Genomic DNA, 144,179 nt, shown 5'->3' on the forward strand with positions numbered 1-144,179 from the left:
CTGTTTGTAGTTTCAGAGTTAAGTTTGGTCATTTTTAGACTCACAGACCTCATCAGAGGAATTATCAGATCTACAAACGCTGCCAGACTTTCATACATTCCTCATGATCCAATGATTAGCTGTAACCATGTGAAAAATGTGCCTGCTTTTTGCAAAATGTCATCATAAAATCCCCACAGATCCAGAGCAATGAAAATCACCAAACCATGTGTTTTCACCAGATTCTGATTACTTTATTTCCATAAAAACCACAGATCCATTATATTAGTACAATAAGCTTGAGTTTCTGTCAAACTTAATAAAGATTAGAGCAGAGCTGAACACATTCAATCAAAAGTCATATCACAAAGACACAGAGGGTCAGAAAATTAAACCTACCTATCCCTACAGAATCCCACTCTTCATGAGAAAATTCACTGACTAGTGTGGATGATGAAGAGGAGCTGTACCCAGCAGAGTGAAGGCATTTTTGTCTTGCAAAAGAATGAGGTTCTCTGATCCAGAGGAACTGTAACAGTCCTATACCTGCAGGACACAGACGGATGTGGAGCCCATCTGGGTGCTGCCTCCCGATTGGATGGTCAACAGAGTGTCATTTCCTGGCTGCTTTCCACTGGTTGGATGAGTGAAGAAGAAAAGAAGACTGTTTGAGTTGACCAGAAGTTTTCTGTGGAAGAGGAGAGCGGTTCAATAAGTGAAAGGGAAAAACTTGGCGATCCACAGAGAATGGCAGATGAGGAGGAAAAGTTGAGCTCTATGGAGAAGGTGAGCAGTGAGGTGACGTGTTTGGATTCAATTAAATACTTTATTAATGCTCCTTCCACCTTCCTAATCAGGGCCAATGCTCTCATGGCTGTAACTCAAGATGACACCGACAATTAAAAAGGGATTACGAAAGACTCTGGCAGGGCGAGGATCCCATCTCAAAAGGTGACTCAACACTCCTGCTATCAATGAAAGACTAACATACCCTCAGTATGAGATAACAGCATGAGGTAACACACCTAAATGGTGCGTATCCATTACAGCTAGGCCCTGTTAACACTTGGCACTATAAACAGCACTGTGTGGTCTGATTACAAGTCTGCACATCTAAATACAGGTGTGAATGCACCAGAAACAGATGCTGCAAATTCCAGGAACTGTTACCACTTTCACATGGGAAATAAAAAATACATTTGAACAGTTTGAAGAGTTTAAAAGTCTCAGCATTTTGTTTATTTGACATTGCAAATAACAATTTTTAAGACGAGCATTTGATAAAAATAATAGATTGTTTGTTAGATTAAAAAAGGCAAAAATGTCAAATAACATCTTGAAGATATTCAGTAGGAACTAATCTAATTGTTGTCTGATTTTTTTTTATCAAATTGTTGGAGGGTTTTCACTTTATAATTCTGCCTCACACATTTTCCTCAACACTTTAGTTACATCCACCCTGCATTCAAGTTGTAACCTGGCTAAGCTTATCATGCAAAGGTGGAATAAAGTGGGGAAGCAACAGTTATTCTCTTCTTAACATTGAATCAATAATTTCATTCAATTTAAATCAATTTTTCTTAATTTTGGAAATTCATTCAGTTTTTCTTTGTGTAGAGGGCCTCAAATTTTGTACTTGAGCTCTAAGCTATGGCTTCTTGACAGTATGTTGCATAAATCCAGCTGCATAAATAATTTCTTTACACTGCAGGTGGCCAAGATGAAACTCAAAGTCTTTTACTTGTACAGAATAGAAACAGTAGAAGGTCTTGTGTTGAGATCAATCAGGCAAAAAAACTATTTCTAGAAGTTTCTTTCAATGGCTTTGAATTCAGTGTCTGTGGCCAAAACACAACTGTTGACCATTTTTGATTGAACATGTTTCCATTGGGTCTTAGACTGCCTGGGGAATGGGAGCCCCTGTCTCTTCTCTCTATCTCCAGTCCCTAACTTTAAATCTTCATGTTCTATTAAAGCTCCCTTGTCTTCGTAGGTTCCTCTGCCTGCTGCGGTGGACCTGCCAGGCTCCATCTGCTATCACTCTGTGTATCTGTCTCATATAATCACTCCTGCAATGCTAATTCTAGCTTTGAAACACTTTCACTCTAACTGCCTTTACTCTTCCTTTCATCCCTACTTCTATCTCATTGGATGATAAATATGATGTATGACACTTAAACTTTAAAATAAAGATGAAGAAAGTTGTCATTGTCTGTCCATCTCTCTAGCCTGAACTCAGTTTCGGTATGTCTAGTAGGAGTCTGGTTTTGCTCAAGGTTTCTGTCTGTTAAAGGAAGTTTGCTCTTGGCGAAATACCTTGCCAAATGCTCTGCACATGGTGGGTTTATCAATCAATCAATCAATCAATATTTCTATAGCTATATAGTTTAACAGACAAAAACAGACCGGACTGAGTCTTGTGTTATATGATGAGACTGAGTCTTATCTTATTGTGATGCTGGGTTGGGTTTGTCATGATAAACCACGAGTCTATACCCCCTCTTTTTGTAGGTGCTTTGAATAATGTCTCAAGCACTATGTAGGCATCACAGGCTCTGCCCTCTGCTGGCTCAGGTCTTGCTTGGCAGAGCGGACATTCTCTGTTTGGTTAGGCCACACTTCCTCAGATGTGGCCTCAATGACATGTGGAGTCCCTCAAGGATCCATCCTGGGTCCTATTCTTTTTATTCTGTACATGTTGCCACTTGGGGATGTCTTTCAGAAGCATAAAATTTCATTTCATTGTTTTGCTGATGATGTCCAAATATACATGCCGCTAAGGTCGCTAGGCCAGGACACTGTGCAGGCTTTTCTCGATTGCTTCATTGATGTTAAGGCTTGGATGAGGGAGAGTTTCTCAAATTTAATGAATCCAAGATGGAGATTATCTTCTTTAGAGGATACACCTCCTCAGCGGCTTGCTTTATTGAAGATCTGGGCCTTTCTAATGTTAGGAACCTTGGTGTCATCTTTGATAACCATTTTAATTTGATAAGCAGATCAGCGCTGTTTTGAAAGCAAGCTTTTTCCAACTCCGCCTCTTAGCTAAGACCAAGGCCTACTTCTCACAGGCAGATCTTGAAAAGACTATCCATGCCTCTTGGCAAGAAAAAGCGCAACCACATTACACCAGTTTTAGTGTCCCTCCACTGGCTCCCAGTCCGCTTTCGCATCTACTTTAAAATTCTTTTAATCGCTTTTAATGCCCTGAATGGTCTTGCCCCTCTGTATCTGTCGAAAGTCCAACATCGCTACTCCCCAACCAGAGCCCTAAGGTCTTCTGACCAACTGCTATTGGAGGTCCCCAAAACCAGACTTAAGTTGAGAGGTGACAGAGCCTTTGCAGCGGCTGCTCCTAGATTGAGGAACAGTCTCCCCTTCCATACAAGAGCCTCCCAGACCATAGAGATTTTTAAATCTTCCTTAAAGGCCCACTTTTCCTCCCTGGCACTTCATTGATAAGCTCATACAAATCACAAGCACATTAGTCTTTAATTTTTATACTTTTACTGTTTTTTACAATGTTTTTCTACTTTTATTGTTTTTATTGTTATATTCATTCATTTCTATGTATATGTGTACAGCACTTTGATCGACTGCTGTCTTCTTGTCTTCTATAAATAAATTTGACTTGACTACTTGACTTGACTGATTGATCACGAGTTCTCAGAGTACATATAATGTCCACATAATAATACACAAAATGTTCAGGGAGTAAATAAGTGGAAGAAACTAAAATACTGACTGCAGTTACATCGTCTCTTTGATGAACGACAAACATTTACTTTTAGAACTTTTTCCAATATTGTCATCAAATTTTAAATGGAAAATAAAGTCGTCACTACGACACACAAACCCAAAGAAAGCCGTTGGATCTTTCTCACCTTAAGGGTTCAGTAGTTGATCATCCTCTTAATCGCATCAAAGCACTTCCACTTGTCTGGGATGTAGAAAGGCTCAAAGATGTGAGGGAAAGGAGTGTCGTAACCACAGACTCTACTGATGGGAGCCTCCAGGTTAAGGAAGCACTCCTCCTGCAAGAGCAAAAAACACAAGAGGACAAATAACCCCATTAAAAGACTGAAAACTCTGATTCTTAAAACATCACTCATTGAGACATGACAGACAGTCCGACATGTTCAGACTGAAACAGCTCTTATCATCAAGTGACTGATTTATAGGGTTAACACTGACAGACAGACAGGGCTTTATATACGACAGCTGCTGCATAGAGCTATGTTCAGAAGAAAAAAAACTTAGCTCTACCAATTATACCTTTCCAATGTGGTGGCATTACTTCCTGTGTAACCAGAGTTTCTAATATTTGTAGAAATGTGACATACACTTCCAGTCAAATCTTTTAGGACAACTTATTTTTCCAGATTTTTATTGAAAGTTAAATTTCGATTGTTAAGTTCTTTGCACCATCTTCCTGTCTTCAGTAGTCCACTGGTCATGTTTGATGGCCCAGTCAAGCCTCTGTTTCTTGTTCTGACTTTGTCTTAGTGATCTGTGTCTCTCTTTCTGGAGCCTGAACTGTCAAAGCTGCATCTCCAAGGTCTTCTCTTCACAGTAACTGAAACTGAGACTGCTTACCATGACCTGTTGAGGCAGTTGTCCTGTGAGCGCCTATCACCAAAGTTGCTGACTCTCAGAACGCAGAAACTTGTCTTCTGATTCTGTTTTGGGTCTGCCAGACCTCTTCCTGTCAGAGTTTCCAGTCCCAGTTTCTGAGATGCTGAAGGTAACTCTCCTCACTGGCCTCACCTTGACATTCCCTTATATTTCTCCATAGGAAAGACCTATTTCTTGAAATGCTCTGGTGCTTTGTCTCTTTTTCATTATGAACTGCCCTTTCCTGCTCATTTTTAGAGCATTACTCTACTTTCTGCAGTACAATACTGTTTGATAATGCTCACCCTTGAGGGTATGGTTGGAAGGAATCAAGGAAACTTGCGACACCTGAAGGAATTGGTTGCACCAACTTTCAAGGCTTGATCCACCTCCATCTCTGCAGAACAGCTTTAAGTTGTTAAAGGGTTTTTTGTGCACAATTTTAAAATGTTATTTTTTCAGTTTTGGGTTACCTCACCTTTTTTCTCAACCTCTAGCAGTTCATCACTACTTTTGTACCATTTCAAGCTATTGACAGGACTTGAGCTGCTTGAATTTCAAGTTTAAAAATGGAAAAATTGAGGTTTTCTGAAACTTATGACTCATAGTGAAAAATTGAGATAGTATTGATCTGTTGGAACTTGTTAAAAATGGTGACCTCTTAAATTCAGTTTTCTTTTTCTATTAGTTTTTTGTACAGCAGGCAAAAACATTCATTCAGGCTGCTCGGAGCAGGCCAGTCCAGGCAGTTTGGCTGAAGTGCAAAACAAGCCATGACTCGTGTCTCTAGATTGACTTTTGACCTCTTCCCATGGAGACAAAACAGAATGAGGCTGGTCAAAACAATCCAAATGGGACAAACCCCCCGATGAGTTAAATGAACACACTGTTAAACACACTGTGACCGAGCACGCAGATTTACAGGAAGAGACCTAAAGTACCCTTGTTCAGATAAAATGACCTGCAAGAAAATCAAGCAACCAAAACTAAATCCTACGGGTGAACTCTGAGGAAGTTTCACAGCATTATCTGTTTGTGCTGCTTATTGGGAAAGAAGGCTCTGTCTCTAGCAAAATGGCAGATATATATATATTTTTTTTTACCATTTTTGGAGACACTCGCAACATTTCCATCCATGTTGTTCCAAAATACCAACTCCCCTAACAGGCTGCTATTGAGCCATTTAGCATGGCAAGACTTTCATGAGCCACCTTATGCATTTTTGTTTCTTACAATCCATCTGGAATAGTCAGAGGAATGTTACACATGAAGAGCAGCCCTCTGTGCGTTGGTACGTTAACAGCTGGTAAAAATACAACACAGACAGTCAGGGAGAGGTTTGTAACTTTTTATGCTAAAGGAGTTGTGACAGTAAAAGCTTTCCTGATAACAGGTCTTAATATATAAAAGTCTGGAATGATGTATAGACATGCACCGATCAATCAGTACAGACTTCCATTAATTTGGGGGGTCAGTGATCGGCCCATCCTTACATATGAATCTGATCTTATAAAACTCCAGGAAGGTCTGACAGCCAGCCATTGTCGCTTTTTGCTCTGAGACCTAAAACTCAGGACACTTTATTGGTTGTTAAAGTTAAAACAAAAATATTTCATTGTTTCACAGGTATTGTTCAATGATTTTCAATAAAACAAGACTGTAACATTGAAGGTATATGCTGTAAGTTATAAAACATAAAAAACTAAAAATTGGTTAGCTTTACCGACACACATCAAAGCTTTTAACGACATGGTGCAGAGGAGATTCTCCTGTTTCCCCTCATGGATCTGTACGTTAACAGGTTTTTCTTTTTTGCATTGTAACTCAAAGAAAGAAGAATCCTGTTTCTGCTTTTCTTCTGGACTTGAGAAACAACCCAAGAATGATTCTTCTGAACAGGCTGTGGCAGATCCTGACAACAGCCGCTGTATCACTGCTGAAGTGAAAGCCTGCTCTTTCCAATACTCTCTGCTCATGTGCTGACATATGTCCATGGCCTCGGGCGTTCTTCAGTCAGTTTTGCTTAAAAAATGTACGTTAGTAGAGAAACAGAGAGCAGTGCTGCACTGTGTAGAAAACTTTATGCATGAGGACGGGTGCAGTAAAAGCGCAACAACACAACTTAAAGGTCTCTTTGGGTCATGACCTCCTGAAGTGTTAATTAAAACACTGGTTTGAATCCATGGGCTCACCTCAAAGCTCAAAAAGTTCAAGTCTTGTTTTAATGTTGTATTAAACATCATTAATACGTGTCATAACTAGAATACAGTGTCAGAGGTAAGTGGAGTTGTCAGGTAAGGTTCAGTCTTGTGTACTGAAAACTTACACTTTGGCATGTTGGAGTTGGACAGGAGCATACTTGAACAGCAGGCCTGGAGCAAAGTGTGATGTGAGTGTCATCTTTTCTGAATCAACAGGCAGGTGAGAGGCCATAACTCTTACAGTCTTAAAGTCTGATCCTGATCTATAAATTTGCTTCTGTGGGGGTTTGACTGAAAAGTTTACTTTCTTACTAGATCATTTGACAGCTTAATTTGCTGTGACTGAGTCTTTGACCAGCAATAAATATAACTGCATACTTGCACTAATCCACTGTACTGATCATTGCATAGTATAATAATCTGGTTTTGAACCCAAGATCTTTTCACAAACAAACTACAGACAAGCAGCCAGACAGTATAAAGGGAGTTTGCCCTTTTGTCTAGGTCACATCTGTAATCTCCTCTAAATACATTTACTGAAAGTGGGCGCAAAGTACAGTAGTCTGACTGGCTGCCACCACAGCTGGACAGAAAATGGCCACACAACTCAGATTTCATTCAAATCAGTGTTTATCTTTTGGGAAGTGCATCATTATATGTAATAAACTTAAATGTCAGAATAAAAATATGTCAACATTGCAGTACCAAAGAGCTTGCATCCTGCAGTGGTGCAGGGTTTAAAAATACTTCACAGTGGGAGCTTGGAGTTGCAGTGATGATATTGTGTCTTCTGACACAAAAATCAGAGTTTGTCAGAAACACCCGAAGATTTGAGGTTACGGTTAGACCGGGGTAGGAAAGTGCCAATATCACCAGCTAAATCAGCCGGGCCTCCAAAGCTGCTTGATCTGACCTAAGAGAGAGCTGAAAATACTCTTTAGTTTTCTTCAACATCCTGCTGAAGCTCCATAAACAATGTTGAGATCAAATACTACTCCAAACATCACATTACCCTGCGAGTCCAGTGAAAGAGTCCATAAACATATCTTCCTGTCTTAAAAAAATGCTTTAAAATTGCAAACACAACATGAAGTATGTTGATTTTGGTTCTATCATTCAGCTCAAAAAAAGACGAGCTGTAGATCAGATGAGGCTGAATAAATGTAACTCATAGGTTCATCTTTTAAGGAAGTTGCACAGTCTCAAAAAGCCTCACCTGACCAGCAGGGGTCTGCCTTATCCAAAAACAATTACTGTAGACTTCTGTGTAAAGCTGATGCAGAAGTATAAACCAAGCTCTAGGCCACAGCACAGCCAAGCAATAGATAACCACATGCATCAGCTCTTACCCCCAACCCAACAGGCTGGTATCTGTATCCAATTCTCTGGTCCTATAAAGCAGCCCCCTGAATAAACACGGTGCTTTGAAGGAAGTTTAGTGGACCTCATGCTGGAAAAAGACATGTGGGGGGAATGTCCTCACTTTTACATTGCAGCCTGATGCCCCGGGCCTCGATCTGCTGCTTCTCATCAGACAAGCCTGACAGCCAACAAGTCGTCTGATTCTTATTCAAAGGGCATTTAATGCAGAGAGCTTTCATCTTTAACCAACACCAACCGGGCCTGAGAGGAGACAGTAGTCTGTGAACTTCATCCCAGAACAGAGCCTCACCTCAGTGGGATATGCTGGGTCAATGTTGGGACTCTGTTAGTTTAAATTTCACATACATGAAGGGAGCACAGCTAGTGGAACTACAAGCATGGGATCCAGGTGCCCCCAGATAACTCTGACATCCCCCACTGACACAAAGCTGAAAGATACATCACTGCATAGAATTAAGTGCAGGAAAGACCACTTAGGACTTTAACGTAAGACTTAAGACCACTTCTTCGTTGCTAGGCACTGCCCAAGTAGCTGCCTGTTGCAGTAGCTCTCTCTTCTTTGTCCTTTTCTTGTAATTTTTTTTGTCTCTTTTTCGTAATCTTTGTATTTGGAGTGGATCATCACTTCGTATGGTTCATTGTTGGTCACAGACACCAAACTTTTTGTAGCTTCAGCGATATTTTTACTACTTTTCTCCTGTGTTTGTCTGGAGATCCTACATGTAACCATGGCTGCATTGTTTACAAGTGAAATTAGCTGTCAGCAGCCTGTAGCATGTCAATGCTAACTGGTGTAAGGCTTGATGATTTCCATCGAGGTGTGGAGGAGGAGGTGAGGACGACGTGCTGGTTCTCGGGTGTGAGCTGGGAGGTGACGACGTGGACCTGTCCTTCCATCCATCGTTGTTGGGAACATGGGATCTATCTCCGGTGGGATGGACGAGCTAGCCGTGCTAGCCCAGCGGCAGAGGGGCTGCCGGAGGGTAGAGTGGCATTGTGTTGTTCACGAACGTGGCTGACGGAACTGACATCGGACTCCGGCGCCACATTGGAGGAGCTTCGCCCGCTGTGGGCAGACAGGATCCAGGAGACAGAGACTGAACAGACTGCTGGGGAGACTCAGTCCTGGACCCTGTGGAGGTGGAGACTGGCTGGGCTGGAGAGTGGTGGACGGGCTGTTGTCATCTATTTTCTTGTGGACCTTTTTGCACTTTCTATACACTTTCTTCCTTTTGTTTTCTTAATTGCTGCTGTGACTCCTGAATTTCCCCTCAGGGATAAATAAAGTATTTTCTATTCTATTCTATTCTTTCTTAAGCTAATATGAATGTGCTTTTATTGGAATAAGTCAAATGTTCCTCCAAAACATGGGGTGGAGGGGTGGCTCATTACTGAAGAGGAGAGTGACTCAACATTCACTCAGTACATCCATTAGATCAATGAGAGCTTTGTCTTCAGCCACGTTACCCCGAGAAACTCTGAAATACAAACTAGTCATCAGCAAAACACCCTGCAGAGAGTTGACCAGTAACACTCTTTTTAAAGAGGTAAGGCTTTACTGGTTAAGCTAGGAATCAACCTAGCTTCCTTAAACCTTGCTATAGACCTATAACAGATAAGCTTGGAATTTTACTCATGCTGTATTTGTCTTCAAGTGACACAGTAAGGGCAGCAAAAATAGCACCCCAGAAGAGGTTTAGCCAGGTATGAATGAACAAACTAATGCAATAAAGAAAGAATGAATAAAAATAAAAGATCACATAGGTAAATAAAAAGCAAGCGCTAATAGCAAGGGATGTTTTACATTCCTTGAGTCTGAATCTGTGAGAGTTAAAGAGGTGTTATGCAAAATGGTAATTTCACAGATGTGCTTTAAAAAAATGTCCCAATGAAAAACAGATAAAGACAAATACACTGCAATATTAATCAATTTAATTGTAACACCTGGTTACTACTTTGGCCCTTGTTATAGAGCCATGTCTCTGAATAAAGTACATTATAGGAATCTATGGCTCTGATCATGTAACCTCACGAGGCTCATGGGATCTTTGTAAAATACAAAGTACCATTTCCATCTGCAGTTCATACCACAAAAGTCTACCGCTTTCCACATTTGGCTTATTCTTGTTGCAATTTGAAACAATTAATGTGAAAAGTATTAACAGATGGAAGTTTGCAGGTTGCCTTCATCATAATTTCTCTTGGAGGAAAAGAGACAACTCATGTTTCTAATTAATATCCAGAAATCTGCTGACCAAAGTCTCAGCTCACATTTCATCCAAATTGTTCTGTGACAAGTCACCTCAGATGAGACTCTGCTTTCGAGAGTTAAAACAGTGAAACAGACAGAACTGTCCTGAATATTTACCGATCACCTCAGAAAAGATGGGTGTTCATGTTTGACTTCAAATCCAATGGTTTAAACCAATACCAGATGAACTTTGCTCACTTTTACTTGTCTGCAAGTGACAATAAAGAAGGAACAGGAGAAGTAAGAATGGTATCGTACCCATTTTTATTCATTTTTATTCTTTGGCTTTTAACCCACCTTGAGACTCTGCTCATGTTTTAGTGTTTTTACGGTTTGTTTTAGTTTTTAATTAATTGTTTCATTGTTTTAATTATTTTTAGAACAATGTCACAATTTATTTTACTATGTGCACCTTTGTTTTAATGTTTTATTTGTTTTATTTACTCGTTTATGTCTGCACTACTTTTATGTACAGCACTTTGTTTCAGCTGAGGTTGTTTTAAAGTGCTCTATAAATAAAGTTGAGTTGAGTTGAGTTGAGTATAAGAGCAGAGAGAACTGTACAAACATTGTGGAAATTATTGCTTCAGTGAACTAAATTTGCCATCAACATTGGTTGATACTCCACATAAAATCTGACAGAAGTCACTATGAGGGTGCCTCTTCTACAAGACAGGGTTCAGGGTGTTATAGCACCATGCTGTTCAACCTAAATTGTTATAAAAACCAAACTACCAACAGAACCAGTCAAAAGGTTTTCTGTTCAAATTGCCTGAGCCATGTGAAAACTCCGGATCAATGTAATCAGCGAACAAACTAACAACTTACATCACCCGTACACAATGTGAAAACATGGAAACATGGAAATTAGAGGGATGACTCATCAGCCATTTGAGCTCTCTCTCTGACATGGAAGAGAGCAACAGCTGACGGTCAGAAAATGAGGAAGGATGAGAAGGATTCATTTTACTGCTTCACCTCAAAACCTCCATTTCAACATGAAAACAGCTCCAGGTAAAACATACAGGATTGTGTGTATCAATGCACTGAAAAATAAGGACACACACAAAAAAAAATTTGCTCCGAGATACCAGAGTGATGCTCATTGTAAAGATCCTTACATGGAGAAAACAGCCACCATGCTGAGAATTATCATCTCACCACACACAAATAGAGGTAATTACGATGATGGGAAGGGAATGCCTTGTCATGAAGTAATGTCACACTTGGTTAAGAATTTGTCATCATCTGTCTCTGGTATGTGTTGGTTACGGTGTCCAAGATTTTTGTCCTGGCAGCAAGAAGCAACATTTCATAAAACTTACTAAGGTAGTTTGAACTGATACATCAACAATCGCAGTTAAGTAACATGAACTTACCAACACACAACAGCAGCCGTAACTCTGAAGACTATACCTGCTACTCAACCATTTTTTTTATCCTAATCTTTAGTGAGGAGTTTGAAAGTGATCTTGAAATACTTATACTTTGTAGCTTCCCAAACGGGTTGATTTATGGCATGTTGACAACACCACGCCATCTGACAAAGTTTAGTAGTGAGGAGAGAGATCTGTGTTTTTTTTCTCTGCTAAAATGATTTCTGTGATTAATTTTGTAGTGATGGTGGACACTGGAGCCTAACTGTCAGACAGAAAAAGGACAGAAGATCAGAAGAAAGCTGAACAGGAGAGTGATAAAGCCGGAGCTAGAGCTAAAGGGCTAAGCCGTTTGTGCTAATGTTGATTCTAACCCACAGTCAGCAGTTATTCTGCAGTGGTCTGTTCCAACTTGAGAGTCTATCAATAAAATGAAGAGTGAGGTTACATTAGCTCTGCTTGGTAGATGACTGGCAGGACATAACCAGGATTCACTAACGTTACACATTACAGACACGTCTTAGAGCACCAGGCTGTCAGTAGTGCCTCATATGGACATCTACTAAACTATTGTTGAACTGACAGTGTGCTTGTTGTGACGTTGGCCTATGAATACTTTGTAGCAACAGGCTGCTAGTAGCGCTACATATAGCTGGCTACTGACATACGGTTCAAACTTGCATTTGCTTGTTGTCACATTTTAAACAACAGCGCTACATAACTGTAATGATTAATACTTTGCCCGATCACATTGTATTTAGTAAAATTTGTCTTGAAGGAGCTCAGCTGACCTAACGGTTTAGGCCTTGCTCTGGGTTCAAATCCAGCCTGTGGCCTGTTTCTTGCATGTCACTCCAAAATTCTTGCCCCCTTTCCAACTCTATCCACTGTCCTCTCCTGCTCAAATAAGGGCTGTCCAATTTAAGGCATGAAAAGCCAAAAAATTAACTTAACTAAAACAAAAAGTTGTCTTGACCAAAGAAAATGTGTTCCAAAACAAACACGCCTTGTTAAAAGTCACATCCTTACAACAGTGTGTGTGAGACTCCAGGCCAGAAGGTGGCGAGGTAGTCCAATTAAAACAGATCCTCCTCACAGCATCTTTAAGCAATAATAAACATCTGGTTGCCTTTTATCATGAAGAAAACTTCAAAATGTCATGTTTGAAAGAGAAAATCTACAGTCACAAGGTAATCTGATATGAACTTTTTGAAGTGCTCCAATGATGATTGATGGATGAAAAACAGACAAGAGTAGGGTTCCCATTTAGCTAATGTAATAGTTATAATAACATTTAGGGGCTACAGTGCCCCTATGTTGAGGACTCACTCCTTCCAGCACTGGTATTTGACTTTCCCACTTTATGCAGTACCTTTGCCTCACATCTCTTCCTCTTTGCTTTCCCTAAACTCCTCTGCACCCTCATGGGGAGGCGTGCCTCATGGTTTTAAAACCACTGCCCTTGGGCATTCAGTGAAAGGCTATTTTAACTTTATTACAAAGTTGGGCTTTTATTGACAAAGCCATTGCAACCTATTAACTTCAATACCTTTGAAGACCTTTTCCTACCCCTGGGAGCTACAGATCCCAATTTGAAAAAAAAAAAAAATCATCCAATTCAGTAAGTGCTCTCACATTTCTGCACACACTCACCTGTACTGAGGAGCTGATTTCAGCAGCGAAGCCTCCGGTCACTGGTGCCTCATGACTGATGAGTAGGCGCCCGGTTTTCACCACCGACTGCAAAAAAACATACAATCCAACAATTAAAAGTAATCACCTTTGGAAACCTACACGGTTTGAAGCAGGAAATCCCCTATAATGATTTATCAGCAATATTAAAGGAAAGCAATTTATGAGCGTCAGAGTCTATAAAAATTGGGCAATAAAAGGAGAGCAAAAAGCTTTCACTGGAAGCTTGTATAAAGTTGTTTGATAATATTTGCTTTGAAAAATCTGCAGAGGTGAGACAGACGCTACCAGAGATGCCATGCTGTGCCAGGAGACGGGTGTTACCAAGGGAATTTGGTCTGCATGAGGCCTGCTGTGGTATTTTATGTCCGGTTACTATTCTCTGGCTACATGTGTGTGTGTGGCTGAGTCCGTGTCTGCATATGCATGTACAAACTGAATGTGACACAACTGTATGAGCTGCAGAGCGCTGATTTAGGCTGGTACACAGGGCCAGAGGGACAATCATGGACATTAGAGGTCTTGGACTCCCAGGCATTCGCATTTGGGTTTTCTGTAACCTGACATTACTGCAGAAGGATGCCTCTGCTCCACCCGTTATCTAGCACAGCATAAAACCGATACTATACTATAATCTCATCCACTGGCCACTGCTCCAGACCAAAGCTATGTCTGTTCTGTGCAACTTCAGCAAAGCCTTCTTCTGCACTGCACAGTTTTGCAGGTCTGTTGCACATCTGTGAGTGGAATCTCTATGCATTGATTTTTCCAGTGAAGTATGAGCACTGAACTCAAAACGCTCAATTTAAACACAGGGAGGTAAATATCAGATACCTCTCTCTCAAAGCCACAGACCAAATCAAATAGCCACCGTAACTAAACCATAAACCAGCTAAAATTAAGCACCACAGGTCTCTATGGCACTGATGTCTTTTCCCTTCTAACAGGACCACATAGTATGAAATACAGCGGCAGTTTTGGGCTCCACGCTGATGCTAAACAGGAAAATGTTTGCATTACTGAGGTCTTGGGTTTGGCTGTGAAGAGTGAATAACTGTGGCAAACTGTGCCACTATCACATGCTGGTATTGGTGGCTAACTGAATCAGCACTGCCCTCTATGATACTAATACTGAAGCTTCACCTATATGCCTTTCTAGGGGACACAAAAAGAACTTGGGCTATTTGGGAGCTGGAATGCAATATTTGATCTAACAAACTAAACCAAGCACTGCATTTAGCTTTTCTACATCTAGTTTACCTGGGACACGTACCAAGCAATGCTAATCCAGTGGAGGTGAATGAGTTCAGCATGCAGAAATCACTGATTATATGACACTTTGTTCAGGAATGTGGAAGTTAGTAGCAACACTCGCAGACAATAACAGCTGGCAATCTGCACAGTGAGAAGGAATCAAGCGAGGGGTTGAGAGGAGGGCGATGTCTTGATTTGACATGTTGCTGTGAGGTTCGTCTTAGCGTGATGACTCATACAGGTGCGGTGCTGTCCAATCTTCTACCCCGCCCTGATGCTGAACCCATTCCTCATTTTACCAACACACACACACATTTACACACTGTGTTGACATGACTTCCAATTTGCACTGTGACACCAGCATCATGCAATCTCCCTGCTGGTCGTGCCCCTGCCGTGACGGCCATCATAGCATCGTGCATTCCTTGGATGTTTTTGACACAAAAGAAGCCTGCCACTGTTTTTACAATATCGTGGGATAGAATTTCAGACTCTGGGGCCTGGGGATCACTTCTGACCCAGTTAATAGTCTTATCCCAAAACCCTGTAGCATCAGCACAAGTAACAGTCTCTGGCAAAGCTGCCTCTGGGTGCCATAAACTGGTCCAGTTAGCTATTACAGAAGTACTGTTGCATGCCAGTGCATGATTTGACAGAGTGCTTAAAGAGATGGCAAAATGCTGTAATGTCTGGGACAGCTGAGTGTCACTGCATGCAGTGGTAGAGGGGAAAATAATAAAGTACAAAAAGTTGAGTTCAATTTTTTCTCATTGTACTGCAGCTTTAAACACACTGCCTTTACACTTTGTTTCTACATGTTTTGATTTTACAGCTGCCTATGCTTCACTTGCTATGCATAAATCATACATCTAATTATCATTTCAATTGTTTAAAGTGGTTTTTAATTCACCACAAAGAGCAGCAGCTATGTCTCAGTCTCAGGTTCAACCCCAGGCCTCACTGTACACAAGCCAAAGTGTCCTTCGGCAAGACATTTAACCTTTAACTGTGGCTGTCATCAGTGTGTGAATCAATATGTGACTCGTAACTCAGTAGACTGCAGCAAGCACTACAAAGTACAAATACACTCCATTTACATCATTAGTAATCTGAGTCATACAAGAAGAAGCCACATTTAATAACATCTCCCATTACCAAAAACTTCAAAATTAAACAGCTAAGGATTCAAATCACTGTTGATGTAGTTCCCAGGTGGTCTTCCTTGAAACTGCTGCTCCTGTCCTCCTGGGTAACACATTCTGGGGAAGCACAGGTCAGTTTCAGAGCATGGCCTACACCTACATGCTTTCACAAAGGTACACAGCTCCGTGAGCTTCTACTTAGAAACAGTGTGGTCGTTCTTTGGAATGGTAAACAAGCCAGAATGTGCCTTAATAAGCTCCAAAATAAGGTAGATCAGGGAGGTCTACTGGTTCCAAACCTACTTTTATACCATTATGCCTTTTGTCAACAACATTTGGCTCAATGGTTTCTTTCTCCTGAGCGGTCATATCCAATGGTTTAGTGTGGAAGAGCATGCTTATACCACTCTCCTGTTCCTTTCTTAGTTTTCTGCCTCTCCTTCACAAAGTGCTCACTGCAAAAAAAAACCTTTACAGCTTTAACCCCTATGTGAGTATGACTTTAAGTATATAGTACAACCCTAGCCAGTCATATTAGCAAAACTTTGTTATATTTAAGGAAACAGGTGCAGAGGGATATGCTAGGGTTTGTTAATTTGTAAAAAGGGAAGAAACTTATGACTTTACAAGGCTGCCCTTGGAGTTAAAGCTGCCAAAACATCACTAGTTGAAATACATGCAAATCCATGGTTAATTGAAATCAATATTCAAAACATCAGAATTTAAAAAAACAACAACCTTATATGTCATTATACAGAAAGGCTCATTAAGTTCCAGTTTATTATTCTATACAAACATACAGAACAGTTACATCCTTTAAAACTTTATGGGGAAAAGACCTTTTGGCTGCATTACAGATTATGCATAGTTTGACATTTTGTAGAATTGAAAGTATTTGTTTGAGGACATTCACACCAATCTAATTTAATTATAACCTATCCAATAGGATTGATTTTGAGCAAGAGCTCAGGATTTCAAGAGAGCAGTGCATGTCTGCATCCAGGGAATCAGTCGTCTTCTGTGCAGAAGAAGAGGCAGCAACAGGTCAGCTTACACACCATGTGGCTATCAATAAGTATACATGTATGTGTTTATGACTTATTTCTTCCTTTTTTTTGTCAATCACCAGACTTGCAGCTTAATTGGTTTTCTGGTGCTCTGCTGTGAATAACTTATCAGTGCACTGTTTTGTATGCTGTTTCATGTTGTCCCTGTTAACTGCCTGTTTATACTACTGTTGGTTGAAAAGAAGATTTCAGTATGCTCATGGATCAGTAAATCCAAGGGCATCTCATATTTGTAGACAAAAAACCACTAATACTGAGGGTATAACCAAAGTCAACAGAACTGATCCTTTAAAGAAACATCAGCATTATCAAAACCACCGACAGATGTTGGGTTAGTAAAAATGCATAAGCTTCTGTTGCCTACGAGGCTAGGACCTCAAATGCCCAACTTCTGTCTCTACCTCAGCGTACTCTCTGACATTCAGTGACACACAGTTTAAAAACAGCACGCTCACACAGAGTCGTTTTTACGTCTCTGACTGTGACAGCACACTAAAGTCTACATAGTAATTGTGGCTGTAGCCTTTAACCCAGCAGCTTCCGGTTGCCGGATTGGTTTTCAAGAGACAGGACTGTTCTCTGCCATGAGTGGTTTGACCCTTTTCTCAAAAAGTCACTCAGGGATCTGATCTGCACTTGACAGCCACCTTTAAGTTAGTACAACAGGGGCATGGAGCAGGGCAGAGCAGGATAGTGGTGAGGGCACAGGAAGTAATCAGACTCCACCAGGAGATGACCAGTTTCACAGGTCCAAAGGGAGAAAATATACGCCTTGTGCAAGATTAGACCGGTTAAATATGTTAGGGATCTTTCAGCGTAACGTCAGGACAGACATGCTAGTGAATGTCTCCGTAATCCTTTCACACTGTGAACTCGTGCCTGATGAGTTTATTACTGTCTCTCTAAATAAAGCCGCCCCCTCTTTCCAAAATAAGAGCAGTGAGAAGAGGTTGTCTCGAGTAAAGAACCACTTTAAGGTGGAAGGAGACTGAGGAAAAGGGTTGACAGTGCAGAAAAGGACACCAGTGGCAAAACAAAAAAGAGACAAGTCATTTTAGGGAGTGAGGCTAGACGGGCCTTGGATGAGGATTAAGTTTTAAATAGATCCTTTTCTGCTCCTGCGAGAGAGAGATATTTCAAAGGCAGTTTCATCACCTTAGAACAGCTGTAAGTAAATGACCAGTGGGTTATAGATACAAGTGAAATAATGAAATCTTGTCAAGTTTCTACAATTTCAATAAATAGAAAAGCTTACGTGTATTGTGAAAATCTATCCACTCTTTGGTTATTTGCTCTTATTTTATTTTAATCTTCATATTTTGATTTTTTCAGCACCTCTTTAGATCACTTTTCCTGAATATTTCAAGTCAAGCATCAATTTTGAATTTTTCCTGACACCGTTGGGCATCTGAGAAAAACCAACAATCTCCAACTAAGTCAGGCTATAAATTAGTCAACTTGTCATTTACTACTTAAATTTTCCCAGACAATAATTACATGACAACACAAGGATACACCCCAGGGCTGTGCTGCATTTAAGTGCCAGCTAGGACACTGTGGCATCACCTCAACGCCACCAGTTTCATTCCAGTGGAGGGTGGACACAAGCCAAAGTAAATATCAGTTGATAAGGCTGTAATTGCTTCACGCAGCATCCAACTTACAGTAATATGTCAAAATCTGAATTTCTGATAAACACACATACTCTGGTTTAAAATTTACATAATTTCAAATCAGCTTCTTTCAACAGTAAGCGGTTTGCTGGGTCCTCCCTGCCTCAGCCCCGGTGAGTAAAAATTAGGCTCCTGCCGGTGGCTGCTGGTGGTAGTTTGGCGGGGAAACAGCTCTGGTGGCTGCAGCTTTACTGCTCATTGTGCAGCAGGGCTGTCATTAGACGCAGAAGTCGTTCCACTGGCTGCAAGAGAAATGTCATGTTTACTGCCATTCCCATACACACCCAGACCTAATGAGCAGCATGGAGCTGGTCCTGCATTCACCCCGTTCCTCACAACTTCAGTCCCTCTCTACCTCCATGAGGCTCCTTCCATCCTGACTCCATCGTTATTCCATCCTGCGGTTTATCCCCTCCTTGTAAATCAGTTTTCTCATCGCTTCTCTCTTTATCCATCCCTGAAACCTTTCATTTTTCCATCTTTGCTGTCGTGAAGGCTGAGCTCCCAGTCCCAGCGCTTCCCACTGAGCGGCCTCACAACTCAGTGGCTGACGGCCAGTGACCTGGCATAGCCTCAGAGGACAAGGTCAGGGCTGTCACTCTCCCATGGCATATAAACCCATACACACACACACACACGCATGTGGTCAAACAGCACCCAGCTATATCTGCATGTGCACAAGCTACACTGACATGTGCACGACTGCTGCAGAAATATTTTGGCATTAGAGTGCCCGGTCTTAAAAGGAGACATCTGTGCATTACAAAACACATCAATAGTTAAATCTTAAATGAGTGTGCAGTTATCACTCTGCAGTAACTCATTCTGGATGGACACCATACAGAGAAGTTAATAAAAAAGTCCATGCTTAAAGCTAAATTTGGCTGTGGTTGGACTGCTTCAGAATCACATACTGTTCCTTCAAACTTTTCAAAATACATGCAAGAATCTTTCCAGAGGAAGCTGCCAACACGTATTTGTCAGATCTGTATTTTTATGCAACTAAACTGGCAGAATTATTCAAAATAGTGGTGATGAGAAAAATCTAAATCTGCTGTGCCTTTGCTTTATGCACACACATAAACACTGAAGTGTAGGCAACTCCCCAGCATACATTATGTCTCTTCCCCCCTCAGGCCGTCCATCAAAATGTGACAGAAAGAGAAAGTTCAGTTCAGTGCCGCCACCGAGGAGTCGTCCTTGCCGCTGGATCCGCTGGCTTCACTCCCTGCTGCCGACCCTGTAATTGTGCGGCTACCGCAGGGTCCTTACTCATGCGCCACCATGTGATCTCTGTGACAAATGAGGGTCAGGACAAGGCTCAACTACTCGCCAGGGCCTTTAAAGTGGCACCGTGCGATTAGCGGAGAGGGGTGAGCGCTGGGCGAACCGGAGACCTTGTTAAATCACAGCGCTGAGAAGGAGGCAGGGCGGGAGGAAACACAAACATTCACTCACTCTGTCGGTGCCATACAATCGCTGTCTCTCACCCTCATATACAGAGGGAACCAGGAGAGTGAAAAAAAGAGAAAGTGCAGAACAGCTTCGACGCTGGGCGGAGAGCCAAGCCATCCTCCACAGCAGCCAGGACGCCAGAGGAGACCTCAGACAGAAATAACTCCAAACATCCCATAAAGACCCATTAAAACCAATTCATCTCAATTACTCCCTGACACACACGCACGCACGCACACTGAAACACACACTACCTTTCTGCTCTGCAACCACACAGTGCCGCTGCATGTGCATCAGTGTGTACAAACAGACCCACAAATACTACTGTACACACTCCAACCTGATGACAGCTCTTTGTGAACTTCCCACAGCATGTGTGAGCGCACAGAGAGGTCGTAAAGCCAATCAATCACTTTTAATGGCCCCGTAAAATAGTGTGTAACATGACAAAGGGGTGGCTGGGTGAATGTAACATCCCAACTATTTCCTATAAGGACTTTTACTAAGCAGGATAACTTGTATAAAAAGCCAAATTATGTGGAACTTACAGTTAACAGTCTGGAGTTTATGCTTAGTGCAGTAAAAATGTTAAATGCTCAAAGTAATGCATTTAGGAAGGAGAATCCAAATCTACAGTGACCTCCTGGTTGAGGACACCTGACTTGTTTCTTATTATGGCTGAAAATAAACCACACGAGACAATTAACACAGCGAAATAGAGATGATTTACACTACTAACAACATATTTTACTCTTGTAAGTGTATTCTTCTTGCTACTTCAGGGTTGTTTGTTGTGTTGTGTATGTTTTTTGAGTATCTCCTTCAGACCAATAGTGAAAAAAAGCACTGCAGCATCTGGAGAAGTGCCTTTCCAACAACAACAGGCAGCAACCTGAAAAAATGAGGTTTAGGTCTCTTTCCCTCGTGCCACTCTCCACTCTCACCCTGTTTCATACTCTATCCACTGACCCCTTACAGAGGATGGGGGTCTTCTCAAAAAGATTTCTTTTTGACTATATCTTTAAAAACACATTTGAATTTTTATGTTTTTTAATCCATTGTTGGAACCATTTTGAACTTTTATTTTTGAGGATGGGTTTGTTGTTCATAAAAAGGAAGTATAATAAACCAAACTCTGGTTGGTATGTCCTCCAGGTGTGTAAGGCGTAACAGGGAGCACTCATCTTACAGCCAGGAGTAGTGACCTACTAAGAAACTGGAACAAGGTACTGACTTTATCGTCTTTGGTTAGTGGTGTAACAGCTGTAGCCGCTAACAACTAGCTTCCTTCAAGCTCTTTGTTTGGCGAGTCTAGATGATCCAACTTTTTTTTTGCAGGTGGCGTCCATGATGCCTTGAAATGTTTCTGTAATGTCACTGACTTATTGTATTTTATTTTTTTCACAATGCTGTTTTTTTTTCACTGTAAATTCTAGCAGTCACATGTTTGGATAAAATGAACAGCTCTTTAGAGTCAAGCCTGACTTTGATGTTTTAATTTTGTAACTTGTCTAGTGTTCATGGTGTAAATAATTAGTTTTGATTTGGTTATAGAGGAGTTAAACAATGGATCTTGCTTGGGACCCCAAGTAGTTTAGGTCTCTTTCCTGCATGTAGCTCCCCACCATCACCCTGTTTCCTGCTATATCCACTGTCCTGACCTCTCTGATTATGGGCATAAAAGCTGAAAAAAAGAAGAAGAAAAGAGTGATGAACAAAGTATTTCGGTTCAGGTCAATATTCCGGTTTCTGAAACATTCGGAATAACCTGTTGAGCTAACTGGACTATTCAGGGTTTACATGGTATACCATCAAAACAGTGATGCAAGGTCAACATTTCCGCTTCTTCTTCCTGTATCCATAGCAACAGCAGCAGCAGCCACACTGCAGACTTCCTGTACTCAAAAGACCAAGATTCTTTGCAAACAGAACATGTGCAGAACACAAATTACTGTTCTTTTCAATGTGGAGATCCCGATAGGAGTTTACATGACCAATTTTTTTGTGTTAGAAGAGGAGAAATACAAGCATATCACAGCTTTTAAAAAGGGTGTTGACATGGCCGTTTGCAACCGGGTAATTGCTAATATTCTGATTATGAAAGGGTTATTGATTGCATGTAAATATAGCCACTGATAGACAATGAAGTGGTTTCACCTTATACCCTCAACCTGTTCACCTGCGGCAGCCCACCTGCAGACTGTTCTGAATTTGATTTGAATACAGCCTGGATTCTACGAGGTGTTTCAAATCTCAATACTTCAGTGTCAACACTGTAGTTTTTTTGATTGACCTCATCTGACCAACTGAGTCGAGTTATGGTCTCACCAGAACTAATAGTATCCCCAAGTGTGGCCAAGTGTGAACAGACACCCGCCCACTGTAATTTAAGTTTTGATTTCATAACTACATCCTTCCATGTTTGCTACACAAAAAAAACCATCCAGGCAAGCACACAAACGCTCCAATACCGTGTAATAACCAGGTTAAAAATGTTACCTTTATAGAGAGACCGAGCTTAAGTGTGTACTCCAGAGGGTTCAGCAAAAACAGCTTCTAATTCAATTGGAATACGCCCTCATCATCACCGTAAACTTTTTCTAAGTCCCTGTCAATGCCTTATCAAACAAAGAAAGTCTGGAGTTTCCTTTCCTCCATAACTAAATCTGTTGACAATAGTTTTGTTGTATTTTTGTGTCTGAGTAAAATATGACACTTAGCAATTAGGCCAATATTTTTTGCCTAAGGGAAATTTTGAAAGTTGTATCACCAGTACCATTTGGCAATGCTGTAAAATATTCATATTATGATGACAAGTCTTAATCTTAGCACAGTTTTTGTGTCATTGCCTCATAAATACAACTAAACAGCAAATAGTACTGGAAGGAGCATAAAAGTTACCACACTGAAATAGAAGTTAAACTTTCCCAATGCGTCCAAGAAGAAACTTAGTGTTGGATTTTGAAAAATCAGTTTTTTCCACGTGTTTTATGAATATAAAGATAATAGTAATAAAAAGCAGCTCCTATGTAAAATGTGGTGCATCACAGCTGCAGAAACATCACAAGACAGGACCAGAATTTCATTAATGTCACCACAAGATTCAAAACAATATGAAGAAGCTATGAAGAAGGAAAGTAACACAACCCCCTGCTGCAGCACTTCACAAAGCTCCACCACAGGAAACTTGTTTAATGTGTCCCAGTGCCCGCGACATTCCAACAGCAGCACACAGGCGACTGCAGCTGGCTCCCATCATACAGTTTGGAGGAAAATTTCCTCCTGAGTACAAGTCGAAGTGACGCTGGTGACTGCAGAGACATTCACTCACCAGTCACCATAACTTGTTATGACAATTTGTTTATTATACTTTTTTTCACAAGTTTCTGTTGTGGGTCGAATTAAGAGATGTTATTTATTTGAAGAAGTAACGGGGCAAAAAAGGAAAAAATGAGGAGTAAAGTTTGTATCACTGCATTTGATTTTAAGCTCCAGGAGATTTTCAGAATTGTATTTCAAAGAGTTTCCTTTACAAAGGCAGATTTACTTTATCATTTAACAGTGCTGCACAATGATGGTTCAACCTAAACTTCAGTGATACTATCAGTGATCAATTTATCCTGCCTGTGTGCCTGTGAGAATAAAAAGCCTATTTGACGTCCTCAAGAGTTTAAAGAGGGGTTACTAAGCTTTACCTTGAATATCAGGCCTTCACAGGGCTGGCCAATCAGAGGGAAGGGGGTCTGTAAAGTGGAAAGCCTTAAAGAGACAGCAGCTAAAATGAAGTTTTTGGGACAGAGGCTTAAATAAGGGTTTTCTAAAAGTATTACAGGGACAATATAGGCCTAAAAAATCCCAATACCCTCTATTTAAAGGGGCTGTGAGGAGTTTGAAAGTGATCTTAAAAAAGTCTCCCTTCTCGATATCTGCCTGATCGTAATCCACACTTTGAAATGAGATTATCAACACCAATATTGCTGGTTAAACGTTACTTTAAATTGCTACTTCTTAGCTTCCAGCACAGGTTGACCAGGACTGGATTGATTCACGGCATGTCCAGGTCTCTATGACAACACCACGCAGGTTGATGAAGTTTAGTAGTGAGAAGAGATAAAACACAGAAATCTGTGCTTTTCTCTGCTAAAAGATCATTTCTGTGATTAATTTTGCAGTGGTGGTGGACACTGGAGCCTGACTGTCAGACAGAAGAGTAGAAGAAAGATAAACAGGAGAGTGATACAGCTCGAGCTAAATGCTAAAAGGGCTAAACTGTTAGTGATAATGTCTATTCAAACCCACAGTCAGCAGTTATTCTGCAGTGGTCTGTTCAAACTTGAGAGTCTATCAATAAAATGAAGAGTGAGGTTACGTTAGCTCTCCTTGGTAGATGACTGGCAGGATATAGCTAACCAGGATTCACTAATGTTACACACTACTGACATGTCTTAGGCTGCCAGCTGGGCTAATTATAGACAGCTACTAAACTACTTACAAACTGACAGTGTTTACTTGTTGTCACATTAGCCTACAGATACCTCGGAGCACCGGGCTGACGATGTTACTAACATATAGCCAGTTGCTACAACGTCTGCTTGATTTCACGTTCTCAACTGTATTGCTACGTAAACTGATAAATACCTTACCTCGGCGCGTTGTATCCAGTAAAAAGTTTTCTTGAACAAAGAAAATTTGTTTTGATCTGATCTTCATTTAATTTCAAAATAACAAACGCCCCACTAAAAGTCATTTATGACAGTATGCAAAGACTCAATTGCAAGTGCAATTAAAACAGATCCTCCACATAGCATCTTTGAGGGAAAGTCATTTTCCTGCATCAGTTTGAAGGATTTCTAGGTGTATTACAAAATGGATAAATGTAGCTAAAATGAACTTTAGGATAACCCTTGTAGTTGTATAAACGACATCAAACGTAGCCAGACTGTGGAGTCAGAGGTTCAGTTAGAACATACAAGATAAGAAAAAACTACTTTGAGCAATCGTGAACAGAATTTAAATGTGTTTTTCGTTAATATCAAGAGCATATGTGAGTGGAAAAACATGAAAACTTCAGTTTAAGATTTTTTTTTTGTTTGAATTGCCTTTTGGTTTTGTTTCAGGTTATGTAACTTGACTTCATGATTCATGACTAATTTCTGAAACGACCTGGCGAATCCTTGGGCAGCAGATTATCTGGTGGTGTGTGTTATGTCTGAGCAGACCTCTTGGATGTTTCCGTGCCCCTGTGACTTCAAACGCCCTGCCTTTTCCACTCCTTCTCAGTCCTGCTATCGGCCTGCAGGCAGACCTCAATGATCTCAATCTGCCCACACCTCTGGCCAAGGCTAGTTGACTAAGCTGTCCTCTGAAGTGGAAAACGGACGACCTGGCCCAAATAGGCTTAAACCAATCCAATGTAAAAGGCCGTATGGTTTTAAGGGACTTGTTATGTAACAGAAAATTGTCACTGCTATCACTATTACCATGATTATTGTGTAGTATTAAAATCACATTTAGCCAAAAAACACAAATGCTTTCGTAAAAGACGACAGCTTTATGATCACAAATAATGCAACCTATTTCTAACTATCCATCAGAGCTAGAAGCTTTTACGATTTTCAATGTGGTAACCATGAATTTGGCTACATTTCTCCAGTGAGTGACACCAGCAAGAATTTGAGAAATCTCCACTGCCTAGCTGTGGAATTTTAGCACTAGCTGCTGCCAGGAGGAAGAATGGAAAAGAAGTCAGTAGCAGAAAGTCGAGCAGGGGGTGGGAGGATTGGACAGGACACAGAGGAGGGGGACTACTGTACTTAACATATTTGTGAAAACCACAAATAAGTGCCCTAATCAGACAAATTTAAGACACACACACACTAAATCTATTTATATCGCTCAAATGCTTTTTACTCAAGTGCCAGCTCAGGGTCTCTGCTTTTTGCAGTTTTGCATTACGCCATACTTTTCAACAGCAACACCACGAGAGAGAAAGAAAAGCCCATCACCAAAAAACAACCATGAGTAATTTTCCACTGATTCAGCTGCAGCACAAGATGACTGACTTATGACACACACACCAGCAAAAACATATCGAAGGCACCCCGTCTCCCTTAATTCCCCCTCAATAGATTCCAATCTTCATCCATCTCTCTTGCCTCTTTCTTTCCTAGGACTCAGTCTGCAAAGCGCACAGCGTTAACATTGTAATTATAGACCTGGCCTACAATAATAAGACTGCGGGAATTGGGGTCCAAACCTCTGGCCACTTTCTTCCTGTGCCATTTTCTTTTTCTCATATTGTTTCCAGTTTATGTGTGTGTGTGTTCGTGACGGCAGGCCAAAGATATTAGGATTGATGTGGTGGCCAGTGAGCAGATACTGGCTGAGACCCTTCAATTGAAAGGGAAACACAAGCGCAAGCCCGGTCCGTCTGTGTGCTAATCGCTCGCAGGCTGCCTGCCCCATCCCTGGCCAGGCTCCAGACCACAGATCCAGATAAAGGCTGAGTCTGCTCAACACTGTGCTGGTGGGTGTTGAATCGTCTCAGGTCTCACCGAGGCAGCGGCCAAAACAGAGGCCTCGCAATCCCCCTGACTGTGGAGGTTTCAGGCAGAAGGTGTCAGGAAAAGGAAAAAAATCTAGTTTATTAGAGCGTTTAGGAATTCTTCATTTCAATTCATTTTGGAATCTCTTCCCAGTTGATAAAAAAGAAAATAATAATAATAGATTGAACGTTCAACCAGTTCATCCAAGGCTTTACATCTGCTTTTCTCTTACACCCAGGATCTGGTATGTTTTGCTGGGAATCACTGTCCTATAAAAAAAAAAAAAAGGAAGATAATTATCCAGCACATTTCCACCCTGCCAGACTAATGCTACTCTCAGTGTGACAGTTTCAGCTGGTAAATTCAAAAGCATATGATATCTGTTGTAGCTGCCTTGTCAGAATGGCCAAATACTGATGGGTAACTTGAGATCATAAATATGCAAAGTTGCAGGTTTAAAAGAGACTGATAGCACGATAATGCTGTTATGAAAAGGTTAGAAGAGTAACACTGAAGCATTGAATAACAAATATTTAAGTACTAAAGTAAATCAGTCACATCAAAGATAAGCTACTGAACTTCTTGACATACTGTAGCCTAAAGGTATGATGGGTAAAGTAGACTTTTTCAACATCACACCACTTCAGTGTTGTATTGAAATGCTTCTGTGGTGCATTTATATTTAGCTTTTAAATAAACAGGTTGTTACTTCATCTGTGCGGGACACATTCAGGCAACAAGGTATGTGACTGTTGCCGGCGCAGCGCTGGGAGGTGTTACTGGAACAGTCTCTACAGTTGGCATGTTAAGTTGGGGGTCAATTGGTCACTGTAAAATTATATCATGTCATTCATATATTTTCAATGTCCAAATCCTAATAAAAATCCTAAATTCTCTGTCTCCTCTATCCAGGACACAATCTCCTCGGATGTCTGTCTAACGTGAGTCTGGTTCTGTCTGAGGTTCCTGCCTGTGAAAGGGGAGTTACTCCTTGCTGTTGTTACTTGCTAAATGCTGTAAAGTGCTGTACTCATGGTGGGCAAAGAAGAAACAAGACACCTGTTCTTTATGTTGGGTTTCTGATAACAACATTTTATCAACATTAATGGGTTTAGACCTGTCAATGTTTTTGGAAAGTGTCTTGAGGTAATGTTTGTTATGATTTGGCATAAATACATAAATAAAGACTGACTGATTTAAAATGTTTTCCAAAATTATGAACTTGGCTATACAGGCTTTTTAAATGGAAGTGTGTGTCATTTCCAGAGCTTCTACAGCCAGCCTCAAGTAGGAATGTTTTTGTAGCACTTCTGCATCTGCCTGTTTCCAAAGACCAGAGTTTGATGCTTGGTTAGCAGTGGATCCTCCAGTAAGACTGAACTGAGGGCTGAAGGATTTGGACGCCATATTGATTCAATAAATTTGTTGTTCTCATGTTGCCTCTAGCATTGGATGGAGGTCAATATGGGCATCCTGGCAGGTCTGTGGCTATGCAGCCCTGTATCCAACAAGCTGTAATGTGCCAAGTGTTGCAACAACCTCCAACCAGAAGCAGCATTAACACTTAGCAATTTGGACCCTTGTCTCTCTTTCCTTGGATCAGATCACACTGACCAACCTTTGTTCCCCACAAATAGCCTTGGCAGCTGATAATCTTGTCACCCCTCCTTTGACCACCTTTGGAAAGTACCGGCCACATAAAGGAGCTGCAGTCATTAAGATGTCCCAGTTTGGTCATGCTAAAGTTGTTCATATCAGAGATAGACCCATATGGATTTTTCCGGCCCGATACTGATACCGATTATTTGTAGTCAAGGAGGCCGATAACTGATATTTGGAGCCGATATTAATTTGCAGTCAAAGTGAAAATATTGGTGTCAAAATTTTGAACAATACAAACTCCAACACTTAACTTCGTTCAAATACCTTTCAGCACAAGTTAATTTAACAGCTTCCAGGCTTAGCAGCATGTTTTATAAAGTTAAATGAAAACTTAAAAAAAAATAGTCTAAGTTTTTTCAACAGTAAACAAAGTTTTCCAAAATTAATGTTACTGCAATAACTGTAATAACTGCACTGCTGATTGGCTCTTTCCCAAGTCATGGCTCTGCTTGTAACCAATCAGATGGTACTGTGGGTGGGACAGTGCTGGGGACCGAGTAGTGACTGCAGACAGCGGAGCGGCTGCATCAGAGCCGCAACAACGCAGTTTTAAATTTGTTTCTTATCGGCCGTCGGATTAAAAAAAAGGCCGATGCCGATACGCCTCAAAATGCCAAATATTGGCCCCGATAATCGGCCCAGCCGATAATCCGTCAATCCCTAGTTCATATCCTCATACCTGTTCATTTTTCCTGCTTTCAATGCACCAGCGCCGTGAACACAATGCTCTCTTGTTCCTCACCCTCTGCCACTGTTTGTCGTTAGCAAAGAGAAAACAAATCTTTTAGGTTTGGCCAGTCTGGAAACACCAGATGTTCTTCCTGGACCAGTTGCTTCCTCAACCATCAAAGCCTGATTTACAGTTTTACTAAAACTTACCTCTTTTGATAAGGATTGGCTTATATAACTTATTATGCTCCTAACATGCTCAATAGACTTGATTTTTTAAATACACTTACTGGTAAGTTGTCAGAAACTCATGTGGTTACAGTTTCACTGCCACTGGTTTACTCACTCTGTTCACATTATGTGCCACAGCTACTGTTAAAGACAGCTTCACAGCCAGTTTTCACTGCAGCCCAGCTCACGTTTGAGTGACACTCCTAAAAAGTACAGTGGAAACTTTAAGATATTATCACAGCAGAAGGAAGCAGATCATCATCTGGAGGCCACCTGTTAGGAGCTTTGATATGTTGTTCTATATCAGCTTGACTGTGACAAGTCCAAAGCTCTTCTCTCTTTTTAGGCATTGAAGTAAAGAGAATGGGTCATCACTTTTACTGTATGAACTGTGATTGGCTTACATGGAGCTTGCTGGACACTGGATCAGTTGGATCTAAGAAGAGAAGAATTGTCACCAGGCCAAAATGCCTCCATATGCATCAGACAGAAAAAGATGGGGTAAGCATGCTCTGCAGCAGCAGGCCTGTTTCAACAAATTTCCAAGCAGCCGTTCAAAAAGCTGGCTTTTTTGGATGCGCTCCAGACATTTTTGTAACTCAACACGATCGTAGCTGAAACACAGGGATAATGAGGCTGCTCTCTGTGAGAGATGTCAAAGCAGGCTTCTTAATTGGTGCCATAAGGAAAGCATCCAGTCCTTGTAAAATGTTAATGTGTCGCTTTGCTCTGGCTTCTGCACAACTGAAAATTTCTAGAAGTCTGATGATTTTTTTTCCACCGACCATCTGAGAAAAACACTTCAAGTTATGGAATTGTTAATAAGCTGACATCATTTACTCTGTAACTGAGCTCAGGGTCTCCTGTGAATGGAGCAAAGCTCCTGATGTTTATTATAAGGTTATTAAAAGCACTACTGCCAGATGTGGCAGATCAGGCCTGTCAAAGCTGGGGAAATGTAAAAACCCTTGGCAGATTCTTGCCTCAAGGAAAAATGATCAAAAAATTGAAAGCTCATTTTAACCACAATAATCCTGACACTCAAAAATTTTAAAATTAGATCAAATTTTCCAAAACATGTTCATGGAGAGTTGAAGGTAGTGGGGCTGAGGGTATAACTCAGAGCATGGTTATCCATTGTTTGGTTTGCTCCTGAAATTACGAGCCAGACGGCTTCTTTGGTCGTAAATACTAAATTTGGGGTTGAGGCCTGAACATGTAAAGAAAAGAAACGGTTTAAGAGTCTGTTTTTAATCATAATCAGGAGTCTGTTCCATCCGAGTCAGCCAGGATCAGTTCTGCATAAATACAGACGATTAAATGTTTTTTAAGTATCATCCTTTTAATGATTATGTTCCAGATTATTGTGTGGTAGTAATTTTTTCCATCACTCAGATGAGTGCTGCTCTGCTAAAGTCTCTTTATGGCAACTGCAAATGACAGATCATTTACTCTGTATAATTACCGTAGGTGGCATTTAGAACAATAACCACCACAGCTGTCGAGACCAGGACTACACAGTGAACTCAACACTGAGCAGAAAACACGGCTGGCTCCCTGAGTACGTCTGCTTGATGTGTTCTTCCACCTCAGTGCAAGGCAAACAAACATATGTGAGTGTCCTGTGTCCTGCCTGACTGACTGCCGCCTGCTTCCGTGAGCTCTGTTTACCTGCCGTCCTCTGCTGTGGACACACATTACAGTTTGAAATCATTAAACACGAGTAAGAGGGGCAAAGGGAGCGTTGATGGGGAGGTTTTATCTGTACGGTGAGTCAACAGACACAAGAGCACTGGGAACATGAAGACAATGGCACCTGCATCGCTTCCAAGAAACAGACCAGATGCTGCAGCACAATCTCTTTCAGTCCCCCCCCCTCCTTACGTCACCTTATCTATCAACAATGTATTAACACTGACTTTTTCCAGCTCAGTGATTTATATTTACGCTTGATACTAGTGCACTCGAGGACTGCTTGTCCTTAAATGACTCCTCTCGCATGTGTTTTTTGGAGGGTTGAACCGGTTCAGCCAAATTGGTTGCATCACCAAAAGGGCTGAGATCCAGGCATCACAGAGACTTCAGCGGGACCAGAGACAATATCAAGAGGAGACAATGTGCTGGAGAAGAAATGTTACAAGGCACACCAGGGACTTCTAAAGCCATGTCATGTCCACGGAGGACAGCACATTGGTGCTTTGGTTTGGTTTGGTTTAGCAAATCAAGATGTCTTGATACCAAAAATGTAACCATCAGTGCATTTGGCAAGATTTTTTATGGTCTGTCTGAAGAGATCAAAAAACCGCTCTGACATGTCATCTTTCTGACAGGTTTGAACAAAAGCTGAAGTCACAGGAAAAGCATCTGTTGTTAAAAACATTCGACTCGGTCAGGCACAATTAACTCTGTATTGGTCAGAAGAGCTTTGGCTTGCTGATGTTACCAGTGTTTCAAAACAGCACACAAATCCAGTTAAAGAGCATTTCACCACAGCAGTTCACATTGTCTTTATACAAGCTCCATCAGCACAGTTTGCTTTTCTGTCTTTCTTGAAGCTGCCACAGAGATGCATTCTGGTAAACAAAGCTTTACACTGGGCATGAAATATGATGGACAGCAACTCACTGAAACTAGTCACAACTGATCCTCATAAAAAAGGATTACAGGGAGTTTCTACATCCACCTCCAAGCCCACAGAGTTCAAGTGCTCATACTGTAAGACAGACTTTGGATGGATTATGACTTTTATAGGAGCAGATGGGACTCACAGGCTAGCTCAGACCTGCTACGAAGACAAGCCCAAACTTAGCAACTCCCCCGTGTTTTAAATGAGCAAAAATCTGTGAGTTTGAAATAGTGTAAGAGGCAGAAGTAATACAAAGACGAGAAGAGAAAATGACAGACAGAGCTTTGTGCCCGGTGAGTAACTATGAGATACCAACACAACACAGGCTGTAAAAACACACACTCCTTACAGTGACAGCGCCTTGGCCAGGCACAACTTGAAGAGTTGCCTTTCAGTGGAGTTAGTGGTGATGTAAGGTTCGCTCTTTGTGTACATCAATCAGAGAAGAAGGGAGAACACTGGGCTTTTGGCTCTTTTATGTGAGACACTGCTCAGTAAGAAACAAATGAAACATTCTTGTATCTGCACTTCTAAAAAAAAGTACAATAAAACTTTAACCATGGGATTAATGCTGTCACTTTTAATGAGAAATTATAACAAAAATGAGTTTAAAACTTACATTAGACATGCTCAACAGACAGTTTCAGCGACATAACCTTGTCTCCCTGCAACAGTCATCCTGAAAACCTTCAGAACCTCATTAAAAAGGTCATGTTATTATTAAAAGCTCCCTGCACCGCTCAGGAACTAATGTCTGTTTCGCGGATCGGCCTTGACGAGCCGCTCTGATTTGTCACAGGCAGGATTCAGACTCTGGAAAACTTGACAATGAGGCTGAATCAGCAGCTGAGGACTAATAGAATAATGGAGGTGTAGATTTTTTTATAGTGCAGTCTGGCAATTTCAAAGCCAAGTTAAGCAATTGTAGATCAATGTAAGACTGGACAGGACTGTCAGCTAACATAGCATCTGAAAAGCCATCAAACAACAGGGGGTAGAGCAGAAAACTTAAAGCAGAGTTTAAAAAGATCTTTTGCTGTGTGTTTCTCTTACAAACTATATCTCCACATGTGCTCTGACCATCGCACAGCTTCCCACAGCATATCATCTAAGCCGCTGGTCTGGCAGAGGTAAACCAGCCATTTTGTTTATCCCTTAAAGATCAACTGTTACATTTAGTGGACCGCTCTCGGCAGCAGGATAAAATAAAATACACTTTTTTTCTCTACATTCACAGCAATTTCCGCCTATGATACCCTTTGTCAAAGAGACTGTTGAATAAATTTAGATCCAAGTATAGCTAGTGGCAGCCAGAACGGATCCCTCAGGAAACAGAGAGATGGCATATTGTGCTGCCTTAATGATCGCTCATGCTTAAATACATATCATTCTCCATTTATTTTAAATATACAGGCTCAAAAACAACATGCAGGCTGCATATAAATGTGCAGGCCACATAACACACACACTCAAACACACGTGTACACATCCTCGTCTGAAAGGTACGAGAGGCGAATGTGAGTCACAGGAAATTTTAATTGGCTGCCAGAAGCCGGATGTGTGTCTGCGGCCTATCTCTCTGTCTGCACACTCACCGAATCTGACGACCAGTTAATAAGAGGTACAAAAGGCCAGCTTTACTGAGATGTGTGCTTGCCGGAAAAGCTGGACACCAGGTGTACAATCTTTTGAATTAAGAAGTTGACACAAGGTCTGGGTTACTCCCTCTCTAGGGCTAGGAATAGCACTGGTCCCAAAAAGTTTATTCTTAAAAGATGAGACACTCAGCAAGAGTCCAACATATCCTAATTATTTACACACTCAGCCAAAAACATGTCAGAGTAGTATAAAAAACTCAAGATAACCTGTCTCAAGACTATATAATAGAAACTTTGGTTGTTTTCAAGTATTTGAAGGAAAAACTTTTAGGGGAGCGTTCTTCTAAAGTGAGGAAATATCTTGGCCTTTTGGATGAAGAACAAATCTACTGTCTCTTTTTTTACTTTATTTCTAGTGTCTGTTTTTGATTTTACTTTATACTCCTTGAGATTAATGTGCCAGTTATTTCTGTCATACTCTGAGTCAAGCCAGTGGTTCATAAAAATTAAGGACAGATTAACTCGTCATTTGTTATTGCTTTTGGCTCTATTAACAGATTTTCCATTTCAACTGGTGCTTATGAATTAATCCTATTTTAAGCAGTAAGTTGGTGGTTTATGTCCAACGGTTAACTGGTCCCGTCAGCTTCCTTTTCAAAGTGTGCAGTAAAACCTACAGTAACTGCAAAGCTTACAAAATAGTAGAGGCTCTGAATCGTTTTTGATTTGTCTCTTTAAATCTAAAAAAAAAAAATCTTGTTGAATTAATACCTCGAACTGGCTCAGTGTCAATGATGTGATCAAACCTGTTTTGCTGAGGGTCAGCAGAGCTACAGAACCTTCAAGATGTTGTGCTCGTTCAACATCGAACCGCAGGATCACAATCCTGATTACTGTGAATACAAACAGACATGTTTCTCATTTGAAGCATTTGGTCCATCCTACTGCTCCTTCATTATTGGCATTAACCTCAAGCAGTATAACTTGTTGTTCTCATTTGATACTCATTGAAAAACTCAAATTCAATTACCAGTTGGTATGCTGCAAAGTGTGTTAATAAAAAGAGGATCTGATAGTTTGCAAGTCTTTAAACTCAATATCTATACAAAACAGTATAAGGACACAAATATCAAATGACGAAACAAAAAATTTACATTGTTTTTGTTTCAAAACACTTTTTAAAAAAAAACAAAAAAAACTTTGATGTAAAGTATGAACTCATTTTGAATTTAATACTAGTAACATGCTTTGAAAATACTGGGGCAGGGGCATGTTTACCTTTGTCTTGTGTCAAATATTCTTGTCGACAACACTCTGTACAGGTTTGGAAACTGAGGGGACAAGTTTCTGGATTTCTAAAAGTGACATTTTACCCCATTCTTGTCAGATTTAGGAATTCAGCTCAATAACAGCTCAGGGTCTCCTTCGACATTTTTCATTTCATGACTCAGAAAAAGTTTTTCAATGGGTGACAAATCAAGAATCCAGGGAGGCCAGTGAAGCACCTGAACTCTACAGAGAAATGCTGTTGTGTCATTGTGTCATTTGCCTTGCTGACATATGTCAAATCGTCCCAGAGAAAGACGCTGTTTCGATGGAAGCATAGCTTGATCTAAACCCTGGTACACTTGTCCAGAATTAATGGAGCCTTCCAAAATGTGTAACCTACTAATGCCATGTACAGAAAGCATCATCAGACCATCACAGTTTCTGGCTTTTGAACTTTTGAACAAATATGAAGCTGGGTGGTCTCCACTCTTTAGCGTGGAGGAGTCAATGTCCATAATTCCCAAGAGAAAATCAAATTGTGATGTAGTGATTTCCTCTTCAGGACCCAAAGTTCACAGCCAATCAGTGCTGATTTTCAGCGATGTCTTTCTGCACATTTCCTCAGATTCTGTGAATCTTTAAATATTATTAACTCAGGTGATCAGTTGAATTGTTTTCTCTCAATGTTACACAAAGGAATATTATTCTCAAATTGTTGATATATTTACTTCACAGTCTATCTGAATCTGTACCCCTCCTTACTATTGAGACCCTTTCTGGACCTTTTCACACGGGTGTTTTTACAGCTTTTCAGTTAAAGGATGTTAACAATTTCCAAACCATCAAAATTTATTTCTATCATTTTATAGATTCACCACTTTTTCTGATTTCAGTTTGTAATAAAACTCTTAATGTCAGTAAAGACAAAACTGTGATTAAGTTGCCTTTTTTGAGAGAGGGCTGAAGACAAAACTAAAATAAACTGGTTTTCAAACATTTTGGATGCTTTGTTATTAGCTCAATAACTTTTCACTGATATACACAGAGATATTCATCACAATTACACCATGTAATGGAATTCTTATTAACTGTACAACAGTTTACCCTTATCAGACTTTCTCCTGGCTGACAAGCAAACAAAGTGAAAGACCGTTTTTCACGCCCAGCAAGCTACGTAACTGTACTTCAGATAAAACCTCTTTAATGTAAGCAATGTGCAGCTTTAACTACTGTCCATTCATTCTGAACCAGTAGCAGAGGGACAGGCAAAATCAATATGAAGCATGCAGATAAACATTAGCAGACTTGTTCATACTTGAGGCTATCTAAGAATAAAGTTCCAGCACCTTAAATAGATCATGTTCATGTATTATACTAATACATCTGCATCAAATCAGCCCTGATCCATGACCTTTCATTCATTATGAGAACAAGCCTGAACACCACAGTTAGACTCACAATTATCTTTCCTTCTGACTGACGCACACCTGGAGTTTTGCCCACATGAGCCAGATTAATTAAAAGATAAGATAATATGTCCTTTACGCTCATTCCAGTGCATTAGTGGAGATGATAAGCATCGAGAATTGGCTCAGAGGTAATTCTGTGCATTCAATGAGATATTTTAATAGTATGTTGGACAAAAGGGTCTTTCTGTGATCAGCCAGCAGAGCAGATCTGTAGCAAAATGTCTTAATGTAAGAAGAACAACAACAGCATATTAGTTTAGTGTTGTTTTTGACTGTTCAGCCATGTATGGGAACATGAACCATGTGCATCAGAACCAAGGGGAGATTTTTTTTTACAGGTTGTTTCATAAATGAACAAAGATTCATGAGGGTGTTTTTCTGGAGGAAATGACAAGCAGAGATGTTGTTGACAAGCCTGAAGTGGCAGACTGGGCATTAGATCTGCTCGGAAGCACATTAACACTGTAGTCAATTTCATGGCAGTTGTTTTAATGGGGCGCTACTTTGTGGTGAAAAAAAAGCCCATGTTCACTTCTGAAGTCTTCTCTTCAAATATCTGAACCTGACTTCAGTTCATTTGCAGTTGGGAGTCCTTCAGCAGCTGCACAATACTTCAGTCTCTGCCATCAGTTCCAATTGACTTCCTATTAAATTACTACTCCCTCTCACACGCCACTATTTCTCCCGTGCAGTAACTGTTTGTTAAAAGATTTGCTTGGCAGCAGGAGCAGCATGGCGCTCACTAAAGTTAAATGTCTTTCCAGAGGTGCATAAAAAATTGGACCATAAATGTGTCATATCAAAATGTATTTGGTTATTCATCTGCATGTTAAGACAAGGAGACAGAATGTGATGTGTGCAGGGACTACGGAAAACAAGCGTCATGAGCATGGAGAGGATGCACACACTGTTTAATCTACCAACACTTGCCAGTGGTTACCAGGAAAGAATCTTTTCTGCCACAACTTCCCAAACTGTTCATTGCGTGCTTCTTCTCCCATTTCTAAATAAATAAGGATGGAGTACCCACTGGAAAGCTTTCCTGTCTCAGAGTTGTCCCAAACAAATATTTTGCTTTGGTGAGCACCATAGCCTGCATATGAGCTGAGGCAAAAACAAACTAGCTATCATGCCTTACCAGTTGTTGAAGGAATCTTGTTTATCCTGCACCAAAGAAAACCTCAAAGTCCTGAGAGGAACATTTCCTCTGAACCACAATAAAAACATTTACAGTAGGATTAGCTGCTATGGTTCTGATGGAATACAGCTCTTTAATGCTGGCATTATGGTAAAAAGGATGGTATTTATACATCACCCTCTCTATATTCTGACCACTCAACATGCCTTTGCATTACAAGTCATATTCACTCATTCATGTCATATTTATACCCTGATGGCAGAGGCTGCTATGATCATTCACAAACTGATGGCCCGGCCAACACAGATAGTTTGGAGTAAAATGCTTTGCCAAAGGACACTTGTGGACATTGAGACCAAGGATTGAACTGCCAACTTTCAGATTAAGAGAAGACCCACATCGCCCTCTTACGTATTTCAGACCATAAAGATCTAAAGAAGAATATTAAAATCTAATTTTGTGCTTTTTACGTTTCAAAAGTCAGAAAATGAGTGTGAGGCAGAGGCAATTGATACTGCTGCTGTGTTTGTCATGGTGCATGTGTATCTCTCTTACCTTACAGACTGTTTCAACATCCCAGGGCAGGATAGTCTGTAGATCAATGATCTCACAGGATACACCCAGTTTCTCCTGAGCCATACTGGCCACTTCCCTCATCACATGGATCTAAATGAAAAGAAAAGGAAAAACACTTTTAAATCAAGCCTAACACAAAAACAATATTAATCAATATTCAATAGCTCTCTTTTCATTTTTCTCCTTTCTCATCTTTTTAGTTATCTTTGTATTTTGAGCCTGCGATTACTTTTTTTTATGATTCATTTGTTGGCCATTGGCATCAAACTGGTCATGTTTGCAGCAGTGTTTTTACTTTTTTTCTGTTCCTGTGTGTATTGAGAGATTCTACATTGCATTGTTAACATGTGAGATTTTAGCTGTTAGCAGCCCATAGCACACGGAAGAGCGAGACTTAAAGAAAAGGTGAAGACTGTTCAGTCTGGATTATGTGGAGATGATGGTTGACTGGAGAATTATGGCCAAGCTGGCTTTGGTCTTTTTTTCTAGTTGATACTTGTCGTTCTATTTATACATTCTTAGAATTTTTGCACAAAGCACAGTCTTGTATTGCTGCTGTGACTTTGAATTTCCCTTTGGGGATTAATAAAGTACATTCTACTCTACTTCTATTCAAGAAATAACTGGCATTTTGATGCAGTTTTACAACAATAAAAGTCCTATAAATTAAAGGTGAAACGTAACACAAAACAAACTGTTTCAAATCAGTGACATAACTGACTCTTTCTTATTAATGCTCTCAATGAAAAAAGCCTATTTCTCCCCAAAACTTGTGATTTCCTCACAACAAAACAATAGCTATTATACCTTTAACTTTACAACAAAACCAGACAAAAAAAAAGAGGCTCTCTAGACCTAATGTACAGGCTGTTGTTTTGGAGTTAGGATTCATATGGTATAAACAGAGCTGCAGTAATTGATTACTTCAGTAACAGAGTATGATTGGTGTTTAATCAGGTCAACTAATAAGAACTTTCTGGAATCACCTTTGTTTTCCCTTTTATCACTGTTTTCTTCTTTTGCCTTTACTGTTGTAAAACTGCAAATGTTCCTGTTGTGGTTATCAAAGTTGATTATCTTATCCCCTTTTATTACTCCATCTAAATAAATGATTACACTCTAAATTAATTGGACTGGCTGAAGTACTTTTTATCTATTTTATTGGAGGGACTCCAGTGACTGCAACCAAATCTAAATAAACAAAAGTGCTGAATTGGTACCATTTAGGCTGCCAGGCTTTGAGTTTCTGCGTCAACGGGTAGAGATATGATCAGTCAAAATGTTGATGGGAAAAATGCAAACTACAAAAGACCATAGGCATCTGAATTGAAGATATGCTTTTGTATCGCAAACATGTAAAAAAAGAGGGATGTTTTTTGTTTTGTTTTGTTTCTGTTAGGACTCAGGTTTTTAAAAAGTAATTTGGACTAATATCCATGAACAAACATATACACATGCAGAATCTGTGAGGAAGAAGATGAACAGTGTCCGATGCTTTTTTGTTTCTCTGTGCAGAACCAGCAAAGTCAGTCCTTTGCATGTTGGCAGGTTATTGTTTCTAGTAAGTGAACAGTGTCTGGAAAAAAGTGAAATGCCGAAATAAAATCCCTGAATCCAGTGCATAATATCAGAACTTTCTTCTTATTTATTTAATATCTATTTGCATGTGTCTTTTGCTCTTTCTCAATTTGTTTGTCTTACTTTAAACACGTGATCTGCTTGATATGTGATATTGATCCACTAAACTTAAAGCCTCAAATTATGGGCCATTGTCTTAAGAAGTTAAATCACTGACAGATGATCGCTGATATGTTTGAGATCGAATCAGCAAAGTGTTTGGAAGTCATTTGGTGGGAATTAAAACTGCGTGTGAGGAAGAGAGACATACTTTCCAAGGTTTTACCAAATCCTTTTTTTCCTGCGTGGACCATTCAACAACATCACTAGCTATGATAAAGGGGGTTTTGTTGTTTATTTGAGAGTTGTTTTTTTGTAATGCCCTCAGGCCCCCTCCCATGCTGCAGGCACATTGCAGCTTGGATAAGCCTGTTGGAGTGGCTGTGTACAATCAAAGCCTGGGATGGTTCCTGTTGAGTTACAGGCATCTTGACGCTGAGCTGCAGAAAATAAAATCTCTCGGAACAAAGAAAGGAAACAATGGAAAGTGTGCAGGATATATTTAGTATTAACACACACACAGAGCCAACAACAGCCCTGATGTTGTGAAGATGTCTGGAAAGATAGAGCCACAGACTTAGAGCTCAAAGACCCTGCTGGGAGAGAGGGGGCTTGTATCAGATTTAAAGTTAATCCGCTGCTTGCGTCTGTGGCTTTAAGCATCATTTAGAGGAGAGGACACAGGGCTGCTTTTTTCCTGTGGCCATGGAAAACGATCCAAACATAGATGAGGACTTGAAATGGCTCGGGTCACCCACAGAGAGTCTGTCAATGATTCACGGGATCACCTACCTGTGTCCCCCAGGCAACCAGAGTGACGTCACTTCCTTCCTGCAGGACCTCGGCCTGTGACAGAGGGATGGTGTACGCCTCCGCAGGAACCTGCTCCACTGAGGAAACACAAATGTAGCAGATTAATACACCCTAAGAGCTAAACACATTTCATGCAAGCTCACGTAAAACAAACGAGGGCCTGAACAGAACACTCTCAATCTTTTCACAAAGTGTCCTGTGGTTTCATGTTTAATATTCAGAACCTAAACGGAGCAGATCTCCAAAATGAAAGAGTAGAAGACAAACTGCTGAAATGACTGATTGTGAGAGAACACAAACTCCAACTGTAGGACATTTTCTCTGGCTGATTTCAAATACTTCCTCATGTTCTTTCCAGAGCCTTGTCTCTTAAAAAACAGAGTGTGCTTTTATCAGCACAACCTAATGTATGACCTAATGTTATCTCCTGCCAGCTACAAGCCCAGAGCTCTGATTCAAATAGACAACAACACATTGGTGGGATGGGACACAAATCAGAAAGGGGCCACAGAAACAGGACATCCGTCCAAAGTGAAGAGCTCAGCAGCCAACATCTCTTTGAACCACAATCCAATACAAAGAGCGTGTAAGTATATGCTTTGAATAATAGTTAATAACATCTTGGAAAAGTGAAGCAGCCATGGAAACCATTAAAATGTAAAAGCTTATCATAAACTAAACCTGCCAACACTTTAAAACATGCTGCTTATTAGCAGTGTTTATACAGCCAGGGACAACATGTAATCATAACATGCAATATTAACTTTCTCTAAATCATATTCACCAACATCGTCAGAGCTTTGGCTACAAAAACACAGATCACAGGATCTCTACGTGAGAGGGAAATCTGGGTAACCAAACTACAGATCGCTTTCCCACATGGCAGCAAATTAAGTCAAAATTACAATTAGTCAGTAATTATACTCCAGGGAGACATGAAGATTTAGACCTTTCTGGAAACCTTGAATGACTCCCATGATCCTTTTAAGCCATTTAGGAAAGAAAGCGTACCCATCCCCACCACTCGCTTAGTTCAAACAACATGGAGGATGAGTCATCAGCAACTTTCAGACGAGACAGAAAATAGGCCGCTTGAGTGGAATAATAGCATTTTACAGAATCTTAAAATTGAATTATGAAAACTAGGTTATGGTTTAATAAGTAGAATCTCAGGCCCTCACGGGCTCGATGAGACCAATGTGTGGTTACTTTCAAAGAGAGGCCACAGCAATTAAAAACATGACTTCATAACCTAAGCAGAGATTGTTGGAGGCATGTGGTCCTGGCAGAGCTGGCTGGAACTGTCACTTATCTAAAACAGAGGTGATGGCACCCCTAGGGGAATAATGGGGAACTGCATGGGGATTTATTTTATTTTTCTTGAGCATAAATTAAAAAAAAAACATACACCATGCATCATAATTTCTAAAATACCTAACCATAAAGTATATCAGTTCATTTTATATTGTGTAATTTACATAACCATTAAAAATCATATTCACATTTAAGTAAATGTTTGGTCCTTATTCTCTATCAAAACTGTCTTTAAGCATAGGAACACTGTTAAAAACCAACAAAGTGAGTGAAATCTCAAAAACCCACTAAAATATATGAATGTGCTCTACTGTATTTAAAGCACAGGGTCAGTGTTACAGAGTTAGACGGAATAGCTGATGTGCACGTAAACAGTCAGGTAGGCCACTTAATCATGACTAGCTTTATGTTGTTTGTATACATGAATATTTTATACCAGCACATTATTCATCCTTCGTATCATTGACCCCTGGGAGTCCCTGTGTATTGCCACTTGTCTTTAAGTCTCCAGATCTTCATCATTTCTATGAGTCGAACCTGACTCTTGTGTGGTTTTTCCTACAAGCACCTGAACCCTCTGGGAACTCTCTCTTCTACTTCAGCGTCTCACATCTGAAGACATTTTAAAACAACACATGTTCACACTTCAGGTTGTGGATTAATTTTCATTTTTCTGTTCTTCAGTCTGTTTTGTAAATAAAAATATTGGTCTCAGATTTGGTTTTACAAATTGTTGCAGCCAGCCTGGCAACACAGCTGTAAAAGGTCTATGAGACAGCTCACACCAGCCACTTGTATCCACTTTAAAAAATACTGTTCTACTGCTCAGCAAATGTAAGGAAGGTGAGTTAGACACAAATAAATAGTCAAAAAAACAAAACTTTGGGTGGCCTCAAGGTTTTGCCATTATGCACAGAGGTCATAGTCCTGGTTAAGCAGTAGGCATAAGTCATGGTTTTTGAATAGTTTAATAACCTTTAACACTAAAAAAAAATTACAGCATAAGTGCCAGTTGTTGTCATCAAACTAGCCGACTAGGGGTAGGAGAAGAAAATTGAAAATCAATATATAGGGATTTCTGTCAAAATAGTTTTTTTTTTTTTTGTCAAATTCAAATTCTTCATTTCAGTCTTTGTTAATAAACTGGATTGGAAAAAAGTTACCACTTTTCTCCAGCTGGGGGTGAAATGTGCCTCTTTGACTAACGTGATGTGCATTTTATGGGAAAATATGGCTCCTGATATAGTCTGTAGACATTATCATCAACATTTCATTTTTTCACATGGTCTGTTGTTAAAAAGCTAATTTAAAATCACAAAAATTGTAAATATTGAAAAATCGCAATTTAAATTGAATCGGCACCCAAAAAAACCTTAATAGAATCGAGTTGCCAGAACAGCCTATCGTCCCAGCCCTTTCACCGACTACTACAGTTATTTATCTCCTAACGTCTGCAGAAGGAGATATTTGATTAATTGGCAGAATAGTTAAAAATAAACAAAGTGACAACTCACAGTGACCCTCTACTCTCCACATTTCTGGTCTCAATGTCCTGATTTCTAAGAGTAAAAATGCCCCCAAAATATTATTGTAGTGCATCAACCTTTTTACTGGGTCTGCTTTGATTAAACCACCTCTTTTCCTGTGACAAGTGCAACACAAAAGGGAAGTGGACATCACAGTTATAGGACAGGTACCAACACGTTTTAATTACATGTTGTTTTTTATTACCCAGTTAGTGAGCAAGTGCTACACAAATATAAACAAAGTTTGCTAGCAAACAAGTTTATTGCTTGTTTGCTTGTGAAATCCTTACAACTAAATTCAAGAAGGCCATTTTAAACTGAGCTATGCCTACACTTTATGACAAATCTACTGTCCTTGTTTGATAAGTGAACAATGAAACTCAAGTTTTTCTTTCCTTTTTTTACTTGTTCTGCAAATAATCAAGATGCCTTATCCTTTCAATAACTGAATAACTTTGGAATACAAGATGCATCCCTCTCACTGCGCATTTGGGGTTTTACCTTTTGCTTCAAAGCTCAGAGTAATGAGGTAAATATGAGTAATAGATTCATACTCTTTATGCTGATGAGTGCTTTGAATATCACATGGCACTGCAACAAGAGAAATGTTCTGGACATCAATTTCTTACATATTGTCTTAGTTGAAACAATCTAACCACTCAGCTATAATATTTCACAAGCTCATCTGGCTCATATCAGAGCAGGGGAACCAACAAAGTTGTGAAAATATAAGGCGTCTGTTCAAGGCTGGTAGTACCAATCTTTTATGGGTCTGTCTTTCATTACCTCCAAAATCATCTCCCAGCTCTGTTTTAATCACAGATATCAAATTATTATTGCATAGCCAGGGCAGGCAGATCTGTTTTGCAATACTTGCCAACGTATGTCAAATACATATGTTTGGCCGAGCTGTCTGCACAAAGCAATTCTGTCCTCAAGTTTAATCAAGGCTTCCTGCCTCCGCACAGAGAGAGGATGAGGAGAGGATTCAGCTCCACACTGTCAACACTTCACAGCCCATTTAGAAGGTCTGCTTCACACTTGGGGTCCTGCTGATCTCATATTGTTTGCAGGGAGGAACACTGTTTGTTTGTCTTGCATGACTTCTCTAACAGGGGGAACATTTGCTTTCAATAAAGAAACCAAGCGAACAGAACAAGAGCCAGTGAGGCACAGGGTTAGAGGAAGCTGAACATCAGGGGGTGACAAATGAGCTGACAAGTGGATCAGTTACAAACTTTAGATTTGAACACAGTATAGCTCACCTGCTGCTCTGTACAGGATCTTAGGTTCAAAGAATATGCAGGGGTTCTTGTCTGCGATGCAAGAGAGGAGGAGTCCTTTAGCCTGGACTGGGCCACGAGGGATCACAACCTGGGGAACACATGATGAACTCTGTTAGACCCATGATGTCAAAATAACCCAACTTCCAGACTATCTTAAATCCTTTTAAATCTAATTTCAACAGTGTCGAAGATGATTTTTTTCTATTGCCAAATGAAGATGGGGGTTTCAATCTTTAACACAACATTTCTGTATCAACTTACAGTTATGTGGCAGGGTTGTCTGATATGTGACAACTATCAAACTTTGTAAACTCAGTTTGTTGCACAGTTCAATGTACAGAAGATGAGCGGACTGTTTAGTTTCACTTCCAGCCTTGTGCTCTGAGACGTGTCCATAACGTTAGGAAATCCTGTCCTACCAGCGAGAAACCACAGCTGTATTGTTTGTTTCTTTCTTTTGTTCAATCAGTGAAAACTGACTGACGCTGTATTCACTCTGCATTATGCTGCAAACCAAAGACATGCATTCAGAAAAGTTATTGAAATAACACTGAGCAAACGGTATTGTATTGACCTCCATATGATAGTTCAGCGCGTCAGCCAAGTCACTCCTGGAAGTCAAAACACATCAGCAGCTTTAGTATTGGACTAAAAGCGCATACACACCACAGGATAATCGGGCTGATTTTTGTCCTGATCTCCCCCTTATGATCAAAGCCAGCAAAGGCCTGATTGTCTGACGCCTGCAAATGACATTGTGTGTGATTTTCTTGTGGTGTGGGGTGAGTTAAGTGTGATTTTTTTTTCTGGTCAGAGCAAGTTGGCCTCCCATTGAGAGATTGTAGATAATGAACATGTTTAATATTTGCAAATAGAAATCCTGGAGTGTGTGGGGCTCTCCTAGAGGAGCCGAGCGCACACAGTGTGTAATGTCACGCGTACCAAAAAAACCCCAAAAACAATCAAGACGATAGCTGAATCAGCTGAGTGATCGAAGAGGAAGTCAAAAAACTATCTGTAAAACTTGTGGCGACTCCGACTCGCATTCGTTGTTCATTCATAACTTTACATAACATAAATTTTCTTTTTTCTTTTTTTTTAAATTGTACAATTTTCAACTTTGCAACTCTACACTGCGACCCTTATCTTAAAATCTGTTTGAACTTTTTTTTATTTCATAAATGGCATTTCATTAATATTAATCTGCCTTTTAATTGAATTTTAACTGTTTTCTTCAATTTGTTCTGTCTGTAAAGCACTTTGAATTGCCTTGCTGAAATGTGCTATATAAATAAACTTGCCTTGCACTGTCGTCTCCATAACTTTTTCTATAATCATTTTTCTTTGTGCATTTTTATAGAAATTTAAGAGGCCAAAAACTACCATTATGTTTTTCTCATTCGTCCACTATGTCTGATTACACCAAAGTCACATTTTACTATGTGAGATTTAGAATATTGAGCGTGAAGTATCTGATACTCTGCTGGAGAATCAGTTAGTGTAGGGTTTGCTCCAGAGTGCACACCACACACTATAAGATCAGAAGAGAGTGATCTTGTGTGATCTGTCTTTTGCTATCATCAGGTGTGTGCTCTCTAAATGTGTGAAGGTTTGAAGAATCCTGTAATGTGTGCCAGCCTTAAGCTTCAATACCCATTTCATCTCCAGTGGACAGTTTGCTTGACAGTCTGCAAACTATGCAATGTCATTGCTCTTTCTTTAACTCTGTGGCATTTAAATTGTGTCTGATATTTCATCTCTCACTGATATTTCAGCCTGGATTGGGGTGTAACGGTAACACTGGACCAAATTTAAATCCAGCCTGTGTGTCTGCAATGACCCTCAGATGAAGCTAACAGTGAAAGCTGATAGTTTACACAAACATTAACATTTATCAGTCTGACCTTTGCAGGGAGACAGCATGTTTATTGCTCTCAGCAACAGTGGGTGTTAAAGCAGTAGCCACAGAGGTTCCCAGTCTGTGGGGTGAGAGAAACTTTGATGATGATGATTATATGTATGCTCAGTGAGCCGAGGTTAAATCTTGAGATTTAAAGATCGACTTGTTTACTTTGAGCGTGTGTTGTTATGTGAATGTCATCTAAAAGAGTAATGTTCCTCTTCTTCGTGCCTTTTTCACATGTACTAAGTCAAATTAGTAGACTCTCAGGTCGTTGTCGAGGCTGAAGCTTGTGTGTGTTTATCATTATGCATGACATTTATACACAACTAAATTTATAGAGCTGAGCCGTTGTTACAGCACTGAGGTACAATGAATGTGTGTGTTTCCAGAGTCATCCATCTCTAAACACCGACTGTCACGGTTATATCACACTGAAAGGGGAAGCCTTTGATCACAACAGGAGCAGCATTTCTGTGTATTTGGTCTGTTTATGCTCCATGTTACAAAAAGAGACCGTGATTTTATTATTTGTTTCCCTTCTGAAAACTCTTATGACTAACTCCACACCTTTTCTTCACACACCACTGGTAAATATTTATGTGCCCTTCACATACACTGACCGGCTTCCATACAAGGTCCACCTTTCTATCAGGTTGGATCCCTTTTAACCTTCATGACTGTCTTAATTCTTTGCGCCAACAAGGAGCTGGAAACATCCATGCTTTCATGTTGTTGACGCCAAATTCTGACCCTACCATCCGAATGTGGAGCAGAAATCCAGACTCAACAGACCAGGAAACGTTTTTCCAATCTTCTATTGTCCAGTTTTGGTGAGCCTGTGTGAATTGTAGCCTCAGTTTCCTGTGCTTTGCTAACAGGAGGGTCACCCGGTGTGGTCTTTTGCTGCTGTAGCCCATCTGCCTCAAGGTTGGACGTGCTGTGCGATCAGAGATGCTCTTCTGCGGTTGTAATCAGTGGTTATTTGAGTCTTTGTTGCCTGCCCCAACCAGTCTGTTCATTGTCCTATGACATCAATGACATTTTGTCCCAGAGAACTGCCGCTCACTGGATGTTTCATTTTTTGGGACCATTCTTTGTAAACTCTAGAGATGGTTGTGCGAAAATCCCAGTAGACCAGTTTGTAAAATACTCAACCATATCTTGTTTAAAGTCCCTTTACTCACTTTCTTCTCCATTCTTATGCTTGGTTTGAACTTCAGAGCAACATCTTCACCATCTCTACATGACTACATTACATTACATTGACTTGCTGCCAAATGATTGAGTGATGAGATATTTGTGTTAACAAGCAGTTTATCTTGTGCAGTAGCCAGCGAGTATTTAGCATCATGTTGGATGGCTGCCTCTTAGTTGTATTTATGTGTGAGAAGGCAGGGCACTATAATGGATTATGGCAGATATAATCTGATTGGAAGATACTTAAAAACTCATTTAGCCAGTGCCTAAACTGATACTGCATCACTGTCCAGCTAAAGTCTGCTTCTCCCACTCAGCTGGAAGGCTTTAATCAAGAGAAATCAATGTAATGATTTGCTTGTGTATCTCCTTTACCTTTGGTTGCTGCTTCACCTCTTAGCCTTGTTGAACGTCAAAAGTAGAGTCTGCTGACAACTTTTATCCAGCCCGAGTGAATTTTAGCTCTAACCTTTCAGAAACTCTGCTGTGCAGGATGACGGTTCTTGACATGTTAAATTAACAGGTTTTGAGAGGGTTATAAATTGCCTTGAAGCTATCGAGTTTGCTCTCCAACTGTAAAGCAATAAATTTCCCCCTCCACTGTTTTGTTGCTACTGTTGCAGGAGTTAGTCAAAGTGATTTTATAATATACCTGTAGGCTTGTAACAAATACAATCCATCACATTAAAAAGTGGGCAGCGTCGGCTGCGAACAAATAAATCAAGTCAGTTTAGAGGAAATTGCCGTTATAAATCCTGTAAAAGCACCCACAGCTGACCTTGATGCCGGGGCAGTGGGCGAAGAAGGCCTCTGGGCTTTGAGAGTGGTAAAGTGATCCGTGACCGACACACCCCCACGGAGCCCGAATGGTGAGGTTTCCACAGTCGAACATGTTTCCAGAGCGGTAACGGTACTTTGCTGCCTCATTGACTATCTGCAAAGATATGACAGAGAGGGAAGTCAGGTTCACACAACAAAACACGTTAGTGGTCAGCATACAAAGATGAATGTAAGCAGAGGATGTGAGGATATGAGAAGACCTCCACCACAAAAAAAATAATATAAACACTCTGAGATCCTTTGGGTTTTTGATGGTTTCATCAAATAAGAATTTATCACCCCTTATTAAAAAAAAACACAAGCGACTGCATTTCCTTGTTTTTCTGAGTAGAGACCACACTAGTGGTCACAGGATCAAGGCTTTATTTGTAAATCGGCCTCTCTTTGCCTGCCCTCTCGGTGCTTTTAAAAACACTACTTTACTTTTAACGAGCACATTCACCTCAAGTGTTTGGTTTCCTTTAACGTCTTCCACAGTTTTCTTATAGCAGGCTTTCTCCAAAAAGGTGTCCCAAGTTTTCCTTCCTGAAACTCAGGTGGGCTGTTAATCCAGCTTTTATGTCTCTCTGAGGTCAGTTTGGACGCTAGCATTTTAAGCGAGAGCACAGACGGAGGGAGGCAGAGCATACTCAAAGCCCGACAACAGATTTAATAAACTGTTTTTCACGCTGCTGCAGCAGCTTCTCAGAAACTGTCTCCATTGTCTCGTGTTCTGTTTGACGTTGCCTTGACACAGCAGGGACTCCCATTCATCATGTGAAGGGCGAGAGTACACAAAATGACACTAGTGTCAACATGCGAGTGTAGTAAAACAGCAGGGATGACCTCTGCTCAGACCGCTCATGCCATATTTATCTTCCTGAGGAAAAAAAGTCATGAAGATGGGATCGTTTTGTTTACACAAGTTTACAAATAAGGTTTGTAATGTACAAACTGATAGACATATGGAGGTCTGTTTATTAAACACCTGCAAGAAACAAGGGACATGCAGTAAATATTACAAAAGACAAGTTGGAAGAATAAATAAAATCACTATCATTTGTTGCTGCCAAGCAAGGAAATGGAATTTATTTCTTTTCCTTTCTTCCTTCCTTTTTCTGGAGGAATGAATCTTACATCACATCACAAATAAAACTGTAGAAACTGTTTATTATCATTGTAGTAAAAGAAAAGTCACATTAATACAAACCACACACACACACACACACACACACACACACACACACACACACACACACACACACACACACACACACACACACACACACACACACACACACACACACACACACACACACACACACACACTAAACTACTGCAACAATAGAGTTCTGTGTTTATAACCATTTACGAGGGCTAGGTATTGCTAAGAACCTCACGATTTGATTCAATTTCAATTTTGATTCCTTTGGGTTGCGAGTCGATTCGATATCAGTTCGACTCGATACTGATTTAAATGCTTCGATTATCAATTTTCATGTCCCACGTAAACATATGTGTCATGTCATCTCACCTTTTGGAGCAATAAAACAACCCAAACGTCAGACTTTATAGCTGAAGGATCTGGCTTTATGCTTCTGCTGCTGCTTTGGCCGCCATTTTTTTGTTGTTTGGTCTCTTGTGGCCCTCATCCACACAACACGAATAACACATAACCCATTGTTACCTCTGCCAAGAAGGCTATGTTTTTGGGAGTGTTTTTGTCTGTTTGTTTGTCTGTGAACAACATAACTCAAAAAGTAACGAACGGATCTTTGTTAAATGTTCAGGAAATGTTTAAAATGGAATAAGGAAGAAGTGATTAAATTTTGGAGGTGATCTGGATCACTGTCTGGATCCAGGACTTTTTAAAGGATTCTTTATCATTGTGAGATAGGGCCGTTTTCATATACACAACATCTCGTTTTCGCCGTTCCGTCTTCAGTTTATAAGATTTGATTTTTTTCTTAATACAGTTCTCATCATGCGTTTGGTGATGCAAACGGGACATACACAATGCTGCCATGGAGACAGCCGCAAGATTCATTCAGCCTCTTTTGTGATCCAGAAGAAAAGGAGGTTTGCATTTGATGATTGTCAGAGACATGATGTCCTGAAGTCACCAGGAGCACCTCTGAAAAGAATTCCTTCCATGAGCTTTAAGAAAAAAAACAGCTATCACAGGGAGGAGTGAGCTACCTGGTTCCAGTAATAACTGTGTGATATCTTTGTGTCCCGGGGTTATGACACCGAAGGGAAGGATTTCTGATGCTAAAAGCAGATTTTGAGATTTACGTAAGTGAAGTCTGATCCAACTATTGTCTGTCAAAGCACATACCAACAAAGTGCCAGCGAAAAGATATACCTTTCAAAGAGCTGTTTCTCCTGGACCAGCACGACACCAGAAACGCAAATATCATTCGATTTTTTTTTTTTTTTTTCTGGTCATACTTTAAGGGACTTTTCATCGCTATGGCAGAAACATGTGGAGATCTGAGACACTGCGTGAGTGACAAGACCTGATGTTAAAGCTGCAGCGAACAGTTGATTTTCTGATTGCGCCTTTAAGACAAAATTTAACCAGTTTGATGATTGAATTCAGTCTACGCTCTGTTTCTACAGGACATCAGACAAAAAAGTGCGAACAATGCATTATCATTCTTACCTGGTCAAACGCAGGATAGATGTAGTCAGCAAACTGGATCTCAGCGATGGCAGTGGCACCAGCAGCAGCTACACCAATTCCAAATCCCACAATCCCCTGCTCACATAGAGGAGTGTTAAAGACTCTGTCCTTGCCTGAGGAGACATTAGAAGACAGGAGGGGTAAATTAAAAAAAAAACAGAACAACAAGACGAAGGTGACCTCAGGCTGCTATGTGAAGAAACTCATTTTTAAAAACTTTTACACTAAGATTCACAAAAGGATGGGTCCTGCATTAGGTTCTTTTATAGGTACTGACCAAAATCTGTCTGTAACTATTCACGTTAATTCAAATTGTACCATGTTTTGGTACCCAAATCCGTCTTTGTGACTGTGGGGGAATTGAAGAGTAGGCAATTTTCCATGCTGGACATGAACACAGCAATGGAAGTTTAGATGTTGAGAAATAAATGTGTTAAACTAAAAAACTTGGAGATTTTATTATCAAACAAATTAATATTTATTACCACATATACACACAGATCTTGATAAGGCAATAATCGTGATACTTTGATGTCCGATACAATATCGATACTTCAACTCTCAATATTGATATTTTTGCAAAGATAAAAATTCTTTTTTTTGCAGAGTTGGAAATAAAATACAACTTCTGCACTTCCACTCGGGTAGATGGCGCTGAAGAACTACTACCTGTATGTTGCCAATAAATTGTATACTAAATATCATCTTAAAGTATATTTAAAATATTTAATTTCTAGACTTGCTGATTAATCAGGCCGATTATGCCTGTCACTGATTAATCAACATCGGCAAAATGTAGCCAATCATAAAAAATTTTGCTCTGCAGAGATTCTGTCACTCCTGCTCCCGTGTGTCTGTGTGTTGGGCTGTACACTGCCCGAGTGCCCGCCCCCTTCATCCACCAATATGTAATGTAAGACTATAGAATGACGTTTTAACATTGTGTTAGTTGCCTTATTGTGAGATAAACAGAGATATATGCTACTGTTAATTCACACGTCCACCATTATCTAATGTAAGACTATAATACAGCGTTTTAACAACGTGTAGGTTGCTTATTGTGTGTTTACAGTTTGACTTTTTTTCTACTTACTGTGTTTTAAGTTTGACTTATTTACTTATTATTGTGTTTACAGCTTGTTATTATTTGGTTTACACTACAGTTCTTATGTTGACAGTTTTATAATAAAAGTTCCTTGTGTTAATTTAATAGTGTTCTGTCTCTGTCTTGAATCATACGGGTATTATAATATTTTGTGTTCATACACAGTATATATCCTGTGTATATCAATGAATTTATAATATATATCAGCCAATATATCGGATATCGGCCGATATATCGGATATCGGCCAATATATTGGATATCTGCTTTTTTTGCCCCCAGTATCGGTATTGGCCCCAGAAATCCCTTATCAGCCGGGCTCTACTTGCTAATGCAGGATTCTGTTGCACTGAGCAAGTCGGCGTGCCATAGACATAATTGTTTTTCTTGGTCCTTTTAATTTTGAAAAAGGTTTTGATTTACATATACATCTCTATTTTTTTCAGAGTTAACTTTGTAGAATACAACAATCACAATATTGTGATATTGTGACATTGTGATACTATCATATTGTGATCTAAGTATGTGATGCGTATCATATTGAGAGGTTCTTGTCAATAGTCAAACCTACAAAGTACCAGGTATCGGTACCAAATTGTTCCAAATGTGAAAGGTACCCATCCTTAGATTCTTAACAGTTTTACATCAAAGTGCTTTGGCAGCCTCCTATTATTGGCCCAGTGAGTATTTCACTCACTCAAGACCAGCAACCACAATTGTAGAGGGTGTCATATGAATAAGAGGGTTTTCTGATAACAGAGTGAAGCCTGCATGCCACACTCCAGAGATGAGACAGCAAAGAATTCTCTCTTGAAATGCCTAAAATAAATGAAGTGACAAAATGACAACTCCTCCTCAGCTGTAGCTAACCAAGCCTGAGATGCTTACACAACCCCCACAGAGTAAAAACTGAAGATCTTTTTTCTTTTTTTTCCACTCTCCACCCTGTAATTTCAGAGAGAGCCGCAGGAGTGGGACTCTATATTTGGGTAGAGTGTGTTATTTCTGCTCTCATCTTTGTGTATTTGCCAATCCAGTCTTTTTCAGCTATGCTGGGAAGTGTGCGTCTCTGCAGTAAAAGTTGCCCTCATGTGCCCTCATGCTTGCTCCCACAGTTTAATAACCCACAACAGTGCTCCAGCTCCTTCAAGGGCATTAACAATAAGGAACCAAAAAAACTTTTCTGCTCAGAGAGAAGCAGACCTCCACTATGCAGCTTCATGAGAAAGTGATGTGAGAAACGAAACTGATGAATGTGTTTTACTGTGTCATCAAAGCTGAGCTAGAACCAAGTTAAACCACATAAACATTGATGTGTGAGTATCTAATGTGTTGATTTTTGTCACTGAGCAGTTCACACAGGAGAAGAATGCATCCTTAAATAGACGTGAAGTTTGGGCCACTTTTATTGCCATGCTGTCTGACACAAATGCTGCCCTCAAAGTGAAAGGCTGCACACTCAGACACACAAACACAAGTGGAAGGAAGAGCCAGTCACTGAGCAGGGTCAATGTGAGCTCTTGTTTTCAGGGAAACGGCCATCAGAGGTAGCCAGTAGCCAGTAGCCAGCAACGGGAAAGCTGAATCACCAAGGTGAACGCATCCATGTCATAAAAAAACATTCATAAAGCGTGTCCACCCTGCATTAACCTCTGTTCTGTATAATAGCAGCGGCTGGCAGAGGTGTGCAGCATCCCTTTCTGCGGTGAGAGGGATAAAAACAGCTTAGCGCTCGTCACTGTACACAAGGATGAGATGGAAAATAATGATCCCTCTCCAAAAGGTCAACACTTCTGACGTCAATGAAAACAAAAAGCAAAGCCCGCTTCTGCCGGCTCGATTTCAGGCTCCTTACAGGTGAAAGGAAAATACAGAAAATCAACTCGGTGAGCTTAAAGCAAACTTTATATTGACATCTAATTATTTTTTCCTCTTTACACATAATAAACAAGAAGGAGAATTTTAGCAGTGTCTCTGCAGTGTCTCTGTGATGTGTGGAGTCAGGCTTTTTGACAGGATCTGAATTCAGCTGAGGACACTTTGCTTGCTTAAAACTATTGCAGAGGGGAAAACACACCAAAAAATTTGGCTGTTCCAAAATTGCCAAAACACATTATGGTCAAGAATCTGCACACTTTTCAAAATAGTGGACATTTTTAAACCACAAACATTTTAGTCAGCACCAATTCCCAAAAGTCATTCCCTGATTTAAAAGGGAAAAAAACAGCTTGATGCCATTGTTGTGTCTCTTGTTATTTCTTGAATTATTGTGAGCTAAATAAGCAATTTGACAACAGAATGAAACAACCCTTCAGCTTCTTTTTAAAGAGGAAGTTCCTAATGACAACTGCATAAGAAATATATACCAATTAAGTTGTAAAATGCAGATATCTTGCACCCTGAGGGTTCAGAATTCAAAGCAAGTTTCATAAAATGTTACACGTTCAAGAGTCTGTTTGTCTGGCAAGAGCCCTTTATGACTGATTTAAACAAAAAAAGCACAGGTCAGATTAAATCTACTCCCGTTTGACAGTCCAGGTATCATTAAAACTACTGCACTGTCACAGCATAAAAGCATAAACGGTAAGAAAAAAGCCGTTGTGTCTTTCTTGTCTGCTGTGGTTCAGCACGGAAAAAAAAAAATCTGCTGTAATGAGAGCTTTGCCAGTTTTTTGTGCCAATTTGAATCAATCTGTTCAGAGTTAAGATCAGCTTTGACTGCGTCTTAAAGAACAGTTCAGTACAAGTTCAGAGATCATTTAGAGCCAATTTACTTCCAATCAAAGACACCCAGAGCGAAGAAAACACATCTCCAGAAAGTGGATCCATTTTATTGAAATATCACTCAAACAACGTCACTCTGATAAAATCACAGAAACAAAAGCATTATCTACCACCACAAAAAGGCTTTTTACTGCACAGTAAAAGACCCTAAAATAAACTGATGGTGATTAGCACAGATCGATGAGCTACATCAAAGGACAGTTTCAAGTTTATGAAGCTTCCCTGCTCTTAGTGCAAACAGATCCTTCTGGTCCTTTTGGTGAACAGTGAACAGGATTATGACTTGTGACTTGAAGAGACGTGACAGTGGGATTCTTTACAGTCCTCTGCTGTCATCTAGTGGCTAAATCAGGCAACACAAACAAAGGGGAAGATTGCTGACAGCCTTTTTTATCACTGCAAACTCAGCAGCAGAGGCTGGTAACTGGAGAGAATCAAAGAGTAATGATCTTACCATATTTGTCTCTCAGGCCCACTGTGCATCGAAACACTCCACCGAAGGCAACGTCTTCTCCAAAGATGACTGCAGAGAAAAACACAGGACACAAATTTATGACCCCACACCAACAACTCTTCAAAGTGATCCAAGAGTGATAGAGTGAGGGAAAAAATGAAGAGTATCCCCTGTGTGATATTTAAAATATGATATTGCAGGGATTCACATCCTCCAGTCACTGATACTTTTTATTAACTGCAGATGTGAAATGAAGAATTAAGAAGCTGATGAATAAAAAAAAACTATTCTTTTTCCAACCACTTAGTGGTGCTGTTGACTTGTTTTTTATTTGCAGATGCCAACAGAGGTGACAGTCTCAAAGTTAACAGAGTTGATTAACTTAACATGAAGGTGCCAAAATAAAGGATCAAGCACCATATTTGACAATCAAATGTTTGGACTTATTTCCGTTTATTCATTTATTTTTTCATTTATTTATTCATATTCATTTTCAGTCCCCCAACTACCCAAGTTTTGGTATGATTGTAACACAGACAATTCAAAATGTGAAGTGGCCTTTGTCACATTTTTTTATCAGTGTTGGTCATCCAAACTTTAAGAAATCATGATAAATTTCAATACATAGTGTTGCTACATGTGGCAATCGCAAAAGTTCATAGCTGCAGTTACTGAGCCACAAGTTTTTAACACTTTTCAGGGGCTTCGCTTAAAAAAAAAGTCACAAAACAGTCAGGACTCATTAGTGTGAGATGCAGATCAAGGTTTGAAGTTTCCCTTTGCCTGGCTCGGTTTTCAGGAGTTCTGTAGACAGAACTAATAATCAGACCACATTTTGATCAACCAGAAGAGTTTTACAGCTTCTGACTCCAGACCCTCAAAGTGCTAAAATAAATTCATCCTTACTACTGCTATCAAATATTTTTATTGAGAAATCATTTGAGAGTTGTTGGTATTAAAAGTGTCTCAAGAGCAGGTTTACAGCAGCCAATGACAAAAACAGGAAATTAAGGAAACAAGTTTTCTTTGTTCCAAATGCGATGTGACAAGTTGATGTATGGTTAATGGTTGATTACTGGTTTGAAACATGACAACAAGGAAATACTGTAAACTCAGTTTGTATTGTAGTTTAGTAACTATATATTTAGCTATATTTAGTGCTACTCACAGCCTAGCACTCTATGTGTGCAACTTGTAATGTTAGCAATTCCTGGTTATGTCCTGCCAGTCATCTACCAAGCAGAGCTAATGTAACCTCACTCTTCATTTTATTGATAGACTCTCAAGTTTGAACAGACCACTGCAGAATAACTGCTGCCTGTGGGTTGGAATGAACATAATCACAAACAGTTTAACACGTGTTACAGCAATTAGCCTGTGCTTTATCAGTCTCCTGTTTAGCTCTCTTCTGCTTTTCCATGTCCACCATTACTATGAAATTAATCCAAGAAGCAGAGAAAAACACAGATCTCTCTTCTCACTGCTAAACTTTTTCTGCTGGTGTGGTGCTGTTATGGAGATGTCTTTGCACCTTGAATCAATCCTGCCCAAACCAACCAGGAAGCTGAGAAACAGCATTTAGAGATAACCTATACTGGCGCTGATAGTCTTATTCTAAATTGTGGATAACGATCAGGTATATATCTATAAGTGAGACTTTTTAAACATCACTTGGAAAGTCCTCACAGCTCTTTACATGTCTCCTATCAAACGCATACCTGCAGTTGGATCACTTGCAAGGGTGTTGTCCAAGGCACTTGTTATAGACTGGAACAAGTTCATCTTCTGGGTAGGGCCTGTAAGATGTTAAATGAGGTCAAATACTTATCTATACTGCATAACATTTTGGAAACAATGGCAGTTCACCAAAGTGCTGTACAAGCTTAAAACACATTATTAATAAAACACAAAAATACTGGTTAGAAAGAAATGTTAAATTACAAAATAGCCCCAATAAAAAGCAAATACAATGTTAGGAGATCATGCTCAACTATTATTAAAGGCACAAAGAAATGTGTCTTAAGCAAAGATTGAAAACTCTGAAAGCATCTGGTGTGTTGACCTGAATGCTCTGGCAAGATGCAAACCTACAAGCCCAACTATTCAGAGCATTAATTTGGCAGTATCTTAACAAGAAACTTTATCTCACTTTAAGTGTGAACTGAAGACATGAATGTCAGCTGATCACTGAAGAGACAACAAAAATTCATTCAACCACTGAAGAATGTGGTCGTAGTTATTAGGACTTGTGGGCATTAACATTTTAACTAGGATTACCCAGTGTAACACCATGTTTCTCTCCTCCAATCAGAAATGTGTTTGCTTTGCTGACTTGGATGTTTGAGCTTCAGTGTGCGCAATGATGTTCATAATGAACAGCGTTCAAACGTAAAGGGTCGTCTCCACATTCACCTGCTGAATAGGAAAATATACTCTTTGCTCCTTTTGGGTCAAATTTATCAGTAAACATACATCTATATAGTTTATGTTGCATCACATCCAAACTAGGACTGCGTTTTTTATACGTACCCCCAGTGTGACACAAAAAGTCAATCCTATAGGTGTTGACACCAAAACCCCACTCTGCCTTAGCATGACTGGATTTTGGACAACCGTATAGACAGTGGATGCGTAGTACCTTTTCTAACTCCCAGCCAGACCGTGTGCACAATGCAGGAAAATAGCTTTCTCTTTCGGCCCCAAACTTGTATGAACTTCCAAGTTATCCCAGTCAAGTTAGCAAACATTAGCCAGCTAGCCATGCACTCACCGTATTGTGTGGGGACGGGGTCAGGGTGGTAGGTAAAGTGAGCTGCATGTCTTCGCTGAGTTTTTGTCCGGGAGCTACAGTTCGGTGATAACTTAAGCAACGTGGCCCCGAAAGAGCTCTGGGTCCCGGTGCCAACCCCAGAGATAGAAAGTCTGGAGTGGGCACCTCGGATGAAAAACCGTGCAGCCGCCGCCATCACTGTTGTTATGGCTGACCAGGAAGGGCAAGATGAATCAAAGAGTGAAGATCGTCTATTACAGCGAGAAGCTCCTCACTTGGGGAAAGAGACTGGATCATGTCCTGGTAGCTAGCTTAAATCCTGTCCGACTCCTTGGCGGGCGGATCACTTTTTGTTGTACTGACAAATGCTGTTAGGTATGTCTTAAATATCAACAGTATTTAGGTTCAGAACAAGATTTTTTTAAAATTATAATGATTATTTTATAAAGAAAAAAAAAATCACTGCTCTGATGTTTAACCCTCGTGTCGTTATCATTTCATGTTGAACATTTTTTTGTGCTCCTGGTCAGAAATAATCATCCCATAGACTCGATACAGAAAATTTGTCTCATCATAAAAAGGTCAAAATCATCAGCGCTATTTGTGTTAAATCGATTATCACCAATTTTGACTGTCTTTGTTATGTCCCATATGGCTCTGTATGAGCTTATAAGATCAGTGTTTTTTTTTTTTCAAGACTAATACATTAAAGAACAAACAGGAACGATAATGACAGTGCTCCTCAGTCAAGATGTTATACCTGATTTAAAAAATATATTTATATATATTTTCTTAACAAAAATGGTGAGGGTAAATCAATTCAATCAGGAAATAGGTGCTGCATTTGACATGTACAGTAGTAGTTGTTGTTAAAAGAAGTTTGAATCAAGTTAATGCTCTTATGGTGAAACCTATGTTGTAAAACAAGATTGACATGCTGACAAGAAAAAGCGAAAACAAGGCTGGTGCAAGAAAGTAAACGACGTCGGCTTTTCTGTGGTACCGGGGAAAGGCGTCAGAGTGGGAGCTCTTGTCTTTCTCTGTCTTTGCCAGCCTCCCAGAGCAAGTGAGCCTGTGATTGGTTAAAAAGGAGGGTGGTGTACGTGATACATACTTTGATAGTTAGTGCGGCTTTAGAGAGACTGTGGTACATGCTCAAGTAGAGGATGGGTAAGTCATATCACCGACAAACAGCTGATCCTCTCGGGCAAGCCTGCATCAGCTTTTCGTGCATTCACATGGCCTGATGTGTTTTCACATGGTTTTCACATGGACAGGTTTGTTTTTTTTATATCCCCGTGGCCTCTTCAAAGCATTGTTTTGGGGGTGTGCAGTTTAGTGTTGTGTTTGAAAGTCAAAAGTATACTATTTAAAACTTTAAAATCAAGCATTCAATATATGTTCATAGCTGTATATTACACGTTTTGTGGGTTTTTTTTTTTTTCATCATTAAGAGTACTGTTGAGGTCAGTAAAGGGGATCAGTTGTACAAGCTCTATGTAGTCATGACCTTGCGAACAGACATACAAAGATGGGATTACTTAAATCCTTGGGTAAAATGATTCACCACTGGAACTAAAATTGATTCCAGTCATTTGTCTTTTTGGAGCTTTTTTAGGTTCACATCTTCAACAAACTGGAAAACCTGCCAGCTGTACTTGTTAAAATATAGAAGAGAGTTAGAATATTTTACTTGCTCCTCAAAGAGACAAATTGAACAGTTACATAAGAAACAGGTGTAACCTCACAATTCATAGGATAAACTGATGTTTGTATAGGAAAGACTGCAACTTTAAGAAATGTGTAAAACATAACCTGATCCACAAAATTGTGTTTCATCATCTGCAAAATCAGCCTTTCTTCTGAATTGAATCTATATCAGCGGTCATGGGTATTGTGACCAAGTGAAAACATTTGTTCTTTCATGTGAACCTAAATATCACACATGAATGGAAGATTTAATAAGATTGTACTGCCTGAAAGTCACAGTACTGTTACCTGTACATGTTCATTCTTCATTAATGATCATTCCAAAGCGATTAAACAGGACCATTTTAGGGATAGTTTTATACAGTCTTTGCGCTTGGCTCAAGAGCGAAGCAAAATATTAGATGACTCTACTTGGATTTTAAAAAAAAAAACAGATTAAAATTATGAGTAATCAAATCCTAACTAACTCTTTTAAGAAATGTCATTAAGCAACCCTGTAAAGCCTTCACTTTAAACATAGTTTGATTATCTGAAACCAACCTTTCAACCAATTCAGACAACTTCAGTGGTTACAGTGTTTTTATTTGACTAGCCTACGTTTCTTATCAGAGAGTATATGTTCCAATAAGGCAATAAAATGACTGTTTTCCAATGGAAAGAAAAAGAAAGATCTGTGGTACTACTTAAAAATACTGTTAGTGACTGGAAGTGTATAATGGGGCAAAAATAAAATGAAAAAACAAAAGAACAAAAAAACATCAACAACTTGTTCCAAAGTGTAGTTATAGCGACTTCGCACACTCTGCAACATCCAGCTTCCTGCCACTGCTGCACATTCTTGCCAGGTTCTGTGGGAAAAGAAAAGGGAAACAGAGCCCAAAGTTAGAGGACGGGACCCTCAAGGTCAAAAGAGGTCCACCAGCAGCAGTTCTGTGAAGCTTACATTAGCAGCTCTGATGATGCTGTTTGGAGACTGCAGAGCGGCGAGGTCTGTGAGGATCCTCTGTAGATCACCGTTACATGGAGACTCTGAAACAGGAAAATTATGTACGTCAGTGACGCAGGGTGAACAGCAGAGGTTTCCTTCAGGTCTGCAGACTTGTTTATAAGTGTGTGTTTGTGGTACCTGCTTCTTGTGGCTTCAGCTGCAGGTAAGGATGCTCAAGCAGCTCTGCAATAGAGATTCTCTCTTTGGGGTTTCGTACTAAGCATCTCTGGAAAGACAGGATCATAAAAACAGCTTGTTTATATTTTTAAACATGTCCGTGACAGAGAGCTGGTTTTTAAATCCATCCAGTTTAACTATAAAGGACAGTGACTGATGGACCCCTGGCTTAAACAGTAAAATCCAAACACTGACAAATGAACTGCTTGTAATTAAATTAAAACACTGTTGTAATTAAGTCTTACCTTCAACACATCCAACAAATCCTTCTCTCCAATGTCAGGAAATTCAATCTTGTGAGAGGGATCAATGATGGCGTGTAGCTTTGCGATCTGGTTGGTGATGCTTTGGAAGGGGGTTTTCCTGTACGTCATGCAGTACAGGATACATCCAAGAGACCACACATCACCTTTAGGGCTGATCTTTGGAGGGAAAAAAAAAACAATAAAAACAAACAAAAAGTTAACGTTCTACCACACTGATTCAATCAAAACTTACAACTTAGTTTCTTTGCTTGTTGTTTGATAATTTGACTACCTTGGAGCGTGCCTTTCCATGCTGGGACGAAGTGTCTTTGATAGCTTCAGGGGGCATGTAGTTCAGGGTTCCAACCTGTGTTTCACAAACAACAAAGTAAAGCAATGTTTAGTGTGTTTTGTATTTCAAAGAATATACATGCACTGATGATGCATGATGGTGCTTATTTTGCAAACGCAGAAAGTTTAGAATCATGAATTCAACTGGTTCACTGTGTACATGAATGAAAAAAAAATTGAGTAGATCCAGAAGTTTGAGCTGTTCATGCAGCAGTCAAGGCAACATTTACAAGTTTTTTGAGTTCCCCAAAAAACAACTATATTTTCTGTTATCTGTGTTTCCCTTGCTGCATCAAAAATACAGAGCCAAGACTTAAAAACCAAACCTTTTTTTTGTTCTGTTACACCCCTTAGTACCATTTCCATGGCTGCACTTAAAAGACTGTGTGAAAAAACAAGTTTTCAGATAACAAATGTCTTACCTGTGAATCCTTCATGATGCTCGTTACATCTGGTTGAATCCTGTTTGCAATACCAAAGTCGATCAGCTTGAGCGAAGCGTTCACTATCACAAAATTTGCTGGTTTCAAGTCACTGTGGACAATTCCTGGGTTAAGGAAGAAAAACAAGACAACCATTCAGAGTTGGACAAGGCTTTTTAGAGTACTGTATTGTGACATAATCACTGAGGATAACTGAGGGAACAGCATTGAGAGATATAGAAACAATGATAACCATGTTTGTGGATGGTCTGGACGGCTTCAAGCATGTTCTTCCAGTAGAACTTCCTATCCAGGGGATTCACAGATTTGCGGTTTCGCAACCAAGTGTTGAGATCCAAGTTTCCACACTCCATCAGCATGTAGATGTAGCTGCTTGTTATTTCGCTGCAAACAGATATCAATTTCTTTTAAATGTATAAAATATGCCATGATTATCATTCCTAAAAAGAAATTGGGAAGTTTTTGATGCGCTAACATGTTGAAAAAAGGTGATGTGCTTACTAGTCAAACAGCTTGATAATTTGATCGCTGTACTGCTGCAAGTGGTTCAGATGTTCAATCTCATTTTTGTAACTTTCTATAGTCTGAGCATCTGCCTCCTCGAGGTCGACGTATTTCACAGCAAACAGCTGCTTTTTGTGATCGAGGACCTGATAGACCTGAAAGAAACAGAGAGCAATGATTCTTTCTCATAGAAAAAACTAACAAAAAACAGTCGGCAAATACTGGACTACAATAAGAATTCCCTGTTGTGTTTTACCTTGCTCGATCCACCGCGCCCGATCATCTTCAGTATGAAGAACTGCCTGCCTTTGATGGTGATGGATTCATTTGACAACGATGTGAGGGAAGCCTAGAAAAGAGGTGATCATGGTCTGAGCACAAAAAAATCAGTCTCTCATTCAAGAAAGGCAGCAAGAGGCCTCACTCCAATGAATTTCAGATTGATATGAGGCTGTACACTGACTGCATGTAGTGCTGCTTGAGTATTGTTCCAGCAGGTGTGTTGAACAAGTATGTATTACATTACACAAGTAATATAATAATCACAGAGTAAATATGCTAGCAGCACATGAATAGTTTAGTATTCTGTACCTGTGGGGTTTGGAAACAAGGCGCTTGTGGTTGGTTCAGTGGTGTGGAAGGCTGCTGCTGGACGGGTCCAGCTCTGTGTGCTGCCACTGCAGAGGAAGATACTTCAGGGCCCCTCTTTACAACAGGAGTCACAAAGCTAAAGGGGAGAATGTTAGTCACTGGGAAGGAAAAACTATACAACAGTAAAAAGAAGCAACTGAAGAAATATGTTCCAAACTGAAGAATACCAAAGTGACGATGATACCTGTTAGCAGGTGGGTTTCTGCAGCTGTTTGGTGTCTCACAGACAGTTGGTGGGTTCAGTCTTAATGGGATCTGGAGGGATAGGGTGGGAACAGAGTCCAGTATACGAGGAGCAGCTCTAGGGTCAGGAGGTGTTGTGCGTTTATCCTGTGAAGAAAGCAGTTCATAGGGTTTGCAATTACAACAGAGTATTGATCTATAGACTGACTGGCTGGAGAGTGGTGGACGAGTGGTGGACGGGATGTCGACATCTAATTTCTTATGGACCTTTTTGCACTTTCTATACTTTTTCTTACTTTTGTTTTCTTAAATGCTGCAGTGACTCCTGAATTTCCCCTTGGGGATAAATAAAGTATTTTCTATTCTATTCTATTAATCAATGGCTTTAATAGATAAGAAACAAAAATAATCAGTATTATGCCAGAAAATAGGAGCAAATGAAACCGGCAAATAAAGGAGATTGAAATATATACTAGAAGAAAGACTTTCTTCTTGTCAAGTGGCAAAAACTGAAAAACAGCCATTAATGCTTAAACTCGCTGGCAAGAAAGGCCAGAGAGAACAACCCCAATAAAGGAAGAATCATGAAGTAATGTTACTGAGAATCCTGCTCTTAATATAACAGACAGAATAACAGATTGAAAAATGTTATCAGACCTCAGGAGAGACGTGGCGGTTGATAAGGGCTGGCATCTTCCACTCCGTTGCAGACTCTTTGCTGGAAGGTTTAGGACATTCCACTGACCGGTTCACGGGAACTCGAGCAGGAAGCTGGACGTCTTGGTTTCCTCCACAGGTAGAAGTGCTGACTTGAGTATCTGTTTGTAAATCTAAAATAAATACACACATAAATAAATAAATAATCATATCCATTGCCATGTCCAGGTTTGAGCTTTGTGAAAAACTCTTTAACAAACATACCTGTGGAGTGTTCCTCCTCCCTGACTGGCACGAGCTGAGTCTCTCCAGCCTTCAGGTTTCTTATGGCCATCTCCAGGAGCTCTGCTGGCTTGGCATTCAATGTCTGGGCTTTGTGCAGAATCAAAGTTGCTTTGACCACATTACCTTAAAAGAACAGAAAAAGGAAAAAAAAATGTGTATTTTACTTACTTCATTTACTACACAAAAGCAAGAGTCATCAACTATTATGTGTTACATGTAATACTGTATGTGGTTACTTTATTTATCTGGTTATTCCATATATCACACTCATGAAAACTCAAGTAAACAGTCATACCTTGGGAAACCTCAAACTGGGCGTGTGCAATGTGGACAAAGGCAAAGCCTTTACAGTTAGATCTTGCAACTATAAAGTGGTCTTTAGCTTCATCAGGGTCTTCAATCCTTCAGGAAAAAAATACCAGTGAAATAAAAAAAGACAAGATTATACTTTGAAAGCACTAGACAAAACTTTGACATTAAAATCTAGCGTTCAGAGATTTTTAAGAGCTGTATGGAATAATGTAAAGTCACAGAACAAGAATAGGCAGACAATACATCAGTGGTTATAGACGCCTGTTTGCACTGGTGTCCCAATTTGGGCAGTTACCTGGATGTATGGCCATATTGGAGATACACAAACATAAACATTGAATGGAGGGAAATGGAAGTGCACAGTCAAAAATGATTGTCAGTTGCCCCAGCCACAAGCAAATGTTGAAAAACACACAGAGCATACTAAAGCTTATCAAGAGGGACATGACCAGCAAGAAAAAGAGAGATATTGTGAGAAACTACAGCAAATAGGCTGAAGAGACCCAAATGTGTGGGTCAAGTAAACACAATGAGCCCGCGGTTCTTCCCTAACCTTATATCCTCTCTGGATACTGTTAAATACCTTCTTTTTTTTACACCTAGCACATCAGTATCTTTTCCTCCCAATGCACTTGAAATGTGGAGTAATACTAGTCAGAAATTTGACCATGTTATGGTGCTTGTATGAAGCCCATTTTTTTCTACTCGGGCTCTAAAATTAGAGAGACGATCTATAAAACCTCAAAATAATCAATAATAATATATTTCTTTACAAAATGTTTTCTGAATTGCACTGGCATGGTTTTTGCAGCTCTTCCAAAGGGGTTTCATTGAATTTAACATAAAATTAATATCAGTGAACATCCTAGAGGACGGAGCTGTTGATACTTGGCTAGCCACTAACTCCTGTGACATTCTTCTGGTAACTGTTTGCACTCCTCAGCCCGATTTGCAATACTTTTGGGTAGTCAAATGCATTTAAGATGTTTTTCTCTGCCTGATCGATTAGTTCAGCTAAAAACACGGCAATGGTTAACCATTTTGTGCGAGAATAATCCTATAAACCTGTGAGCTCAGTTCTGTTTAGTTCCCCATTCTGCTGATACAGTGCCTCCAACGTGTCTGAGTGGATGGCATCACATGTACATTCTGTACATGAAGGTTTTGGTCGCTTTGATAAAATTCCAGTAGATTTAAGAGGATCATAGTGTTATTGTATGAATAAAGATTTACAGTAACTACATCTCTGCAGTTGTTTTGTGTTTTTCAAACAACTCCAAACTCCAAAGGCTGTAAGGGGACAACCATTCTCACTCACCCCTTGAGTTCTGCGTATCTGACCAGTATTCTGGCATAGGTTTTGCTGAACTGCCTCACTGGCAGCCTAGAGAAGACTTTGGAATAACAGTCTTTGAGTTTGTTCAGGAGGTTGATATCTGTGTGAGGGTTGCCTCTTTTCTCCAGGCTCTTCAGATATGTCCAGCATGCCTCAAGGGAATTTGTGTTGACAACCTGGTCAAAGCTGTAAGTAACATCTGCCGGAGAATAAAAGAAGGCATTAAACAGGTGACACACCCAGTGTAGCATTAACGCATGGTTAAATCATACCTTCCATTCTCGAGGTGCACTTTGAGTGAAGCAGTGTGGTGGTGGAGTCCACAGCTGCCTGGTCCTCCCATGGGTCGTGTTCTGGACTGGCTGCTTGTGGCTGGATGGAGGAATAGAAGACAATACTTCATTAAGAGGAAGCCAGATTTTTTCCTGATAGGACTGAAAATGAAACACTTGCAGTTTGGTTTTGCAGAAACAAAGGGAAACACCTGATTTGTACTCACGTGAAGATCTCTACCAAAACTGTTTTTCTTTGAGGATGAGAGCCCAAATACTGGATTCAGGCTTGAACCAGATGTTTGCCTGGGGACAAATAAAACAAAGCATGATGCAACAACACTTAAATAAATATGCTGTAAATACTGAGCTGTTTTTTTTTCTCCAAAGTGGTATTTTGGAAACTCTTGTGCTCTTAACAGGAGCCGGGCCAGGATGATAGTCTATGGAATGTTTAACTCTCAGCACTTTTGAAAAATATTCCCAATCTGGTTTGCAGAATGTGACAAAATTTAGCTTTAAAATAATTTTTATTTGGCTACACTAAAAAATACATAATAGAAATATACCTGGACATATTGTTGTGGAGTGCTGCATCACTTTTCTTTGACGGCTTCTCATAAACATTGTCATCATCATCATCCTCCTTCTCTGGGATAGAGAAGGGGACCACAGGGACCCTTAGGGGCTGGAAAACAAAAATATCAGAACTTAATTTTGGAGCTTAAAACTTAATTTGATATCAAATTTATGCCAAGTATGGATATAAAATAAACTCACTATGCCCACTGCTCTCTTTCGTTGGGATCCAGACCTCCAGCCTGGTAACTGATCATCTGATGAGCCACATGGGGGCTCACTCCTGTTGACCAGGGATCAAAATTATCCATCACATTTTTCTGACCAAACAGATGCTTTATCATGCCTTGAGAAGCAGTATTCTTCCTTACCCTGGACCAAAAATGCTGGAAATGTGGAGTTCACCTGTTCCATCTGACATTCTGTTGACTTTTTGTAATTCTGTCCCTTTTTTGACAGAACTGTACACACTGCTGTTTGAAAAAACTGGTAGAAAAAAACACACCAACATTGAAATCAGAAATGCTGGCAATAGTTCCCAAAAAACTGTAAAGTAAAAGAGTTTTTTTTCTTTCCTTTTCAGGGAATAATACAACAGACAGTAAACTCACATGATATGTTTTCCTTATCCTCTGAACAAATGGTTTGTGTTTTTCCTGTCTGCATGCTTTGCAGGGCTGCCACAAGCATTTCTTTTGGTTTGGCACCCTGTTCAATAGCATTCTGCAATATGGAAATGCTTCTCTTTGTGTTACCTGATAAGGAGATAAGGCTGACAATGAAGACCCAAAGTAACTCTCCATAAAGTAAAGTTGAATAAAGAAGAACAGCAGATTCATGTACCTTGAGAATGTTCAAACTCTGCGTGTGCAATGTGAACAAATGCAAAGTCCTGGCTGTGGGATCTCGCTACATTGAAGTTATCCTCTGCCTCACTCACATCTTGGATTCTGATAATAGAGAAAGAGTGGAACACTTAACACAAACCCTGATCTTATTATGGATGACTCAGCTGTGAAACAACAATGGATACTCACGCTTTTAGTTGAGCAAATCTCACCAACATCCTGGCATAGCTCTCATTTTGACAGTGTCTTCTCAGTGGCATATTTGAAAAGACCCTTGTATAAAAGTCAATGAGTCTGGTTAAGTGGTTTCGGTCCAGCTGAGGGTCCCCTTTCTTTTCCAGGTCCATCATATATGAGTGGCATGATTCAGGGGAATTTGAGCCTATGACCTGGTTAATATTGTCTGTGTCATCTAAAAAAAATAAAAGGAAAGGCCATGGTGTCATTGTTTGTTGATAAAGTATGGGCATAAAACGTTGAGTTAAGTGGATATCGCGGCAACATCTTGATACAATTACCTTCATTTAGATACTTTTTAATTTTGTTGAGCTTTTGATACAGCATGGCAAGCTGCTGCTTTCTGTCTGTATGCTCCTCTTCTTCCATCTGAAATTGTAGGGCAGACGCAGTTATGTCTGTGCGAGTCATGGATGGGCGTTAACACAGATCGTCTCAGGCCGTTTGCAGAATCATTTAATCACACGAGATCAGTATCACTTAGAAATCGAATGCAAAACAATTATCCCTGTGCATTAGGAATCCTTGAAATATATTTTGCATGGTCTCGTAGAAAACTAACATGAAGATTAAGCTGCGAACCACACGGCATCGCTAACACAGATCCAATCACTCTGTCACATTAAAACATCACCCGTGCGTGTAACTTTACTGAACACATCGTTGGCAGGTTTCGCGGATTGTAGAGAAAAATAGTTTCTACATTTTAATCCAACGTATAATCCTGTAAATACTCATCAAAAGTGTTTTATCTTTCGTGTTTACAATTCAGTTAGCTTAGCTTATCTAGCTCGCTGGCATGTTGGCACCCCGTGGTATTTGTGATAACTATGCATTATGATCCCCGATAGCGTCGGACCAAAAAAACAGATTTAATAACACAAAGATAAAATGTGCATATAAATAATTTCTCACCTTATGCGATGTTGTTGACACTTTTCTCGGAAACGGCAGGAACAGGCTCCACTTCAACTGACAATTTTCAAATATCCCACTTCCGTCTGAGGCCTTTGCTGATTGGTTCGCTCGTGTTGACGTCACGGGTCATCTGACACCATAACGCAGACACGTAAATGTGAAACCTTGAATTAATAAACCATCATGCATATCTTTAAATTCTGCTTATTCTTATTGCGTGTTTCCTGTAACGACGTCCCATCGTGTGCTTGACATTAATAACAAATACCTACTGTGGATGCAAAAATAATTAGTTTTTTTAATGCGTCCCGTCTGTTAAATATTAGGATTATTTCCCAATACTTTAGGAAACATATTGAATTAAATTTAAAACAAAATAAAAGGCAGATCATCAAAATACGATGCTATTATCTACCTCCTCTATATTTTTTAACTTTTGCTCAGCATTAATATGCAGATTATGAGGTCACTGGTCACGCAGCATTATATTATACCATCGAATTCTCATATGCTTCGGGGCTGCCATACTTGCAAGTTTGTTAATGATCAAAACCTGCACTGAAGGTAGAAAGCTTGCAAGCATTTTTTTGAATTGCGCCCAACTTATTTTGAGTAATATTTCCTTGGATTTTCTTGCTTGCTGATCTAGAGTATCGATTACTGGAAATATGAAATATTATTATATTTTTGAGGAAATATGAGAACTTAATACTCCACGATCAATGAAAACCACCAAATGATGGTGTTTTAATGTCCGACGGTTCGTGAACGCAGCAGAACCATGCTGTACTTCCCTGTTCCTGCTCCTCCCAGTTCAAAGATGGCAGCAATGGGACAGAGATGAGAGACGACATAAATTTAGTAGTTTGCTCAATAACCTCATGGGGTTGAACAGCTGTTACGTGCTTGGTTTTGACATGACAACTATATAATTTGTGGCTGCCAATGTGTCGTCCTAAGCATACGTCGAAAGGTTTCAGAAATATCATGTTTTCCTGTGGGCTAAGCTAGCAAGCAACGGTTAGCAAATAAATGAACCTGTCTCTTCTGCCATTCAAGAAGAAAGCAGCTGCTTTGCTTACGGTCCTTTGACATTTTGCAAGGTGAGAATCTCCTTCAATGGTAACGAGAACGTGCTAAAGTGTAGTGTTTTGATATAGGTTGGGTCAACCTAGCATCATTTACGGTATGACGTGTACACCCTAGCTTGATGTTTGTGGTGGGGTCCGTGATTGTTGTGAGCGATTATTTACAAAGGCTCAAATCTGCCAGTCTGTTTTTGATTATAGCAGCAAATGGTAATATTTACGTTAGCATTTGCACACCTATTGTGGCATTTTGAAATCAGGGTAGTGCTATGACTCACCAGTCTAAGAATAAAAGTATGACTGATTGTTGTTACGATAGTGCTATTTTGCACAAGTACTTATTTTCTGTAAAACCGGAGCTATTCCAAATTGCATGTCTACGCTGCATAAACATGGGTTTGCTGGGGGCCTTATCATCATTTATACTCGTGCTCTGTTGCAGGACAGTATGCTACATCAGTATAACTGAAAATTCAAATGCTAACTGTCTCTTCTTTTTCTCACCAGCTCAAAATCATCATGGCCATCACTCAGTTCCGTCTTTTCAAGATCTGCACATGTTTAGCCAGCTTACTTTCTTTCTTTAAAAGGTTGATATGCAGGTGAGTGGGACTGTTTCTTTAAAAAAGAGAAAACACAATAAATCCTGGCCTGTTATATCATTGGTATAGCAGTGCAACCTCACATCATTTATTGGCAAACATCATAGTGCTGGGGAAAAAAAAACTGACAGTTGTGAAATTGGCGGAAGTAGGGTTAACTTTATACACTTGTAATACATCAGCAAAATACTGCAGTTCCTCAACCACCATTGTCACATCACACACAACTTAAAATATCTTTTCTATTGGTCCTGGGTAGGTTGTAAATTAATTCCTGGATCTAATGATTCAGAAAAAGTGGTCTCATGGAGAGAAAAACAAGTGTGTAAATCAGAACTTCTCTGGCCAAATAAAGGTCAAAATTTAAAACTGTGCTTATGTAATGCTTTAAGAAACTTGTTTTCATCTCAGGGATGAATCTTTATTAATGAAGGAGAGTTTATATAAATGTTCGAGAACAGTCATGTATGTGTTGCTGCTGTTTTGCCAACAATTTTTGAATGTTTTTTTATTTCATCTAACTAAATTATTAGGAGTGGAAGGGGGCGCAAGCTCAGTGGTGATCAAATAACCCTCCCGACAACAGTGGATTTTTCATCGTCAGTACCAAAACAGGTCAGTATTGTGACCAGAAATGGAATTACTTCATGGAAGTTCAGAGTCTAGCGTTTAGTTTTTGAAAAAGCAAACAGCTTTTGTAGTTATTTTACCTAAATTTCAAATTTTGATGTGAAAGCAGCTGTAAAACTCTGCTACACTATCAGTTGTGAATTTTGTTTTTTCACATTGCACCTTCACAGCCAGAGATTGAAGAATGGAGTTCTTGGGATGAAGAGGCTCCTACAAGTATTAAGATTGAAGGAGGGAATGGAAACGTTTCTCCTTCAGCCAACGAGGTAGATGATGAGCCTGACTACTTCAAAGACATGGCTCCCACCATCAGGAAAACACAGAAGGTATGTCTGCTGACAGTTGATGCAGCATTACCAACAAGATGCAAAGCTAAAAAAAACACTCAATGCCCTGAATACAGAATTTCTAGGTTAGCTATATGCACACATTTATTTATACTTTGAAAAGATTAAGTACTCTTAGCTATGTATAGAAGGAAACATGCATGCAATCATGCTGATGCATCAGTTTAATCTCTGCAAATCCAATGCAGATATTACTTCTTCATTAGTTTGCAGCAGCGTGTTTCAAAGTTTGGAAGGAGATGAAACTGAGAAATGCAAATATTTGGCAGATTTCAGTACATGGCATTGATCCATTATCAATGTTGTCACCCATGTGCTGTTTGCAGCTATTGCTCCAAGCTTTAATACACAGACAAATACAGTGTCAGGGATTCTGTTTCTGAACATACCTAAGTAAATACATGCACAATCAGTGTGAAGTTGAAATAATAAGAGTGTGTGGTTGGAAGGTGTCCTTAACAAGTTCTGCCCAACAGTATCCAGCTGCTTTCATCTATTAGAAAATTCTGCTGATCCTGCTCTGAAGGAGCTCACAGGAATAAATTAAGTTTCACCCTGCTCATGAATATCTAAAAATCGAAATAATAGTTTATTTTAGTCTACATCTTGTAACAAGTCAAGTCAAGTCAAAGTTTATTTATAGAGCAAGTTTAAAAACAACCTCGGTTGACCAAAGTGCTTTACAGGGGTACAAAACAATCTCTCATACACTGTATAATAAGGAGCCAAACATTAAATATGTATAAAAATAGAAATAAAATAAGACAAGGATAAAAACAATAAAAGTAGAGTAAAAGATATGAAAGGTAATAAAATGTAAGGGATAAAAGATACAAAGATAAAACAGGTAAATGTTAAGCATGCCAGGTTGAACAACAGATTTGTGTATTTGGTTTTCACATCATGGTGAAAGATACATCCTCGGATGTGCTGGGGCACGTCATCAGTGAAGTGCCTGAGATCATTACACGTTTCGGGTCGTCCTCCCTCAGGTGACCCAGCCAGGGTTGATCAGACCCTGGCTTGTGTCCCAGCAGCACTGGTCCACTGATCTCTCCTCCTGATCCAAAGGCATCTGGAGGCTCTCTCTGCTGCCTCCATGGTTTTCTTTATGGCTCTCTTTTTTGCAGCCCCTGTGATGTCCAGCAGAGAGTAAACTTTGCACAGAGATCGACCAGCAAAGCCTCTGCATAGATATCTGATTTAGCCAAAAGTTTTAAATGTCAGTGAAAAAAATCTCCAGTACCATAGAGATACCAGTTGCGTGATTAAGATGCTCCTGTGTTCACTTTTGCTAGTTTTTCTGGACAATACTCAAAGTGCTCTTCATAAATACACATCCTAAATGTTGTAGTGACCAGCAAAAAAAACCTACAACACAACCATCATCGGTCAAAGTGATCAAAGTTAAAAAGTCACAGTTCTACAAGGTGACCAGGAAAAGGAATAACTTTCCTGACAGGGGGGTCTCTTGTTGCTGGGCAAAGTCAATTGTCTGGTTTGCGTTGATGGTGTTTTAAAAGTCCGCTTCTGCATGTCACTGCGTGTCCGAAGTCCGCGTCCGGCGAAGGAATTTTCCGATGGATGTTTATTTGCAGTCGGAGGAGTACCAGGAGTGCCGGTCCCAGTGGAGCTGAGTTGAACAGTGGATGTTTCTTGCCACACGGTGATATATAATTTATTAATCCAGGGGGAAGCACACACAATATCACAGAATGTTCAGTAACTAACATGACTTCACACTTGAATTTTGTCAAATTGTCTTTATATATATTTTTTTTTATTTATAATAATGATGAGCTTGGTCCTGCATGACAAAGCACCTTTGATCAGGTTTTTGCTCAGCCTCTGCTGTTTTTTGTGTTGCAGATTGTGCTGAAGAAGAGGGAGCCTTTGAACTACACAGTGCCTGATGGCTCAGCGGGTTTCTCCAGCAGACTGGCCGCCTCTCAGGATATGATGACCTTCAATCCACCTTCAGTAAGTTCAAGTTGTAACACACTTGGAACATCAGACAGACTCTTAAGGTTCTCACACACCCAGAGTCTGCTTACCTTAATAATAATACAGTAGCACCATTCCTTTGTTGAGTGGCAACCAATGACATATATCTGTCAAAATATTGCGAAATTTATGCTGTTAATAAAAAACACATATTTCTGAGTTAAATATCTGAGTCTTATAGTATGTCATGTGATAGTTTAACGATGTGCTATCCTCTTCAGTCAGATTTTAGCAGAAACTTGAAAAGGACGTTATCTGAAATGCAGGGGAGAAGACTCATATGTAGAAATATGCACACATACTAGCAGAGAGAGTCTACAGCAAAGGGCTACACTTTTCATTTATCCTGTTTATGTTAAAGACATCTCTCATACTTCTGTTGAAAAAATACACTTTTTTAATGTTACCAGCAATTGCCTTTGAACTGAAATGTGGAGGCAGTCTGCAAAACGAGCATTGTGCACAAAATTCATTCAGTCAGTCTCCTTCTATCAGCGCCTTCATTACAAGCCCTGCTGCGTGATTTGGTGAAAAATGTGCAAAAGCATTTATAGTGTAATTTCATTTAAACTAATGGTAATTTGAGTCCTCCTGCTTGCCAAGGAACTTGTTGAGATTGTTGAATATTTTTTAAAGTTTCTATCTATATTTAAAACACAAAGTAAATACATTTTGAATTTTGAAAAGAAAAAAACTTCTGTAGAAGTAGTTTGTTTTGGAGTTGGTGATGTATTGATATCTCTGTGAGGTTTTGTTGTACAGCGTGACATTCACAAAAGTATCAGTAACTTTGCTCTGCTGCATTTTGATTTGGTTTGACTACTACCTTTGCCTGTGCCTCCACTCACATGATTTCCTTTTACTTTCCTCTGTGCCATCTCAGGTGTTGATACAAACTGGTTATGTTGCCACGTGTCCTGTGTGTTTTTTCATACTTTGCAAGTTTTAGAGGCCACACTACTTTCTGTTCAGTTTTGTTATACCAAAATCATTATTTTTATCATTATTGTATCATTAAGGAGATAATGTGCTTGGGGGGAGGGGGGTTCGCTGCCAATTTAGTGTTGGCTTGCATGCCATGCTTATGCTTTTTGCCATCCTGGCCACTCTTTGCTCTGAGTGCTGGATAGCCATGTGACCAAACAGAAGTGCAACAGAAATGTGACCTCTGGACTGTCTTGTCTGCTCCCTCTTTTTTCTGCTACAACTCTTCCACTCTGTCCACAAAAGACTTCAAGGAGACCAACATTTCCCCCTCATTTGGGACTTCATACTTTTAATTTCATCCAGAACAGTGAGGCAGTTTAACCACACACCAGGTTGTGCGATTATGAATGGTGACATCACTTTTTATTTTATGTTTTCATAAGATTGTACTGTCACTGCCACCTTTGCAGTCAGGTGATAATTGCTTAGCTGCAGAAGTTATTTAAGAAGTTTACACATATCCAGTCCGTTGTTTGTGCCCAATCTAGAAATTAAAGCTCTTCCAATAAAAATCCCTCATTCATGGTTCATTTCTGTGTATATAACTCTGAACTGTCTTTTTATTCAGGCTGAGCTGGGAGAAATGGATAACTGGCAGGAAGACACAAATGCCTGGGAGGATGAGTCTGAAGCTGCCTGGGAGGCAGAGGAAGTGCTCAGGTAAGCTCTAAAAACTGCTTCACCAATTATTTGCAGCACGTGTATTAAGTATCTGCCTGTACCGGCCTGTCAAGATTTTCTACTCTGCTTTTAGAAGTGACAATTATAGAATAGTTTTAGAGGGGCAGGTTTTTAATTGTCTCACGAAGAAGTGCACACAAAGTGTGTGCTGCAGTTATATCAAAGATGGCAGTGACAGAAATCAGTCTTCACAGGCTAACTATGAGTGTAACAAATTAAAACATCTGTTTACTTTGGCTCGTGATACTGCGCTCAAGTGGATACACAATAAAGGCCTCACAGCAGCACTATACAGGTGTATCTCAATAAACCAGAGTATTTAATTTTCATTTCAGCAGTGCAATTCAAAAAGTGAAACCCATAAATTATATAGATTCACTATCCACAGAGGGATTGTTTCTTTTGGTTGATTTACGGTTAATAAAAACTAAGGCTAGAACAACGTGCCTTTTCCCTGATTGGATTATTTTACAATTTTGTGGGTGCCAACTCAGTTTTAATTGCATTTTTTCAATATTTCTGATTTTTGCGATTTTTAGTTTACTTTTACAAATCTGACTAAGTGAAAAAGTTGAATGTGAGTCAGTTTGTAGGATTTATTCAGAGGATCTGACATTGCCTTATTAGATAGTCGAACGAGAACATCCCGCCCTCTGCTGGAGAAAAGTGATATTTTTTCCAACCCAGCTTATAAATGATGCCTAAAATGAAGGATTTTAATTGGAAAAAAAAAGTTGATTTTTGAAAAAAAGTTGTGATTTAATCATCATAAAACCAAAAATCCTAATACTTATGGGATTTTTTTTCTCCCACCCCTTATGAAAACCTTGATTCAGTGTCTCGTAAAATTAGGACTGTGTGTAAAAGTTTAATAGCATACACTAATGTTGTGAAACCCTTATCTGATCATGAGCCGGTAACACCTGCAAAGGTTTCCTGAGCCTTTAAATGGTCTCTCAGTCTGGTTCAGCCAGATACACAATCATGTGGAAGACTGCTGTGACTGACTTGACATTTGACTAGAGGACAGTCTTTGACTTCTTCCTGAAGAAGAGTTAGACAAACAATTACTGCTTAAGAAACTGGCTGTGCACAGAGTGCTGGATCCAAAAATGTGACTGAGAAGTTGAGAGGAAGGAAAAATGTTGCCACAGCAGATTGACAAGTAAGAGTATTGAGAGGGTTCTCAAGTAAACCCATTCAAGAATTTGGGGTGGACTGAGGCTGGAGCCAGCGCATTAAGAGCACCACACACGGACCAATCAAAGAATTTAACTGAAACCAAAGAATTTATCATGCCAAGACTCTCCAAAACCAGAGACAACGTCAGAAGAGTCTTCACTGAGCAGATGAGAAGGACAACTGGAGTATTGCTATTTTCATATGAAGGTAATGTTTTCATTACATTTGAGAGTCAAGGACCCAGAGTCCGAAGGAAGAGTGGAGAGGCACAGAATCCTCAGAGAAATGTTTCCACAGTTAGAGATGGTTAGGGGTGCCATGTCACCTGGTCATGTTTATCCAGTGTGTTTTCTATAGTCAAGAGTCAACGCAGCCTTAACCAGGGAAATTTAGAGTACTTCATGCTTCCCTCTGTTAACTTTAATAAACATACTGTTCATAAGGCCAACATTTCTGTGCTAAGAAATCTCTTTTTTCATATGGATTTTTTTAAAATTATATATTGTGATTTTTTTTTTTTTTTTGTTCTTTTTTTTTTTTTTTTTTTTTTTTTTTTCAAATTTTAAGTCCTTCATTTTAGTCTTTGTTGAAAAGCTGGTTTGGAAAAAAGTTGAGATGTCAGATGATCCCCTGAACAAATCTTAAAAACTGATTCACACATGATGTGCATTTTTGGGGGGGACAATATGGCTCCAGATACAGTCTGTAGACAGCATCATCATTCGACTTTTTCACTTGGTCTGGTGTTTAAAAAAAGCAAACTAAAAATCGCAAACATTGGAACTATAGAAGAATCACAATTTAATGCGAATCGGCACCCCAAAGATCATAATAGAATCAAATCAGGAAAAAGGCATGTTGTCCTAGCCCTAGAATTTAGTTTTTCATTTACTGGAAGCCATAGTCATCACATTTAGAAGAGATAAATGCTTCAAATCACTCTGTGTTTACTGAACCTATACAATATGAGTTTTACTTTTTCTACAAACTTCTGGAAAAAAAAAACTTTTCAGGGATATTATTTATTGAGCTGCCCCTCTGCAGGATGAATGCCTCAGGCCAACTTTCTGTTTTTGCATTGAGGAGTGTATGTTCAATCCCTGACCAGCAGGTGACAGTGTAAGTCATGCAGTGAAAGCATAAGAGCAAGGAGCAGGATTTTGTTTTTCCACACACCCTGCCTTCAGAGCTCCCAGTGAAGTGCACTGTACTGACATTACCTGCTGTGTTTTTGTCTTTCCTTCATTCATCAGGCAACAGAAGATGGCTGAGAGAGAAAAGCGGTCTATGGAGCAGCAAAGAAAGAAGATGGAGAAAGAGGTTCAGAGGATGATGAAGAAGGAGCAAAAGATTGCAGTCAAGCTTTCATAACGTTTTAGAAATGCTCAGTGTTGAGCGGAAGAGAAGAGGGAAGGGGGGGGTCAAAGACTCTAAATCATTTGTTAATCTGTCTTTAAAGTAATTAAAACAACCAGGATTACCAGCCCACACTACTCATCTGTTAGCAAACTTTCCTCCTCCTCCACACCGTTCCCACCAGCAGCCATATTTGTCTGGTTTTCAGCCGCAGCAGTGTGAAGTGCATCATTCTGGAGGGCAGAGGTCGTTTTTTTGTCTTCAAGGGAGAACTGTTTTCATGCGATCCTGTCCATCTTATGTTCAAGGTGAGCTGCAGCATTTGCAGGCCCCATGTGGATCTGAATCAAACCATCAGGTAGCTTAGAAAATGTTCTGCTTTGTTTTTCCTAAGGAACATCTGTAAATAAACAGGTACCTGTGCTACCGTTTAAGACTCAATCAGGGTGCACAATTCCTTTCTCTGTCTTATTTATAAACTCAAACCGCAGAGGACTAAAGTTCATTTTAAACATCACTGTACGCCAGTGACATCCCTTGCTTTGCTTAATTATTGTATTTTTATATTTATGTCTTTCACTGTCTGATGAGTTTTTTTGTTCTGAATGTTGCTTGATATTTCATTATCTCCCTGTGTTGTAATCTGGACATGAGCATTAAACTGATGGCAGAAGATTTTCAATACTATTATGAATGAATGACCACAGGCTAGAGTTAGGCCCATCTTTACATCTTAGCTGTGGGTTCCTATGGTAATCTCATGGCTACTGATATATCAGTAATTTGCTTCCTTTTTAGCTTTGGATATTGAGGGAAAATATTGAGTGATCACATGGCTGCTTTTTTTCGTTGGGTGGGGACGTTACTTTGCTCTTAAATAGTTGATACACTGACTGGAGAGGCACAGCCCTTATAAAATATGAATCAGTATCACAGTGTAGTCTCAGACTGGATGTCTAAGCTGAAATAAAGATGAGATATTCCTGATTCTCTCTCGTCTTTAAAAATAAGGCTGACAGTGGAAGCTCCTGGTTTTTGGACCAGAGCGTTGTCAGAAATGATCAGCTGCTGTTTGAGGATCTGATCACAGTGGGAAAAGGAAAGCTATTGTAATGGAAAGAATGAAGGGCGAAGGAAGGCCCTAAATAAAATGAGGAGACACAATCAGATATGGTCTCAGACTGGCGTTGGCGTGGACGAGGGAGGCAAGGTTCCTGTCTCAGTGCTCTGATTGTTAAAGCTTAGCAGGTTCATTCAAGCTTCAAAAGTAATACAAAATGAAATAATGGATGAGGTTATTTGTTGTGCTCAGACTTCACTGATAAAATCACCAGTGGGTGGATGAAACAGCGTGAGAGATTTTTGGGGTGAAGGCCTTTTTAGAGGACTCTGCAAACTGTGATCTGCTCCTCCCTACTCTTTTCATTGATGAAATCTGCATGTTCTGTTCAGTTCTTCAGTGAATGACAGAGAAGCCCTCGTTTGTCACCCTCTTTCACACAGAGTGTAAGACTTCATGTTGTAAGAGGTGTCATGACTGAGTAAAAATGAACATGAATAAATACTGACGGTTTGGCAGAGAGTGTACCTGCTGTGTAAGTCGGACAGGGTTTTAATAAAACTATTTGATTCATACCACCAGAGCTGAATAACTGGTCTTGAGTTTTCAGATGAGGAGATATTTTTGTAAGATCATACTGTTTCAGTCTGATCACATAATGTAGCTTTACCTGGGACGATGAGAGGATTTGAGCCAGGTACGTCCAAAATCAGGCTCATGGTCAGCTTTCATCTTACAGTGAATTAATTATGGCACTGAAAAGAATCATGTTTGATAACAAAACCAAAGTATATCTAGTAATGTCTCACTAAACTACACTTGGACTGCGGATAGGCTACTTGTAAGAAGCTAAAGCTCTGTACATTCTGCAGAAACTGCTGAAACAACATCATGATGTGAAAATGTGCTTCATGGACATTGAGAGTTTGAAATCACAAATGACTCAATACTAGATTAGAGTTATGAAATGGTGCATCAAAATAGTACAAAGTGCAGGTTAAGAAATATTTAAGGCTATTTATTGTTTGCAGGTCAAATAGACTTAAATGGTCTTGAAAGTCTTCTAACTTCATGAAAAACAATCCTGATAAAATCCAGGTCCTGATGTGAAAGAAACCCTGACATATTTTCCCCATATCGCCCCCTAATGGAGAACATTTTCCTTAAGAAGAAGCTGAGGTTATTGATGGTAACGTAGCGTGTAACTGCAGAAAACTGACCACTTATCGTCTGGTTTCAAGAGGCAATTGAGGGACAGGTGAGGTTTGATTTCGTAAGTTTGTAATGATGGCACAACAATGTTTGACCACACTTAGTGGCTGATTTTACAGAAATCACTGAAAAAAATAGTCAACAAATCCACATGTTGATCCTTTGTGATTTCATAAAATCCAGTGGGGCCCTCCTTGAAAATAGTTTGGATGCCCCTGGTTGATCTATGTGTTAGCCATAGTGTTGTTGCATTTGTGAGAAATTTTGGAGCAACTTGTCGTAACCTGAAGACAAATTCATACAGGTTTACGTTTTTTCTGGCTTTTTATCTGGCCTGAAAGTGAAGCAGCTCTTTGAGGAGTTGTCTTGGGACCTTACTTATTCAATTGTGGTCCCTTTAGCCTAAAATGTTTGACTTTATTGCGTAACGACCCTTTTTGGCCCCACCATTATTGGCCTTAAAACTCAAATTGGCAATCAGGTTTTTTTTTAAGCCCAACAACCATCAAATCTTTGATATCTTGACCTTGATATCTTTGTAAGCTGATGCTCAGGAAACAATGTTGAGTGCTCAGTGACTATTAGCAAGCTACTCCGATGAACCAAGAGTGAATGTTGAAATGACATACTTTTTAATCATAGGCATGTTTTAAGGTGTGTGATACCCAATAACAGCCTACCAGCATGGGCACACGTCTTGTTATCACCTCAGCATTTTAATGTTGACACTGCAGTGATGTTTAACCTAAGCTGGCACAAGGCTGTCGTAGCTCATCTGACCCCCATTACAATGTCACCCAGATCTGTCTAGGGACACTGCAAGCCTGCCAAAACCTCCCAGAGACTGGCCCAGTTTCAAAAAGGGACGATGCACGTCATCAGTCTTTGAAAAGGGAACAAACTATATGGGTGAATAACCGGCCTGAAGGGCCTCATAATCAAATATACTGATTGTACAAGACTTTTGTGTTCACAGCTGTTGAAATTACAACCATCACTGCCCACTCATTCAATCTAGCACCCACAGACCAGCCAGGGGATTAAAGCATCTGATGCCTTATGAACTGAGAGGTTATGCAATTTTAGACACTTCACCATATGTCGGGGTGAAAGCGGAAGTTCAGAAGTCAGGGTATATGTGCAAAGTGTTCATTCGCACTTAATCAGCTTTTTTCTTCAATTTTCATTTGATGTGACTTATGTAATGACTGAAGAGAGCATTTCTAGTTTTCATGGGTTGATGAACATCTGCTTTGGCAATGACCCAGTTCTATACTTGTGTAAGGCCACAGACAGCAGTTTACAGCTTCAGCAGGGTCCCAGTTAAGTGGATCCAACGCACTTTACACCATCAGGCCGACAACCCAAGGGACGTCTGAAAATACAGGCTGAGAAAGCTTTACATAAGAGGAGCTGTCAGGAGAACACTGCTCAGTACCATTCAGTCATATTTTCCCTTTCATTAATTTATGTGAACATCTTGTGCAAATGTGAAAACGCGGCCCCTCCTATTCTTTCCGACTACTTTAACAAGAGATCTTACGTAAGCAAAACTTTAACCATTGTTCCCGTTCAGGAGTTTTTCTCCCTGTAAGAGATAACAAAGCTACGACATGGTTAGAATTTATCATGCTTTAATAATAAAGATACAAGGACATTGGATGTAAACCACCAGTATTGCACATAGCTCAGGCACATAACAAGTGTCAGTTGCTTTGAAGCATCACCTTATTTCTATAAACAATACACAGGCTGTACTGAATAAAGCTCTACTCCTGGGCGGGAAAAAATAGATTTCTTCACAAAACATGAACAGTGAGTTTACATTAAAGCTTTGGCTGAAGGTTTAAGGTTTCCTTTTGAACAATAGTCTCACGACCCATCAAACTGACAAACATTCATTCTTCCCTCCATCAAAATCTCAACTCAACATAAAGAACTGCCTATCAAACAAAAGGACAACTAGGGACACCACAGGACAATGAGAACATGTAACCATCTACCCAGATGATCAGCTTTTACATGGAAAAGATAAATAAATATATAAATAACCCTTATTAAAAAATAATCCCTTTCATGTCACCAGTATGCTTCAACTCATGGTAACTGTACAGTGCAAAGAAACAGTGTTTGAACCAAAACAACTGCATCAAGTGCTCAACAAAATGCAACAAATCTCACAAAACTCGAGAGAAGATGTGTAAGTGCTTTAGTTCAAAGTTAGGCGCGTGCATGCGTGATTGAAGCCTTTACACATCCGGCCTGTGAGAGACTTGACGAAGCGAGTGCAATCCCATGATGCAACAGCCCCTGATAAGAGCAGCAATGTTATACACCGGAGCGCTTCCATCCACACCGTGCCGTGAGTACAACCAGGCCACTGTGGGCAGCACGGGGGCAGCCACGGCCACCAGATCCACCAGGAAGCTGTTGCTCCAGTAACGCTTTCTGACCGCATCCAGCTCTGGTGACAAGGGAGGCTCCTCCTCACACACACCAAAGTCCAGCTCCTCCATGAACCGGTGGACCTCTGTGGGTTCAGAGCAGCACATGCCGGAGTCGCTGGAGGTGTCGGGGCTCTCTGGGGGAGTAGGCGTGTGCATGCTGGGCGGGGGAGATGTGGATTTGGGGAGATTGGCAGTGGTAGGAAGATTTGGGATGCCCTGAAGGCTGCTGGAGGCTGACGGAGCTGTTTCCCCCGTTGTTGCCCCGTGGAACTTCAGCAGCTGGAGGAGCAGAGCCTCCAGGTCTGAAGACATGGGCACCATGTCTGTCTGGATTCCTTTATCTTCGGTTTGCTGCTGTGAAGGTGTGCCTGAGGGGGTGGTGGAAACTGTATTTGGTAGAGCTGGTGGGGGTATGGCAGGATCATCCGTGAACGGTCTTTCCTCTGAAATGGCAGACACCCCAGGCCCAGAATCTGGATCTGCCATAAGCTTAGCACTACTGTCCTGACTGAAATCCACTGCAGTGGACATAAGCACCTGCTCCAAAATGTCCTCTCTGTTGGCCATCTCATCGTTGACCAGCAGCCCGCTGTCTGCCATCGCCTCTGCTCCTTGTTCTCCCAGCTCCAGCCCAACCTCCTCCATCTTCTTCCCACCACTATCAGGGCTCTCACACATGAAATCCATGGTGTTTTCATCCTGTAGGTTGGAGCCACTCTGGGCCAGCTCCATGCTCTGCAGCAGGGACTCTAACTTCCTGTTTTGGATATTGATATCGATGAAGTACTTCTGGATACCTTTATCTTTCTCCATCAGGCTGCTCTTCATTGTTTCCACCACCTGACGCAGCTGCTTGATCTCTTTGCGTGCCTCTTTGAGAGACAGCTGAGCTTCCACTCGGTGACACTCCTCTTCAATCCAGTCCTCCCTCATTCTGCTCAGCTGGGATTTCAGCTCCTCGATCTCTGTCTCTCTGAAGAGGGAAAAGGTCCAGTTACAAATGATATTTTGGAAAAAGTGGTTATATATTTTTAGGGATGCACAATTTATCGGTATTGACCAATGTTGGTCATTTTTTTACATATCGGCATCAGCCAATGTGTAAAAGTGGGCCGATATTTACTCATTAGCTGCCGACCATTTTCAGAGCATCTTGAACGATCTTTAAGGACCCAAAAATGTTGTTTTCTATGACTATGTAAACACCAAAACTATCTTAGAAGAGTGGACTCTCTTCTTTAATTTTTCTCTTCCTGTTTTTGATCCAAAAAGCAGATAAAACATACTTTTTTAGATCAAGTTCATCTCAGGCGCTCCATCCTATGATCCTCTCCGTCGTCTTTTCTTACGATCACGCCACTCTTTCTCTCTGAACTACCTCAACACATCTCAGATTTTTTTTTTTTTTTTTTTATACCAATATTGATATCGGTGAATATCAGTTATCAGCCCTACCAGCAATATTAATATCAGACATCTGTATCAGCCAAAATGTTCATATCAGTGCATCCCTATTTACTTTATCTTGTAGAGAAGAGCACTGAAATGTGCAAGTGGTGTTACACATTGAGCTGTTTACTTTACAACTTCAGTAGTTCAGTTTATGGTAGGCTAGCCTGGCTGGCTCTTACAACCAGTCCACTAGGAAAGTGATCCCACTACTAAATCTCAGGCAGGATGTCAAATCCATAAAAAAAGTGTAAAGAATGACCATGTTTTGCCTGGAGAGCTTTAAAAAGGTGTTGGCAGGAGGATTTTATTACCTGCAGTCAGAGGAAGAGGAGGAGCTTCTCATGCTTTCAAGTTTTAACGCTAGACTAAAAAGCTGGCTGTTACATCACTTTAACAGAGACCTTTGTGAATGATGGCAATTGTACAAATAGGATTTAAATTAGTCTGCTTGATTATCTCCTATAGAGCACATATAAAGCTGGATGTGACCAGTATCGTGCTGTTTCTATCTTATGCAATAGTCATCTTTCCAGTGGTTTCGCATGTCAGAGTAGAATGTTAACGGTTGAGCAGAGATGCAGAAGGCATTACGTCACACAATCGCTTCTCCCTCTGATACAGCTACGGTCATTCTGCCCCTAAACCTCAAACAAAACGCGACAGGAGAAAATCTGTGCGGCTAAATCTGAACTGACCTGTCGTGGACTCTGTTGTCAGACTCCATCAGTTTGGTCTTCAGGTGTCTGATGGCCACCTCTTTCTGCTGCAGGGGTGTGAGATACTGCTCGGGGTTCGGGGGTCTGATGCCATGGTTGTCTCCACAGGAGTGGTATCGACCCAGGTTTGCTCTTCTGCTGGCCAGAGAGACAAGTTAATTGGTTTAGAGGCTAAGTTCAATCCAAACAAAACACCCCTCGGTAGAGCCGACATGATCAATCAGATCTCAACTAGATCATTTTAAGAAACAGCAGAAAAAAAAAATCAGTTTGATGGTTTAGAGTAAAAGAGCTCCCTGTAGACAGCAATTTGTCTGACTGAGAGAGTGCTGTTAAGGCAGATGCTCTCTGAAGCCTGGAATTACTGTCTGACACAGGATTACTGGCATGTTGACTGGAGGGAAAAAGCCCTGAAAATGCTAGTTTATCTCAATACGGACAGACTCTGCAAAAACAAATCACCTTAAAGGAAAACCCTTAATCTAGAAGCTAATTGCATTAACATCTAAATGACCTCTACATGTCCTATGATCAGTGATATCACAGTGTAAAGAACTGATAAAAGGTTTTTTCCTCCCTATATAGAGGATGAGTGGGTGGATTTGGACAATATGCAAAGCAGCATGAGAGCCTCTCCCCTCTCATTGCACAATATCCTAGCAACCTGGGACACTTGAAGCTTTGATGTGAGCGCTCTGCATCACAGCCAGAAATAGAAACAGCCCAGGAAAAGATAGCATGTGGGGAGAAAAGATGTCACATGACACTTAGCCATGCAGAGGAAATTTCTTAAAGTGACAAGAGTGGAATTTAGGCAGAGGGAATACAGATTGAGCTGCTGCGTGAAATTTAAACGCTAACGGTTGAGTTAAAGTTGTTTATGCAAAGAGAAGACTTCAAGTTAAACCATCCGCAGACCTTGGATACATACATAATGCCAGAAGAAAATTGTTCAAATAATGAAGAGCCCTGAGCACCATGTCAGATATTCACAGTGGTCCCAAACACGTCAGAGCTTCAGGCTATTAAATACAGAATCAGCTTTTTTAAATCTGAAATGTTTATGACACTGCTCCACAAACCCAAGGTGAATTCACTCTAATCCAGTTACGATTTGTCCACAACAGGCAGGGTCACTGTCTGGGCACCGTGGTCAGACATTTGCTTTTTTTTCAAAAAATCCTCATTAATCTCAACCCCAGCCAAATCATGACCGGTATAATCCCAGACTACTGAAAAGAGGAAATGATAAAATGGTCTGAGCTTAATCCCAGCCACCCACTGACTCATCGTTATGCTGCACATTGCCCAAACTGCAATCCCAATCTTCTTGTTTGGAGGTTGGATTTGTAATGAATCCTCTGGGATAAAGACTGGACGTGACCAGAAAATTATGCTGCATTTTCTCTCATCTTTATAAGCGGTCTTTACTCTGGATTTTTTCAATTACGTATCGTCTGTGAGTCGTGTTTTGTACCTGGATGTGGGGCTGGAGCTGCAGCTGCTGCTGTTTGTAGAGGAGGCAGCTCTTGGAGGGGTCCTGTAAGGAGCGTAGAGCTCTGCATCGTGGTTTGTTGTTGAGATCCCTGCTGGTTTGAACACTGGGAGCGGTCTAATGTGAGCAGCACGACTGGATTCAAAGCATTAAAGAAAGAAAAAATAGAAAGTTATATCACCCTTAAATAAAGCAAAAAGTTTGGAAATGCTAAGTGAACATTCATTTCTTGTTCTAGTTTAACTGGCACCTGCGAGATGAAGTTTTCTTTCCAGTTGAGCTAAATACGAGGCTCTCCTTGGTCTTCAGGCTTCCTGTGCTGCTGGAGGAGCTGAAGTCTGCCTCACTTCCTGCAAGGAGAAGCATCATTGTTAAGATTATACACTCATTTACACACTAATAGCCCTGAGATAAACTGAATTTTTACTGTTTGACTTCAGGTAACTTACAAGTTAAAAAAAAATCATCATCTCAAACCAAAACAATTAGGTTTTTACCAAGCTAAAACTGCCTGGAAAGAATGTTAGTCTTTGGGAGCTTGGGTTAGCAAACGTTAGCTTGATTAAGCTAATTTTAGCAAAGTTTGGATTTTAGCCTGCCCACAGTCTGAGTACCAACTCTACCTACCCTCTTACTTAGACTGCAACATATCTAAGAATTTCACAGCCCAAAAATTACTAGTTTTCTTTAAAAGCATAAAAAAATGACATTAAAAATATCAAACCTCACCAAGAAGCATGCTAGTTCTGACACCCTCTAGACCCTGTCCTCAGTTGAGCTACTTTAGAAAACTACTCAGCCTCACTTGTAGGTACAAAAACACAATTTAAGCTTCTTCTTGCGTTGTTTTTTTTCTATTTGTACAAATGTCTTTATATTCAGCACTACCTTTTATGTGTGACTGTTAAAGTAAATGAAGCAGAATCCTGTCACAGCTTTTGTAAGAAACACTTACACTTAGCATGATGCAGCATTTGTGGCTTTTAGCAGCTTCTTGTGCCACTCTCCATAAGCCAAAGCCAATGTTAGACTTACGTTAGTTTATAGATAAACCACTTTATCTCATTTCATTAACATCCTGTTCTGATAACATCCAGTCATTCTGTGCTTTCTGCTCTCCAAATAAGCTTCTCTACAAACTTTAACACAAAATCCAACCAAAGTGAGAATTTTAAATCTGCTTTTAAGTGATAAATTAAAATCAACGGCATACCTGAGAAGCATCTCTTTCCATCATACAAAACCATGGTACTGTGTCGAGTGATGACTGTGACATTAAAACACTCTAAAACTTTGTGATCCTCCACCATGAGGTGAGTCAAATGAGAGTCAGATCCCATACAGGCAGCGTTGTAACCTCCTGCTAATCAGTCTAATTGGCTAAGCTCCTGCAACTATTTTCCTCCCACCAATCAGCTTCTTGCTCATTTTAACAAAGCCCACGCAGGTCTTCTTGCATCTCTTGACTGAAAAAAGAGGATGTTTCCTTTTAGGATTGAGGCTGGAGTGCATTGTGTCTTCTATTATCATTCCAAGGCGCCTGGCAGGAGGCCGTAGCTTTTAGATCGTAGATATTAGATCAGCATTGATCTTTTGCAACTTTAACTCAGGGTGGGACAGCACCATTAGCTCCAGTAATTATCCTACTTTTAGCAGCTGCTCTTCAGCTAATGTTTGTTGACATGCCATAGGAATCTGCTGCATGCTGTCATGTGACATATGCACAGTTTTTGTACTTTAGTCTTTGGGGATTCACTGGCATGTAGAAGTCTGTATGCAGAAGTAAACAGGAATATTTTTCACAGTAGGTTGTATCTTAAAAATTTGTTGCAGCCCTAAGATGACAAACTGATCTTCATTCTAGTTTTTCAATAAAGTAGAGATATTAATCTTTAATCTTTCTATTTTCTGTATTCTTCTTTACCTCTGGCTTTCATGGCCGACCTCAGCTCCCTCTTGTGCCTCTGCGAGCTCCGTGGTTCTCCGCTCCACTCGGCCATCACCCTCACCCTCTTCACTTTGGTCTTGCGCTCGGGGAGTTTGGGCGAGCCGCGGTCACTCTGCTCTGAGCCTGACGGGGTTTTGGAGGGGGACACAGACTGACTAGTGGGGCAGCCGGTGTCATCTATTGTAGACAGGCACACAGACAGTAATAGCCAAAACAGACAGCGCGGGGCAGGCAGCGAACACAAGCAGACAGTCAGAGCTCAAGGTTCAGCCCAGATGTTTTCTGACTGATAACACGACAGCTTTCATAATAACTCCACACTTTTACAACGGAGCTGACAGATACACACGTGCTGCTGACTTTAGAAACACAGGGTTTCTTTCCAGTGTGTTTCTTTTTTTGTCTTTGATTTGCTCTGCTTGGTAAGTAGGCCAATTTAGAAAACATGAAATAAACATGACAGAATTTTTAGTTTAAGGTTTTATCAATTACTCTCATGTATGAGAATAAATTTTATTTTACTTGAGTCTTTCTTTGTTCTATTTAAAATTTCCTTAGCTGAGGATAAATACACTAGATGTGTAAATATATAAAATATATTCAATTGTTGATGATATTTCTGAAGTTCCAAATTGAAGTGTAAAATTTATTTTTATCTCAAGAAGTTGAGTATGTTTCATTAAAACCAGCTAAGCTAATGCAGTGAAAAGTTAAGTGAATACACCTACATTTATCTGCCAAAGCAACATTGTTTGTTCCTTCCATTCCTTTTATTTAAAGATTTCAAAATATGTCTTCGTGAAATTTTTAGCTTAAATGTTCTTATTTGTTTTAAGAAAAAAAATAACTATCGTACATGGCATTTTGCTAATATGAAATAGATTTGATTTGACAATAATTATATATTTCTTTAACTTATTATTATTATTATTATTATTATTATTATTATTATTGTTATTATTATTATTATTTTGATTGAGCTTTGACTTGAGGACATGGTTTAATCTGCCACCACTGCTGTCTCAACACATCCTTCCCAGCAAACAAAGAATACTGTGAACCAGTCTTGCACCTTGCAGCCTGTCACAAGTGTTCAAAGTGACTTTTCTGCAGGAATAAATTCAGCTTTCCTCACACTCAAGCTGATCTCCTTACCAGAGCAGAAGCTGTTGGTGCTGATGGTCCTTTTGGAGTGGTCTGAGCTCATGTCACACTCCCTCCCCTCTTCCTCTGAGAAAGGTGAATCCGACAGAGGTGAGCCTTTGTCCTTTGATCTGAAGGGATGGAGGACCAGACGTGGGATACGGCTGCGAGGGCTTCCTTTCTCTGGTGACTTCTTTTCCTGTTGAAAAGGAACATCTTTCAACACTGCACGGTAAATTCACAACCCACCATAACTCCTTTTTCATCATTTTAAAAGGCTGTTGAGTTTGTTTGCATTATATAGCAAACAGTCGGACCACAGTTTGACCATCTTTTTCTTCATCACATGGGGCTCATGCACATACAGAAACGACAGAAACCCATCAGCACTAGTGCAGATTAGACTCACCTCATATTCTTGGAATGGTCCCATTGTGCTTCACGTACTGTTTACGTTTCCTGAGGAGAATAAACAAAAATGGGACAAAAATCAGGTTAGTCACTTTCTCTGGGCTGAGGATGTGGCAGCATCTCGACGTGGCGCTCTAACCGTTCATGAACAAGGACCCTCTGTTTGAACTCTGTTACGCCACTAAATCCAGCCCACCACACTCACACACACACTTACACACACACTGACTGGTACAGATGGCACAAGAAGCCCAGAGCCAACTCCACACGTCATGTCTAAAAATAGACGTCTGAGAACCTTTTCAAATCAGATTTTGGATTGGTATTAAAAATCACTTCCCTGTGGGAACATTACATCAAAAAAGCTGCAAAAACATGATGAGGAAATGTAAGATTTGACAGATTAGATACAGCGAGCAGCCTGTGGACTGCTACACTTTTGGAGATTTTGGGCAATACAAGCATTTCAACATGTTTTATAGGGGCCTTCGCCGATTATCAGGACTGATGTTTGACCTTTGACCTATGGCTGATTATTTTGCTTTAAAAAACACAAGTAGTATCAGTTATTTAATTGCTTTTGCTACTTTGGATGCACTGCTGGTGAAACTTTTCTTCTCAACTATTAACTCCTGGTCATGATGTCCATGGTTTGAATGTTGTTTAAACATTTGATGAAGACTTAAGATAATATACTCTTATATTGAAGTTTGTAATATACCAAAGTCTCAATTTGACAGTTTTTGAATTTGGCAACATAACCCACATTTTAAAAAATCAATTATTGATCCCATGGATTACTATATCAGAAACAGCCCTAAAAAAGACGATATTGGGTGATCTCTAATACATGGGATCTTGTTTCTTTTTTGTGTCTTAGTTTGCCAGCTTACAAGTTCAGCACAGGCTGATAATGCCACTGGCTCTGCTGAGGTTTAGTAACAAACCAAATGATTTACAAACATTTCTTTGTTTAGTTGCCAGATTTGGATTCAGTGGAACTATTTTTAATTAAAAAACTAATCAGCCTCATCCTGGCACTAAATAAGCTCAGGGGATCAACGTGGCACGAGGAAACGGTACAAAACTTTTTGGTAGGCTGTCATTCACAGAATGAGATACCTAACTGAATGTGTAGAAACTTTGATCTTCTATTAGCTTTAAAGGATAACTCATCATGTCATTTTTATCCTCAAGAGGTGATGAGTATCTGTTGTTTTTTAAGAAATTTTTGTCCAAATTTAAACAACCAACAAGAATGGCACAACAAAATTTGTGGTTAATTCTCATAGGAACCTGAATGTCTCACTAGCGTATTGGAAAAACTAACATTCCCACATTGCTGTAAACCCATGCTGCTAATGGGCCTAAAATAATAAATGAGAATGCACATTCATGCCACAAATACATTTCAGATATCACCATTAAGTCGTCTGCTTGTGTTTTCTGTTGAGTAAGGATATCTGAGTTTGCACAGAGCTACAGAAAAGACATATGACTCTGTTTTTTCTTCCTTCTTTCATCTAAATTGTTTTGACTGATGACAATAAGATGAAACAGTAAAAGATGAAAGTTGTCCCAATTTGGTGCATGAGTCTGCCCAGCTTAACTTCACTGGCTCTCCTTATCAGTCTTCTGTGCCAGAACTGCTGGGCTTCTGCCAAAAGTTCTTCTATCATTGGGATATAATAGATGATAAAGCAGTTTCATATCCTCTCTGCAGAAACAATGGATGCAAGTGGAGACAAAAGTGGAGATAAACTCTTATCTAACACTGAACTTAAGTTTGGTACATGCATTTCTTATTGATGCTTAAACGCTAAATAATGCAGAAATTCTCTCACACTTGATTGAATAAACTTTATATAATCCCTTCACTTCCTTCCTCCTCTGTTGATTCCCTCGCAGAGTCGTTGCTTGAGGGGGGTTGTTGCATAAGCACATACGTGTTTTCCCCTTTTTGCATCAGGGATGATGTAATGGACCCAAAGGTCTCTGTTCTGCTTCCACATCAGTGGTTCTGAACCTGTTTTCCCCTCACTGCATCCTCTTTTCCCTTTTCTAAAATCCATCTTTCATGTTTATCTCACCTCGCCCAAACAGTTTCCATCAGTGACAAAGTGATAACACCTATTGATTCCCTACTGTAAGTTACATCCTACAAAACCTCTATTCTCCATCCAACATGGCCCAATGAGGATTGCACAAATAGAGCAGAGAGTCGTGGGAATCAAACTCCATCTCTTTCTACGGACTCAGAAATAGGTTTGGTTCAGGATGGCCTGCAGCACCTTCCTGCAGTTTCACTTTCATACCAAGGCCAACACAGCATCACGATTCTGTGGCAAAGCACGGCCTGCCCGGCACACTGTCTGGCACAATTGCATTTGATTATCAGCACCAAGCCGGGCAGAGCAACCAGAGCCGTGCCCTAGCAACAGTCTTAGCAACAGAGCTGCATGAATATCTGAGGCGAGATGGGACCAATTATGAGTGAATGTGCAGAGAGTGAAGGCTTCTCCTGCTCTTCCCTACACGCTGTCCTTCACCGACAGAATATCTGAAGTGTGCCGAGGTGCTGTGTGGGCGATCACCATTCAGCTGTTGGATGTTTTTCTCTGACTGAATGAACAGTGTGTCCCTGTGCAGGGAGCCCAGGGAGCTTCTGTTTTACCTCAAACAGCACCACTGACTCACATTTCAACTGTATTTTACAGGTAACATTCTCCTCCTTTTTTAATTAAATTTGTTTTAATAACACAAAAGCTGATGATAATTACAAAAGATAAATATTTTATGAAAAAAAAAAAACCTGAGGCGAATGAATCTATGGATGGATCGATGGATGTTGAATTTTGCTGTGAAAATCTTTCTAGTGACTCTGAGATGGAAGGAGAAATAACTTGGGCAAATGAAGAAGCGGATGGAAATATTTAGAAATAAGTTTTAGAACATAAATTTTAGCCAATTGAATATGTTTTCAAAAAGGAAACAAATGGGGAAAATATTTGAGATTAAAATACCTCTAGTCTAACTTCTTAAACATGGTTCCAGTTATATTTGCCCATTATAAAATATAAAAACATATAAAAAATGTTGTAACTTTGGAAGTGATTGCATAGATCTCCTAGCACTCAAAGGCTGTGCTTCCTGTGTCAAAATTGATTTCTGCTCTGATGGGATTTTGCCTGACTCCATTAAATTTGTCCTTGTTCTGGTTCTGAAATAGCCCCTCCAAAGCAGGCTTATGTATCCTTTCCTCCGCTCCATCCTTGATCCTCTGCTTGACTCCAGACAGTGTTGATTGGCTACCTACCGAGGGGCAGGCTAAGCATTACCTAAGATGCAAACACAGGATTTTAAGCTCTTTACCGTGACAAACAGCCACACTCTCTAAGTGACACAATCCAAAGGGCACATCTATACAAAAGAGTGTCGTAATTTGGTGTTGACAGATGTTCTGGAAACAGACTGGATGGATGCTGTCAGTGGGAAATGATGTGTGTGTACATGGCTGGTACACAAGTCTTTAAGCCTACACTGAAGCTCTTTTTTCATCCAGATGGTCGACAGCATGGAGTGGGCGTGAATAATAAAGTCCCTTAATCCAGACCCGTAGATGTGCTCTCTAATGTTGATGATTATTGACTAATGTGAGGCTGCTGATGGTTATTTCAAACAAATAAACACTAAACTCAGTGCATTTGTTTTTCTGACACACCTGTTAAAACAGCGTTAGTAGTTATTTTGTACAACATGAGCCACATTTAATCTTGAAGTGACGGACTAACAAAGACTCAGTATGTTAGGGTATGAAAAGATTTTAAATGTAAAACTACACTATCTAATACAACGTCATATAACACACTACAGTCTAAAAATTGTAAGATATGGAATAATACAAGATATAATTTTTTCAATGGTTCAGTATGATATGTAATACCAAACAGAGGACAAATGATACAATCGAGTCAATAATATACCACACGAAACACACGTTGTGTTATGATCAGGCTCAACCTTTAAACCCTGAGGTCCCACAGTTGAGGGCTTTGAGGTAACACAAGCACTTAGCACGTTTATACTGTATACAGTCACATTGCACATCAGATCAAACAGGAGAAATTCAACCATGTAAGCCAAGTCATACATAAACTGAACTTTTTGTTTGTTTGAGCCAATGACATAAATACCAATACTGACACCTCTGAACAAATTTTACAAATGTTCTCTTTGTTCTGACACCAAAATGTGTCAGAAAAACCTTGTAGATGAGGAGATATACTCTTTTCAATTTGGGTAAGTCATTTTTCTAGCAGAGACCCAAAAAAGATTCCTGGGCTTCAAGGGTTGCATACTAAAAAATATGTAGCTGTTTCCACCAGGAGTAAGAAACCAAATGACAGCAATCAATATGTAAACAGAGCGGTATAATTCAACAACAGCCAAACACCCACAATACAACCATGGCTCATAGAGTAGTGACAAATAGAGAAAATGGGTGTTTCAGTTAAACAGGTAGAGACATGTTTAACTAAATCAATGTCCTGACATCCCTTATCAATCATTTTGCCACGCTATGAATCAGACTGAACGTTGTGTACTGTACACAGGCTTTGTTCTCCTCTGGGCAGCATGCCATTTGAAACTCTTGTTCTGATTTCATCAGACCTTGAACAGTCTGCATCATCATCCTCCTCACTGGATGATACCATACTGAGTGAACACTTTCACTTCCAGTAATCCTTCCAGGAAAAACAAAGCAAACTGAAACTGAGAGTAACTCTCATAAGATATTTTTCCCTTGAGGTTTGATGAGAGATTTGGCTTTTACCTCAAAGACAAAACACATTATGACCAAAAGCAAGAAGTTTGCACCAATGGTCTCTTTAGGTTTTAACCCTAAGGAATGAATTAGACTCAATCACAAACATTATTTCAAAAATGTTTGGAATACCAATAAGAAGTCATGCTTTAATCAATTAACCCTGGAAAGTGACAGCCATGTGTTGACCTGTTTACACGTTTCCCTTTGTTCCCAGATTTCACTAAAAAACAATTTTAACTTTGGCTTGAGGCTTAATTTGAATCCTGATATCAGCTACCAGTGCAGCATCCTGTTTCACACGTCTTTATATCATTGTGGGTTTTTAAATGTATGTTTTGAGGCTTTATCCATAGGTATGAGGTTTGTTTTGTTTCATGTGGCGCCCCCACAGCTGCTGCTGCTGCTGCTGCTGCTGAGGATGTTTTTCTCAGGCTCAGAGATGCCGCCGCCTCTAGTATAAAGGACCACACTGTGTTAAACCACTATTTATGGAAGGTCACAATTTTGAACCCCTTATCATAAATCGCATTCCAAATCTGGATAAAAGATCTCATTGAGCGTTTTTTTTATGTGTATGGTTTGACAAAAGACTCGCTCCTGAACTTGTAAACAGCTCCTCCTGACCTCACCTGCTCCCATGCCAGCAGTCTGGCTCGTTTTTTAACTCTGATGCCACAAATACGATTATTTAAGAGGCTGTTTGTGAAGGAAAACAAAATTCAGTGCTCACCCGGCTGGTCTGGGTGTGTTTCCTCCCTGAAGGATGCGTGTCAGTCGGTGAAGCACAAAGGGTCGTTCCTCTGCTGTTGCTCCGGCGGTGGCAGCCTGCGCTCTGCTGCTGCTGCTGCTGCTGCTGGGTGGGTGGGTGTCGGGTGGAGGAGAGCTGAGTGCTGACTGAGAACACGCACGATTGGACAAGGAGCGAGACCACTGAGTGTGCACGCGCAATATGACGACCATCCCAAGCGAGTTACATAACCCGAGATGCATTACTTAACCACTGAATCCCCTCCACCGTATAAAAAGCATAGGCTGAGCATGTTACATGTTCTGACATGTTCAACTGCTCATGCGTACAACGGGATCTCATTTAACGTAGCATGAAGGTAAACATACGACGCCTGTCAGTGTATAATACCAAAACATGCATGGTTTCAATATCAACACATATCATATAATATCTACTATTATTGATCCTCTCATAGAGGGATTTTTTTCCACCTCAAATTCTTCGCAGTTCTGGCTTTAAGATGCTGCATAAATTTCCACATTTCAAGGCTGTTGGAAGGCTCACTGTATAACCCTGTGGGTATCATGAAAAACATGAAATACAGACTAAAAAATATGTGTAGTGCCTGCAGGAGGTCTGGCTTTGCAGTGTGGTGACTTCCTGTCAGTACAGAAGCTAGTTTGCTCTCCATGGTGCTGAAATCAGTGAGGCAGCAGCTGCTTGTGCACGTTTATATTAAGATTATGTAGCCCATGATAAAAATACCAAGATGTCTGCCTTTAAACTGCGCCACTGGGTCAAGAAGGTGAAATAAAGCAGAAAAAATGTATTTCCTCACAAAACAAATGATTTATATGATTGGAGATCCTTCTATTTTCGTGGGTCTGGTTTGGCATGCGCAGGTGGACATCGTCACGTGTGTGTCAGGGTGGTTAGTGAAGGAGCCTAGGGTGGAAACTCTAAATAACTGAGTCATATGTCAGCATGCGATCTGTCAGCAGTGGCTGTTTATCTTCTTATCACTGAGGCCCTCTGCTGGATGGTGTCAGATAAGACGGGCTGACAATGAGATCCCATCACTTTGACCTCTGTCACTGCTGTGCCCTCCTCCCCTACAGTCAATGATACAGGGGTGCACATAGGTTTTCAAAAACATCTGAGTAATCTTTTTAAAAAAAATAAAAAAATAAAAAAAAAACATAAAAAAAATAAAATAAAATAAAAAAAATTGTCATAAGTAATAGGCTAAAATTATCCTTGTGGTACAAAGAAGCACATACATGATCAGTGCGGGATTGCATTTCACACTGTAATTTTAGAGTTTACTTACACTTTGACACTGTGTCACATATTGGAATTTAAAGCTTGTGAAAAAGGGTTTAATAAATCTGCAAAACAAAATGAACATAAACAGGACTTTCAGGAAGAAATTGTAGGCCTCCAGATTTGTCAACAGGGGGCGCCAAAGGAGGCAAGTCAAGGCAAGCAAGGCAGTTTCATAAAAGACAAGACAAAAACCAATACAAAGGTAAGCAGACATTTAAAGAAACAAATTGAAAATCAATCAAAATGATACATTAAAGTAAACGTAGTAAAATAAATGATAAACAAACACATAAATAAATAAATAAATAAATAAATAAATAAATAAATAATGAAATAATGTAATCAAATATTAAGAGGGTTAAATAAAGTAAAAATAGGTTTTGAAATAAAAGCATGCCAGTCACAGTGCAAAATTGTGCCGTAAAATAGATGTTGGAATAATTTTGTTAAAATTATTTTAAAAATAAAAAAAAAGCTGCTGTAAAAAGGTGAGCCCTCAACCTTAAAGGAACTCAGAGCAGACCTGATATTTTCTGGGAACTGATCGGTTAACAGAATGAAACTCACAAGAGCTTTACATCAAGTCTAGGTGAAATGAGAAACCTTGCTGGTATCTTTGATATGGAGGATCCATTGTGCATTCAAGTGTCAAAAGCCACAGAGAACATTTGACAGCTTCCTTTTTAATTACCTACTAAATCAAGAGTTTGCTCCCCTTCTTATTGGAAGTTATATACCCTAAAATATGATTCTTGCCCACAAACCCCAGTAGGTTCAGACGTAGTTTACTCTAAATTTTATTAAAAGATTCATAACGGCCCATTCCTGGTTTGAGTTGACCAGCCCTGACACATCCTTGGGTGTTGGCTGTGTTTTACTGTTGACTAAAAAATAAGCCATTCTCGCTGAGATGCAGGAAAGTCAATCAGGACTTGAGCAATGTGTAATACTATTTTCCCAGAGAACTTGAACGCAGCATTTGTCCTCGTTTCTAAATTTGGGAAACATCAGACTGTGATTAAAACTAATGGCCACTAGAGGTCGCCAGTGTTGTTTAAATGACTTTAATGAAACGTTATGTCTGGTCAAGTCTGTGTTTTGGGATTATTGTGATAAAACCTCCGGGTTAAAATGCACCTACATTTATGGGGTTACTTCTGAAGAAATGACTCTTCCCTCTTCTTTTCTCTTCTGCTCTACTCGACGCCCCGTGTCGTTCTTGATCTTGCTCATTAGTGATTCACTTTAATTACTCTCAATTAATTGTTCAACTCAGTATCTAATGATGTTTCTGTAAAAGGTGTCGTTGCTTTATGATGCTATCAATCACTTCAGCCTATCAGTGCGTAAAATCTAATCTAATCTTTCCTGAACTGTCCTTGAAAGCTTCCAGGCTCCCAAAGACTTTGTGATAAGCAAGACCGTAACTCTGGTGTAGTTTTTTCTTTCCTGAAATAGTGTTGATCTGTGTGTCCTTTAGTCAGCCCTATAAATTTAGTGATAACGGAAGAGCTCTTTGCTGCTCAAAGGTGTTTTTTTTTCTTTGTGTTTGCATTAAAACAGAGTTAGTTAAATACCAGCAAAGTGGGATTACACATCTAAAATAAAACAAATAAATAAATCACACAAACGTGTGAAATCAGTTTACAGTTTAAAGTAAGAAGCCGTGGACAGTGTGGATGGTTCAGCGGTGAACCTCTGAGCAACAATATAAACTTTTCTTTCCGCGGTTTGCTCTTCAGTGCGCGTCCGTGTGGTGGTCTGTGACATGAAATAGTTTGGGAAGCCCTGCACTGAGGGACCATGTGGGCGTGTTTCTCTCGGCCCAGCAGTCTCTGCTCTTGTGTGGAGTCCACAGCGCAGAACACACTTCTTCTGGTGCGACCAGGGAGCACAAAAGTAGCAGCTCTCCGACCCTGACGCGCACACCATCTCCGACTCCGGCGGCCCCTCGAGTCCAAACCAACTGAGCGGGAAATAACGAGTTCCTGAACATCTCTCGGTGACTCTTCCAGCCATGGACGCATCTCGACTGGTGACGCTATATCTGGGCCTGCTGCTTGTTTTCTTTGGGAATATACCTTGTTTTCAGTCTGCTGCTATCATCTCTCCCTCTGCACCGAGGAGAAACAGGGGAGCCAGGATCTCTCATCAGAACGGACAAAGGTCATCCAAATTCCTAAAAGACATCTTCACGTCTACGCATCCCATCGTGGGTCATCACAAAGACGACCTAAAGGACGCTATTGTGCCACACGAATACATGCTCTCCATTTACAGGACTTACTCGGCTGCAGAGAAGCTCGGACTAAACGCAAGCTTTTTCCGCTCCTCGAAATCTGCCAACACCATCACAAGTTTTGTGGACAGAGGAACAGGTTGGTTTCTGTCTGCTGCCAGCTCCATCTGCTCGGCATTGCATAATTCTGTGGCACACTTTGTCCTCAGCTGACATGTCTAATATTCTTTATTTTGTTTAGATTACTAAAAGATTCTGAAAACTGTAGGGATGCGGAGACACAAGGGGAGACAAGATCACGGCAGAGACTTTTACGCACGCTTTGAAACAGGCAAAAATGCAGTTTTACGCACAGAAAATATGTGTAGAATACTCCAATGTGCGTTGAACAAGAAGTCAGAGAAGCTGGAGAATATCATGTTGCTCGTGGAGCGCTCTGTCATTATGCTCTCAGATGTTTCAGCTGCTGAAACGTAACTTTTTCCGAGTATTAAGTTATATTACAGTTAAATTAACCTCCGGGTAACACGACAGTAAAACACTAATTAAGGCGCTCTCTAAATGAAGGCTATAAATCTCTGTCAGTGCAGACTGCAGCCGCTCTGCTCTGCTTCCAAACACCACGTGAACGACTCGCTAACTTTCCATGTTTGTAATTTCGCTCACTTGTTTCATTTTCAGTTTTTTTTTACATCTCCAAACGCAAACTCTTGGCTCAAGCCGCGGAATTTAAAACACCAACCCACATATCCGTCATGTTCTTGTGTTTTGAAAGTATTACCATGATGTTGCTCAATTTGGCCCACTTGTCCTGACAAAGAAGAGTGGAGCGGCTCGGTGTGAGAAGCAGGTGTTTGGGTCAGTTAACATGCGTAACCAAGTGATTTAAGCAGCCCAGGAGAACAAACACAATCTGATAAACACAAACACATTTCACACACACAGGGGGACATAAACCGAGTTAATCTTTGCTGGAGAAAATAAAAGCTATCTTTGTTTGCGTTCCCTCCAGCCCAAAACACTCTGACCCTCAGAATGCGCGCTGCAAAAAATATCCATGATTGCGAGATATGTGGAGCAGAGTGGGCTGTTAAAACAACCCTGTTATCTCTGAAATCACCTGGTGTGCAAATATCTGTAGGCAAACCAGCTCTATTTTCAATGAACACGTTTTAAAATATGAATATTTTAAATGGAGCATTTCACTCTAAATTAACCTGCAGTTAAAATGGGATCTGCTAACTCTCGCACTGTTTCTCCTTCAACGACAAAAAAAGTGGTTTTAAGAATGAAGATAAAGCTCAAGGCCCGTCCTTGTTGCCACTTCTTGCAGTGTGAACTGATTTGATAGGAAAAACGCCTCACTTTCTCCTGTGATTTTGATGTGATGTGTCACTGGCTCTGACCCCGAGCTGGACCCTCTGAGAGCTGCTTGGCATCGAACGGCTGATTGGAGTATTTGAACTCGGTGATCTAATTGAGTGTTCATGTCATAACATATCAAACACTGTCTATTCTCCCATAATGACCCAGCTCTGCCACGATGGGCACATCACCAAAAAACGACGAGAGGAAAAAAAATGAAAGAGCATTTCCTCCGCTGTGAAGTGGTTCATATTTTTTTTCCTGCGGAACCTCCCTTTGCGACCGCCGCTTTAATTACGGAAAATTATTTTTCTTCCTCTTCTTTCAGCTCAGGCGCATTCGTTTTCTTTTGGGATCCCTCCCAGCATCCCCAAAGTGTTGCTCTGCATTAACCTGCAAAAAGAGCCTCATCTGGGAGTTGCTCAAACCATCTCCGTCAGGAGGGAAATACACACGGGGCAGCTTTTTGACGCGTAAAGTAACTGGTTTTGCGTCTTTGACGCATTAATTATCCTCACAGAGACATGTTTTACTGATTGCACTGGTGATCTACGGCTTCTTTGGCTTCCACACTTTTGTGGCTTAATGAATTTTGCTTATAAAACCAGGCAGGGTGTTTCCTGGAGGTCACAAAAGGCAAGATCAGAAAAGAATAACCCGAATCTGAAAATTACTTTTGGCACTTGGGGTAACTCATTAAAGCGCAGATGGTGCAGCCCGGCCCTCCCTCTCTCCAAACTGAGGCATGGATGACAAAAACATGTTTTTCATTTGTTCAATACAAGATACAAGGTCAAACAAAAGTGCACAGGATGCCGTTTTAACCACAAAGTTCAATTTAGCGCATTCTTATCCAGTTATCCACTGAGAGGCATGTGCGTAATGAAAAAAGTTCCGTTAAAAAAAAAAAAACCAATAATGAAATTAAGACAGCTTTATACATTTTGAACTGTCAACACGGATATCTCTCAGTAATTCAAACAGCCAGTCAGTCAGTCAGTCCGTGCAGGCGCGTTTGAAGCGGAATGTTGTCGTTGGCAGGATGGGATGAAATATAAGAGGGGAAGTGCTCTAATGAGGAAGTTGGGAATTCAGAACTGTTAATTATTTGGTGAACTTGTATTCGATTTGTTTGAGGTCTTATTAAAAAAAGAATCCTAATTCAGACCATACGGACCAAGTCCCTGAAACCAGCACAGGGTTTGAATCTGTTTTACTGTTGGACTGTGCAGGACTCACGGAGGGAAACTGACAAGGAGACTGAAAACCCTCTTTAGAGCGAGTTTAATAAATATGTCAGACGGTTGTTTAGAGGAGGGTGGGCCAATTTTACTATGTTTAAAAAAATCTGGAAAAAAAGAAAGAAATTACACGAAGAACTGTGACGATGAACTTTTATTTTATTCAACCACAAAATAAACTATCTTTGGACATGTTTTGGATTAATAATCTGACATTTTAAGAAAAAGCGTAAATCTTTGTGTAATTTAAAAACCAATTACTCAAACTTTAATTACCGAGGTGTAAATTCCTCTCAGATTCTACTTTAATATAAACTTTTTTTTTCTTTTTTTTTTTTAAGTCATCGACAGTGGCATGTTTCAATTTTTTCTTTTACTTTTTTCCACATTAATTATTTTCCAGTAGGCTAGTTAAAAATTCCGTTAGGGTCAGTGAAACGAACTAGTTAAAAGAAAGTTAATTGTTTTATAAGCCTAACCCAGAAGTAACAAATATACAGCAAGTGGCAGTTTGGTGATACATATATTTGAGATAAATGACCCAAAAATAAAACTGTTTTTTTTAATTAAGAGGCTGATTTCCTCCTTTTTAAGCTGAAAACTCTAACAGTGGACTCGCACTCCTTTCATGCATTGTTCCACACTGTTACAGTTCACCCTCATTGGTTCGCCTTGCCTGAATATTTGCAGGCCTCCTGGGTCTGCAGCGGGGAATAATGCATTAATTGTGTATTGTTCCGTTGAGTGTACAGTATGTCGCCTTTGGTCCGTTGTGTCTGGCAGCACCCAGGGGCCTTCACATCACTAGGCCCCTTGTTTTTTTTCCCTTCCTTCTTTCTTTGCCTCACAACTCTGCAAGAGTTCTCCAAAAAGAAAACATCTCTGAAGTTGTGACTGCTGCTCAGATTTAAGAGCCTTTGAGGCCATAAAGAGGGAAAAGTTCACTTCCACTCTGTCAAGAAGCTGGAAATTAATAATTAATCTGTCATCAAGTGGAATGAAGGCAGAGTATGTTTCCATTAAAACATGCTGGCTTTGATTAATAGTGACACTGCATTACATTTAGATTGGATTATTGTCACTGCAACGAAATTTAACACCTTATTAACGGATAAATGCATCACATATTTACATTAGTGTGAGAAAAGACAAGAATCTTTCTATATGAGACATGGACGCTGTGAGCTGTGGAGCATTTTAAAGCTTTGCATCATTTATTTGCCTGTAATTGTTCAAATGAAGTAAAGCAACGTTTTGAAACACACCAGGGAATCCTTCAAGCTGCTCTGACATCTCAGTATCTGATCTTTAGGGCTCAAAAATATCACAACAAGAAGAATGAAATCATTAAATCAAATCAAACGCACTGTTGGGATCAAAGGTTTACACTGGGTTTAAGAATGGTTAAAAATCTCACATATCATTGATCGAGGTGAGGCGACAGGACAGTTATCGATCATAAAGATGGAGTTAACAGAGGGTTTTTTTTCTACTTGTCGGCTACAGTTTGTTTCAAGCAGGTTCAGAGTGGACATTTGAAAAACAAGGGAAGAAAGCAGAGGGAGAGTGAGAGGGAAGGCCTCTGTGGGAGAATGTGAGTCCCCCCACCCCCCTCTGAACACTGTACACCCTAAGTGAATCTGACTGCAATTATTTTCTTCTTTTATCCTTGCAGACGATCTTTTGCACTCTCCTCTGCGAAGACAAAAGTATCTGTTTGATGTCTCAACCCTTTCAGACAAAGAGGAACTGGTCGGGGCGGAATTAAGGATATTTAGGAGAGCGCGCGGGGATTTGCAGAGTTCCCTGCAGACCACGGGTCTGTACGACGTCCAGCTCTACCCCTGTCGCTCTGACAGACTGCTGGACTCTAGGTCTCTGGACCCGCTGGACTCCACCAAGGCCGGTTGGGAGGTTTTGGACGTGTGGGAAATGTTCAAAGCACACCAGCATCATCACCATCAGGCCCATTATCCTCACCACCACCATCATCACCAGCAGGGGAACCAGCTCTGCTTCCAGCTCCGCGTCACTCTGGGCAAATCAGACATCGAGGTGGACCTGAGGCAGCTGGGTCTGGACCGGGGCGGCCGGCCCCAGCGGGAGAAGGCCATCCTGGTGGCCTATACGCGCTCCAAGAGGCGCGAGAATCTGTTCAACGAGATGAAGGAGAAGATCAAGTCGCGGAGGTCAGTGGGCGAGAAGGAGGAGGCGTTGGTGGTGAAGGCGACGGAGGAGGGGGTGTCACTGAAGGGGGTGAAGGGAGAGGGTCCTCGGCGGCGGCGGAGGACAGCGCTGAGCAACCGGCACGGGAAGAGGCACGGGAAGAAGTCCAAATCCAGGTGCAGCAAAAAGGCGCTGCACGTGAATTTCAAAGAGCTGGGCTGGGACGACTGGATCATCGCGCCCCTGGATTACGAGGCGTACCACTGCGAGGGGGTGTGTGACTTTCCTCTCAGGTCGCACCTCGAGCCGACCAACCACGCTATCATACAGACGCTCATGAACTCTATGGACCCTAATAGCACCCCACCCAGCTGCTGCGTCCCCACCAAACTCAGCCCCATCAGCATCCTGTACATAGACTCAGGCAACAACGTGGTGTACAAACAGTACGAGGACATGGTGGTGGAGCAGTGTGGGTGCAGGTAGCGGCCCTTGAGCTCATAAAAACTGAAAAAGACATCAAAGATGAGTGTTGACGGGTCCCTGCAGGTTGAAGACGTAAAGCCCTCACAGGTGGGAAATGCTTTGACGCATGACGCGCCTCATCTTTATTCAAAAGGGATGCACGCGAAGGCGATTTCTGCTATTTATTCAGACTCAGCACGGTAACAATAATTCACACTCTATGCCTTAAAGTGTTACGCCTTCATTCCCATCCACGCAACAGGTCAGCGCTCATCAAACAGGCTTTTGTTTCCCAGAGAGAGACGCGTCCATATGGCACAGAGACTGGGTACGAGGCGAGATGGGAGCCTGTTGGGATGGGAGCCCGGCTGTGCACCTGTTCGTGCCGAGGCCAGAGGACAGCGCTTTGTTACAGCTCTGCCGTGTGATCCTGCCTGCCAGGCCCGGACTCTTTTGGGTCTGTGCACCCAGGCCGTAATTGCCACCGTCCAGCTGGAGTCATTACAGGCCCGAGCAAGTGCTTGTTTTCCTAAAAAGAGGGTGAATGTCAGATCTACCAAACACGCACTCACAAACTCACACACACAGCACACACATACACACGGTCTGGTCAGAGCACAGGAGAAAAGATGGTGGTGGAAATGCCGTCAAGAGATTTTTTGCCTTAGTGGGGACCAGTGGAATGGCATCGCGCGCCTGTTTGAACTGAAACGACACGCAGAGAGCCTCGTGCCTGACCGGGGCCCTGTTATGAAAATCAGAAAGAGAAAAAAGGAAAAAAAAAAGAAGCACACATAACTGAGGCGAACTTTTAGCTCAAAAGTCTGCATCGTTACGAAATGCACTTCCGCATCTGACTGCGCCAAGGACACGCGGTCAGGCAGAGTTTGTCTCTGATGACGAAAATATAAGAAAAAGACTCGAAAACGAGACGCTATTTAAATGCACATTAGCTTTGAATGCACTGCTGTTCATTATTTTTTTTGAGCTGTAAATATTTGTACAGTTGAAAACTTTACAAAAGTGCAACGAATGAAGAAATGAGAAAACTGCATTTCTTTGTAAATATACAAAATGCACTCAAATCGGTATAATTTTTATTCTATAATTATTTTATTATTTGTGATGTACAGAGTTTCATGATAATCATATATTTCTTACATTGATAAGAGTAATTTAAGGTGTATTCGATATTTTTTGTTGCAGAGGGTGGAAAATACCATTATTAATGTCTACCTCATCATTGCATATCGGATCTGAGTTTTGAGGTGCATTCAGTTAGAGTGTAAAGAGCTTTTACAATGATATATAAGATCATTTATTTACATATATTACTGGATAATATTCCACACCATTACTGTACAAATAAAATTCAAAACAAAGTCTGGTACCTCTGATGTTTAATGCACCTGTTTCTGTGCTCATTTGTGAAGCTTTGTGTTATAAGACAGTCAGAGGCAGAGAGGCTGTTTCTTTAACTGTCTTATCAAGAATATAGAAAACAAGCAATAATTCAAAGGTATTGAAAAGTGTAGTTTGTGCAGTTTTGTCTGAAATCAAACTCCTTTCTGATTTAATCTGCAAATTTTACCATAAAACATTTACAAAGGCACAGCATGGTTGCTACTCCACAAACCTGCTGAGCTCTGAGTTTATAACATAATCCCTCCCTATGATGTACTCAGAGCATATGGTGCATATACCCCTGCCTCCAGGTATGCTGGTTAATCTATTCTTCTCTTTCATAAACAGTTCCTCATCACAGACAACAAATGTCATTACTCAGTGACTGCCTGCTCCATGATTGTGCCCCGAAAACCATCCAAACATATGGTGACTATCCAAGCAGGAGAAAAGCCACTGACTGACTGTCACTGATATGGCTCTGAATGTACAAACCACAGCTATTTCCCAATGAATTAGCCCGCCTGGGTCAAGTTTACTTAACACTTTAATGTTTCCCAATCTGTGGATGAAAAAAGTTTGAAAGAAGGGATTGATTCCATATAGGCTATCGACCTTGGCCTGGAAACAATTAGGAAATTGCTTTGAAATGTTATATGTTGTCCAGGCTCTCGTACAGTATCATGTCACTCTCCACATGTTTGCTGCGGGGAAACAGAGGATGCTAAGTGCACTCTTTAGCGGTCGCTGCAAATGACTGACACAACAAGCATTCCCCTGAGTATAACCAAATGGCCCTCCAGGCTAAACGTCTGCGACACCATCTCTGCGTGCTGCTGTGAGCAACGCTACCCATGCTGCACCGGTGCACCATGGGAGATACTGCATGTGCACCCTTGAGGCTTTGCAGCTGATCCTGGATTAGAAATACTGTAATGTTGCACAATCCAGTGTAAAATTCGTAGCAACTTTCACGGTATCCTGTGGGATAAACGTTTACTTTTTGATTTATATTTATTTGACAAGTTCCCCCACGTGGTGGGCACAGGCCTGGAGGTGAGACTGAATGTGAGGGGAACAGTTAAACGGTGATGAAAGGGAAAGGAATGCTTTGTTTACCCGCTTCAATCCCTCACTCTCAAGTTAAATGTTCCTATAAAGTTCTTCATCACAACCGGCTTATTGTCCCTCAGCTACACACTGAGGCACAGAGAGCAGAGAAAAAGAGAGTTGTGTTTATTTGAGACTGGGTCCTAATATATTAGACCAAGCAGACTGAAATCGGCACTGAGACGGATTCTTTTCATCCAGAGCACAAATAGTCTTGACACCCCACATCTGTGCATGGAGGCTCCTCTTTAAAGTCTTTAAAGCTGCTTGAGTGAGGATGTATAAGGTGTTTCTGTGAGTATATATATAGATATAGATGTATCCTCCAGGCTGGTATGGAGACATAAATGCTCCTCATACATAACCTCTGCTCCAACTTTCATGTCCTCAACAGTGACAGTACGAAATACATCATGTTGATCCCACATAGTTTTGACTTTGGAGCCAAAAGAAATTAGAGTAATAGGCATCACAGCGCATCAGAAATGTTATCACGAGGATTAGATCATGCTCTTTGATTTGTTGAATGGATAAAAATTATATTCAAAGGAGACTGAACCAAAGGCATGATTAACCCTCATGATTCAGATGCTCCTGCTCTCCTTCAGCCAGCTATCAGGACCCCTGCTGTGCTGCTTTTTCCCAGTTTGCATTACCATGCTTTTCAGATACTGTATTTTTTTTTTCAATAATAAAGTTTGACGCCTTTCTCCAGCCAAGAGCACGAGCCAAAGCAGGGGTGTGTTTCCCTGCACTAAACAGATGCAGAATAAAAACACTCTGACAGGCGTCAATGTCTGCAGTGTTTGTGCATTTACACGCAACATTAAAGCCAGCACCTTTCCGACTACGTCTGCGTGTGTGTGTGTGTTTGTGTGTGTGTGTGAGTGGACAGAAGGGCTGCAGCGTACACAGATGGACGGATGAGTGGTGCAGGAGAGCAGCAGATGCCTGAAGTGACCCCGACTGCCGCCTTTCATTGAACCACTGGCTTCAACACAAAGGCAGGGGCGGCCCTGAACATTAAATACACTTGCTTGTGCCTTAAAGCCAGAGGTCACTACTTCTCTTTTCCTCTTGTGGCACATTTTTATACTTATTTTCACAAATAAAAAGTGTTTTGTTGAATCTTTTTGAAAGACTATCCAAAACTGTTAAAAAAAGAAGTGCTGCTGAAGAGGAAAGGTGGTTGCACTTGGCAGCTGCTGTTAAAGCAGACAGCTAATAAACCCTGCGGAAAGCAGCCAGTGTAACAAAAGACCAGGGTGCTTCCTAAAGGGGGCATCTGCCTGTGTCTTCCTCTGTGGTCCTGCAGAAAGCTGTCCCTCCCTCCTGTCAGACCATACGGTAACAAGAGGAGAGCAGACACCTCCACTTCTCCACAGATAACCTGCTAATTACATTAAACTCACTCCACACTGGGCTTTGGAAACATATGGATAAGGCTAGAGCTAATGCAGCTTCTTTGACTGCTGCTGATATCAGTTTGCATCCTTTTGCACGATTGTTTAAAGCTGGAAATCTTTTTGCATATTTAAAAAAAAATGTCTTTAAAACTTCCAAAACACCAAAACTGGAGTCAGTTTGATAGATCTGCTTTGAATACCTGTCCCGGGAAACTCACTTTTGTTCTGTTTATTTTCTGAAGGAATGTCTGAGGGTGCCCTTTCACCCCTCCTCATCCATTTACTGCCCCTGCTCTATGTTACACACGGTGACCCTGGTCCTCGCCATCCCTGATTAACAAGTACACCCTCTGAATCTCCTGCAAATCTCTGCAGAAAGGAAGACCTTACTTTTGTGTGCTCACAGTTCATCTTGTTTTTTCACCCCCTGAGCGTCTCTGTGTGCTTGTGCGAGGGTCTGAATGAGCTGGAGTCCAAAGTAAATTTACTCAGTTAACTCTGACAATGCTTATGTTTGGGAGCAAGGCAAGGACGTGACCTCGCTGCCAATTCACATCCGCAGAGGAAAGGGAGGGTCGTTGACCAACAGGGGGCTGGACACTCAGACCTGGGATGAATGCTTAAAACCAGAAAGCACAGCAGCTCTGGAGAAACGTCTTTATTGATCCAAAGTAAGGGAAACGCTAAAATATGTTTAAAAGGGTGAACAACGCTCTCAATCAACACCCATGAAGGTTTCCTCTCCGTTACATAAAACATTCCTACCTTTAAAAGGGACCTGGGTGGTAAACAGAGCTTTTGGTTCTGCATTGTAAAACGAGACATGTAGGCAAACAAACATGGGTCAGGGGCAATGAGGCAGCAAGACAAGGATCTGCTTTTGTGAGGGGGGGGTGTTGATGCTGGGGTGGAGGGTGGCGGGCTGCAGGAGGACTTGATGGACAACTCCGCAACACGGCAGAGGCAGAGCTTTCACTTAAAAATGGTGCCTGGCCTATCTCAAAAGGTCAGAGCCCAGAACACTAACACACTACATTAATCATGAGAGGCTGCGGCTTACCTGTCTAACGTTTCAGCTGTGCCGTACAGTTAACCTCAATTATGCTTGATTACGAGGTGTGGAAGATGCAAGAGCCCCGGCCGGCCTGCGCAAAAGATCAGGCATCAATAATGCAATTTGAGATTAGATGAGCCTGTCTGTCACGGGATCAGGGTCAGTGAACAGGTAACAGAGCAAGTTCTTATCTATGATTAGATCTTCACATATTGATCCTGATACAGAGCGAAGCACCACCGCATGTGTGTGTGAGTGTCTGTGTGTGTGTGTGTGCACAGACATATGCATTGGAGACGTGAATGCATACACTAAAGCTCTGTGGTGAACCAAAGAGAGCTAAAGGCTTCATGCTGTCCCGGCCCCCTTCTTGGTAATTGCCCCATTATGTGTTGGTGGCGGATGGAGCCATTACAGATGTTTTATGACGGGGCCATTTTCATTTTGTCTCCCCAATGAGGGACAGATTTATGGTGCGAGGCAGTCTTCCATTCAGGGGTAGAAAAAAAAAAAAACCTCACCACCACATTCTCTAATACACAAACACACACACTCTCAACACAGAGTGTGACAAACATGAGCCTGACCTGCCCTCTCTGTACCCAGCTCACTGCAGTGCCCGCAACAGTTGGCAGCACACCATGAGATGAATAAATGTTTGATGGCCCTGTGGAACAAGGCACACTTCCAGGCCAGTCGTCAGTCAGGCCCTCGAGGTGCAGGGGGGGGGGGGGTTGGATGGAGGTTGCAGTGGGAAGATCTCCTTGAATGGTCCAAGGTCTGTGGGAAGCAACAGGCCTCAAGCAAAACCGAGAGTGACACTTTCTCACCAAATGTTATCCTTCTAAGAGGAACCATCATAAAGGGCAAAGTAAACACCAGTTAGCTTTTCAGAATCCATCTCTGTTAGCACGCAGTGGAGTGTTTGAAGTGCTGAAGACTCTTTGGCTGTGCGGTTTCTTTCCAGAGGCTGTTTTGGTGTGGTTCCCCAGAGTTCCCGTTTGGAAATCAAATCTTTAGCTCGGTAGTTTTTATGCCAAGAAAAATATTGGTCATAAATTGGTGCCTGAATAGGCGGGCTAATTACAGGGCTGTGGTCTGAAAATCTACCCCGAAACTCATGGCTACGATTATTAAGGTTAACAATAGGGACACTGGGGTAGAGCTCAGAGCTTCAAAGAGCTCATTTCACTCTACGGCTTCGTAAACTGGAGCGAGGACACATTTTGAAACTGGAGTCGCTCTGTGTGTCCGTGTCAGGAGAGTTTTCCTTGTGTGCAAAAACTTTGGAAAGTTGTCAGGTACAAGTCTTTATCAAACAAGGTCAGCGGAGGAACACTCATTATTAATCATTTACTCGAGCAGCACAAAGAGAGCTGGAGGGACTAGATAGCCCAGAGGACCCAGAGGTTGTGACTGAAACACGGCCTCATCATGTTACACGCCGGCCACTGTGATATTTCTGACACCTCGCTCCTATCAGCCTGGCCTTCCCATCCATGATTGATTCTCCCATTGTTCAGGCCACCTCAAACATGGCTGCCTCTTCCTCTCATCCCTGAATTTTCTTATAATGTTTGATGTAGCTGAATCCCCAACACTGTTTCTCCAAACAGCAAAGTTTCTACCACAGCTGTTTGAGCTGCATCAGGAAATCCAACCTGGCTGGAAACCTCTGAGCGACGATGTGGAGCTGAATGAATGATGTATGGCTGAGCATGTCCGAGGTTAGTTTCTGTCAATTCTCCCAAATACCGCTCTTTATTCACTACAACATAAATTCTCTGGCTCTGGCATGAGGAATGGAGTGAGGTTTGTTTGACCAGATGTAACTTTATCAGGGACGCTCTTTCCCCTGCTATTCTTGTGTCTCTCACATCTCTGAGCTCAGGCACAAAAAGTGAGCTCTCACACAATATTTCTGTTTGCCGTAGTCTGACCTCTTTGTGAACTGCGGTAAAGTGAAAGGCACTTTCAGCCGAGGGGAATCGGATGGCAGTAACCATATGCCTTTCAACTGATACAAAGGTGGGAAAGGGGGAGGCAAGGGGTGTGTGTGTGTGAGAGTGTCTGTGTGTGTGTGTGTTGGGGGGTGTTGCATGCTAGGGTGAAAAGGAAAGTGCCGTGCTGCATCTTTTTGTGTTGGTAAAGTGGTGGCGGTTTGGGGTAGGGGGGGTTTAGGGGAGGAGAGGGGACAGAGAGGGGGGCTGTTGGCTGGATGTGGTGCTGAACCCAAGACAACGTCCGGCTGACTGACTGTTGAGATGGAGCCCTCTTATGGATGAGTGCAATAAGTAAACAGCATTCCTTTCTCTGTGTCTGACCTCCTATTTTGGTCTCTCTTTCTCATCTTTCTTAGAATCTGTCTGTTTTAACAAAACACTTCACCTCCTGGGGCTAAAATCTGCTGTCTGATGTCCAATGGAGCCATTCTTCTTCTGAACATCAGGCTCTTTGGGTTATAAAAAGAACACTCGTGTTCCTTTGATAGGGATATGATGGATGAAACAAAGCTGTGTACACATAATCACAAGGATTGTTGTTCCTATTTTCTATTATCACACATGACACGTACAGCATGTTGAGGGTTTAAAACTCTGATGCTCAAAAGTATCTTTCAATGACATACAAAAGTCTAAAGCACAAGAGCAAAGTAACTTTTAACTTTGTCACACTACTTGTGTTTGTGCCATTTAACGATGAAAACTTGCTCATATCATTTAAGTGCATACTTTGCTCAATTTCAGAAATAAACACATTTTGTTTGGAATTGGAAATATTGTGAGATATTTAATTATTGCTTCTAATATCTTACAGCTCACACAGTCATGTGACCAAGACAAACAAAGCACAGTTTTTTTTGTATCAGAAGTTTTTTTTTTTTTTTTCTATATATGTGAGTATGGAATAGCATCACAGTTGGTTAACTGTGTACATGTAGGTCATCAGGCCAACTCGTGTCGTCACTTAAGAGTGGTTCTGAAAATATTAAAGTATTATGAAGTTACAATCAGTTACACAGAAGATAATAGATAGCCTCTACACTTAGTACTTTTAGGAAATTGGACTATGAGCTTAGTCAGCATGAGATCAGACTATCAAGATGCATGTAAATAGCTTAGTCGGACCAAGAATGGACTAAGCTGGATTGACATATGTAGCATTTAGATAATGTTCTACAGTTCTACAGTTTCATTTAGCAGATGCTTTTGTCCAAAGCAACGTACAACACAAGCAAAAATTTAGACAGAAGGAAAACCCTGGTAAGTGCAACAACAGTGCTAAATTTTTCAGCTGCCTGTGCTGCCATTAAGTGCAGGATCTTTTTGTTTTGTTTCTTTTTTTTTTTTTTGTAAAAAGCTAATGTGATTGTAATCAGACTGTGGTTGGATTTGGTGGGACCTGGCATACCTCGGTATGCCTCGGCGTTCAGAGTGAGCAAATATTACCTGGAAGAGGAGGTAGACGACCATAAGAAAAAGGGTCACACTGCTCCATCACAACAAACAACATGTAAGTTATTAACACACACAGTATGTAAGAAACAAAAAGAGCTACTGCTGCATCTATCTTGGCCTCCGTTACAATATTGCTTCTTCTTCAGGTGAAACAAGTTTTATACCAACTCAGCTTGGCTTTTCAAAAAAGGACACAGGTACCGCCCATCCAGACAGAGTGAGATGTCCAATTCTCTTTTCTGTATGCATACTCAGAGAAAACTAGATCCCCCACTGTGACTCAATGATTGAGCTATAACCTTAGTCTGACTGCTGCGTGCACATCAACTTACTGGGTGTAGTGTTTTTTGAGTGTTTTTCTCAAATTGAATATTTTTTGTGAGAAGTCTTTCTTTTCACTACATTTTACAACGCATCACTTCCTATGTAAGACAAATATTCTAAAAAGAAAAAGAAAAAAAAATAGGAGGGTGTCATATCACAGAATCTTTTGTTACAGTTTATGGATCCCTGCTCACTTGAGTCATTTCTGATGATTCAAAAAAAAAAAAAAGAAAAAAAAAAGGCCTTTATTGATTGTAAAAAAATACAAACAGCCTCCAATGTCATAAAACATTTTTTCTCTGTGAGTTTTTTGAAACAAGCTGTTAGTCATTTTCTGTAATGGAGAAGAAAAACACACATGCTCCTGCTCAAATATCAACAAGAAAGTTGACAGATTGATTCAGCCCTCCCATATTAGTAACTCAGTGGAACATTGCTTTTCACAAATCCAACATCTTATTCCAAACAGAGTTAATACAGACAACATGATTTTCATCAGTCAGAGTCTCAGACAACATTATTGGTCTCTATGCACAGCCGGCCATGCCTGAAGTGAGCAGAGGGACTGTTTATGATACAGATAATAAATGCTACAAAACTATTCAATGACTTAACCCTGGATGGATGGAAAGTAGACAAAATCCTTTCACACATGAATGTGTTTTCCTTAGTTTTACTTTAAGAACAATACTTGAAGGAATGATTTTATAAAATTTGATGGTCATATTCTACATTTAAACTCCCTTTAGAAAAAAGAGTCCTTCCTAACCAATAGTACAGACTTTGGTGTGAATGTTGGGACTTCGATTAGCAATCATTAACCACATGTAAAAATGGACTATGCAACTCTTTTATCTCTGCCCTTTTAACCCCCTAACTTTCTCCTTTTAAATGCAAGGTATATAAAGTCTATTCAATTTTTACCATTTTTCATTGGCAGAGCTAAGGCATGCTTGAAAGCAATCAGCTGTATGTACGATTGCTCTCACATCCTTTATGCTAATGAAAAATATATTTAAAACCTACTGTCACAGTCACCCGTCTTGTTGGTACAGTCCCAAATCATTTCCCCTTTTTCTGAAGGAGCAACATTTGACATTCCCCCTTTTTTAAACAATCATCTTAAAATCTTACAACTTTTTTTGAGTGTTAAAAGTTTCACTTTTATTCAGAGAGGACAGGGCAGTGTATCGCAAAGAAATCAGTGCGAGAGTGGTAAGTGACATGCATAAAAGAGACAGCAGGCTGGACCTGGTTGTGGTCTAGCCTCAGGGGGTGCTACCTAAATCACTTGGTCATATTTGTGTACCGACATTTCCCCTTTATTACATAAACAAATAACAGAATAAAAAAATTAAAATAAAAATATATATAAAAAACTTCTTAGAAAAGTTATACATGTGTTTTAAGTTCCTAGTTTGACCCATGTTCCATCCATTATAATGGGATGAAGTAGGTTTTAAGACCCACACTGCTGCCAGTCACCAAGGGGAGCTCTAAAAGTGTTGGCTTCACTCGAGGCAGCTGTGGGCTGCATGGTGGTGCAGCGGTTAGTGCTGTTGCCCCATAGCAAGAAGTGGCTGAGTCAAAATCCTTGGTCAATGAAAGCCAATCTGGAGCCTATCTGCCTCCAGTCCCCCCACAACCTTGAACAGGATCAGCAGTTAAAAGTGGAATGTCTGGTCTAACAACACGTATCCTACACTTGTGCTTATAAAGCAACCTTTAAGTGGTATCGGGGAAAAAGTAGGGAGAAATTAGTAATCTGGAGTTAAGCGGGATGATAGGTTAAAAAACAGGAGACTCTCGCAGAAGTATAGAATGCTGGCAGGGATGTCATTGCTTTTAAGTTATTTTTTCAGACTTTTTATGCTTTTATTCAGAGGTATTTATTCAGAGGACAGGGCAGTGGATAGAGGTGGAAACAAGGAGGGAGTGGGGAGAGGCACGAGGCGAAGGTGTTGCAGGTTGGTTCCCAGGGCTCATGCTCTTGGACTAACTCCAAGGGATGTGCAACAAAGACTGCTAGGCTCTATCAGGTCCCTGCATATCATCACCATTATCGAAATAAGTGACGCCATTCATAGCATAAACATCACCAATTGCTTAGGTGATCTGGGTTATGGATCTTTAGATTCTTCAAGCCACTCAATGGGTTTTCACATTAATTGTCAAACACACTACATCCACACACCGATGGTAGAGGCTTCTATGTTAATTAGAACAGCAGTTTCTGAAGAAATTGCGCCGTGAATGCAGACAGCTGAACATCTTACGCTGAGCTGCTAATACAGAATGCTGAAGATGAATGACTGCAACTATTTCTGAATAAGGTTGAATGAAGTCTTGAAAATCTAGTGCTGAACTGCCGAATGCAGAATGCTGAAGGAGCCTGTCATGAACCTTGGATGAAAGGAAATGAATGGATGGATGAATTCAGGATATGTAGTTGAATGAATGAATGAATTAATATTGTGAACAACTAAACTAATATCTGAAAATGGTTAAATGAATTTCCAAAAAAGCTTTCACAGAACTGCTGAATGCAGAATGCTGAAGGAGCCTGTTATGGACTCTTGGATGTAAAGAAATGAATGAATGAATGAATGAATCAGTGGAATGGATAAATTAAGTTAGAAGTTTAATGATGTTGCCATGGTGATCATTGTTTACTAACTGCCATCAGAGAGCTGGTTCAGACAGTTGATGCATTACTGCATTCACAGCAATAATGCAGTATGAGCTAATAATGTGTCACTCACATAACTGTGGGACAGCCACTGGGGGCAGCTCAGGGTTGAGTGTCTTACCCACTTTGGCATGTGGACAGCAGGACCTGGGATTAAACCTCCAACCTTGAGAGACGTCTAACTTCCACTATGGTCGACCCACTACAGATTAAATGAACATGTCAGTATGGCTGTTTGTGATTCTGCTTGGACTGTCTGTGTGTGTCAATGTGTGTTTTGCATGAATTCAAGTTATTTTTCAGTCCTCATGCGGCTTTAGCGTGGATGCAAACTGTGAGCTTGTGAGCGGCCTACACGTCTTGTTTTGCTGAGTGTGTATATGTGGGGCAGCTCTGTCTCCGACTGCTTCACGCTCACATGAAAATCAATCTTTTTTTTCTGGTGTTTCTCTCCGGTCTGTGGCATTTTGTCTCTGGTGGGCTCTGGTTTATGACTTTGACTGTTCTACCAATCTGTTTAATTTGTTTTTCCCAAGACCCCATTGTAATCATAAACTTTTGAATGGGCTGTGATGTGATAAAAATCTTGCCACAGCTTAAGAATGATCTCCTCAGTCGAAATAAGGTCACAGATTAAAGAAACATTGTAATTGTTGGGTTATCTGCTTTGTAAGAGATACATCTGTACATTCCAGTTCACTGCTCAGTGGCTCGAATGCAAAAAGTATAAAATACATAACAAACACATGAAGCTTCCTTAGTAACAATGAAATTAAAGTGCTGATAAGACTCTACATTCCTTTCTTAGTTTGTTTAACATAGAAACATCTCCTTCTGAATCTAGATGGAATAATGGGATACAGAGACAAATATTTTGTGTTATAGAACTGAAATGAACAACAAATGCCTTATCAGTTTGAGATCATGGCGTGTACAACACTGATACACACACATCTTAAAATGATTTGCTGCCTTATTACTACACAGTCAGTAATCTCTGCGTATGATTACAGTGGATGTAGGCAGCCCGTGTGTTTAGTAAGAAAGCGGGACAGACAGGAAGATGGTTTGATACAGAAGCGACATTAATCTATTCCTCTCAGCGCTCTTTGAAGAGCAGCAGCAGCTATGACAGGCTAAATGTTTCCAGATATGTCACATTTCCACAAAATCTAAAAGGGCTCTTGCGAGCACTCATCCTTTCATGTTTGATTGTGTGTTGGAGATCCTATGATAAACAGACGAGGGTGGTGGTTGGAGGGGGGGGAAGAGGGGGTTGGGTGGAGCGGGGTTTTGGATGGGAACTTACTCCAGCTCTGCCTCTGCTCTGCCACCGGATCCAGATGCTTTCTGCAAATTACCTCTTTGTCTACATCAGAGGAGTCGGGAAAGCGAGTCAGAATCAAGATCCAGTTGAGACTTCTAGGATTGCAGGGTTATTGCGCTGAATCTGATTAATCTGGACCGAGTCGTTCCATCCAGCCCTGTCACTTGTGCACTTATTGGCCCTAAAAATGCATATCCACCCTCAGACAGACATTGAACAGATGCTGCAGGGCTGCTGTGAACCATTAAACATGTGAGATGTAGCTCATCAACCTCAGCTCGCAGCACAACTGGGCAGAGCAGGTACATTCAACACCATATGTCCTGTGGAAGCCAAACTTCCTGTGAGATTTGGAAATGACTTCATAGAAGTAAAACTGCTTGGTCATTACGCTGAAATATGTTGGCCTCACACACACACACACACACACCAGCACACATATACACTCTTTTTCTTCCTGTCTGTCTCTTTCCTCTTCATTCCTCCGAGGCTTTGTGTCCCTGTTTGTCCGTCCTGTCCTGCCGCCTTTTCCAGCGCTGCTTAAGTGTTTTGTGTCTCAACACTCTGTTAGAGAGTCATAAAATTCTTGTGGAGAAAACAGAGCACTTCCAGCTGAACTCTGGAGAAGAGGCAGTAAAGAGAATGTAAACTGAAGGAAAGAAACCCAACGGAAAGGGAGGAAAAATGATGTTCTCATAAAAATAAAATAATAAAAATACCAGAGCGGTAGTGAAACATCTTTTCAGCATATTTTAATAAAACCTCTTAACAAGAGTGAGCATTGATGGATACAGTTTCATGACAGAGTGCTATTTCAATTGCAACAGAGCCTCCCTTCAGGTTCAACTCCAAAGTTTATGAATGAAAACTCAAGAGAAGTGATGTGAAATATGAATAACATAAACAAGTATCTTGTCTCTCTCGGTTTGCAAAATGAAAACATCGGCGTTCTCTGCGTGAACCTTTAACCTCCAGGGACATTAGCCCGCCTCCATTTCATTCAGCATGTGTAGAAACAGCGCTCTGGCATGCACAGATACAAAGCACACAGATGCAAAGCATTTGTGCTCACAGTCCTCCACCTCTGGGGAAGTTGGTGGCAGTCTTCTCATGGTCTGAGGATGGTGCGGTCACAGATCCCCCGGTGTGTTTGGTATGAGCCATTAGGAAGCGAAGGCGGAGGAAGAGGAGGAGGGGAAGGGGCATTCCTGATTTCCAGCCAGGCTGATCGGCAAAGGCCTGCTCCTCACCTGTCCCACAGAGGCAGTGCTCGGTGCAGCCAGCAGGGTGCCCTGAGACTGGCACATCTTGTTAGCGTGGGGAGGAGGGGGAGAGCAGAGGGTGAAATTGAGAAAATTGAGGTTTGGGAAAGTAGAGTTGGTTTGCTCTGAAGCCTGCAGCCTTTTTGCTATGGTTTAAATTTGGGGGAGGAGCAGCAGAAATGCATCGTTTCCATACATGTAACACAGCAAAATTACCGGGGAACCATAACTCATCAACAAAAGCCACGTGAGAGCCATTCCTTCCTTCATTGCCCAGCAATTTGAGACATGAAAGGACTTTCTTCCGGGGTAGACCCTTAACCCATAATTCATGGCACGTTAAACGCACAACGTACAGTGCTTCCTGCTGCTGGGTGGGATGGATGAGGAAGTAGATCCTTTACATGGCTGTTTTTCAACTGCTGAGTTTAAACTACTGCTAGCTCAACATAGTTTTAAAATAACTTTTTTTTTATCAAATATATTTCAATGAGGTTGATCTTTAATTTTTTATTCAGTTATTGTTTTGTATGCCTTAGTTAAAGGATAGGACAGTGGGCAGAGCAGGATGCTGGTAGAAAAAGTAAGAAGTGAATGGCACGCAGAAAGGGTCCACAAGTCCGAATCAAACCAGGGCGGCCCCCGTTAAAGGTGGGGTCTTCAGGCATTTTTATTACTTGTTAGTAAACACAGCATTTAAACTGGGCTTCTCCTCCTTGGCGCAGTGCCAGCAGCATATGAAAAGAGTTAGGTGTCAGTGATGTTCCAATACCATAAAGGATGATGAATGTATGAATTTGTTTTATATGTATGAATGTGATGAACAGAGTCAGAGCTCTAGCACAAAACTGCTATATACCCATTTAAATGCTAGGTAACGCCCTGTTGGCTATGGCCGCCTGTTGCAGCAGCTCTGCATTCTTCATCCGTTTCTTGTACATTTTTTTGTCTCTTCTTCGTCATCGTTGTATTTGGAGTGGATCATTACTTTGGCTCATTTGTTGGTCATGGACACCAAACTTTTTGTGGCTTCAGCAATATTTTACTACTTTTTCTCCTGTGTTTGTCTGGAGATCCTACATGTAGCCATGGCTGCATTGTTTACATGTGAAATCAGCTGTTAGCAGCCTGTAGCATGTCAATGCTGACTGGTGCAAGGCCTGGTGTTTCCCCACAAAGTGAGGAGAAGGAGGTGAGGATAACATACTGGTTCTCAAGTGTGAGTCCTTCCATCCATTGTTATTGGAAACTTAAGATCTATCTCTAATAGGATGGACAATAGGAAGTACCAGAAGGCAGAGTGGCATCATGCTATTCACAGACATGGCTAACGGAGCTAACATCAGACACCAACGCCACATTGGAAGAACTTCACCTGCTGTGAGCAGACAGGATCCAGGAGACAGAGACTGATCAGACTGCTGAAGAAGCTCAGTCCTGGACCCTGTGGAGGTAGAGGCTGGCTGAACTGGAGAATGATGGACAAGCTGTAATCATCTATTTTCTTATGGACCTTTTGCACTTTCTATACACTTTCTTACTTTTGTTTTCCTGTATTGTTGCAATGACTCCTCCTGAATTTCCCTTCGGGGATAAAGCTTTTTCTATTCTATTCTATTCTATTCTATTCTATTCTATTCTATTCTATTCTATTCTATACACAGTCCTCATAGAAAATACCATCCCCCTTCAAAAACCTAAAGACTTGGTCCCACTGTGAAAATGTGATCTTGAGAAATACTTTGAGATGTCCAGTTTATTTCTCCATGAGCCTTTTCTTAACGAAGTGTAAAGTCCACTGACATCTAATCTAACAGACCTATTTCAGGTTTTGAGGGGTTGTCGCTCCCCAAAGTGAGGCTTAAACTAATCATCTGTCAATAAACTTGTTTTACTTGCATGTGTCTGAACTGTGGGAACAAACTGGATCACCTGCAGGAAACCCCCTCCAACCCAGACAATACAAGCAGCACTGAGTTTCAAACTGCCTTTAAAAAAAAAAAAAAAAAAACTCTCTGCCGGATAATGTAATGGTTTGTCCTTGTCTGAAGAAGAGAGCCCCCTGATAGCCATAATATACAGTCAGCCATGACTTTTTGGCTTCAGTTCCTGGACTCAAACTGAACTTGTGTGCATCTGTGCACAGTAAACTCTGCTGTTTTCTATTTAGTCTGGCTGCAGCACACACAAAAAAGTGAAACTTGCCTTTTTTTTTTTTTGTTGAAAGCGAACTAAAAACAAACAAAACAAAAAAAAAAAAAAATGGAAAGGAAAGGAAAACAGATTTTCTTCAGGGAAAAGAGCCTCACTCTGGAAGTGTCTGAGAATGAAGAGAATGAAATAGCAGAGGAAGGCGTTGCATCTATTAATTTGTGTCAATAAATGCATGAATTTACTGACATGTCAATTTTACGAGCCTCTGAGCAGAGTGCCAACACTTTCCACTTACAGCGAGTTGGCCAAATAAAATGGCTCAACAGTTTATGATTGACTGTTCATAGGAACAACAGTTAAAGTTTGGCAAACTGTGCCTGCCTACCTAAAGTCATTTTAATAGTGTGTGTGTGTTTTTGTGCGTGTGTTTGGACGTTTAATACTATTTCAAACATCTGCTCAGAAAGCAACCAACACAGCTGTTTTTTTTCTCCTAACATATGGAATACAGATGCATAGATTTCCACGCATAATTCAGATTTCACTTCTATCCTCAAAATGAAACAACTTTCATTAAACACTTGGATCCGTGCTTGTAAAGAAAACGACACGAGCTTTAAGAAATTGATAACAGAGCTCTCTACCCCTCAGCGGGAATGAGCGGGACTGTTGTGGTTGCCTGTTTGCTGATTTATTGCTCTTTTATACTACTGTGTGTGCTTAAACTCGCCTTGGAAAACATGTGGATAGAAGTTACAGCGCCTCTCTGTTTTTTTTTTTTTTTTTTTTTTCTCACTCACAGACCACACTGTGCTCTTCACCAATCATATCCCGGCTTACAACGTCACATGAGGTGGGAACCATTGTCGGGGAGCCTGACATGAGGGTGAGAGGGTGGGTGAGAGGAGTGGGGGAGTGTAGGAGTGAGTTCTTAGCCAGACACTAGGCTGAATAAATAAACCCGGAAACATTAAAAGGCCTTTTCCCCTTCACCTTTGAACTTGTGCATTAGATTATGTAAACACACATCGGGACGTTTAGACACAGCTTGTTCTGACACTGTGCTGCAGACTCAAGTGTTCGTCCTCTGCTGGGTTCTGCATCCACTCTCTGGTTTGTCTTTGAAAGTACAACAAAACCTAAATGAAAAGCTATAATGAGATTTAACGAAGAGAAATGTGTAGATATATATCCATCAACACATCCTGCATAGTGGTTTCTTCAGATAATAGATGATCATTTGATCCTTTTGTCACATCTTGCACGGGTAATCGTAACACTTCTGACACAATCAGATTTCCATTTCTTAGTAAGGTCAGCTTTGTACACCTTAAAACAGTAAAATGATTAGTATTAAAACAATTTTAGAAAAAAGATTTTTTTTAATGTATATGTTTATATAAAAGACCATAGCCAATCAATAAGCCATGCTGCAAGACATTTCTGTCCAATCATAAGCATTTTTTCTTGATTAATTTTATTTCTTGCATTCACAGCCATAAGACCAGTTGAGTTTTTTTTCTTTTTCTTTTCTTTTCTTTTTTTTTTTTTTATAACAGCAACACTTTACAAGAAGATAGAGGAATATGACCAGTTCCTGATAATCTTTTTACCTTTTTATCAACAACATTGTGGTGCTCTGTTCAAATGGAGATTAAAATACCAAGAAGTGGAAGCAAAACCGAGTTTTATTGAGATTAGCTCTCATAGGCTAATTTGTTCAGTTTCATATTGTAGGCCACAGGCCTTTGAATCTTGCAGATTTGATTTAATTTATATCCACATGCTTTACCAAAAGGGAACTACCAGTGTACTGCAAAGAACTTCAGAAGAGTTTTAAAAGTAACAGTCTCTCCGTTGTGTGTAGTTTAGTAAACAGTCACTTGCACTTGGATAGACTGAGTCTAATCCGCTCTTCAACTTTTCATTATTTCTTTATTTATAAAAAAAAAAATCCCTTTTTCGTGTTCTTGTCACTTGCTTTTGAAAAAATGGACCTACATGTGTTTCTTTGTATTTATACTAGAGCAACAATTTAGGAATTAAACAATGATATTCTCTTGGTTATAAATGGATGCTGATTTCTTGATGTTGTTTGCTGTACTCAAAAACAAGCAAAAGAAGTCTAAAGAGGATGACTGAGCGGGTTCCACCAAACATCATTTTTAATGAATATTTGATTTATATCTTGAAGCATGGCAGTGATGAAACAGAGCAAACTATGCCTAAGAGTCTAAACATTTTTAAGAATAGTTGTTTCACAATTTGATATCAATTTGTAAACATAATGTACCATTAATGAAAGACAAGTATGTGCCATCTGATGATGTGGAAGCCAAACTCACTCACAGACGCTGATCTATTGATATTAAAGAGACCATCTGATCTGATAAAGAGATGCTTTCCAGAAATCAATAAAGTTAAATTTAATGCAATTAGAGGTGTGCACTTAGACTCACAGCTCTGGAAGGAAATGAAAAAGTAAACAGTGAGGCTGATATTAAAAGATACATTAAAATCAGTAAAGTTTGTGTTTATATTATTTTATGAATCACTCTCATGAAGATAAGAGTGAGGGGAAGCTGGCCTATCCCATCTTTTGCATCTTTTTTACTGTTTTCATACGGAAATACTCTTTTTGTTTTGCTCTCACTTGCTTAATGACGTGTTTTTGCATCTCTGAGCAGAGGCATTTCAGCAGCGCTGTGCTTAAGCAGAGACGAGGATGAGGTTACCTCTGTGTACTCCCGAAGAACTACCTGGGTGGGCAGGGGGAGAGGAGTTTGTAAATGGGAAGTCAACACACACAATCTCACACTCATACACACACACACACACACATACTGAGCTCAAGAAGAAGAATGAGAACCTGAGGTAAGACTGGAAGTGATTCAGCTTTTCAGTGTGAGCTTGGATTGTGTTCTTGGAGAAGGTCCTCGACAATTAAAAAACAAAGTCCTCACAATATTAAAAAAAAACAAAACAACATTTCTACACACTGAGAAAACCAAACAAATGTTTCCTCTTTTTTTTAACCACAAAGGATAGTCAGAGATTGCAATTGCCAAAATTTCCTTAACAACATCAGTCGTAATGCAAAACAAACAAAGTCATGCGGTGACAAATGAATTCAATTAACTTGATGTTCAGTGTTTAAAAAATTCCTGCACCAGTCACTCAAACTCCCAAAAGCTCATTTCTCATTTATTTTCTCCTGAAAAAAGCTCCCCACATGCACACTTTGAGTATGTTTCTGTGTCTGTGTGTCAGCGTGTTTGTGTGCATATGACCTGCATTATCCTGCTGTACTTTGGTTACAGAGTCCTCCAGGTTTGTTTGAGTCAGGAGCTGGAGCCCTGAGGCGGACAGCAGGGGTCCATACTTAGTTTCCTGTAAAAAATACCTCCGCACTCCACATCCTAATTAATGTGAAGGGCATGCCCAAGATCCCTATAAAATCATACAAGACTATACCAATTTCCTGGTAGCTTGCTCGCTACATGTGCTTCTTGTTCCTCAGCATAAGAGTTTCCTTCCCTGCAAACCCCATGAAGATTTATACAGCACCACCAGCACCAGGCCTGCTCCCCACCCTTCATTCTCTTCCTTTCTAGCATTTTCTCACAATGTGATTTGTACTCAAAACGTGTTACGCAGAGATTAGACTTTTTGTCCCTTAACGCTGAAATTAAACATGGAGATTTCATGGAAAAGAAATCGTCAGGGCCGCATGAGAAACACATGGAGTCTGCAGAGGAACTGGCTTAAATCATTTAACTTGGAAAGGAGCACAGAAGTAGTTATGTGTATGCACCTTTGTGTGTGTGTGTTTGGCCATGTGTTATTGTGTTGTGAAGTAGGTGCTGAGGTATAGGAGGCATAAAAAACAGACTTATTGAAAATAATAAAGAAACACAGACAGATTGCATGAGCGGCTGCACCCCAACACTCAGAAGCTGTAACAAAGCGCTCGGCCTGAAATGTAACAGATCCTCCTGAACACACATTAGCCCATATACAGACACACCAATGCAGAAACAGACACAAAGCATGCACACTAACCCTCATACCACTGTTACCATATGTTCTCTATGTGTTTGTACCATGACATCCTAGATAGTCTTCAGTTTTACACAGATCATCATCAGCCTGTTATTGATGATGCCTGAGATCCATAAACTGACGTCACACAAAGTGAATCAGCAACACCTGGCTTATAGTTACCTTACCACACTCTTAAGCCCTTTGCACACCAGACGCGTATTTTCGCACAAATATTTCGCTCGTTATTCTTTTTTTTCAAACCTACTGTTTTTCAATGCAAATGGAAAGCTTTAACACCAGCAACATTCTTTCGATGAGCGAAATTGCAGCTTTAATTTTTTTGGACCATGGTTGATTTTTCCAAAGTTTTGCTTTCAACGAGTACACATCCGACCAATCAAAACACTTGTTGTGGACAAGTCACATACCAGAAAATTGATTGTGTTTGTGCTCCAGCAACCGATTCTTTACGACAAAAGACAAAAGCTACAAAGACAACCATCACAAAGACACATCGTTTGGAGGATAGCTGCAGAGATTGAATATGAAGCCTCGCAACTTTTTGCAATTTCGTGCCGTTGGTGTACACTGTGCATATGTCTGAAATGGATAACAATTTTTGACATAAATGCTCAAATGGTATGTCAAGACATAAAGAACTGAGCATTATAAAGAACTCAGACAAGGTTGACTATAATTAACCCCTTGTTGCCTGTTGTCATACAAATTTGCGACATACCCTGACAGGTCTTAATGCAGCTGAAATGACCTTTGTATCTCATTATTATCAATTGATTCATATTCTACACAAACCAAAGATCATATCAGATCCACATTGTCACAATATATTGGTCATGAACTTCTCATGTCTATATTTGTAGTATAACTTAGTTATGATTATTGTGTGAACTATACTTAAATTTACAATCTCCACTGAATTAAACATCTGTAAGAATGCAAAAACACATAAAACAATCTATCTTTATAATTATTAATTAATTCAGGCAGTAAGGGGTTAATATTGTGTTTTTAGACTGCAGGTTCCATGCAAGTGCAGTCTAAGCAAACGATATTTGTAAAAAAAAAACTACAACAAAAAAAAAACAACTCGTTAGACTTAAAGGAGCCAAATTTACCCAACAAGTCAAGAAAAATGTCTAATTTCTGTTGAGTTCTCTTGAGTTGAGGAGTTTGTGGGGCTGTCTGCTCACTGCACGACTGTAGCATTACTCCCAATGTTGCCAACATGCACTCAAGCTTCAATCAGGTCTAATAAGACTGTTTATTATTTTCATTTAATGACAGTTTTTTTGTTATATATTTCTGAGTGGCCACACAACACAGTGTAAGATATTGAGTTAGTGTTTTTTCGTGATGCCTAACCTTTTACAAGAATATGGAGAGCGTGTTGTTAAGTGTTCAACTTTAAGAGTTCACTGGAATTAGCAGGTGTTTTGCTCAATTTTGTATTTTAAAGTATTTTCTAACAACACAAGGACTGATTAGTAACATACAAATATTTAAGGTGGTCAGTTAGTGCTTTCTTTTAGATAAAAATACTTGCACCAGTTATTTTTTCTCCCTGGTTTGGTCTTAGAAGAGACAACTTCTTTATTTTTTTGTTGCAATATCAGGATTTTACTTTACTTCTGTTTAAAAAGTGATTTTGTTTTTAACTTATTACAGTCATAGATGTTGGTGGTTATTTAGGAAAAAAAAGTTAATTAACAACATGACACGAGTCAGGACATGCGTTTACATTGTGTGAAGGGTAAAGATAAAACTGTGGTGCTTTAATTCCATTTCCTGTACAATATAATGGAATTGAATGAAAGTTAAACTCTTTTATGTCCCCAAAAACAATTTGATTTGCAACAGGAGTTAAAAACATACATTCAAACAACTCATTCATTCATTCATTCATTTTCTGAACCGCTTATCCTGTTCAGGGTCATGGGTGGCTGGAGCCTATCCCAGCTGTCATTGGGCGAGAGGCGGGTACACCCTGGTCGCCAGCCAATCACAGGCATTCATACAACTCAAACACAGTAAATAAGAATTCAAAAAGAAATAAGTATAAAAAAATAAATAACAAAATAAATAAATAAATAAATAAATACTGAGTCACCACGCATTGCAGGTGCATCATTTCAACCTGGCTCGCCTACAACCTGTTTCAAAAACCGCTGGCCACAGGTTTTTTTTAAGGTTAAAATGATGCATTAGTGAAGTCACCTTCAGAAAGGTGTTTTTACAGGATATCCAAACTGATGAAGCAAACAAAGCAGCCACTAAAACAGTGAAGTTCAAGTGAAAACCCAGAGCTGTTTCTGTAAAGGGTCAAAACAAAGAATGCAAATCCTACCTTAGCGCTCAGTCTAGATTTTTTCAAACTCGATGAGGAGAGAGGGAAAAAAAATCACCACCTGCACACTTTGTATGATTATTAATTTTTTTTGTACCAGGCTGTAAACGTGTTATTTGAGTGGGGGTCAGTTTGGGTGTCAATTGAAACTGCTCTGCTTCAAGAGCCAGCCTCAAGTGGACACTTGAGGTACTGCAGTTTTTCTGCTTTGACCTCATTTGAATTTGAGATTGGCAGATTATCTTGGAGAATTCAAATGATTTCATATGAAGTGCAAGCGTATTGTTGTCTGACTACACTTAACCAAAACCTGATTGTGACAGTCAGTAACTCCCCCTCCCCCTCTGCTCTGATTGAACTCTTTCAAAAATCTGAAACACATCACTCTGAATATTTCATGGCAGTGTAAGAAAATCACTTCCAAATTGGAGCAGAGTTAACCAAACACACCCAGCCTCATGTTTGTGGGAGGTGTGGAGAGTCTGTCACTTCAGATCTGCAAATGTTGAAGAAATGTAAAAGGCAGTTAAGAGGCAACTGCATGCTGGGAATTTAAACCATTAAAGCATGTATTACGTCTGTAAAGTCTGATGATATGTGACCCTGGTTTACTCTGGAACGGGGAGGTGTTGGTGAAGCAGGTTCACGGTTTTTCTCACTGATGACTAAACTCAGGATGAGGATGAAACTGATTCTTTTACATAAAAGTCTGAAGGTGTGAAAAGACTTGACTTTAAAAGAGGTTTCCGGGTGTTTCCAGGTTCATCATTAAGGATCAAGTACTGCAGTGACCAACGTCTGCTCATGGTTTTTGCTTTTATGGTGGCTCGCGATGAATCACCCCAGCTCACTAAAGTCCTTTACACAGACCAGGTCCCACTTCAAGGAATGTGTGTGAGTCACTGCCGCTCATCGGACGACTGTCTACGGCTCGCCTGCAGCTTCTCTCCCTGATCACTCCCCGGAGACCCATTCAATCAAACCCCCATATATTTTGTAATTAACTTTAACTGATGACTTGATGCAATAGTTGTGTTTTACTGTCTCCTTTAAATGTCATTTATCAACCTCCAGCTTTGTAGGTCCGCAAAGAGAGACCCTCCCCTTGGCTGAGCCAGTAAGGTCCGACTGAGCCTGTTCTAGGCCGTGACCCTGCCAACCCCCAAATCCCCCAACCCAAATACCCCCCCACACGCACGCACACACCAACCCCACCTTCTCTCCCTCTCTGGTGTCTTATGACTGACCAAGACAGTTTTATTAGCCTTCAACAAACTCGGCAGGAAAGGGGGCGCTTTTTGCAGGGTCCTAACAAACGCGCTGGCAGTCGAGGAAACGACTGGCAGAAACGAGGAGAGTTTCCCGGAGAGATTGATGACGGAGCAGAGGGAGGATTGATAAGCAAACATGGAGGGTGGGGGTCAGGGGACATGAGGAAACAGTGGCTTCTGTGAATGAGAGGAAAAGGTGGAGATGCGCCTCATAAACTTGTTTCATGTGAAAACAGTTTTAAACACCTCGGTCAGCCAAAACAAGGGAAAACATTAGACATGGAGTTGGAGGTGGATGTATATATATATACATATATACCCCTGGCTGTGACGTATGTTAGCTGTAAGTACCATGACCATGTGTAAATCAGAGAATTTAATAGATTCAAAACTTTTATTAGCATCCAAAAAAAGCTCTAATTCTAAAGAAAGAAAGAAATAAAGTATGACCATAAGAAAGGAAAGAAAGTTTAACGCTCGTTATTTCCACACAAAAACAGAGCAGCCTTTACATGCAGATGTCATTCTACACAGTTCAACGAGCCAAACAATAACCACCGCTGCCAAGCTGGCTGCTGCTTTTACCAGTTTGTCCCCAGATGTCTGGGCAAGCAATGTGAGTCCCTGAATACCCCTCTTTTATCCTCTTTTCTTTCCAGGTGCTTTCTGAGGGTCCTAGAAAAAAAACACACACAGCATGTGCAGAGAGAGCCGTGAGTGTGAGTGCAGTCAAAGGTTAGATGTTTCAGAGGCCTTTAATCAAGAAATGTTCTCAATTTCCTCCCTGCGTGTTCCTCTTCCTGACCTCTGGTCCTCGTAGTAAAGCTAGACGTGTACTGTAACACCCAAGACAACGTGACTCTTTAATCTTCTGCTCCTCATTAGAATTACTAATATGTCTGCGGCTGACGAAAGGTGTGCAACCAGCTGCATGTGTGTGTAGATGTGTGCATACGCTTGCATGCATGCATGTCTCCATTTGGCAGTGCAGGGAGGGAATACTTGAATAACAGCCTAATAAATATCAGGGGTAGGTTTATTGGTTTTGAAGCATATTTGCCGTTTGTTGAGAAACACTAAACCGAGGAAGGTTCCTGGCAGAGTGGCAGGGTGGTGCTCTTTTCTGGGTTACGGAGAGCACAGAGGAAATCTACTCTGACATTAACAGGCTGCTATAGGAAGTGTTTTTGGATTAAATTAGCATGGCATGAGAGGTTGGCCTGCCTGAGCTGAGGGTGAGGGTACAAGTGTTACAAAGGTTGGAGTTAAAGGGTCCAGGGGGTCACGTTTGCCCTTTGTCAGGTCAAGATGGTGCAGCAGAAGAAGATCAGATGGCTGAGGTGTTGTACAGCTGCAATCTGTGAGGGGTTTCATGTAGCCCCGGGCAGCCAGGTGCGTCACCCGTCACAGATGACAGAGCTGGAAGCTGAATCATGAGATGGATGGATGCCCAGTCCTGCTGGTTCTGAGGTGCAGAGGAAACGTTGAGAGGGTTGGGGTATGGGTGCGGTGGTGCTGCTTGTTCCTGTAGAGCCTCTTAAAAACGCTTTGGTTCTGGCAGCTTGAGGGTTCACCCAAGGGAGGGTGTGTGAGGGGTGAGGGCGCACAGTCCCGTCTGCCAGCAGTAAACCCTGCAGGAGACGTCTTCCATGCAGCTTTAGTGCCCTGAAAAATATCAAACTTATTTACATACATCATTCTCCATAGCATCACCTCATGGCCAGGCGAGGATCAGGTGGCTGACTCCAGAGCAGTGGCTCCTTCCAACTGGTCAACTGATAGACCTGAGAGATTTTCACATCATAGAAAAACACGCATGACAGTTTATTCTTTGACATTTATTTAAATATTGTAAATTTCTCATAAAAACTTGATATTTGCATCTGTTAAGGCTCCTAAAAGCAGCGTTGAGGGAAAAATCCCAGCAGCAGAAAATAGTTTGCTTTACTAGAAAAATAAAAAACTCTTGGCAAAAGCACCATGGTAACTATAATACTGAATAACTCTTTCATATGAAGAGTTAATGCATCTTTGTCAATTTTTTTCCTTCTTCTTCTTTTTTTTTAAGTTTCCCTTATACACCTTTTACTTACCAAACTCATCAATTCGCATAAAAGTCAACCTTTTGACAGATTTACCAACATTCTAACTCTAATTTCTGTTTGTAAAAACTACTTTACATCCATTATGATCAATTTTGCTACAACAATCAATACTTCTTCTATGTGAAGGGAAGAATGTCAGGCTCTACTTCTTCGATGTCGGCCACAGGATCTTCAACAATGCCGTCACACCACTTGGTACATTTCGTCTTCTGATTTAGCCAACAGTGTTTGACATTCTCAAAATCCAGTTGAACTGGGTCACTTCCTTGAACTTTTATTTTGGTGCTTCCAGCAGGCGGGAGTGTGAATCTGCATATTTGCTCAATTGTTAGAAATCATAGCTAACTATTTGGACATCTTGACTCCATATTCAAAAGTTTTAGCAAATATTGAAAAAATTTTGCTCAATATTTAGAAATTTTGGCAAGTTTTTAGAAATATTTTCTTAAGATAAAGAAATCTGGGGTAATATTTAGTCTTAGCAAATTATTTAGAAATCTGAGCTAAATATTAAGAATCAGGACATTTATTTATAACATTTAGATATAAAATTTCACATTTATACATAAAATTTGCCAAAAATATTACACAAATAAAGTTGCATAAATGTTCAATGGCCAAATGTGGAGAAACATTATTTGTAGCGTGTGCAACTTTACAATCAGTGCCCAATATTCTTCCCATTTATTCTCATTTATTTTTAAAATAATAAATTAGACCTTTTTTTAAAAGTATCAGGTCACAGCTAACTTTTGAAGTACAAACCCCTTCACTTAACCAGGTTAATAAAAAAAATAAAAAAAAAAACAAAAACAAAACAAAACCAAAAACAAATTGATTCTATTCTTTAGGACCTGTTCATGTACAAATTAATTTTTTTGGGATGGCATTGGCAACAATTTCAAACCCAGGGTGCTTCTACGTACTTCATATATTGAGTTTCATTTGATGGTCTTTTACAAAGAAAGCTTAGAAATATATATATTTTTTAAATTGTGTTGTAGTAATAGCAGCAGCTGTTGGACCTACACCTGAAAATATGAGTGTCTACTGCCTCTGCTGTTGACAGAGTTAGTGTCGTACCTTGGCCCTGTCTTGATTTTATTTACCAGTGATGGAGAAGTGACATTGAGGGAGCAACGTTGTTCCAAAAGATTAATTATTTTCAGCCAAGAAGGCAGAGGTAAAAAACTTCTGATGTGCAAGGCTAGGCGTGCATTGAACACTGAACTTTATTTGTTTTGAATCAAAAGTAGCGGCAGCCAGCAGAAAAAAACAGCTAGTGAACAAAGTCTCTAACACAGTTCAGTTTCTTTTTTTCTCACACCCTGAATTAAACTTTAACTCTCTGCTTCAGTTTGATTGCTTTTATTGGTAATATTTAAACTGACACTTCAGTTAATTAAACTGCTTATCAAATAGCTTCACCTTTTAGATTACAGTTTAACTGTTTTAATGTCCCATCAGTGGTTCATTTACCACCTTACGACGCTGAGCCTCCAAGTGATGCCTTCAGCTATTAGGGAACTTAAAGCTCAACTGGTAACTGAAGTTTTTACATTTCTCCTGCCGCAAAGTTTTTACTCATTTTCAGTGAATATTAAATAAACAGAGATTTTAACTGTTAAATGATAAAAGATGAGGTCATTAACTCTTAAAATGAGAAACGTAGCCGTAACAGAGTTGTTTCCCTCCTTCTGTTGCCTTCATTTCATGGACATTCCAAACCCAGATGTTGGTACCTGCACTACGCTGAGTCGCTCCTGTGACCAGGTGACTTCCTGACCTCCATAATTTATTGTTCTGACATCCTGCACTGGAACAGAAACTTTCAGTTTTTTTTCCCCAGGATTTTGAGAAGAAGGAGGTGACTTTCAGCTCTTTGTCCTTGAAAGAGGGTCACAAAACCTGGAATGCACAGGAAGGAAGTCACAGAAGTAAGGCTATCTGTGCTCACCCCCTTCCTTCACTTCCCTCCTCCTTTGTTTCCCGCTCCTTCTCTTTCGGATGGAGGGAAGAAGGGATGATGGAGCAATGAATGAGTGGAGTCCTGGGCACTTGTGTGTATGTATATGTTGTGGGAGGGTTAAGCGTTTCCGAGGCGGCGGTCTCCTCTCCCAGGCTGTCTCTCATCACACTGTTGACCCCCCAGGAAGCTTTAGATGTTCGTCTGGCTTCATAATTCTCTTATCGAGCTAATCTGGGAGATAAGGAAGGGGGAGCTGAAAGTGTAAACCCAGCACCGCTCACTGGAATCCAGTTGCAGCGGTTTATTCTTTACCTGCCTGCCTGGGAGTCTTGTTAACTTTGTGTGCCTGTGTATGCATTGCACTGCGCTGAGCCTGACACAGCTTTTGTTTGGATGTGAGTGTGTGCACCAACATGGATTGTGTGTACAGCTCCCAACCCCCCCCTGTACTGATATGGGTGCCCCCCACATGCAGGTCTGCTGGAGTATGATTGATCTGGGCAGAGGTAGTGGTCACATCCTGAACTGGAGTTGATTTCCTCTCCTCCCCAAATACAGACCTGGTGTTTATCATGGGCTCAGTGTCATGTTTGTATGTTTTCATAGATCAGCGTTGCAGTGAGGGAGGAGGGAGGGAGTCTGAGGAGGAAGAGGAAGAGAGAAAAAAGAAAGTCTGAAGTCAGAGAGTGTTTTCCCTCGCTGTCGTTCTCTGGGGCATAAATCTCTGAGCAGACGGAACGGATGCAGCTACTCTGGGAAAGTGCTAATTAATTGACGTTGAAAAGTTTGGATCACAAAGCCGTTTCATAGAAGCTGCTGTCACTGGAAAATTATCACAGAGGCTGTTTAATATCAATTCTTTTTTCTATTTCTTTCCAGGAAAAAAGTGAAAAGCTCAGCTGTTTTATGAGTCACTTCATTCCTCTTTTCACTACTGAAGGAAATACTTTAAAAGGTGATAGGTTTTTATTTTATGAAGAACAAAACACTAAAATCTTAAGAAATCAATGCTCCAACTCCATTTCTTTGAGGGATTTGTTTCAGAGTGCATCACAGACGTGTGTGTGACACATTGTTTCCATTTTACACATCATGCGTGTTAAAGTAGTCTGGTTGTGTCTCTCCTGGTGGCACAGGCAGCAGTGCACCATAAAATCTGGTATAAACCCTTATGAAAGAAAAATATATTGCAGCATATTGGAAAATATCATGTCGTATATTAGGTAATATTCTCCCATATATGAGATTTAGTATTTATATTTTCCAATATATTGCAATGTATAGAAAGAGGCAATCATTTGTATATTTTGTAATATATTGCAATATATTTCATGAATATATGATATATTGCATATGTGCCCTCAATATATTATTCCATGTATATCATAATATATCAATAATATATTACAATACATTTCAAAAATTATATTGGTACATATATTTTTCTTTTGTAAGGGAAGGCTCACTGATGCTGTAGATTAGCACAAGATTACAAACTAAAACTTTATATAGAGAGGGATTATGTGTTTATCAACAACGCCAGGTGCACGCGCAACTTGGGTGCAGAAGCACTGCAGAGTATAATGGTTTGTAAACTGACTTGGAGGAGTTAACCACCAAAAAACGCAGTTTTGAACTAAATATCAGCACTTATATGGATAGTAAATAGCTCCCAGGTTTGAGAATTAGCAGTGAGAGCGCAGAAGAGATCAGCAAGTGGACAGATATTAGGTGGACCGACGTTTTTAGCGGAAAATCCAGCGTGTACCCAAAGAGCAATTTTAACTGTCACTCGATGCTCATGACTGCATTATCTGTGGACACTTACCAGACAGTGACAGACCAGGTTGGAAATGTGTCAATAAGTCAGAAACCCTCCCAGACCAAAAAAAAAAAAAACCCACACAGACTGCTGAGTCTGAGACCTGGTTCATAATAAAAGAACCAGAAAACTACGTCCAGAGTTGATTATTCACCTGCAAACGTCACTGGTGTTTCAGTGTTAATTGTGACCCTGTTAACTGGCGACTCTTGGCCGTTCATCACATAGACTATATAAAGCATGGACGTAGTCTCCCTGACGTCATCCGTCTGTTTTTGAAACGGTAAATGAAGCACATCGGCTATAGCGGCCATATTGGTAGTGGCAAGGGCTTCGTACAGCTATAGGGTGCCTGTCGGTCACGTGACCCTCAGCTGTGCCTCTGATTGGGCGAGCTTGCGATCTAAATATCCTCTAAATGGCCGCGTTAGAAAAAAATTCACCCCCGTACAGTGTGTGCCGATACTAAAATTGGCAACTAACACAGGAGATTTGAACCAGGCTGTAAATAGGTTAATTTCTGCTTTGAAAACATCTTTTTTGTCTTGGTGTGTATGTGACTTCAGGTACTTCAAGAGCCAGCCTCAAGCAGACACTCAAGAAACAGCAGATTTTGGCACTCCCACTTTGTCTCATGTTATTAGACCAGAGGTTGCTGCTTGGTTAATCACTGCCACTTTTGGCTGAGAGGCACCAGTTAGCATGGTTGCTATTAACTCCAAAACACCGGCTGCTCTGTGGCGGTCAAAACTTGATAGACGTTGCCTCTGTTGTATAGTATCATCCCTGAAAACTGACCACAGAACAACCGAACATTTTTATGCTGATAACAGGTTGAATTTAGTGTTTAAAAAATGCTAGCTGTCTGTATGATTGGAGCTAAATGCTGCTTCTGCAGCCAAGATGCGTGGGCAGCTTTACGATGACTTAGACTGATAACCCCTCTATATCTGCACGTCTACTGCTTTTTTAAATCTATTTATTTCTATTGAGCCTTTATTTTACCAGGAATATTCCCACTGAGATGTTCTCTCTTTTACAAGGGAGTCCTATCCAAGACAGCAGCACAAGAAAGTTTCACACACGGCAAGACAGAGATAATAGACAGCAACATATCAACAACTCATCCAGTTCATGAATTAAAAGTGTTCAGCGGTAAAACAAGTGCACAGGTTCATCAGATGATCCGTATTTCTTGTTTTAAAATGATCCAAGCCAACTTGATTCGCCAGTTTTACATGACCTTGTAGCTCAGACCAAGATGAAGAAGCAAAAACACTAAAAGCTCTTTGACCAAAGACAGAGCGAGTCTGAGCAACCATGAACACAATCTAACCGTTTGACCAAAGGTCACATAGAGCAAAAACCTTACGAACGAGTAAACAGCAGAAATAAGATGACAAATAATTTAATTTTGCCTTATAAAGAAAGACATACCAATGTTCCATTCTTCTGTTGTGTAGGACAGACAGAAGAACTTTGTCTTACAAGAGAGAAACGTGTATAAAATCCTAATCCTGAGACAAAGCGTAAAACAGCATGGGAAAGAGAGTCCAGCATTTTTAGAGGCAGATGAAGCACGCTTATATAGAGCATCACCACAGTCAAGAACAGATTGAAAAGGTTGCTTGAATTTGTTCTTTTTTCTAAGCAACAAATGAGAAACAGCTTTTGTTTCTGTAAAAGAAACTGAGCTTCACCCAAAGTTTTTTGGTTAAGCTCTGGATGTGATGGCGAAAAGAAAAGCTTACATACATACTCAGGTATGTAAAAGTGTGGAGCCAGAGTAAAATCTGACATTTATCTTCTACTGTCCTCTTGGATCTAGAGAAGTACATTAGCTTGCTGATATGGATCAAACCATGCAGTGCCACTGAAACACAATGAAATGAAATTTTTGACTTTATTTGTTATCCACAAAAACACTTTAGTTGGAATCTCATCGTTATTTCAACGAGTCTAAAGATGAACCAGGCATAAAGTTAAATCTCATTGGGTTAAACCTTGACGCTACCATTATACTTTTGGTTTATGTTACTTATTAGAAATTGGCAACTTTAGGATGATCTCAAGTCCAGACGCTAGCATTGTCATCACAATGTTTACCCATTGAGAGTGCTTAGAGAAACAAGCATTTTATCTTCATCACTGGGTCAACAAGCAGAGGATGAGAATCAGTACTTAACTCTAAAGGACAACAACAAAGCATTAAACTCGGTCTTAAACAATGATCAGCGCTAAAAAGACCAAAAGCTCAAGTCAAGTTGAAAACAAAAAGACTCTTTATTAAATAAACACTTACGAAGATAAGGACAAAAAAAATATTAGCCATGCTGAAGATACTAGAACTAAAAAGGTTAAACTAACAATCACAGCTACGCTGGACAAAATGTGATGATCAAAGAAGAAACTAAAAATGGCGGTATCACCAAGGGGTAATATCTAGTTTAGTAAAATGAAGCCAAGTGCTAAAAGTTGCTGTTCATCAGGAACCCACTTGAAGCTGGCTGCAGAAAGACTGGAAACCACGTACACACCCAGCCATAAAATCAGACTTTAACTGCATTAAAAACATATTTACAGCCTGGTTCAAAAAACATTTTGGGTTTGAAACGCTGATTTCAATCAGCACACACTGTACGGTGAGTGATTTTTTTTTTAACTCTGCGGTTTACAAGTTATCAGGATCGAGACACAGCTCAGGTCATGTGACTGACGTGACCTGTAGCTGTTAGAAAGTCAGCATTATAATCAATGTGGCTGTGTCTGCGGTTTGGCTTCATTTTATGGTTTCAGGAACAGACGGGTGAAGTCGCGGAGATGTCAATGCTTTATACAGTCTATGAGTATCACCTGGAGTCAACAACATCGAAAAGGATACAACTAGACGCAGAGATCATGAAAGAAAAGACTCAGGTAAGAAGTGCAAACTTTAAATAACTAAAGAGACGTGACAACCATGAATAACATTGTTTTTCTTGTTTTGTTGTTTTTTTTCCCTGATTTGTTTGTATACCCATATATCTGTTCTAAGTTCTCTTTTTTGATGGAAGTGCATTAGCAGGCAAATAAACTTTTTTTTTTCTGTTTTCTAGCAGATCAAAGTGACAAAGAAGCACCTGCATGCAGACTTTAATGCACCCTGTCTATGGGCATGACCCTTTAACCACTCCGTATGACTGCAGGCTGTTGAGTGTTTTCCTCTATACATGCTTCACACTCTTCCTGCCCTCTGTGTAATTTGCCAGAGTAGTTTCCTGTGCTTCACCTTACACTGAATCACTGGCTGGCTGCTCCGCCAGCAGCAGGGTGACGTGGTCACAGTAATAGATGGCTTCTTCTTGGGTAATTAATAATCAAAGGTGTAGTTTAGTTGCCTCGGGTTTACAGGGTTCTTAATAAAGCTCCATGCTCCCATACTCCCTCTGGCAATGTGAGTCATGCTCTAAACAAGCTTTAGCTTTGTTTCATTCTGCTAAATGAAGGTGTAATCTGACTCATATACATGTTCCAGGATTACTGTGCGATTATTTTAAATAATAGCTACAGAGATACAAAAATAAAGTAGCAGGATGCAGCTTGTTTGGGCACAAATTCCTCCTGAAATCCTCTAATGTTCAGTGTCCATGATGATATTTTGAACTCCTCTACTGCTCTGCTCTGTGTTTCGTGCCCTCTCCTTCCTCTGAAGTGTCTTCTTTAGATTATAGAGCAGACCGACTGGAGCTGCTCAAGGATATCACAGGAATCGACTAATCGCATGGCATGACAGGATCCAGCCCTCTAATTATCCTTCGACAATCTTCACTTTGGCAGGTTTTTTTTGTCCTGTCTTTTTTTTTTCTCTCCATACATTTTTTTTCTCACTGTCTCATCTCTTTGATCTGTGTTCTCAGCTGATCGTGGGATGCCGTGAATTGGAGAGTAGTGTGTGTTCACTGACCTAATGACATGCCGTCACTTACACGCCACTCTCTTCTTCATGTAATGACTCTTTAAGTCCTCAGCCATGTCCCCGCGGGCCAGACAGACAGACTGTACCCCCCTACACCACTGGATCTCTGTGATTCATGTCTGACATGTCAAAGCACAAGCCTTCACCTTTTGACCTGGGTGAACACTGTAAAGAGGATCCTCACTGAGTTGGAATTTGTTAACTTTAAGGACTCTATTACCCAAAGATCCTGAAGCAGTTTTACATTTTATCTAATGATCTAAGACAGAGATTTTAAATTAACTTGGAGAATAGATTTTAGTTGAACTAAATGTATCATTATTTCCTCAGGTGAAAAGTTTTAACTTCTAAAGGTGAGCAGCTTAGCTTCTAAAGAGTTGTGTGCAAAGAAATAAATATCAAGGATTGGTTGTAAAGATATCTTGCATTTTAAAGCAGTTGGAAAAAAATGCCCTGAACACTGCAAAAGAAAGGACTAACAGACAGCTAGTTAGAGTAGTTTTCTATTATGACATTTGTAACATTTTTTTTGTACATATATTTGAAATATTTAGAATACTACATTGTGTAATTGAGTATATTTAACTGTAGTTCACAGTAGGGATGCTGATTCCGGGCTTGCTCTGGTTAGTAACAGGTGCAATGGCCTTCATTTCATTTGTTAAAATGAGAGAGATGGAGAAATATTCAGCGAATCTAACGGTTATTTTCAAAGTCACTTAAGATGTGGTCATACTGGCAAACCGCACATTTCCAATGGCCAGTGTGACTGAAACTGTGCCGTGCTTGAGCATGATTCACTTCTCTGCTTTGGCACACGTCAGAGAGGTGGGCCTCAGCACGGTTTACTTCATGCATGAGCTCAAGCATGCAGACAGTGCGTGTGATCCATGATGTATGATTGCCGCAAGCCCATCTCTGGACAATCATTTCAAACAAAGCGGGTGTTCAAGGGCTATGTCTGACCAAAACGACTAACATAAGGCTAAAAGTCTCTAAAGTTGCAGCAGTGCTCTCTGTGTTTCATTGAGCAGACTCTGATGAGATCGGGCTTCGTGTAAACATAAACTTCACGATGACGTAGGCGGGCCATGTGCATGTGTGACAAACTCTAAAGCAGGGGTCACCAACCTTTTTGAGACCGAGGGCTACCTCATGACAAATGAGTGGCACAAAGGGCAATTTGTCTGATAAAAACTTTCTGAACAGAATTGCATCACATTTTAATAGCATTAATCATTGTAGGGGTGGTAATACTACTACCGTTACGCGGTACTCTCCAGCGGGGGAATTACTTGGTTTGGTAGAAATTGGCATTTGTGTACCCATAGTTTAAGGTCATGTTTAGACATGTTTGTTCTATGAATATTGTTGTGTTGTCTGCAAACAAGCAGAATGACAGGAGTATTTTGTGAATTCTAAGCTAATTATTCAAATGATTTCTCCTCCACTTGTCATATCTGTGAACCAGTTATACTTGTAACTGGGCACATGAAGATATGAAGATTATATTTGTTATGTGTAACATGGCTGACAGTATGGGATCCTCACTCTGTTTTTTTTTTTTTTTTTTTTTCTCAAGGTGATCACCCTAATCCCCTTCACCTGCCGTGTGTATGGGATCTGATGGTTGGCAACTGGGATCTCCAGAAAGGAGACTCCCTGGCTCTGCAGCAGGAGCTCTCTGCCTCCAGGCGTAGTTTGTACTACACATGGAGTTTTCTCCACTGAGCACCTTTTTTTTAAGAGAAGCCAGTTAGGTTTGTTTTGGGGTTCCTTTTTGAGAGATAGTGAATAGTGAGGCCTAGTTTTGTTTTATTAAATTCATATATTTGGCACAACCACTTTGGTCCAGGCCTCACCCACACCTTGTTTGTCAAGCAGTTGTCTTTTGTTGTGGAAATACAATGCTTTCTTAATATCTATAACAACACCACTCTGGCTTTGTCAGTTTATTTTGTTTTGACTGTGTTTTACTTCCATGCAGTTTCTAGGGATGTAAACATGTAAGATCCCCTTCCCCTCACAATATTGGGAATTTTTTTTTTTTTTTTTCAAAATTTCAAACAAAGAAACACATGCACACACAACAACATCCTATATGTTCACATTTGTCTCCAGATCTTTGGATGATTGTATAGATCACATGTCTAGAAACCTCACCTGAGTGGGTTACCTGTGGCACATTTCACTACACCACTACACTGCACTGAACATATTTCATGAATTCAGATTTAAAACCTTGAATGTTTATTATGAATGCTTTTCCCTGATACTCACTTAATCAGGAATAATGTGATTCACGTCAGCCATATGTTTCTCATGAAGTTGAATCTTGAGGAATGTACAGTTTGGTGAGGAGCTGCTGTGATTTGTGAGGTGTGTGTGGTGGAAGGACAACAGGGGGGTGGGATCCTGCAGGGGGATTTCCCCCCATGTTAAACCACGATGCTCCCAACCTGTTTACCTACAGCAGCTCCTTCTTTCTCAGTTTTACACCCACTCTCTGAACCATGTGTTTCAGATGGAGCGTCTGCTTCCGTGTTTGTGCACAGGAATGCACGCATGCAGTTTCTGCTTTTGGCAGCTCCAACGTCTATATGGCCAAATGTCTACATGTTTCCCAGGCTTTCAGGCCAAGCCTAGTCCCCACAGTGCGACCCCTGACACATGGGTCCCAGCCCATTTTGAGCTCATATAGGATGAGGCAATGCAGGACCTGGGGAGGTTAGCAGTAAGCAGACACTAGCCGGAGTGAGGACAGGCTCTCTCTTTCGCTGTCTGTCTCTCACACAGACAGATGGGGGGAAATGCAGGACTTTGCTGACAGAGCTAGTTGGATTGGGACCCTGTCCTTCTCTTCCCGCTCTCCCAGATGGTCAACACTTTGGACCACACAAAGAGAGCGCGAGTGCGAGAGAAAGAGGCTGAGTAAGACGGAGTGGTGGTGATGAGGAGACCTTTCCTGCTTGCCACACGCCTCAGCCGACTCCAAATCAGAGCCTGGACTGCTGGAGCCTTCTGAGCTGCAGGGACGTCTCTGTTAAAGCCTCTACGATGCTAATGGCTTCCCCAGCTCCGCAGCTGAGCTGCTGGGACGGTCCAAAACCCAGCTGACCGGGATAGAGCATCCAGGGTGAAAGAGCAGTGTAATAAAAATTTTTGATTCCTGGTAATGATTTTGCACATTTTTTCCTTTTCTTTCTTTTTCTTTTTCTTTTTTTTTTTTTTTTTTTTTTGAATAAATCAGGCAAAAAAACACCACTATAACTACTGACAAGAACAAGACTTAATCTAATGATTACGAATTTAAAGCTCAAACTAAGGCAACAACCAGCACAAAAAACAAAAACAAAAACAAAAACAAAACAGAACAAAAAAATACACTTTCATGAAAAGGCTTCACAGAAAACACAACTCAGGTGAGAAAAAGACTAAAAGACAAAAAAAAAAGAAAAAACAAAACAAAAACAAGAAAAAGACAAGGCAACAATGGCAATCTATAATAATCTATTAATCTAAATCTATAATAAAAGCATTATGAATTAATCACTGATAAATCATCAGAAGTTACAGAGCAGTACTGGTACTAGGTACTAACAACTTCACTTGAATAGTGTGGCGCCATTGCCGTGTGGCACAGTGTACCCCTCTAATACATCCAATGAAGAAGAAAAGCATAAGACATTAAACAAAGAGCAACGATGGGAGACATCCAGCAATTCTCCTTCTTTGCGATTGGCATGTGACTCTTGTTATGAAGCACAATCAAGTTTTGACTGTGCTTTATAACAAGACTGTGTGTAACCAGGAGAAATGAATCCATTGTCACACGGCAAGTGAAGGTTCGTTCGACCAATCAACAGACTGCAGTGTTGTAGCTCCACCTTCCACCTTCAGTTCAGTGTGGCACCCCTATGGAAGGGTCCCGAAACGTGGAACAGCTCATCTCGGTTATTTGGGGATCAGTCCCTGGATTAGTTAGTGGAAACGCTATAAAATATGTGCTGTGCCAGGACAAACTGAACTGAACCACTTGTTGGAACAGAGCTTAAGATTTATTGGGCTCTTTCAATAAACAAGACACATTAGGCCTACAGTAGAAACACAAAAGGTGCCACTTTCAGGTTGTTGATAAGTTTCGTCTGATAGGCCTTTCATCCATCTATCTATCAATCAGTCGAGCCAACATCTTTACCATTTTATCTTCTTGAAGGGTGGAGCCTATCCCAGCTGTCACTGAGCGCAAGATGAGGCACACCCTTAAGAGGTCTCCTGCCTGTCACAGGGCTTACATTAAGAAACAGACAACCATTCACACAAATTCACACCTAAAGGCCACTTAGGACGCGGTCACACTGGCCAACCATGCCGTGCCTAAGCACGCTTCAGCCATAAAGCACGTTTGGAATGGCCAGTGTGACTGCAATTGTGCCGTGCTCAAGCACGATTCCCTTCCGTGCTTCGGCACGCTTGGAAGAGAGGTGGGCTTTGGCACGGTTTACTTCATGCACGAGCACAAGCATGCGGACAGCGCGTGCGATCATAACATATGATCGCTGCAAGCGCATCTCTTGACAACCATTTTAAACAAAGCGGGGGTGTTAGAGGGCTGTGTCGGGCGAAAACGACTTAACATAAGTCCAAAAGTCTCTAGAGTTGTAGCAGTGCTCTCTGTGTCCCATTGTGCTGACTCTGATGAGATCGCGCTTCATGTAAACAGACACTTCACGATGACGTAGGCGGGCTGTGCGCGTGTTGATACCTGCTAAAGTCTAGTTCATATTGAGGTAGTGTGACCGCTGGCCGTACTCTCAACAGCACTGCAGGGGGCAATCGTGCTTAGGCACGGTACGTTTTGGATGGCCAGTGTGACTGCGCTCTTAGTGGCCAACCTACAGGTCGTGAGCCACATGTGGCTCTTTGCCTTTTGGTATGCAGCTCTTTTATCCACTATATAGATACTGTATGAGTAACGGTGTGCAAATCAATCAATCAATCTATCTATCTATCTATCTATCTATCTATCTATCTATCTATCTATCTATCTATCTATCTATCTATCTATCTATCTATCTATCTATCTATCTATCTATCTATCTATCTGTCTATCTTTCTATTGGATAGATAGATAGATAGATAGATAGATAGATAGATAGATAGATAGATAGATAGATAGATAGATAGATAGATAGATAGATAGATAGATGGAACTTTTTCTCTTCTGTAGTAAAACAGACATTTGTCTTTGACACAGCTCCGAATGCAAATTTAAACACACTTACAAATACAATTGATCGCACTTTGAAACTTGGAAACTTATTGATTTTCATTTTATGTCATTTCATATATATGTAGGAGGAAATGCGTTTGTAAGACCGTGTGTGATGTGGCTCCTTGTAGTACTATGGTGATTTCTGTGGCTCCTGGTCTCTGACTGGTTGGCCACCCCTGTCTTAGTGATCAATTAGTCTGGCCAATATGGTTTTGGTTTGTGTGAAGAAGCTGGATAGGACCCATGCGTACCCCCACATAGAAAGTCACCCGCCCAGATCGGAACCAGGAACTTTTTTGCTTCTTGCTGTAAGAAAAGAGCATGAACCTTAAAACTACACATACATGTGGACTTGAGCCAAAATTAATGATATGAATTCTACCTTTACTTTTCCTTCCAGGAGACTTCAGAATGACGGCTGTAAGAAAGCTACATAATTCAATGGTTTGTGAGCTGATTCCCATCATTTTGCTCATACACTGTATGCTCATTGATCATAAACACAGTGTGTTTGCCTTGATGTGTTTACAGGTTAGCTTCTTGCCTTTTTATAACTACCCTCTCACACCCACAGAGGCCTCAGCTTATTCACTTACTGACCGCAACCTTTCAGCTATGTTCCTGTAACAGCTTAAAAGGTCTGCGGTTCAGTTTTGCACATATGCAAACATCTCTCAGCATAAATTACTGTTTTTCTTTTGTCTCCATATAATCTACCTGACTTGGTAGCTTATTCAGTTATCACTTATTTATTTATGTGTGGTAACAAATGCATGGGAGTTTTAGGGAGCAGAGGAGACAGTGAGTCATAGTGACGCGAAGAGTGGTTGTTTTAGGTCACCTGATTCTGAATTTTGACCGCTTGATCGATGATACTGCCAGCTGTTGCATTAGTAATGGGAACAGACTGTCGAGCTATGATCGTTTGGTATTTGTCAACCAACTCCAGCAGCAGTCTCTAGTCCAAACATTAAGAACATAAGGTAAAAACAACATCATGGTGATCAAAATGCTGAACTTGTGTCTCCTTACAGGCGGTCAACAAACGAGTGGATGTCTGTGAGCTAGAAACGTCCAAACGGATCCGCTTTAAGATGATGCATCCCTTTCCTTTAGTGGTGGACCTTTTGTGCCTCCTCTAGACATGACTAACTCAGTGCAGACAC

At 40.5% G+C, this 144,179-nt stretch overlaps 5 protein-coding genes across 8 annotated transcripts; 2 read left to right on the forward strand and 3 right to left on the reverse strand.

Annotated features, from left to right (window-relative positions):
- Positions 1–234: 234 nt before the first annotated feature.
- Positions 235–58,471, reverse strand: bckdhb (branched chain keto acid dehydrogenase E1 subunit beta). The gene is made up of 11 exons (XM_074683660.1): positions 58,203–58,471; positions 57,151–57,228; positions 55,433–55,501; positions 51,071–51,204; positions 48,365–48,520; positions 44,466–44,574; positions 40,340–40,437; positions 37,850–37,960; positions 13,458–13,544; positions 3,864–4,013; positions 235–667 (listed from the first exon to the last, which is right to left on the reverse strand). Exons 1-10 carry the CDS (start codon positions 58,396–58,398, stop codon positions 3,873–3,875), a joined length of 1,179 nt encoding a protein of 392 aa, XP_074539761.1. The 5' UTR covers positions 58,399–58,471; the 3' UTR covers positions 235–667; positions 3,864–3,872.
- Positions 58,472–60,275: 1,804 nt separating this feature from the next.
- Positions 60,276–68,998, reverse strand: ttk (ttk protein kinase). The gene is made up of 25 exons (XM_074682611.1): positions 68,896–68,998; positions 68,262–68,349; positions 67,933–68,155; positions 67,739–67,845; positions 67,507–67,650; positions 67,267–67,381; positions 67,097–67,178; positions 66,886–67,004; positions 66,544–66,622; positions 66,317–66,416; positions 66,027–66,243; positions 64,692–64,798; positions 64,376–64,519; positions 64,112–64,284; positions 63,456–63,601; positions 63,212–63,347; positions 62,877–62,969; positions 62,618–62,775; positions 62,349–62,500; positions 62,096–62,220; positions 61,615–61,689; positions 61,323–61,499; positions 61,039–61,126; positions 60,856–60,941; positions 60,276–60,760 (listed from the first exon to the last, which is right to left on the reverse strand). The coding sequence occupies exons 2-25, from the start codon at positions 68,347–68,349 to the stop codon at positions 60,695–60,697; spliced, it is 3,000 nt and encodes a 999-aa protein (XP_074538712.1). The 5' UTR covers positions 68,896–68,998; the 3' UTR covers positions 60,276–60,694.
- Positions 68,999–69,689: 691 nt separating this feature from the next.
- ebag9 (estrogen receptor binding site associated antigen 9) lies at positions 69,690–78,216 on the forward strand. The gene is made up of 7 exons (XM_074682570.1): positions 69,690–70,001; positions 70,494–70,588; positions 71,122–71,203; positions 71,389–71,544; positions 73,435–73,545; positions 75,125–75,216; positions 77,673–78,216. The coding sequence occupies exons 2-7, from the start codon at positions 70,506–70,508 to the stop codon at positions 77,788–77,790; spliced, it is 642 nt and encodes a 213-aa protein (XP_074538671.1). The 5' UTR covers positions 69,690–70,001; positions 70,494–70,505; the 3' UTR covers positions 77,791–78,216.
- Positions 78,217–81,664: 3,448 nt separating this feature from the next.
- On the reverse strand, positions 81,665–95,397 carry sybu (syntabulin (syntaxin-interacting)). 4 transcript variants are annotated; one of them, XM_074683700.1, is made up of 8 exons: positions 95,218–95,397; positions 89,658–89,707; positions 89,261–89,447; positions 88,082–88,228; positions 86,408–86,507; positions 86,140–86,292; positions 84,642–84,800; positions 81,665–83,467 (listed from the first exon to the last, which is right to left on the reverse strand). In XM_074683700.1, the coding sequence occupies exons 2-8, from the start codon at positions 89,679–89,681 to the stop codon at positions 82,297–82,299; spliced, it is 1,941 nt and encodes a 646-aa protein (XP_074539801.1). In that variant the 5' UTR covers positions 89,682–89,707; positions 95,218–95,397; the 3' UTR covers positions 81,665–82,296. The 4 variants fall into 4 exon arrangements, with proteins under 4 accessions (XP_074539801.1, XP_074539799.1, XP_074539800.1 ...); XM_074683698.1 differs by having other exon boundaries at positions 88,082–88,282; XM_074683699.1 differs by having other exon boundaries at positions 84,642–84,797; positions 88,082–88,282; positions 95,218–95,383.
- A 3,039-nt stretch (positions 95,398–98,436) lies between these two features.
- On the forward strand, positions 98,437–104,961 carry gdf6a (growth differentiation factor 6a). Its single transcript, XM_074683938.1, has 2 exons — positions 98,437–98,921; positions 103,064–104,961. The coding sequence occupies exons 1-2, from the start codon at positions 98,561–98,563 to the stop codon at positions 104,038–104,040; spliced, it is 1,338 nt and encodes a 445-aa protein (XP_074540039.1). The 5' UTR covers positions 98,437–98,560; the 3' UTR covers positions 104,041–104,961.
- Positions 104,962–144,179: the final 39,218 nt, after the last annotated feature.

Source organism: Halichoeres trimaculatus, unplaced genomic scaffold (genome assembly GCF_033239565.1).
Source record: "Halichoeres trimaculatus isolate MK-OKI-2021-1 unplaced genomic scaffold, fHalTri1.1 fHalTri1_scaffold_12, whole genome shotgun sequence".
In the NCBI taxonomy this organism is placed as follows: Eukaryota; Metazoa; Chordata; class Actinopteri; order Labriformes; family Labridae; genus Halichoeres; species Halichoeres trimaculatus.

Excerpts from the sequence above, each read along its gene's own strand:
- bckdhb (XM_074683660.1), bottom strand. The coding sequence starts at position 58,398 with ATGGCGGCGGCTGCACGGTTTTTCATCCGAGGTGCCCACTCCAGACTT. Across the intron at positions 48,521-51,070 it reads TCTATCCTGCGTTTGACCAG|ATAGTCAATGAGGCAGCAAA; the intron begins GTAAGAATGATA and ends ATATCTTTGCAG. Across the intron at positions 44,575-48,364 it reads CCCACTGCCCCGGCATCAAG|GTTGTGATCCCTCGTGGCCC; the intron begins GTCAGCTGTGGG and ends TGTGTTCCCCAG.
- ttk (XM_074682611.1), bottom strand. The coding sequence starts at position 68,349 with ATGGAAGAAGAGGAGCATACAGACAGAAAGCAGCAGCTTGCCATGCTG. Across the intron at positions 67,651-67,738 it reads AGAGTTTGAACATTCTCAAG|GTAACACAAAGAGAAGCATT; the intron begins GTACATGAATCT and ends TCTCCTTATCAG. Across the intron at positions 62,221-62,348 it reads CCAGACCATCCACAAACATG|GAATTGTCCACAGTGACTTG; the intron begins GTTATCATTGTT and ends TCCTTAACCCAG.
- ebag9 (XM_074682570.1), top strand. The coding sequence starts at position 70,506 with ATGGCCATCACTCAGTTCCGTCTTTTCAAGATCTGCACATGTTTAGCC. Across the intron at positions 70,589-71,121 it reads TTTAAAAGGTTGATATGCAG|GAGTGGAAGGGGGCGCAAGC; the intron begins GTGAGTGGGACT and ends CTAAATTATTAG. Across the intron at positions 71,204-71,388 it reads CATCGTCAGTACCAAAACAG|CCAGAGATTGAAGAATGGAG; the intron begins GTCAGTATTGTG and ends GCACCTTCACAG.
- sybu (XM_074683698.1), bottom strand. The coding sequence starts at position 89,681 with ATGGGACCATTCCAAGAATATGAG. Across the intron at positions 89,448-89,657 it reads GACCATTCCAAGAATATGAG|GAAAAGAAGTCACCAGAGAA; the intron begins GTGAGTCTAATC and ends CCTTTTCAACAG. Across the intron at positions 83,468-84,641 it reads GACAACAGAGTCCACGACAG|AGAGACAGAGATCGAGGAGC; the intron begins GTCAGTTCAGAT and ends TTCCCTCTTCAG.
- gdf6a (XM_074683938.1), top strand. The coding sequence starts at position 98,561 with ATGGACGCATCTCGACTGGTGACGCTATATCTGGGCCTGCTGCTTGTT. Across the intron at positions 98,922-103,063 it reads TTTTGTGGACAGAGGAACAG|ACGATCTTTTGCACTCTCCT; the intron begins GTTGGTTTCTGT and ends TTATCCTTGCAG.